This window comes from Pagrus pagrus (assembly GCF_965226575.1).
Source record: "Pagrus pagrus genome assembly, chromosome: 12".
In the NCBI taxonomy this organism is placed as follows: Eukaryota; Metazoa; Chordata; class Actinopteri; order Spariformes; family Sparidae; genus Pagrus; species Pagrus pagrus.
In genome coordinates this window covers 23,716,015-23,860,193 of record NC_140196.1, presented here as the reverse complement: position 1 = coordinate 23,860,193, position 144,179 = coordinate 23,716,015, and the positions used below count along the sequence as shown (strand labels likewise).

The 144,179-nt window shown below is 41.4% G+C and overlaps 7 protein-coding genes across 11 annotated transcripts in view; 3 read left to right on the top strand and 4 right to left on the bottom strand.

Moving 5' to 3' along the window:
• The window catches only part of lrrc24 (leucine rich repeat containing 24), a 17,093-nt gene extending 974 nt beyond the window's left edge, over positions 1–16,119 (top strand). Inside the window, exons 2-5 of the mRNA XM_084369083.1 lie at positions 11,337–11,531; positions 12,446–12,724; positions 13,082–13,250; positions 14,003–16,119. Of these exons, the coding sequence (XP_084225209.1) occupies positions 11,370–11,531; positions 12,446–12,724; positions 13,082–13,250; positions 14,003–15,249 (1,857 nt within the window). The 5' untranslated portion in view covers positions 11,337–11,369 and the 3' untranslated portion in view covers positions 15,250–16,119. The remainder of the gene's footprint in view (positions 1–11,336; positions 11,532–12,445; positions 12,725–13,081; positions 13,251–14,002) is intronic.
• Positions 16,120–33,699: 17,580 nt separating this feature from the next.
• pigr (polymeric immunoglobulin receptor) lies at positions 33,700–40,306 on the bottom strand. 2 transcript variants are annotated; one of them, XM_084369089.1, is made up of 8 exons: positions 40,200–40,306; positions 39,267–39,602; positions 39,104–39,185; positions 38,674–38,900; positions 36,892–36,982; positions 35,311–35,399; positions 35,138–35,187; positions 33,700–35,019 (listed from the first exon to the last, which is right to left on the bottom strand). In XM_084369089.1, the coding sequence occupies exons 1-8, from the start codon at positions 40,246–40,248 to the stop codon at positions 34,936–34,938; spliced, it is 1,008 nt and encodes a 335-aa protein (XP_084225215.1). In that variant the 5' UTR covers positions 40,249–40,306; the 3' UTR covers positions 33,700–34,935. The 2 variants fall into 2 exon arrangements, with proteins under 2 accessions (XP_084225215.1, XP_084225216.1); XM_084369090.1 differs by having other exon boundaries at positions 36,892–36,979.
• Positions 40,307–44,476: 4,170 nt separating this feature from the next.
• dad1 (defender against cell death 1) lies at positions 44,477–47,982 on the bottom strand. The gene is made up of 3 exons (XM_084369092.1): positions 47,681–47,982; positions 45,504–45,675; positions 44,477–44,728 (listed from the first exon to the last, which is right to left on the bottom strand). The coding sequence occupies exons 1-2, from the start codon at positions 47,889–47,891 to the stop codon at positions 45,545–45,547; spliced, it is 342 nt and encodes a 113-aa protein (XP_084225218.1). The 5' UTR covers positions 47,892–47,982; the 3' UTR covers positions 44,477–44,728; positions 45,504–45,544.
• A 515-nt stretch (positions 47,983–48,497) lies between these two features.
• On the top strand, positions 48,498–57,827 carry abhd4 (abhydrolase domain containing 4, N-acyl phospholipase B). Of its 4 annotated transcripts, none has more exons than XM_084369085.1 (9): positions 48,498–48,658; positions 49,635–49,720; positions 49,941–50,045; positions 50,177–50,465; positions 53,811–53,998; positions 54,077–54,188; positions 54,303–54,489; positions 54,689–54,757; positions 57,082–57,827. In XM_084369085.1, exons 1-9 carry the CDS (start codon positions 48,609–48,611, stop codon positions 57,139–57,141), a joined length of 1,146 nt encoding a protein of 381 aa, XP_084225211.1. In that variant the 5' UTR covers positions 48,498–48,608; the 3' UTR covers positions 57,142–57,827. The 4 variants fall into 4 exon arrangements, with proteins under 4 accessions (XP_084225211.1, XP_084225212.1, XP_084225214.1 ...); XM_084369086.1 differs by lacking the exon at positions 57,082–57,827 and adding an exon at positions 55,539–56,235; XM_084369088.1 differs by lacking the exon at positions 57,082–57,827 and adding an exon at positions 55,013–56,235.
• Positions 57,828–60,153: 2,326 nt separating this feature from the next.
• Positions 60,154–80,445, bottom strand: tgm1l1 (transglutaminase 1 like 1). The gene is made up of 14 exons (XM_084369079.1): positions 80,316–80,445; positions 75,074–75,360; positions 74,711–74,902; positions 71,220–71,471; positions 67,990–68,108; positions 67,301–67,408; positions 66,407–66,584; positions 65,728–65,866; positions 64,781–64,973; positions 64,208–64,361; positions 63,602–63,886; positions 62,060–62,220; positions 61,825–61,961; positions 60,154–61,734 (listed from the first exon to the last, which is right to left on the bottom strand). Exons 2-14 carry the CDS (start codon positions 75,357–75,359, stop codon positions 61,590–61,592), a joined length of 2,349 nt encoding a protein of 782 aa, XP_084225205.1. The 5' UTR covers position 75,360; positions 80,316–80,445; the 3' UTR covers positions 60,154–61,589.
• Positions 80,446–92,876: 12,431 nt separating this feature from the next.
• Positions 92,877–103,664, top strand: nop9 (NOP9 nucleolar protein). Its single transcript, XM_084369084.1, has 12 exons — positions 92,877–92,966; positions 93,816–94,110; positions 97,292–97,528; positions 97,636–97,839; positions 99,514–99,621; positions 100,631–100,772; positions 100,869–101,061; positions 101,152–101,292; positions 101,469–101,588; positions 101,727–101,939; positions 103,197–103,302; positions 103,425–103,664. The coding sequence occupies exons 2-12, from the start codon at positions 93,885–93,887 to the stop codon at positions 103,577–103,579; spliced, it is 1,845 nt and encodes a 614-aa protein (XP_084225210.1). The 5' UTR covers positions 92,877–92,966; positions 93,816–93,884; the 3' UTR covers positions 103,580–103,664.
• Positions 103,665–111,250: 7,586 nt separating this feature from the next.
• Positions 111,251–143,662, bottom strand: rem2 (RAS (RAD and GEM)-like GTP binding 2). Its single transcript, XM_084369091.1, has 5 exons — positions 142,959–143,662; positions 138,997–139,333; positions 136,013–136,086; positions 124,601–124,778; positions 111,251–112,813 (listed from the first exon to the last, which is right to left on the bottom strand). The coding sequence occupies exons 1-5, from the start codon at positions 142,968–142,970 to the stop codon at positions 112,485–112,487; spliced, it is 930 nt and encodes a 309-aa protein (XP_084225217.1). The 5' UTR covers positions 142,971–143,662; the 3' UTR covers positions 111,251–112,484.
• Between the last annotated feature and the right edge of the window lie 517 nt (positions 143,663–144,179).

Below are 144,179 nucleotides of genomic sequence, written 5' to 3'. Positions count from 1 at the left end.
TTGCCCTTTTATTATAGTTATATGATTATTGAGGTTATAGTTAAAGATGGTGCTGCACTGGACTGCATTTTATTGAGAGGTGTTTCCATTTTTTTGTCCTTCCCATTTCCATAGAGGGGCCAGAGTGATAGAAACAGCACCAACTACAATCTCAATGCTAAAACATAGAACAGTGGATACAGTCTATACATCTACAGTCTATAACAGTGTCTCAAAACTGAACCTTAAAGGCATCATAAAAGTAGATTATATGGCAGAACTGTTGTGTAGGATTACATTCTGTACAGGTTTACCCACTAAAGCAGACACTGAGTGTATATATGCATGTAATAGCATTATAACCACCCCTAATGTTGGTTCCATTACAGGGCTGTTGTTTCAGTCTGCATTCATTCTGGCAGGTGGTGGTGACACACTGGTAACTCAGTCTGTATCGACTTCACATCCTATATTATTAACAAACCAGTCATGCTGCTGTGTTGGTGTTAAATGGTCTAGCTGTTTCTCTTATCAAGACACAATTCGAAAGGTGATTTGTTTTGAAAATTAACTGTGTCACATCAGCGGTGATTGTTTGTCCCACCACGCTGCAGCACTACAACTGGGGAATAAAATAAGCACCTGCGACCTGCCAAGCAGGGGAAATGTTGGCTGCGGTGCGTGAGAATTTCAGGTCACCTGTCACCATGACAGATAGGTTTTTCCTATGTTAATAAATGTCAGTATTAGATAGAAATTCTTAAAAACAGTCAGGGATTAAGGTTAAGACAAAAGAATGAGTTAAAGGTAGCGATGTTTAGTGATCTGCCACAGTGGCAGGTGGAAGGTTAAACCAGAGAGATGCCTTTACATCTGCTGATATATAAGGAAGCCCACTGGGGACTTTATTAAAATGATGATGGAAATTCGAAAATGAAACTGTAATTCTATAATAGCGTGACAATATCAGCCGACAATATTGACCAAGAATCGGTCGGGCTCAAAAAAGCTGTCTGTATATATTTGTTAAAAAATTACAATTCAGTGCAACAACACTGTCGTAAATACAATCCCAGGCCTGTAACAATTTGTCAGACATAATGTTGGTGCAAAGAAAACTCATTAAGTCAGAACAATGTGTGTTGTATCTTGGAAACTTGTATCTTGAAGTAAACGTGTATGTAAGGCTGTGATCACTTTCACTGCAGAGCTGCTGTTTGTTCCATATAGGAACCTGGCAGCAATATCACAGTGACATTATAGGAGATGCCAGGAAAAATCACTGCAGTTAGACTGGCATGTTTCTCCCTCTGACTTGTGAGCATCACAGTTTCTTCCTTAATGTCAGAGTCTTGTTAATTGCTATTCTGCACATGCAGCAGCACTGAGCCCCTAGATAGGACCTTGTTTGTTCAACTCCGAGGGTGGGGTGGGGTATCTGTCTTGTGTGGATGGATCCGTACGGACAAGTTGACTTCTTATGCCTGCAGAAGTCTTGAATTTTTCATTGGTTACTGTCTGCCAGACAATGATGAGCGAAATCTCTCTTGGCTGTAATTGTATAGCACCCCCAATTTAGGCCTGACCTGACAACGAAATGGGCGGGACGGCACATATCAGCTGAAATAAGAAATGCATGAGAAAAAGGAAGAAACTGATTACTTTTTGCAATTTCTTCATTTCCCATCTGTATGCCAGAACTCACAGATAACCACAATATGGGGAACATGCCAGAGTGTAATTTGACATACGTCTGACATCCATCACTTGCCGTCAGCAGATCCCGTCACTTCCATGGCAACAATGAAACATAATTTATGAGGATTCAATGACTCCTGCAGACACTACTGCACACACAACTGAAATGCAATCTAGCGGGATGATAAGCAATCGTTATCGAAGCATTGCAAAGCATTCATTTCATTTTTGGACACACACACACACACACACACACACGCACTTTCCCACACGCTTTTATTGCTGCTTGAGTAATACCTGCACTTTCAGCTGAACTGCCATAAAAAAGGAGTAATATTTACCCATCTGGAACATTGGGGGGAAAACACAATAATACAACAGCTTAAAAGAAAACCAAATCAAAAACAAATTCATCCGTGTGGAAACTTTTATTAAAAACTGGGCAAAATATTAAAATGGAAGGGATCGTTCTGTTTCTTAATAGAGGAGGAAGTGACTCCCCTTCATCCATCTTCCAACCTGTCGGATCTCATTCATCCATTACAATGTGAACCATAACTACTGAGCAACCATCAGATGGGATCTGTGTGTGTGTGCGCGTGTGTGTGTGTCCATTTTTGCTTCCTTCAAACAGTCCCCCATTGCCAGTCAATGACATCTAGGCCATAACAGAACTGGGGTGCAACCAGATTGATGAAAACGGAGCGAACGAAATATAAAAATGAAAGCCCTCATTCTGCTTTGGCATAATCCACTGACTCATAAATCCCGCAGCCTGTCAGATGAAGCTACTGTGAATGGAATGGCTCTGATCGATTGCATCAACCAACCTTGACAATAAGAGTGGACGGTGTGCGCATGTTGAAAAAGATCAGAGAAAATTGGCGTTTGAAAAGGCGGCGACAAGAAATCATCAGAAAACACAGGAGGGTGTCAGAGAGGTGATGCTGACACAGAGCTTCTTCTGAAATTCGAAGTGCAGGAAACACTGACAGTTCAATTTTAAAAGGTGAAGCCGGTTATCGAACTGCTGTTGCGGTCTAACTGAAACTCTGGATAAAACAGGTGAAAGAGACACTCAAACACAGACCTCGGTTGATCTTTCATTCACTTTGATTTCAATGTCCATCAACAGCTATCAATTTAAAGGGGTGGTGGGTGAAATTGTAAAAGCCAGCAGGAGCAAGCTTAATTTTGAAAGTACCCAACCGCAATAAAACCCACCTTTGTCCTTCAGGCTTCCCTCCAGATCCACTCTTGTGGCTAGTTCGACACATTCTCTCAGCTATTTTAGGCTAATAAATACAAAAATAAACAACTCCATTGAATGCCACAATCAAATAAACAAAGAGAAATAGCCATCATGAATGTTTCTCAGTCCTAAAAGGCTGCATGATGTGACAGTTCGCCTACTCTTTAGGTGCTAAAGTTGGCTGCTGAACGAGGCTGTTGCCGCAGCAGCAGCTCAGGTCTTTGACTCAGGGGCTGTGTGCTTTGTGCTACTCAGTTAGCGGCTGAACGACAGTCTCCCACTGCCACTGTGTGCTTTGTGCTACTCAGTTAGCTAGCTGCTGAACTATAGGCTCAGAGACTGTGTACTGTAAGCACAGCACAACGTTGTCGTCACGTACCATATCTAACAACAGTTCCTAACCTCTCACTCATCATGTCAGAAAACACCTAACATCATCATGCTGTAGGTGTGTGCTTTGTGTTAACTAGATTAACTGCACTGCCAGCATAGCACAACATTGTCGTCACTGACCATATCCAAGTACCCAAATTGGATACATTGTTACCTAACAACTCACATGTTTGTCAGTACTGAGAAAATATTGAGCCATTCTTGTGTCACTAGCTCACTAGTAGCTTCAGCAATATAGCCACTGAGCCTTGTGGAGGACTCCAGACATGGGTAGAGTGCGTGCAGAGGGTACACAGGTAGACAGGCAATTAGCCTGTCCAGCCTTTTCCTACAGGCCGGATGACATGATTGGAGGGGCTTATTAGAGGTCTGCAGCTGCCACAGTCACTGAACCTTTTTGTTTTTGATTTGTCAGAGCATTGAATCATTAATTGCTGTCGGGATGTTAAGAGATTTTCTACAAAAGCTGCTTCTAGAATAACTTACCAACCCCAGCTTTAAAGGGATGTTTTGGGAAATACAATAGCCAGCAGATTAACCAGCAATAGCCCCTGCAGGTTACCAGCAGACTGGATCTAGGAGAAGCAGTGAGCCTGATCCATTGAATAGGTTACAAAATCCACCTAATTCCACTCTAAGTTGTTGAGTCCCGGATAAAAACCTTTGTAACAACTTGTAATTTATTTCTTTTTTCCCCCTTTTTTTCCTGATACAATTTGACTGTGTTAATTAGTCAACTTTAGAAGTGTTCCTGGCTGAGCTAAGTTGGTTGTAGTTTAAGATTAAAGGACAGATGTGACCGGAGTAGCCTATGGATGTCCTCGTCTAACTCAGCAAATAAACATATTTCCCAAAATGAGGATTACCCCTGTCCAGTTTGAGACCCCCCACTAAGACGACGCCCGTTTTAAAGGATTTATAAATTGTAAGTAATGGCATTATTAATAGTTAAAAAATCTTTTACTAATCTTAACCATTCCATTATCTATATCCACTTATCCTTTGGAGGGTCGCAGAGGGCTGGAGTCGATCCCAGCTGACGTTGGACGAGAGGCTACACATAGAGACAAAAAAACATGAATTCACACCAAGGGGCAGTTAACCTAACCTGCATGTCTTTGGACTGTGGGAGGAAGCTGGAGCACCTGGAGGTTACCCACGCAGACACAGCACGCGAACATGCAAACTCGAGTCAAGAAAGATCAGTAATAATCGATGACAACAAATTCTGGGTTGCCAGGTTGTGTTACATTCTTGTGGCTGGTCATACTTTTTTCACCACTGTACTGCATCTGAAAAACAATTTGAACCCTCCCAATGCGATATTGTCATTAATAGTCATTAAGGTATTAGCAATTCAAAGAACCTACTTTTACCCCCAGACTGTACTCTGCTAAAGCACTCTCAGTCCTGCACTTTGTTTAGCTCTGTTTTAAGATAGTACTTTCGCTAGCTGTTAGCTCCCACGCACACAGGTCTCTGCCGCAGACCATCTGCTGACAGCTAACAGCTAACTAGCTCTGCTCAAGCCGATGTCAACACAGGTTTGTTTTCCACAATGCAGCATTATCAGGGAAAAAATATGGTGTGTCTCCTGTTGCTAGTGAGTTTACTGCGTCCTTTTGGGATTTAACACATCATATTTTTATATCTAAGCAGCCAGCCAGTGTTAGTAACTGTTATAACAGCATGAGATATGACAGTGCTTGGTTCAGTTTGTCATTTGCTAAGCGAATACTCAGACATATCAGATCTCCGTTTGTCTCAAACACATTTTCTATCGTCGCTGAGATGACGGGGCACACTTAGTCTCGAGCATCAAGTGTAATGAGTTGTTAATCAATTGATTTTGGTTCGGATCTTCTGCAGCCCTTTTCTGGAGGGTAAATGTCATGCAGTTCAGTCAGATGGATTTTTCATGACCTAGCAACCCAAATAATTGTCCTTAATGATGGCTTATAATTGATCTGTAAGGCTCTAGTTAATGTCTTATTAACCTTTAATAAAGCCATTATGTACCATTTATAAATGATCTCTAAAGGCTCTGGGATAACAGTGGTTTCCAAACATGCAGCTTGTTAGAGATCCAACAAAAGTGTATGAGACGTGACTGTTTGTGTGGGTTTCTTCCTCTCATTCTATTCAGGCATTTAGCAAACAGACTGGCAGCAGTTTCGCAAATTGTGTCGTCTCGTAAAAAACGATCCTCATTAGATGTGGTCCCTTATTTTTTATCTATATAAATATCTTCCTTTCCAAAAGCAATATGATTTCTGCAGTTGTTACTTCAGTTGTTTTGAAGTCATAAATTTTTTACACAGCTTTTGTTGTGTTGCCTCTGCTTAGTCATGCAGATAAAGAATGAATTTTAGCGGAAAAGGAGCACAGACTAACAAAGGCAAGGTTTCAAATCTCTTTTTAGGCTTCGAGCAATGACGACGTCTCGTTACAATCGAACCTCCCTGCAAAGAAAGCACAAGAAAGTAAATCTTGTGCAGATAATGGATATCGATTATGCAGTCATACAGTTGCCATTGTGCCTTTACTTCTCAATTATCAGATGCAAATCAAATGGGAGTGCAAGAATGCTGACACAAAAACTTGCTGAACCTCACAAAATGGTTCATTTTTCTTAATCATTCATGAATCACTGCACTAATGGTCGGGGCGCGAGCTCTTCTGTCACTGTGCATGCAGCAGAAAGTGTGAAGCCTTGTAAAGCATCATATTGCCCCAGACAAAATCAGAGTTTTCTGGGTTGCTGTGAGCCTCCGTGCAGTTTATATCAATAACCTCTGAGCTTTTGTGCTGGCCAGCTTACATTAGCAACAACAACAAGTCTCTACAACGCAGACGGAGCTGTCACAGCAGTTTGTCATGTGAAGATGTGAAGATTTATCGAGTTCGTCTAAGCAGAGGGAGACGGAGTGAGGGTTTTAGACTAAATGCTCCGCTGGGAGGGAGAGGTGGCGGAGTGCTGCTGCCGCTGCTCAGGGTGATTCTGCTTGAAGTAGCCTGACACTGAGCTACACACACACACACACACACACACGCGTGCACACACACATAGAAAAGCATCTTGTCTTGAGGCAACATGCACTCATTTACTTTGTTTCTCTTCAACACAGACATTTACAAATACAACCCCCGAGCCCCCCCCTCCACATCTGCTTTCATGGTGAAAATCAATGGCTGCAGAGCCCAGCTGGACAAAAAGTAGTCGTGGAAAAATAAAGAAATCAATGCAGGCTTATTAACTGAGCAGAGCTTCCTTTACCGCTGACACCAAAATATGTGTGAGTGTGTGTGAGAGCGCATGTACAGCTGCTAGTCTGTATCTGACTCGGTCTGTGTCTGTGAATGATGATGGCTGCTGCTGCTGCTGGTGGTTGTAGGGAGGATGTGCAAGTGCATAAGCATGTGTGTGTCTTCCCGTGTGTGTGTGTGTATGTGTGTGTGTGTGTGTGTGTGTGTGTGTGTCTGCCAGTCCTAGTGTGTGTCCCTGATCGCTGGTGGCTAGTGCTTGTGTACAAGTGCTACTTTGTAGGCGTGCTCTGCATGTTTATGAGAGCGTGTGTGTGTTTTCCGCGCGCATGCTTGAGACTATCGCTCAAAGTCAGTGCGTTACTCTTGGGTTAGTGCCACGGCGTTCTCCCTTTGCCTTGGCCTCAGTCTATTTGTGGACAAAAGGATGCTGTGAGACAAATGATTTAGCACCTGTCAGTCAGAGCAGAAGGACGAGAGATGAAAAAGGAAAGAGGTCAGAGATGGGGAAGGGGGGAAAATGATGGAGGCTTTTAGACAAAGTGTGGAGGGAGCGGATGAGGAAAATGGGAGAAAGCAGAGGAAAAAAGTTCAAGCCGGGAGAAAGAGAGAGTTGGACTAAAAGAGAATTTACGATTTAGCTCTGGGTGATCACATAGCTCAAGTCCCTGTGAGCAATTTTCCTCGGGAAATGACAGCCTCTATTTCTGTAGAGCTGTTTGCCTAACACCACCTCACAGGAGCCGTGCCTGGCCTTCAGGCACAGACCTTCCCTCATAACAAGAGTTACCATAACGACGGATGAGGCCGACCTGTGCCGGTGGCAGCGCAGGGATGTGAACTTTGCTTTTGCCTCCAGCACTCTGGCTGCCTGCTGCACCTCAGACATATCAACACATACCCTCCTTTAAAAAAAAAAGGAAAAAATCATCCCAGCACTATGCAGATTTATTAATTTTTTTGTCTGTGTCGCGAATGTTTGGCCAGCCGGGCTGTGATTGTTCAGCAGAGGATGATTTGCGAGGAGTGTGAAAACAAAGCACTATGTCAATAATAAAAAGGGACGAGTGTAATTCCAGAAATGCCCAAATAAACAAACTCCGAGCAGCTCTGAAGTCCAGTGCAAAATGATGTTTACTGAGCCGCACTGTGTGGATGAACGTTGGGGAGGTTGAGGCTGATTCTGAATGCTGAACGGATTTCGTGTGATGTGCAGTTTATTAGATTTCCTTTGGCATTTGTTGACTGACATCTGCCGTGGCAGGTCCTCCCAGTCGCTTCCCTTTAACACTCCAATCTATGTACACAACATTAGGCCCTAATCATCCTATTTACACATTTTCACACAGTCAATAGAGATATATTGCTGACCTCGTTTTTTAAAAACCAAACAAAGCAGCCCCCCTCCATGAAAGCGTCGACAGCGCCGAGAGCGGCTTAGCTAACAAGCATCTGATTGTGCAGATTACGCGTGTTCCACAGAGGATTACTGAGACTGAAATGAACAAATTGACCTCTTACTGCTGAAATCCCACATCAGCATCACAAAAGATGAGCGTGAGGGCAAACTGGATCTGAAATTGCAGAGAGGATATTGTAAGAGAAGTCGCAGTCAGCAGCATTATTTAAAGAAACCCGCCTATCCGAGGAGTGGTGTATTTTTGTCTTCGTCTCCTTTCTGTGTGCAGACCCTGATGACTCCATAGGTCGTCCTTGTCGCTACGTCTCATCAGGCTTTGACTAACAGTGAATGCGCGGCACATTTGCCGCTCAGGCTTTTTAAAGACAAAGTAACAGTGAAATGAGCAGGGGGAAAAAATGCATAAGCTATTTTCTCTACCTGGCAGGGTGTCATTTTGCATTGATGTTGGTCTCATATTCTAACAACAAATAACAGACTGTGTGCATCCTGTTCGCGTTTATTCTTAGCCGAGGGCAAGCGAGTATCTCCCTCTCTGGTTGCCTTCTGACACTTTTTCAAGTCAAAGCTATTTAAAAGTCATCTCACTGTGAGAAGTAACAAACGCTCAATGACAGACCAAGGCCTCATCCAAAATTCAATTTTTTTTCTGCATTCTCTCACCAACAATGGAACACATAATTTCACTCCACGCCTGTTTGGCGAGCGCCAGAGAGAAAATGGCGTGCTTTTGTTAATAAGTGTCTCTCTGTTTTTGCTGAGAGCCGATGATTGAACAGCTTATGTAGGTCACATTGTATTAATCTAGCGGGCTATCCTCCTAAATGCGCTCTAAATCAAACATGTCATATTAAAATCCAGTTCATTGCTCATTTGCTCAATAATGAAGTGTGTCTGCACTCAGAATGACATCTAAGCGACTGCAATAGTGATCCTGCTTCTTTCCCCGCCTGGACATTAAATTACTGTTCTGGATTAGAGCACTGTAAATGAGACATGCTTGATATCAATCTGACAGAACAGTTCAAACACCCAGCGAGCTGAATATTTATCAGTCACAGTTTATTTCAGAAGCAGGACCCTTTCATCACTTAGCTGTAATGAGATCTGTGTGCATTCCAACAATTAATAAACTAGAAGGATCTCCCCATCATTCAGAGCCACATGTAAATGCTATCAATTATCTGTCTGGGTGATTCCGCAATCTCAAGCAAACTAGAGATTTCACAAGACAGACAAGCCTAATGGGATACGGAGAGACGGCCGGGGTGCACATGAATGTTGATGTGAACAATGTGAGACTTTAGACTGGATCAATGAGACGTCTGCATCCCTCCTGGATGAAGACTCGCTCGAGCAGCAAAGCACAGTAAATCTACCTGCTGTCACTGGAGCAGAATGACGGACCCAGTGCGACATTTCAACACGTATGCTACCTCCAGCCCTGCGGTATCTTCATGAGATCTGCTGCAGATGAACTATGTTGAACACTGCTGGGCTACATGATGCTGGACAGCGAAGTCTGAGGCCTTTTTGATGTGAACAGTCGAGCAGAACAATAAATCCCTTCCGGGCTGTATAGAAATAAAAAGAAGTGCATGGCTGAGTTTTTCTGTGATGGGTTTATATCAAAGGAAGATATCGCTGCGAGGTGCAGCGAGCATGCCATCGCTGATGGTTTTGATCAGATGATTAGTGCTGGCTACCACTTGAGATTTGCTTTGAGGAGGTAAATGTGGTTTTCAGAGATTATGAGGGTCAAAACAGGAGCCGCTTTCTCTTTGTGGCGCATTTGCACATGTGTGTGTCTTCGAAAGACAAAGAGAGGGAGCCCGAAATAGAGGGAGAGTGTGAGTGTGTTTGCGCATGCATTAAAAAGACAAGAGAGAGGTCCTTGAGGCAACCTGCACATCTTTTATCACATCTTTAATTAATTGAAGCCCATAATAGAAGCTGCTGCAATCCCACTGAATAGACACGCAGTTGAATGGAAAAGAGGCAGCAATGAGGAGATACTGTCTCTCTTGCTTTTTTTTAATCAACCCTTCCTTGCCATTTCACAGTCATCTGCTTATGCAACATATGTGCAGCTAATGTCAATCTTAGCTTTGGCGATGCAACACAATGCCCAACCAAGTCGCCAGAATACATGTTGGCAGTGTATGTTTCTGCAAACACGGACATGTTGAAAATTTCTTTTCATTATTATTATTATTATGGGCCTTTTATGGCTTTATAGGACAGGACAGGCACAGAGTGACAGGACACAGGGAGAGAGAGGGGGGCCACCTCCAGCAAAGGGCCACAGGTTGGAATTGAACCCGGGCCGCTGTGGTGAGGATAGAGCTTCTGTACATGGGTGCACGCTCTACCAGCTTTACATCTCATCATTTCTTTTCATTTGTGACAATGCTGTGCTTATGTTCTGGTTAGGTTAAGTCACAAAAACCACTAGGTTAGGGTTAGGAAAACGTCATTTTTTTTGCTTAAAAAACCTGCTTTGGTCACCACAAACACAGCTGGAGATGTGCCAACTTCCAATCAAAAACATCCGATTTTGTCTCCAAAAGCACAGCTGGAAATTGTCCTGAGGTCTTCTTAAAATCTCCTGTGACGCATCAGCCCAGTTGCCAGAGTAAATGTTAGCCAATCCCTGTTTCTGCAAAACCACAGATAAGTCCAAACTGGTTCACTTGATGTTTCTTTGTGCTGTTACTTTCTGTTCGTTTGCTTCTTTATGCTCTGTTCAGGTTAAGGCACAACAGAGTTTTGACACAACAAAAACAGATGGAAACGTCTCGACAACTCTTTAAAAAAACACCCTGTTTTTCCAGCATTTAAAACGGATGGAAATGTCCTTAAAAATATCCAGTGGTGTGACTCGAACTTCAGGCAGCCATTAGGCAGCCTCGTTGGCTTGTATTAACATGACCACCTTCCCCTTCACCATATGATGTGACAGGTGGCTAATAAGCACATAATGTGAAGGTGATATGCAATGTTTGGTATACATGTCAACCTTGGACGTTACTGTGGTTTGCAGAAATGGTCACTGGCTTAACAGCCTTCTCACTTAATTCCACCACCGTCCCCTCCAGCTCCTGATCTGAGAGTCAGGTCATAATGTTAACATGATGTGACACATTATGTAGAAATGTCAATATGGTGCGTAGCCTATGACATGTATAAATGTGAACGTATCACCATTCACTGCCAACATTTTATCCTAGCAACTGGGCTGCACTGCTGTGAAGGAAAAAGGTTCGGTGCTGTAATCGATCAGACTGATTGATGCTTACTTTCCTCTCTTCCTCCACCTTCTCTCTCCAGGTTTTGTCTCTGAAAGTCGACTGCGAAGCCACCATGGTCCACTTGTGGTTTTCCAAACTCGTCCTAGTCCTCCTGGCCTTCATCCCTCAACTGTCTCTGGGATGCCCGTCCGGATGTCGCTGCTACAGCCTCACGGTGGAGTGCGGATCTCTTGGGCTCAAAGAAATCCCACAGGGTGTCCTCTCCGTGACTGAGGTCAGTTGGCCGATCAACATTAAGTTAGGGCACTAGCTTCGAGAGCATTGCTGCCGACCCCCCCTCCTGCTTCACTGGTTTTGTATCAATTGACTCCGTCTCTGATCCATTCTTATTACCCTGAAATGATTGTGGTTAATCAATTCGCCGTGACCCCCTTTGATGTAAGCCTTAGGGAGGGGCTGCGCTGCTGGCTGTGTAATTATTCATTCTTGCTCAGAAAGTGACTCTTGCACACCCTCTGATCATCTGCTGAGAAGATGTTTAACATTACACCGTCTTTTCCTCTCGGGTGCGGGCCCCCCAACATTACCGCAGCTCATGAATATTAATGGAAAGCATGTCCTGGATAAATTGTTCCATTAACCTCAATCAGCAGGTCTATCTCGTCGATCATACTTTACCTCACGGCCTGTGTTTGCTTCTTCGAAAACATCACCAATGAATGCACATTACCAATCAAGCAAAGCATGCATTATGGATCAAACACACACTTGCATGTTGCTCCAATCACTCAGACTGTTTTTCTCTCCAAGATGTTTGCTGACAAGGTCTGTGATTTCTGCAGCATTTGGCAAAAGAACTACTGAACCAATAAAAATGGAAAATGCTGCACTAACCACAGTGTCAGTCTTTATTATCATGATCCTCAACTAGCTCATTCCACATTGTTTGCTTGCCTACATTAACATATATCCAGAGCTCTGCACAGCCCGCTGAGTGCAGATAGCGCTTAAGGTGGCCCCGTTGTTAATGTAATCTCTCTAGAATACATTTTGAGCACAGCTCAGCAACAGGCCACGCTCACTTTCTCGTACAAAACAAACCACCAATTCAAACATCGCATCTCCTCCTCTGCATCTCTAATGCAATCATTGTGACGGCTGTACTAATTTCATTCGTCTCGCCTTCAGACCATCTTCCTCCAGGACAACGCCATAGTGCAGATCCGTCTTCAGGACCTGACTCGACTTGGCAGCCTCCATTACCTCTACCTTCAGAATAATAGCATCTCAGCGCTGGAGCCTGGGGCGTTTCTGAGCCAGAGCCAGCTGCTGGAGCTGGCCCTTAATGGCAACCTCATCCACCTAGTCACCCCGGACATGTTTCGGGGTCTGGAGCACCTCAGGATCCTGTACCTCGCCGGGAACCAGATCACCCGAGTGCAAGATCACACCTTCAGGGGATTGCAGGTTGGCGAGCCGACAAAAAGGAATGAATGGACAAAATGATGGATGGATGAACAGCTATGTTTAATGCATTTTATTTTAAGTGTTCCACTGTAATCCTTTTTGGTTAAGTGAAAAAAGCATTTGCCAGCAAGGCTAAAGCTATTCCAAAACGAGATGCCTTTTTGGGGATTATATAGAATGACGCCTACAACTGTAAATCCAATTCATGACAACATGTCTGACTAAACCCTACCATACAGTAATACAGTACAGAACTGAGTCAGGTGGACATGAGTCATACATTTGATGTTTTTTTCCTTCTTGCTTTAACTTTCACATTTTCCCTCCTCTGCTTTATGTCTTTTTTGTTGTCTGCAGCGTCTGCAAGAACTCCACCTGCAGGAAAACAGCATCGAGCTGCTGGCAGAGCAAGCTCTGTCTGGCTTGTCATCCCTGGCTCTGTTGGACCTCAGTAAAAATCACCTCCGCACCCTTGGAGCCTTGTCGCTCAAACCGCTAGTCAGCCTGCAGGTGCTCCGTGTCACAGGTATGCAGAGCGAAGGCATTATGTCTTGCTGTAATGTGATAATCCTTCAAGATTCAATTGACGTCAAAGTGCCCTGAAAAATGCTTCCATACCAGGATTTTGAAGAACTGACACTGCCCAAGAATGCACCGCAACAGCCACAACCAACAGACTCATGTCATTGAAATTGAAGTGCCCTTAAACATATTTTACACATCAAAGGGTTTCACCCAACCATAAAATTTAATGAGAAAGAAACCCCTTGAAGACACAAATAAAAAATAGAATAAATAAATAACTCAAAGGAACAGGCTCTGAAAAAGCGTCTTCCTATTCAGGACAATAAGAGCTTAAACAAAGTTTAAATCATAAGCAAAAAGGAAAAGCTCCCCAAACTATGTCACCTCAAGGGCCATTTAGCAGCTGGAGCTTTACGTTTTCTTCAATAACAGTTATTTGGAGTTTGCACAGTTTTCATGGAATTATAGATGTTTAAAGTTCCATTTTTTTCTGAGCATCGTGACTTCTCAGACATCTTGCTTGTATTTGGTACTTGACCTTGAAAATAGCGGTTAACATTAACAATACCACTTTCAATCTTATCAGATATCTTTATCAGCAGATGGTGTTTGCTCAGTTGTCATGGAATTGCTCAAATTTCCATGTTTTCTGAGCACAATAGTGACTTAAAAGTCAGGGTTCAAACTTCATCATTCAATATCATACATTTGGTTCACCCCTTTCCCTTGTCTGCTTCCTTTTCTTACCTCCAGAGAACCCATGGCGCTGTGACTGTGCTCTGGGCTGGCTGAGAACCTGGATCAGAGAAGATGGACAGCGTCTGTTGAGCTCTGCCGAACAGCGTCGCCTGATGTGCTCTGAACCGCCTCGCCTTTCCCACCTCAGCCTGGTGGAGGTGGCTCCCAACAGCCTGGTGTGCATCCCTCCCGTCGTGCAGCTCGAGCCTAGCCACCTGACTGTGCGACTAGGGGAGAGCCTCCGCGTCTCCTGCCAGGCCTCAGGATACCCTCAGCCTCAGGTTACCTGGAAAAAAGCCTCCCATGGCAAGCCCCAGTTAACGCCTCGAGGCCTGGTTCAAGAGTTGGGACCCAACGGAGAGCTCTTCAGGCCTGGGGCTGGAGGAGTGGTGACAGCCCTGCCCAGCAGTGGAGGGATCAAGGTCAGAGGTGGTGGAGGAGTCCAGGGGCTTGTGCGTGGAGCTGAGGAGGGTGGCGAGAGGGACAGCTTTGATCCGGACATGGGCAGTGGCATGCTGTTCCTCAGCAATGTGACTGTAGCACATGCTGGGCGTTACGAGTGCGAAGCCTGGAACCCCGGTGGTGTCGCAAAGGTTACCTTTCATCTAGCCGTCAACATGTCCTCTTCTTCCTATTCGTCCCATTTCTGGCCTCGTTTAAACACGCACTCCTTTGTTTCCTCTTCATCTAACACCTTCTATCAGCCAGAGGTTCTGGATGTTAGCCAGGAGCCACTCTACGAACAGGACAGCATGGACTTCAACGCTTTGGGTCCTGCTACCCAGACCGCCATCGCTGTTGGCATCTCCTTACTGGCGCTCACTGCCATTCTCCTCTTGATTATGATCTACACTCGTCACCAGCAGTACCGCAAAGAAGAAGGTGGCTCCTACTGTACCAGCAAGGAGGAGAGCATCCTCTACGTCAACGACTACTCTGATGGACCCACCACCTTTGCACAGCTGGAGGAGTACCGCGACGACCACGGCCACGAGATGTACGTACTCAACAGGACCAAGCCTGTCATGGGCTCCACTTCATCCAGGTGTCCCATGATGAGCGGGTTTGTCCAGCAGAAAGGTATGAAGGAGGCTCTCCTGGACCACGAAATGGTGCAGACTCTGACCAGATCAGGGGGAATTGGGCTGCGCAGGAACCCAGCAGACGGCGGAGAGGGACCCCTGACAACAGACCCAGAGGAGCTCTTCCTCAGTCAGAGCCTCCTCTTTGGATCACAGGTTGCCTACGAGATCCACTGCTAAGAGGTTTTACTTGTTCTCTGACGTGAAACAATATGATGATGGACTTAATTAAAGACGTTAAAGGGAATCACCTCGTTGCAATGATTTGAAGTATCAGATTATTATGTGGTCTTAAAAAGAGGAGAGAGTGCGAGTTAGTGGTTGCTGGGGGAAACCTGGATGACAATCAACCTCTCAGAGATCCTCATGTGATTGATTGTATGACATTGAGATGGGTCAGAGGGATGAACAGTGATAATTGAAGGGAAAATAACAACTGAACCGTACCTTTCTGTCTCAAAATCACCCCTTTAAAGATAATTACAAGTTGCTAACATTATCAGAAATGGTTTGTATGACTAATTTAAATCCTCACAGAAGAGGCTGAGACTGTGCAGCACGTAAAGGAAACTAACAATACGGATTAAAACAGTGATTCATATTTTGTGCTTAATCTTTTTTTTTTAATGTTTCAGGTTTTGTTTTGTGTGTTTTGTCAGTGTTTTGTGTAAATATAACAGAGCTAATTTTCACTGTGAAGTACAGTTGTTGTGTGGACCTTGTTGCAGTTCCCAATAGAATTAGACCTACACCAATCCTCTTACTGAAACGGCATTGGCTTTACCCATATGTGTGAGTGGGCGTAGGTGGGTGGATTTGTTTAAAGGTTTAGAGGTTCATTTTGAATGCAGATGCAAGCCTTTTTTTATTTCTACCACAGCATTGTATCCCTTGATGTTAACATGTCCTGTTTTTTCTACTTATTATTTTTAATGTCTGAATTTGAATCTTTGGCAGAATTAATACCATTAACATCAGTCTGTAAGAACCATTCAACTGTGAATATTGTACATTTTGTCCTCGGTTTCTACATAATAAAATGTATTTTAAAAGTTTCATAATTTCTTTTATTGCGAGGTTAGGCAATTCAGCTAATTCCATATTCTATAACTGTACTGTAAGACCGTATTGTGCTCTTACTCCTTCTTTCAGGAGGGAGTACGTGAGTGTGAAAGATGTGTTTTTTACAGAGATTGAGGCTTTCAATCAGTGTAGAGGTCAGTCTGTGGGAGGTCCATGGGTTCATAAGCTCTGTATTCTTTCCCTTCGCTGCTGAGCGCCAAAGCATCAGGTGCGCTTTCAGAGCTACTTGTGGACTAAGAAAGAAGAGTGCTATGGAAAAGTGTTTAGAAATCTGTGCTTTATACCAAACCCGAGAGGGCATATCAATTCCCATTTAAAAACATGTCAATATTCTTGAAATGGCTGTTGCTGTTTCAGTTTGTATGGTTGCATCGAAATGAGTGTATTAAATGTCATGGTCATTTTATGATAGCCGAATAAGAAACACAACTGAAAGGCATGTTAAGGGTTGATAAGTTATTTCAAAACAGTTTTTGTTGTATTTGTAGGAAAAACTCTTAACATCTTGACAGCAATAACTGAGTCAATCGCCCTGACAAAAAAATGCAGTAAAAATCAAAGAAGCCCAGTGTTGCCACCTGTTTTCCAATGAAAGCAGTCAGCACTAGCTCCTAAAGTTGCTAAAAGTTGCCAATGTCATTAGGTCATTTATATCTCTATGATGCATTCATGCACTCATTTGCGTAAAGCTAAGTGGTGGTGTCGGTGGCAGTGAGGGATCACCTTAAGTCATTTAAAAAGCACAGTCATCTTCGGCCAAATATTTACAAACGCACCTCAGGGCCAACGTATATTTGAACTGAAACGACCTACAAAGGAAGGGAGAAGATCAAACCATCTAGTTAAATATTTACAAGATGAGATGAACGATACATATTTACGAGCTTTAGAAAACCCTGACTCAGAGAGAAAGAGTGAGAGAAAAACTATTAACATATTTACAAGCACCATAACAGAGAAACATTTTGGAGTGAGAGGCTCTCACTGAGAGTACCACATAACCACACAATGTCACTACAACTGAACTCCCACTCCTGCAGTGAGCAGCATCCTCCTGCCTGCACCATAACGATACACCTACTGACAGCAGGAGGAGAGGCAGGGACCTCAGCACTGTTGGCAGAGGACCTGTGTACTGCGCTCTCTCCCAGTGCTGCTTACTCTGAGCAGCATGCATGGGAATGAATAATAATATTATAACAGTAAAATATCTTATATTTCTCAGCTTTTTACAGATGGTCAGAATAAACCACCACATTTGTTCCAACTCACTTTTTAGAAATTTCATTCATGTGAAGTGATTTGACCAGCTATTTGTCTGTCCACCTTCGTACCTACCTATGTTGCCCATGCACTCATTGCGCATGACTGGTGTCTCACAAGGCTAGGCGGATAAATTGCTAAGGCTATTAGCTGGCTAGTCACACAAGTATGGCTGAGATGGGCAGTCAAAAATTCACAATACGAACATGTTAGCTTGACAGCAGTGAGTGCTAACAATATCTGTGTCCGTTGTTTAACTCATTATGATAATCTTCAGTGTTTTTTTTTTTACAAATGAGTGAGACATGAGGTTGTCAGATGCAGTTAGCAATGACAACAATGCGCTTCGCAAGCAGTACACAGTGCCTGAGCTATCAATCCCTGTCACTATAGGCAACAACAACAACCTCCTCTAACAACTGAGCTAGCAACCTACATGCGGAAATTGGCAAGCTATTATGTAACGCTAACCTGGTCGCTAACGGTTCAAATGCAAACAAGCTGGCAGCTCTTACCTTTTATTTTGCAGGGGTTTAGCCATTATAATGCTAAGGGTCACCTCCTTATGTGCGAAAACAGTTCACCCCATTGATTTATATGGAAGAACTAGATACCAGTGGCAGACCAATGAGAATCACTTGCCTAATGCATACGGCAAAACAGTTTTCTGGCTTCCTCGTTTACATCCTGGTTATGCGGCCCACTCAACACGCGTAGTACAGTTCCCTCCCTGGATGGCCCCGCCCACGAGTTCCCATCGTGCCACAGACTTAACATTGTTCATGACGACACTGATTTTCACAGATTTTTAGCAGGAAATCTATGTCAGTACTTATTATTTTCATATCATAGCCTACATTTATTGAACCTGTAAACCATCAACCATATTCAACCCTTGGACATTTTGTAGCCTATACCTGATGAGGCTGCAGGGGGAGGAGATGTTGTCCTGCATATCTCTCTCTCCAATCTTCAGTTTTGTCAGTCCTGACCTCTGCTGGGTCAGGACACAAAGGTGTAGCAAGCTTCTGCTGGAAAGTTCTGTTTGCAAACATGCTCTGAGCTGTTAGCATGCAGCTGAGATCCGGGCGGGGGTCAAGCCAGCGGAGGTGTGTTCTGGTTGGGTCCAGAGGTAAAGAGAGCTGCATCCTTTCTTTTCTTATCAACTTTCATTTAACTTAATCTCATTAAATGGTTATCAAAGTCTGTTAAGAGGTTGAGGTTTACAGATTTGAAAATGTTGCACCCTCAGCTTCTCAATGATAACAAATACATAAACAAACAAGATCATTTATTCAGAAATACATGATAAACATAATCATCTCATTAGCATTAGATACAGCCATGTATTGAGGCATTGATATCTTTAAAGGGCACAGTGAAATGAAACAGGAATTAAAATCGAAACACTGTTTACCCAACGATCGCTCCTGCTTCTCTTCTTGGAGATGAGAAGGGCTGTAGTGAGAGTTAACAGACAGCCATGAAGGTTAGCTTTGACACAGGCCAAGGCACCCTGGGGTCTGAGATGCAGGTGTCTTTTGTTGAGAAGTTTGCCCTTCCTTGTGAACCCTGGGCCATGTCTGAGGACGTGTTATTGGTGACAGTTTATCAGATAAGTAGCTGCTCCTTCCTGCAACAAACCGTCTTTCTGCCAGTAGGTCACTGAGTCCTCTGATGTCCTGGAGGACGTGTCCTGAAGACACCGGGCTAGCTGAGAGGTTCAGCAGTCGAAATCCCAAATTAGCACATACTGATAACCTAGTGCCATTTTGACGTTTGTACAATGCGTGCCACATCACGCTCACATTACATGTTTATCACCTGACTTTCATAATGAGAGGTGAGAGTTGTTGATTTATGTAACTTATATTAAACAAATGTAAGGGGATCTCAAGGCTGGCCAGCGAGAGCTACAGGGCTGTCAATGTAATCAGATAGTGTGCGTTCATGTGTTTTGGATGGACATTTTAGCTTTAAAACCACAAAACACAAATTGTTGTTTATACATTTCTGTTTGAACCAACAAGACACAACCTATGAATTACTCCTAGACTTTACGCCAAGCTAAATTACCCTTGGGTCCACATGAAAGTAGTCATCAATATCATCTAAAAAAAAGAGAATCAGCATATTTTCCAAAAAATATTGCTTTAAATATACATTATAGGTTTTATTAGTAGTGACAAAACACAACACAGTGTAATAAAACTTGTCCACAAACATGGAAAATGATCTTGAGCCATTTAATGAAATATTAAAATGTACACACACACACACAGCCCACAAAAACACTGACTTATATATGTTCCTTGTAGCCAGAGGCCTCCTGTAACACCTACCAGAGTTTAGCTTGATGGACAGAGAAATTACTGAGTGACATTTCTATAAAAACTTGGCAGGGGATGTCAGATGACAGAGTATGTACTGATTCAACAGCGGCAGCCTCACAGCAGACAGCTGAGCTAATACCAGGAACAAAATTAGACCATTTCCCAAACACTGAAAGACAACAGACCTGACCTGGAGCGCATCACAACCGCTTCTCATCATGGCTGAAGATGCATTATGCCGCCTAATCTCACACAATGAAATGTGAAATACTCTTTTTCCGGTTGTCCCATGTCGCAAATGGATTTCCTTTGTGTGTGCTGTGATGCCATTCCCAGGCTGTGTCATTACATGTCCGACAAAAGCCTCGCTTAAAATGGTTGTCATGGGCACAGTGGCAACAGCTCAAAATGTCCAGTTTTTTGGTGAGACTGCCAGCTTGATTGTCACTTTTGAGGCGTGCCTGTTATTTTGTACAACCCCTCTATCACTGATTACATGCTGAGTGTACTAAACTGTTGTTTCATTCACCTCCTCTAATCACTCCATTTTATTTTCAAAGATCCCTACCAGTGTACCTGCAGGCATGTTCTGCTGATTAGAGACCTCCATAACTGATTAAGCGGCCGGAAAATTATGCAGAAATAATACTAATGATAGCAGTAATGTGAAAATCAAGGCGTTAAAGTGATAATAAGTAAAAACACTGGACTTGTGCAAGTGTGTTTTCCCAAAATACACTCGCACTTTCTAATGCCACATAGGTTGTATAAGGGATATGAACAGAAAATGCATTATTCAAACATTTTGAATTCAGCAAGAGGTCAGTGTCCACAGATGTAATATTTAAGATTCTGGAAAGCACATTTAAAAGCTGTATTTAAATATCTGAGTTGTTTTATATGCTTGTGGTGGAGATTTCGGTTTGGGGTATTAAAAGCATTCAAGGACTGTCAAGGACAGCTGTCGGCTATAAAATTCCAATGATTTTTCATTAGAAAAGAGGAAGCAAGAAAAGGTAACAATCAAAATACACATTCACTCAACAGAGAATGGATGCATGCCGTTCTTTATTGCTGAGATGTTTCGCCGATGAGTTTTCGTTTTCTCTTTTCATGGTGAAGGTTGTCCGCGCTCCCATCAATCAACATGTGAAGTGAGGGTGCGAGCAGAGAAGAGTGAGACCTCATGGTTCTCATACTGATGCTGTTCTTTTTTTTAATTCATCCACCTCCTTTCAACTATTCCGTTCTCATCTCTCTTCGAACTCGCTTCAACACGAGGGAATGAATTTTCTTATGAGGTCAAATATGAGCTGTATGGGGAGTGAATTATTGATTTATTCCTGCATGGCCTCTACAATGACTTTTCCCAAAAGAGAGGTTTGTACAAATTTCTACCTGATGTATGCCCGCCACACGCTTAGATGTTTTCCTTGTCTTGGATGAATGCGGATTTGTTGGTATGTGGAATGATTTTGGATGTTGACATATGTATTTTTTAATGTATATATATATATATATATATTAGAGCAGGCATCTAAAGGACTGAGTGCACCTGCAGAGAAGGTGAAGCAAAAGTAGAGTGAAAGAAGAGACTGCAATCAGCCCCCGTGTGGGCTGATTCAACGCCCATGTTATTATTATATTTCTCATGGTTGATTGATTGCACTTCCCACTAGAAGGTATGGTTTTGTTTAAAGATAGAATTTTATGTGTGGTAATTGTTATTCAGGGCATGAATGAACATCATGTGATTTCACTGCCAGGATGAAAGAAAGCTCAGAAAATCAATTCAGGTCAAAAGTATATATTTTTTGAACCAACAATAAGTCTGTCAAACAGACAACAGACAAAAATCTGAGAAAAGCCTCTCCTTTTCCCCCTCACAGACAGCCTCCAGGGCTGTCAGAGTCCTGTGGAAAAACGTCAATGGATCACGCTGAACTTGAGTGTCTTGCTTGATATCTGCAGAGCAATTTCATCTCTTTCCGTTGTGCTTTCCCCTCTAATGGATCTGAGTTCTGCACAACACGATCACCACTGTAATTGGTCACCTGTGGAAAAGAGTGCATCTATTGATGGGTTTTTGTAGTGCAATGGACACGCAGTAATAACAGTGCTAGCTCAATGTTTCATGGCTACTTATTGTTCATTCATATATTGGAATTTGATTTCATTCAGCATGCCGCAGTTATCATCCATACAGATTTTTACCAGGGATGCTAAAGGGTTCTTTTGTGGTGAAAGTGGCCAGGGTGTACTTTGAGAGGGCCAGCGTGCCACTAACTCTAAACAGAGATTATGTTTTATAGGACATAAATATCCACATACTGAGTCAGCGGTAATGCCTTAACGCTGTGTACATGTTGTGATTGAGGAAGCTGTTAGCAAGAGAGCAGAGAAGTTTAAACAGCTAAGTGCATAAATGGCTGAAAGCTAAACAAGTAGAAAAAAATTGTTAAAATTAACAGTAGCTCAAAGTGTTTGCTAAAAGTAACTGATAAACATTTTAAATATCTTATACCTGCGTCTTCAACAAAAAGTCCTTAGAGTCACTGCAGGTATTTGATAATAATTTGAAAGTTTTCATTTCTGAAAAACACATTAACATGAATCCAACATATTAGCAATTAGCAATTTAAAAAATAAAATAAATAATTGAATTTAACAAAGCACTGATGATAGTCTGCCCATGATTTCTCATGCAATCATGTTAGCAAGCTAACCGAACTATGCTAAATCACCATGCGTCACCATCCTTAATAGCTAACTAGTCAGCTAACTATGAATTATTAAAACATATTGGCCAGTTATCTGTATTTACAATCCCAAATGTATGTGTAATGATATTCTGAGAGTAACGTGCTTAACGTTATTCATGCTACAACTGCTGCTGACTTGTTTATACCTGGCTCTATAGCTCCTGATCTACTGTATGTGGATAAATGGATAATGGTTAGCTAAATGAATGTATAAAGTTCGGTTAAAGTGATGGATAAACAGTGAACTAAATGATAACAGTGGGTAAAAGTGATGGATAAATAGTGAAATTATCTAAATGTATAAGACATTTGGTTGAAATGGCTGGCTAACGCTACCGCAACCACCACAGATACTTATAGTCTTCAGCAAAGTTGAGCGTTAACTAGTTTATAGCTAGCTGAACTAGCTTAGCACTGAGCTCTGAAGCTAACTTATCAGTAAGTCAATGCAAATAAATTATTAACATTATTTGCCTTCTTCTCTATCACTAAACCAGCTGATTTTTACTTTGCTGGTCTCGAGTCTGTTTTATTAACATGAATTAAAACTATCCCATGAATATAATTACTACGTAATACATTTATTGAATATGATTTTGAATATTTAAGTTGTAACACATGACCTCCTGTCATAAAGACACTGAACAGTTAGTATAGATAACCAAATGATACTGTGAATGTGTTCTGGCTAATTAAAATGCCTATTAACAGACACTTTCAACAACCAGGCAGACAACCTATTGAGTTATGATATCATGAACATATAAAAAACACAAATACCAAAAACAATGTTCAGTCACCATGACTATTATAACAGAACTGGTCTAATCAGTGACACTATGTAAATGTGTCTCTATGTTTGTCTGACTGCTGTAGGAGAAAGTCTCATTTGTCTCCAGCTCTGACAGGCTGTCACACTGTCTGTTCATTCAGATGTGGCTGCAGGCTGATCACAAGTATCAGATGTCAATATACACAACATGACATATTCACAGTTCTGTTGTAGACAGGATGTAAAGGGACAAATAATCAACTCTAATTACAAATGAACACATTTGGAACATGATGGGTGGTTAAAAAACCTTATCTGACAGACGTATGACAGACTTCGCAATCACTGTAATACAATACATGTAAAGTATTGCATGTGTTGGTGAAGAGTAAAACTGGCTACAATTAAATTATTTCCAAGCCCACTTCATTGTTTTTCAGTGGACAGTAAATAAAGTGTAGGTGAAAGCTGGAGTTGTCTTTGTGACGCTGATGGAAAGGATATTCCAGCATCAGCTTGTGTCCTTCATCCCTCACCGTCACGGTGGCTGCTTCCTTCCCATCATCCCTCAGCAGGCGAGTGTCACATAGTGAAATGTGAATGGCTGTTCGGGATTGCAGACCTTGGCAGCACTTTTGATAGCTGCTAAGTGTCGAGCCACTGAACACTGAACAGTGATGTTACCTTCCTCTGCTCCACTCAGTCTGATGCTGAACACCGACGCAAATGGGCTGTAGACAAGAACATAATCCATATGTTAGCAGAGGTTAACAAGGGAAGGTAATTGCCTTGTCATGACATGGTGGCCAGTCATACACCACATGTATCTCTATTGTTAAGTAGAAAATCCTAAAACTGTTAGCTTTCTTTGAAGACTTTTTGACCTTGTTTCTTTGGATCATACACATTTTACAATTTGTCCAGTTCTAATGGGATTTGAGAAGCTTTTTGTATAAACAGGAAGAGAATCGTCTCATTTTACAGAGCACCATATAATCCTCCCAGCCCAGTTGCCAGAATTAAACGCCAGCATTGTATGTTTCTGCTAACCAAGGATACATAACATTTTGTACGTTTCATACACATCATATGAACATTTCTACAATATACGTCACATCACGTTGAGATTTCATGCATATGAGCTGACTCACACGTCAGGAAAATGAGGAAAAGGTGGTGGTGTGGCAGCTTGGTGAGATGGCTGCCAAGCAAGAGACCGCCACTGGATATTCTTAGCGACACATAGGGATGACCCAACTGTATCTTTTTTTCAGTACTCTTTATGTAATAAAAGAAAAGTAATCTCGGCACTCCACCGTGATAAGTAGTTTTAGCATAGGGACTACAACTTGCATTCCATTCTACAATTTTATGTTGTAAATGACAATTAAATGAACCTTTAACCTGGAAAAAGTCACCAAGTACGCCCAGCATTGCTTCATAGGAAGAAGCTGATCAAAGACCTGGAGCAGCTGGAGAAAGTGTTTTTACTCTGCAGCACTTGGATAACTGGACTAAAATAGAGAAAATGATGGAATACCATCACAGTATTGGACTGTATAGAAAATAATGGCCAAAAGGAACATGAATAACAGGAGAATAATAAGCATGGAAGGCAGCAAAACACCAGATCCAAAGAAGAAGTAACACTGGCATCGTCTGTGATGTTGTCACTACAGCAGCGCTAGCAGTGCTCTCACACTGTAATATTGCCCCTAAAATAGTATGCAGCCCACATACTACTGTTACTACTGCTGTTTCAGCGTATTGAAGAGCATGTTGGTAAGGAATTTTGTATGCAGCCGATGGCTCTGTTTTGGCTTACGCTAGTACAAATGAAAGATAACACCAACCAAGACAGTAAAAAAAAAAAAGCTCAGTTATCTCCAACAACTTCTCCAACCGGCCGATTAATTACATAATGATGTCGATGAAGTTGCTGATGCCTCGTCAGTCGTTTAGGAGGGTTCAACCCTAACATCCTTGGTTCAACTCTACAGCGCCGGCTGCAGGGTTGCTGACGTCAGTTGCGGCTGCTGCAGTCGATCTGGCTTTCAAGGACATTACACTCTTCAGAGCTTATATTTTGAGTTTCACTGTGACTTATTGGAGGGATGCCATCTCACTCAACTCTTTCTCTCTGTAATGTTACTCTAAAGATGTGCTCTCTGGTACAGAAATTTGGTACCGATTGCACATGAATCGGTACCTAGTAGCACCAATGAACCAATGTAATTCAGTCGGTACCGAGCTTGGTAGCAGTCTCTACATGCACAGTGTTGTCAAAAAACGTTAAGTTGCAACATAAAGAACCATAAAGCTCCAACATATCCAGGGTTTGAAGAAAGGTACATTGCCGACCTTTATTCTGTCAGTGTGGTTGATCCTTCCATGGAGGTGATACAACAGGACTCAGAACAACTCTTACATATAATTTATTACATGAAGTTTTTGAAGGATTTATGAAATCGTTGCACTGCCAGACTGCTCTCAAGGCAGCACAGATTACATGATCATGTAATTTTTAAGCAGTGTTCTACATAGTGGGAGCATCCCTCAGGCAGTGGAGACAAAGGGAGTGGGTGGTGAATGTGTAATGTTTTGTGTGATATATACACGAATGCATACAATATTTAATCATCATAGGCAGAACAACCTTTTATAATTCATTGTTCTATAATCATACAAAAATGTTTCCAAGTGTGCTTCACTGTAGCTTCTCAGTGACAAAGTGAAACAAAAGCACTAGAGGAAGTGAACTGTCCCAGAAAACATTCAGCCCCTGCTGAACTGGAACCGTGCTCGTGACAACATTACTCTGTTATTTTCTGGAGTGCAACGAGGAAAGGCAACGGGCGGGATCAGCTTCTGAATTACCAAACTCAGCTTAATATCCACTTATACACTCAGAGCAGGTCAGAATTGAGCTGTTGCACCAATAATTTGTACAGTGCCAACAGTACTACGGAAGCATGAAATGGATATTGATCCCATCGTGTGCTTCTGTTTTCTTCAGCATCTTCTCTCTGGCAGGGGTTGTAGATGTTAGGCATACACTATAGCCTTGGGGTAATTCTCCCACCAGACTCCACTTTTATTTACTCAGATTTTAGATTTTACCTACGCAGTTTGCTGCCAATGTACAAGCAAACTTTCGCGTGTTAAATGATGATTAACTGTTTTTAAAAGTTTGTTTTGAGGAAGGTCAGTTTGCTAAATATAAGACAGCATGCTGTACGTGTTTGTCTTGGGTATTTATTCCATGATACAGAATATTATGGCAGTTTGATAGCGCTTTGGAGATTTGGCATGGTTCTGCAGTGTACAGTCTGCAGCATGTGAATCTTCTCTCTGGTGCAGATAAGGTTTTTATATGCAAATAACCGAATATCAGGGATTCATATATATTTGATAGGATTCTAAAGTCAAACGTTGTTGCTGTGAGGACATCAAACCTGTCAAAGTCAAGCTCTGAGGCTGACATAAATAACAGCAATCTCCAAAGTACAATAAACATTACTCAGATAATTGATTTATGCTATCAAAGGCACTGCTCAGTCAAACAGATAGACATACTTCTGGTGTGTTTCTGTCTCTTTCAGATTCTCTCTTTTGAAAGTAGTTCAGCAGTTGTTGTGTTTTTTTTTCCTGAGGATTACAAGAAACTGCAGCTCATTTGAAAGTTGATGTTTTATTCAATTACAGTACTTTCCTTTTGTACATTGTGTGTCTGCTAAAATGAGAAATAGGCCCAAACAAAACAAAGTTTCCCGATGTTCATACTTGCTGATGTGTAAGGAAGCTGACAATTTATGGAATACAGATGCTGAATATTTCAGTCTCTTTCCTTTCCTTGTTTTCTTTATAGGGAAGTAGAGATATTCAATGTCATATGCCTGATAAGCTCGCTCTGCTCGCTGCCCATTGTTATCGTTATGCATTTTCCGCAGACGATGTGAGCACAATGCTTCTTGACCCAGTTGGACCACATTGGAGGAATGCTGCTTCACGCCGGCAATGACATTTAAAATCACAATCCTCTTTGTTGAAGGAGCTGAACCCTGCCGGAGCCCCATCAGTGAATGGTCAAAACGGTCTGGCATTTTCCAAGATCGCTCAATAAGAAGCAGCAATTCTGCTCCTATTAGGCCTAAAGGAATACAGCTTGACCTCAATTAAATGCCGGAAGAATCCAAAATGAAATAGTGTAACGCATTATAGTCGTATTTATATTCTAATCAAGGCAGAAATGTGCTTAAATTCTAATCCTTGTTAATAATCGGATGTCTGAGGCGCTTATGACTCTTTATGTAAAGAAGACATAACATTGTGTGTAGCATCCTTGAAGCTGCTATTCTCACTCTATTACTTCAAGTGTTTTTTCAATAACTCAGTGGTTAAATTACCTCAGTGGTGCCAGACATCAATCTTCAGTGTTGTCAATGTCCAGATGGGTGTGGGTGCGCTGGAGTATAACACAACAAAGATGTTATCTCCTTTCTGTTTTTCTACCTTTTTCTATTGTGTTGCTGTAAAAGATAGCTTTCTTGGCTAAAGATGTAATATGTGAAAATTCTGCATTAAAATGTCCAGCCTTTAGGCAAAAGCATGACTGCACCTCACAGACGGGTTCAGAGCCTAGAGAGGAGGGGGTCCCTGCCTGCTCCAGCCAGCAGTCAACGTTACACAACATAAACACTTGACAAATGGAGGTCACCTCCCCAGATCACTGCTGCAGTCAGGAACAAACAACAACAAACAGGAGCGAAGATAAATCCACTTTTTAATCCCAAAAGTTCAAAAGTAATCTCCAGATTAGAATCCAGATTAGAGCAGACTTCGATGTGATCCCGGATGTTGCTTCTTCCAGGTGGTCCGGCTTTGCTCTCTACATTTGCTGGGCCAAAATACAAAACTTTTTCACCAATGTGTGCTAAGAAATACTGTAAATGTTTGTTGATGAACTTTTAATTTAAACTATTTATACAATTATACACAATCACTCTGTTCCACAGCATTTTCTAAACCCTAACCATGAAAGAGCACAGATATGCACTGAATCCCCAAAATAAATGTAAAAGGCAAATGTTTCTGCAAACCGTTGATATGTTTAAAACGTAGCATTTCTTTATGTTGCAAGTTTTAGGTACAATTTTCAATTTGATGTTGCGACAAGGCGAGGCATATTCTCAGGTTAGGGCTAGGCACAAATAACTTTGGTTGGTTTGGAAAACATGATGTTTTTCGCTTAAAATCCATGTTGTTGTTGCCACAAACAGCTGGATATGACACATTTTGTAGAAATGTCAATATGGTACGTAGCCTATGCCACGTAAAAATGTAAACATATCAGTGGGTTGCTGAAATGTTAGCTGCCATCATGTTGTCCTGGTGTCTGGGCTGAGGCACGTGGTGCTAAGCAGGACACATTAATCAATCTAGGTAACAGTGCAGGAATAAAACTATTTTCCAACAAGGGAGGCAAAACCTTCACCAACTTCAACCATCCCTTCACGAATTTCCACTCATCCTTTGGTTTGATTTTATCATACATCTGTAGCATATTGAAGATGAACAGATTACCTTTTCAGAGAGCACTTTAAAATGCAGCTCATCCTTGTCTCAAGGTGTCAGCTTCAGTGCTCCTCGCTCTTAGAAGACTACATTGGATTAGTAGACTACTTTTTAAAATCAAGGCTGTACTTTGGGTCTTTGTTGAAACTAGGACAAATCAAGCAAATGGAATTATAATACATGTTTGTCCTCAGCTGGAGCTTCCACACAAGCACACATTTGGTTGAAAATAGAAATGTTCAAAAATTCATTCATTGTGTTCTCTGTTGGTTCATTGGTCTAATTTTGGCAGCTGGTGTTCAAAACAGTTCATCTAAATTAGGTAAATGTTGTTCAAGTAAAGGTTGTGTCCCTACAGTGGGTTTAATATGATGTGTGTTCTGTAGATATACCTTTAACAGTGATGTACAGAGGAGAGTTCAGAGCCGCAGCACCACAGCAGGACCGGTCCCCTCATTTGCAGCCTCGTCATGCTCTCTCAGCGGGTGGGAGGCACGTGGGTAAGTCGCAGAGGGTCTTATGGTTGAACAAGATCTGGCAAGTGGGTACCGTTTCATTTGGTTTGTGTTTTGTTTGTGACATACCGTTACTATAGAAACACTGAGGGAAATTGTGCCTCTTTCTCCACGCAGCTTATGAACCTGTGATTGAGTACCTGAACCAAGACAGAGAATAACACTGTGAAATCACTCGTACGGCATGCTTAAAATGAATGCGCATGAAGAAGTAACTCAGTCAAATTAAAAAGATATAACACCTCGATTGATCCTGATACTACTAAGGTTTTACACTGGTTTATGGACAGCCATCATTGTCCCCAGAACAGCAGTATCCTGTCATTATCTCAGTGTTTCAGGTGGCTTATACAGCCATGAATAATAGGTTATTTTTATCCTAATTAAGAGCCATTCTAATCTCCCTGTCCACGTGGGTCTGGGTGAACAAGAATAGTGCAGTATTTAATGAGGACAATGCATGCTTGTGTAACACTTGGCCTTCATAACAATTGTCATAGGACATATAAGAGTTGCATGTCCTTCATCCTGGCCCTCCGTGTTTCCCGCTCATGCCTTATTATGTGCAACAGCTGCGCACGAGGTGAGTACAAATGTATTGATTTTTGATGCCCTCAAATGTCAAGACTCCAGGGAACAGTTGCAGAAATGTAATTACTACTGCATGCAGACATCAGCAAGAACTGGAATTTTTCATATTGAATGGGAAAGACACACACAAATGCAAAAATGTAAAATGTTTAAATCCTTTTTTTGTATATAATTCTGTGGTGATCAGCAACAGCCTCTTGCTTTTCCTTACATTTTCTACACAACGTGTGGGATGCTCCGGGGGTGGGGGTGGGGGGTGTGGGGCGATGAGCATGAATACAAACACACACACACCAGCACAAAAAGAACATATTTCATAATGGGTTGACCTCCATCTAGTGGCAGCACTGATCCTGATTCCTTTAACACATTTAGATTGATGACCTTGTGTCCCTGCGACATCAAGACCGTGGTGAAACTCAACTAGACTAGAGTGGCCTTCAGAGAGCACAGTGGAATACAGCAGAGTGGTTAAACAGCTGCAGTTTCATAATGGCCATGTGTTTAAAGATGAACTACACAGTATGTATTAACCATTTGCGAAGTACAGTATTATAAGTTGCAACTTTACAATAAAGAAATGCTTAATTAATGGTTTATAAAGCATTTCATTGTTTGTTAAAGGTGTAATACGTGAGAATTGAGCACCTTAGATTAATTCTCCCAACAAACAGGAGCCGCATATCACCAGAGTACCTGCTAACTGCTGCTACCTTTTCATAAATCCATGATTGTGGCTACTGTTAGCTTGTTAGCTCGGTTAGCCATGCAGCAAGCCGGACTAACAGGGGAGTGTTGGTGTTGACACTGTTAGCACAGGAGCTTTAGACCGCTGGGGGAAAGATAATTTCAGGCACGGAGCTAGCTGGTTAGCATGCTAAATTCAGTAGATATGTGTTCAGACATCTTTGGCATAATGTAAATTATTTCTTCACGTTCTGGTAATAAGTTTAGTTTTAGTTACTTTAACAGTGAAATAAGACTGGTACAATCTTATGATTTTACCTCATAGGCCTACATGTATTACTGCACAACTTTGATTTCAATTTAATAAAGCCAAATCCCCCTGTAATTGACCGACAATAATGGTGGATGAAAGAGTAAAATATTCATAACTATGACATTTTAAATGACAGTTTTTCCCGGTTGGACAATGTAAATAGCAATTAAAGCCATAAAAGTTTTTTTCATACAAAGAAAAGTTTCATTGTAATTGGATGAAAGAAAAGAAAAATCCCTATTCACAGAGCATGACTAATGATCTAGTGGTATCTCGAGGAATCTTTTTTCCTTGTTGCTGTAATTTTTCCCATGTCTTGAAAGGGAGACCAGGCCAAGACTGCAGCATAGAAAACTGCAGACAAAATTAAAAAAATAGACTGAAAACTTTAAGTGATATTTAAACGGGCAATAGACTGAAGTAAATAATGACTGCATTGTGAGATGGCTGTAGAAAAATGACACCATAGAGATAGGTTTGCTATCACTTTCACCATGCTATTCAGCCTGCCCACCGATTTCTTCCCCAAAAAACGAAGATAGAATTATAGGACACAAAAGACACGTGTCAGCCAGGAGTAGTTTTCCCTGGTTACTATCTCCAGGTAACGGTGGAACAGCTGGAATTGTGGGAGCTCTACACTGCAAAAGCAAAAGAACCCTTCTGATGGAGGCGAAGAGGGAGAGTGATAGAAACCAAGTAAAACAAGAGTGAATGGACATGAAATCACTTGATTGAGAGTGCTAGTCTGTTCCCTCGCTGAAATGTGTTTCCTCTTACCACCATGTCTCAAGACGGCTCAAAACCAGCATCCTATCTACTAAGTCAGTATTAAAAAAAACTTGCCTAATTTTAATTTAATATTATTGTTTTACTTTGGCATTTTTACGGTTGTCTGTTGCTTTGGATGGTAGTCAGGTTGCTAGCGGTGGCCCTATTGCTAAGGCTGCCTCTGCGACAGCGGTGGCAACATTAATACCACAGAGAAACACTTCAAAAAAGGCAATCAACAGGCACAATCAGCAAAGAAGCAATTTAGTAGTTACTATATTTAACAATGTGGCTGCATGGAGCAGAAAACGTGAAGCCTTTCTTCCCATTTGTGTCCGTGCACCCGGAACAGACAGCAGATAAACTGCAAAATGAGCTCTTTGACACGGTAAGAAAGATGATGGAAGTTTGCCCAGAAAGCGTTATAGATAAATGTATGCAGATTACTCAGCCGACTTCATCAAACCCGACATCAAATCAAAGCTCATTGAGCACAAAGTGTGCATCGCGAACACTGTTGTCGGCTCTTATCCAAACCTCTGTGGGGACACTACCCCACTGATCAGCAGCCTAATGTTAAATATCGTGTGAATATTATAAAAAAAACCAGCCTATTATAATCATATCATATTCATTATAAAATGACAGCACAATGCTTATGAAAGGCAGTAATTCACAGTCACATAGACGCATTACATGACAGCCCAAAGGAACACTGAATCTTTTCAATTTTATTTTCCCAAATTCACAAACAAGAAAGTTGCCTTTCCACACATGAAGGTAAGACCAGTTATTAATAAGAGTTCCGGGCTGGTTGAATCCACAGCTGTTTTGGTCGTCTCATTAGCCCGTTCAATTTACAATTCCTCACATGTCGTGTGACTCACAATGAGAACAGACAGTCCAAGCATGAAATGCAGAGCTGTTCCCTTTCAGACCTCATTTATGAACTCCTTCTAATAGTTTCTGTCTTCATTTGCTCTCTTCTTTTCTCAGAATAAGGACGTCTCGCAGCAGTGTTCATGTCGTGTGAATTTGCTTCCACATGTTTTCAGTCACACAGACTGTATTCATGCCTAAATGTGTTAATGAGCCTTCTCATTATTTAGTTATGGAATAAACACAGCGGTCTAGTTCTACTGAAATAGCACAAAAACTGAAAAATGTAGCTCCGTCAGTCCAATGGGCTTTCCATGCAGACAGGATTAACCTTGATGCACTTCATTTTCATTCACATTGGCCTTATTTCTTTGCAACAACAGCGATTTGGTGCGGACAACAACCCCACCATATGGTCTAGGTCCATTTTTGACAGGGCCGTAGCCAGGATTTTATGTCAGGAGTCGATGCCCCCACTCACCCCCCATTCCAGTGGAAACTTCGTTGAAATTTCCTAGTCCACAAAATATTTCTGGAGCTTCACAGCAAAACAGCGTTGCATGAAATGGCACCATATAACTAGTCCAGCGTAACACAAGTCTCCGGCCCCGAGATCCTAGATTGATTTGAAAAAATGTTTTTTACACCCTTTTCTAAGCTGAAATCTAATGTACCAGCTAAGCTAAAAGTGTTAGCGCCCGTCTGAAATAAATGATATATTTTTAAATGAATTTGGGGTCTCTGGGATTCTGGAGACTTGGATTACACAGGTCGAGCTGGATGGAGTAATCCAAGTCCTCATCTGCTTTAGTTGTTTAGCGGAATGCACTACACAACTTCACCTGACTTTTGTCATGGAAAATTATATTACTAGACTCTTGTATGAGAAATGATTTAACTCTTATATCATTATTGTGTTTTAAGTTGTCTTCATATTGTTATATGAGTGTTATTGGCATGAGAAGGACACAGGGCACTCCTTTCCCCCTATCAAAAAGGTTTCATCTGGCTCTTCTTTCTGCAGACTGCATGCCACTCTGTAAGATTGTTGAACCTTCTTTATAAGAATAAAATCCTCAAAGACAACTGGTATTTCTTACAAGTTTATTTCAGATATCTCACAAATAAGACAAATTTCCACAAGACATTCCATTGGTATGAGGGTGAGTAGAACATGGCAGCTTCAGATCGCACGTGTGTGTTGCTAGGGCAACTTAGGGTTAAATTTCTCCTGATTTGTCCGTCTGTTAGATGCCATTTTATTGTCAGAATGATAGAAAAACATGTGGCTTGTGAAAAATGGATTACTTTGGTGTGAAAGAATCGACATTATCTGTGCTCACGTTCACTTATCCCACTGTTATGAAAGGACTCCTGACCTGCAGCCAGTCTCCTAAAGGGGCGGGGCCAGTGGCGAAACTCATGTGACACATACAGGAAATGACTCTTTATCATCTTGGTTGTGAATTGTCATTGACCATACGCTACCTAACTAGCACCGAGGTCAGACACAGTTAGCAACTAGCTAATAAACATTCAGCAGCTAAATAGCCAGATATTTCCCTCAGGAGCTGGTGGAGACCAACTTACAATCATCAGGAGGAAACAAACACAAATGAATATTAATGTTACTGCACTGCTGGGTGTGTTATTAGCTCACAAGTTCTCCATATCAAATGAAAAAGCTACAGGTCACTTGTGTTCGCTTGTTTCTGCTGCCCCCAAGTGGGAGAAAATATATTATTACAGGCTTAATTCAAATAACAACAAGTAACAAATACATAGACTCTATTTCCCCCATAATCAGTACAAATAGTTCAATTCTTGCTTTCATTGAGTATTATTGGTAGATAATGGACCTTTAAAAATAAAGCGTTACTATTTTGTTTTCCCACATACAAATCCAGTGGAGAAAAAATTAATCATACATGTATTTGATTTAAAAATAGGAATAATCAAATTTAAATATACTCAGTTTCAAAACAGTGAAAATCAGCCTGAAAAATACCATGTGTAAGTTTTTAACTGCAGCGTGGAAACTGCACCAGGTTGTTTGAATCTCGACAGTACAGAGGTCATGACCTCAGGGTCCTTGGTGGTAGTGACGACGCTGCTTTTGACCAAATTAAATAGAAGACCACATAATTATGGTACAAATGCGTATTACAGGATCAGCAGCCTATGCCGACTGCACGTGGAAAGCAGCAGGCAAAAAAAAAATCATACATTTCTCTAAAGGTCATTTAGAAAAAGAAAAGTAAATTAAGCAGTGTGCACTAAAATTACATTCAATTACAATGTGTAACAATCAGCACTGGACTGACTAAGCTAAGCACATATGAACGTCCTGGGAATCCCTGTTGTGAAAAATGACAGCATTGTTCTGCAGGTCACATACACAGTGCGTCTGCGGGAGACAGAAAGAAAAATGAGTACGATAATCGCTAAAACATTCCCCTGATAATGGTGTTTATTTTGACCGAGTGTGTAATAGAACAGTGACAGATATTTCAGCGGGGGCTTACATTGATTCTTGCTTTCTCAGTATCCCTCTCCAGGAATGGATATGAAGGACCTGTAAGCCACAGACATGTTATATTCAGTGCATGTGAAATATTTCATAGACCTGTAGAGGAGGTAAGTGTTATGATTCTGCACAGATTTGATCTTAAATATTGTAAGAAATAAGTTTCCTCACTGTGGCGTCTCCACAGCTGTCTCGCCAATATGGCCATGCCCACCAGGATGATTATGGAAGCACACAGGAGCAAAGACACCATGACGTGACTGAAACACAGACACAAGCACACAGTGGTCCGATCACAGAGGCCAGCTTCAGGAGCAGCTCCTGCTTATGCTGCATCTGTTCTTTCATAGTAACGTGACAGCCGAGATGATGACAGATAGTTACTCCCGGGCAAGAATGATGCGATCATTATCTGCGCTTGACTGAGCTGAACTTGAGTGAACTCCTTCCTGATGCTATAGATAAGCATCCACAATGGTTAATAGCGTGAAAGGCATCACATCAAACATGGGGGTGTGGTAAAGGATTGGCACTTGTGTAAATTTAGATTAAAATATGGTCGATGTGTCCCTGGAGGAGTTTTATCCATGGGTGTATAATGAGAGCTGGATACAGCTTCAGAGGTGGAGCCCTGTTCATCCCTCTGAAGAGCTGCTCGGTGGCGCTTGAAGCCTGTCGCTACCTGATGAGGGTGGCATCATCACACACACACACAACTTCAGTCAAACAGGAAATTTGTTAAGTTAGTTTATGATTAGGATTATTTTTGCTAATGATTATTGCTGATGGTGGGGCATGGTCGCCTGTTGTAGCATCCTTTCAATTCTGTTTTGTTCAAAGGGGCTTTATTGACGTGGAAATTAAAGGTGCAGTATGTAAGAATTGGCCACCTGTAGAATTCATACTCCCAACTAATAGGAGCAGCACACCACAAGAGTAACTGTTAGCCTCACAGTTAACCGGCCTACCAGAGGGGTGTCGGTGTGTTACAAGCACAGAAGCTTTGGACCACTGGGAGAAAGAGGTTTTCAGGCCCAGGGCTAGCTGGTTAGCATGCTAACTTCAGTTATCATCTCTGCAACATAATACATAGAGGTCTTGGACATTAAGTCAAAACTGTTATTTCTTCACATTCTGTTGATATTTTAGGTTATTGTTTGAATGTTTTAAACTGAAATTCTTACATATTGCACCTTTATATATATATATACGCTCCACACATCAGGCAGCAAGAACAGGTAGTGACAAAGCCAAAAAAGTTTGACTTCCTGGTTATAAAAGAGATCTCCCACATTGTGGGGCCCCTGGATTGTGCGCGCTAGAGGCTTCTGCCAAACTAACTTCCTAACTTGAACGGGGACAAAATGATTTATCGTGGGGCTCATCCAGACCTCCCAAATGTTGTAGGACTGAATGGAACAAATTGTGACAGTGAAACGAGGGATGTGATGCTGAAAAAAAATTATCTGGCGTTTTACAGCCACTTCAAAGTATAAGCTTATGGGAGAAAGTCTTTTTGGGCTCCTGTGCAAAACGTGAGGCTGTAATTACACGGCTGAGTCACTGTGTAGTATTAGCGTCAAAGCCTGGTGCTCTTGCTGCGGGCTTGGTTTCATCTGAGAGCAGTTGCTGTAAGGTGCGAATGATGCAACTATCAGTGTTGGACAGCTTTTTAAAGATCAGATATACATTAACTACTTTGAAAGTAACATCAGGTTAAAGCACAATAATGACAAAGTGCCCTACATTTACCTGTGACTGTCCCAGGACTGCTGGGTGATGGATCTGGGCGGAGGCAGGCGCACAGCAGACTGACTCGGTGTAAGTGTCACGGACACTGCTGCTGAAGATAAAGATGTTACACACAGAGCTGTGAAATGATGTACTGCTATAAGCAAAAGAGTGTTTGTGACTCGTAATAATCAATACCTTGTACAGCTGGAGACCTTAGAGTCCCGCCATCTGTCACAAGCACATATTGATCTTTAAAGCTGCAATTTTCATTTCAGCGGCCACAAACCGACAAGAGGAAAAGGCCACAAAGTCGACAAAACTGTGCCTCTTTTTATAACCACAATGCCTGATTTTAATGGTCTTCAATACCAGTTTAGGAGTTCAACTCTCTGCAGTGCACTGATTGGTCTGCTCGGATCAACAGATTTCCAATTTTCCGGACTGAAATCTCATCAAAGTATGATGAAAAAAAAAAATTTGGTCTCATTCCCAGGTCATCAAATACATGCACCCTAACCCTAAGTCTACGCACATGCACAAGGTTGAATGCACAAATTATTGGAAAGCAATATGCACTCAGAGCACGGGCTGAGATGATCACAGAGTTTGTTCAGCAAGCTCTGTGATCGTCTCAGCCCGTGTGCACTACTGCATCCTGGAAAATCACCCCTGCCCGGGCCGAATACCAAGTTTTTAGGGAGTCCCCCTCTTCCACAGAGTCTGCCATGTTGCCCCACCATGTTTCTACAGCAGCCCAGAATGGAGAGATCGAACAGAAAAATCTCAATAACAATAACCGTAACTTATTATTCCACCAATGTCTATAATGCATTATAACAACAATAGTATAATGTATGTTAGTACATGTTAAGGAAAAGATTTTGTTTGCTGTTTTTGAGTTGACTTAATCTTTGTCTTTCCACCTTACTTCAATCAACACCTATAGTGACGTATAACCAGCTTGTTATGTCTACAACACATGGATTTCATTACTTTACTTAAAGCAACCAATGGCCACTTACAGTAACTTACACTCACATTATAATGCAGAATAATAGTGATTATAATGTGCTATAAAAAGATTATAAAGTATTATAACTATTAGAATTTTAGTACACTATAATGCTTGCAAAAAAGTGAGTGACGAGCAATTATGAAGTATTGATACTCAACCTCATAATCTTAAAATGCTTAACAATGTTTGATTATTGTTATAAAGCATTATAAATACTACTGACTGTTCATAACTATGATTACACAGTGCTATAGGTGCATTTTAAAGGGGCACTTTGTAGTTTTGGAGGAGAAATTCAAACTCAGAATTTTAATATTTTTCAATAGATTTATTTTTTTTTTTCCATAAGTGAATAAACAAGCTGTTCTCAAAGGAAAATAAGGTCCCCAGAACACTGTTTGAAGCTAGAAATGTGGCAGGGTCCGCCACATATAAACAAAGTTAAACAGTGTGAAATTGTTTGTCCTTTAAGGTCAGTTTGTTTATTCAGCCATGAAAATGGAGAGAGTTTGTTTATTTTGTTTGTTAAGGCAGAAAAAAGCCTGTCAATGAAGATTTTTCTCCTCTGATTAAAATGTACATAGTGCACCTTTAACACATTATAAGTATGTTTATAATTAGTTATAATGCGTCTTCATGTGAAGTGTTACCAAGTCTTGTCTATGCAGCTTGAGCAATAAATCAAACATGAACGGCTCAATAAATAAGATTGTCTCGGTCCCCACTGGATGCAAAGGCAGAAAACATTGTAACATCTGTTTGTATTAATTTAACAGGTAACCTACTAGTCGTGGGTCGAGGTGTGACCACCACTCTCACGGCTATCTTCTGCTGTCCTGCATAACACCAGTACCAGCCGGTATCTCTCAGCTGCAGCTTCTTTAAGGTTATTGTGAAAGTCCTAGTTCTGTCATCACTGATGGCCACTGAAGTGTCTTCGTAGCTCCCTTCAGAACCCGTCAGCAGGCAGGAGCTCGAGTTTCCACTTCGACACCACCTCTTCTCGCTTTCTCTGTTGACAAGCAGTCACAGGGGAGTCGGTGAAGGCTGACTGTCCGTCAGAGTTTGGCTTGAGTTGAAAATCTCAAACAAACAACCGTGTTTCTCAGGGTTGCTGCTCTATAAATGCTCGTTTCCACAAATGAGGATTCAACATGATCTGATGGTAAATACAACTGACATGACTGTAATAGGATGAAAGGGAAAATCAAATACCTGTATCTCTCACCGTAGAGGCATTCCACTGTGACTCTACTCCCTTCTTCCCCACTCACTTCACTGTTCACCACTGACAGACCTGCAGGAAAGGAATCATTTGTAACGCATGGAAATGTTTTTCCTTCGCCGTTTATCAGTTGAAAATCAGTTCGTGACTCACCATGAACGACCTTGATGTGAGTGTAAGTGACAACATCAGCTGTCCACATTCCGCTTATCTCCACGCCACACATGTACCATCCAGAGTCCCCCTCCTTCAGGTTGCTCATGGTCACACTGAACAAAAGCTGGTCCTTGTGGTCAGAAATGCTCACTGTGTCCTCAGCCGAATGGGTGCCGTCTGTTCGAGCCAGGCTGGTGCAGAACTCCCTCGTTTTCCCACGACACCAGTACTTTACATGGTTGGCATACTGAGGCTCATAATGACACGGGACTGTGATGGATTGACCCTCCAGGACTGAATGCTCTCCCCCGGAGTTTACCCCGCAGAGGATGGCTGATGGAAAGCGAAGATGACTTAATGTTGAGCGCTGGCTCGAACTGTATTCATGCTGCAGTCAGAGCACAGTCACTCACAGTGGATACAATGAGGGGACGGGGGAGAGTGGCCTTGAGCAACACTTGTACCACATTTGGGTTTCAGTTTCCTTTGTAGCAAAACACTTTTCCTACTTTCACTTCCCTCTCCATATTTCTTATTCCAAAATAGGATTATTCCTCCAGAATAAGAGATTTGTGGGGACAAATATAACAGGCCTGTGGAGACTTGACAAAATAAACATCAAACATATTCTTGCCAAGGGCCAAACAAAACAGAAGCTTGGAAGAATTTGAAAGCAAAACACAAAAGCCTCCCGCTGAAAATGGTCCGCCTGCTTTCAACAGATGATTAATACAGAAAAGCGATAGAATGGTAAAGAGAAGTGGAGTGTAACAGCATCTTACACTGTAGCACCACTATTTAACAGGAGAATAAAGAGAGGGGGCTGCAGAACAAACATTCATCATCCAAAAGAACTCTAGTTTTCATCAATTATCCAACAGCCTCTGAAAAACATAGAATATAAATAACCTCAGTATTCATAGTCATTACCTGGGATCCATGGTAACAGGCTGAGGGCGAGTGTGAAGAGCTTCGGCATGTTTCACCGGCACGGGTTGAGGTTTACCAAGCAAATGTTCTCCCTTGTGTAAACACAGACTCCAGGTTCCGCAAGGCCAGTTTCCCCTCGGTCATGTGACCACAAGTTGGATCCAGATGTGCCAGATGTTAACCACGTAGATGCCAGTTAGATTTTAACAGTCAGGAATACTTTTAGCGAACATCTAACAAACTTAGAGCATGAGGAATAAGTGAATAAGCCACTTTTATAACCTAAAAAGTGTCATGGGCTTTTCTTTTTTTTCTCAGTCATGGTGCTAATTATTCACATTCTGCTGATTACTGAATGTTTTCAACTAAAATTCTCACATATTGCCCCTTTAAAGAAAAGAAAATAAGATGAAAACCAAGCTTGGTGAAAAAACATATTCACATGGTAAGTCATGACAGTGATAGTTACGAGATATAAAGCTGAAATGAAGAGATAAGTCCGCTTCAGTATAGCATACAGACATAAGTGTGGTATCAATCTTCCCAACTAACTCCGAGCAAGAATACGCTTACTCCCCAAAGTGTGTTTTGACCTGTGAGTTTAAACACGTCATGTTTTTTCTTATATCTCCTGCTGTTATTATTTTATTTCTCCCAGGCAACCAGACGCAGAGTGCCTCCCCTCTATGACTGCAGAGAATTCATTTGGCAGGCTACAATGAAATGATTTGATTTTAATGCCTGAAAACTTTGGATTTGGTCCAGTCTTCATTTTGTTGGATTAAGCTGCTACACACAGCCCCCTCAGCCACTGAATGAACAAACAATTATTCCAAGCCTCTCAATTTAGTCCGTGAAGGGTGTCAAGGATGTCCCTAAAGTCCCCCGCTGTATGCTGTGGCTACTAAGCCTTTTATGGTCATTTCCATTTCCTGGAAAAATGTAGCCACTGTTCAGAATTGGAAACTGAGCGTACAGGCTTTTTGGAGAATCGAAACTTAACTTTCACAACACTTTTTATTTCCAGCCGGTGAGTCTCAGGAAATAATCTAATATCCTGACATTCCTTACAGCTTCGGGAATACTGAATAACGTATGTGTTTGTCTCTGTTACAAGAGACTTGAATCTTATTTTGGTGAATTTATGCATCAGACTAAGCGAGATTAACTAGATGTCACTACCTTGTGTGTCACGGGGCATGGTGTCAGGGGGAAGAGATCTTCTACCTCTGCCCTTATTTCCCAACACTTTTTTGAAAGCTCTGGCTCTGAAATGGCTTCATGTTAGTAATGGTAAAAAAAAAAAAAACACTTTGCAAACAGAATGGCTGAAGCAAAATGGTGTCATGATGCCTCCTAATGTTTGTTTTTATTATTTGGATTCTAATATACATTGCTGTGCGGTTTGAATGTGATAACAGCACTTTGCCCAGCAGGGAAAATCTCTCAACTGACTAATGTGACTGTTTTTCTTCCAGTCAAAGGAGGAGCAGCTCAGTCAAAAGACATGTCACAGTCTAATTTTAAGTCTGTGGAATAAACTACACCCTTAAAATATCATCCTTATAAGATGTGAACTGTGGTCTGATTTTTGTTTTCTTATATACACTAAGAACAAGCAGTCGTGAAAAGGGCATTTTCTCAAGTACTAAACTTGAGTATTTTAATTAGGCCTATATGAGACATTACACTTACGCTCCACTACATTTTACTCAGAAGTAAAAAGTGTTACCTACTACTTACTGCTTACTGCACTACAGTTATTTGACAGCTTTAGTTACTTTTAAAAACATATAACAAGCACATTAAATACAATTTAGTGTTAAACATGAAATAAAACCACCAAACAGTATATAGAATCTACCTCGACCAATCACATCATTAATAATGTGGCTGACATGTTAATACATCAGTAATAATGACACTAGTGCTGAAGAGGTAATCATTTACTTCAGCAAAAGTAGCAATACCAATAGTGTAGAAATACTCAAGTTACAAGTAAAAGTAATTTTTTTCAAAATTAGAATTGTATAAAAGTACAATCATCATTGTATACTTAGTACTAAGTCCTCATCATGCAGAATGGCCCATTTCAGAATAATGTATATTACTGGAAAACACTCAAGTTAAGTAGAAGTGCCTAAAAATTGTACTTCGTGGAAGTTATTTGGTAAATGTACTGAGTTACAATACTTTTCACACCTGAATCATGCAATAGTTGTATATGTATAACAATATATATAATAACTATTGTATGTACCTACTGTACAGTTCGGCACTGAACAGTACCTTTCCTTTTAAACTTCATGTAAATCTTGTGGGCAACACATAATCCTCTCTGTTCCCAGAGTCACCTCTCTTACCACTCCACTCTCTCCTTTATGCCAACCCCTTTGTCAAAAGGACTGATGCTAATGTTACCCATCTATAATGGAGGTAGGTACTATAGATAGATACCTCTTTGTCTGCTTTTAAATCAGTAAGGAAGAGATTTAGATCTGACCTTTACAGAGGAGAGACCTGGGACGGCGACAGGACTCAGTCCGTATTTCATCTCTGTATGCAACACAGTCTCATATCCAGTTCAAGCTGGCCCACACATCCACACGTTCACACCCCACAGCTCTGCACAGTTTAAAGCAATTGAGCTGGAATGTGTTCGACTCCATCAGTTATTCCAGAACAAGTAATAGAAGCAAAGCCTCTCATTGCTCTGGGGTGTAATGTTCTTGCTTTCCCCTCTCTTAGCATGATAGGCAGGCAGCCTGCTGCTGCTGCTCCTCCAGCTGAAGCACTGTGATTGGCTCCAGAATACATTGTGGCCTCAGTTCTACTTTAATAAATGATGCAATCTGTGCGGCTCAAAACAGGTTCTACAAGGGATGGAGCTCTTTCCTGGCAATTTTCACCAAAGTTTTATTTTATGTCCTGCCGACCTTTAAACATATATTTCTTTTTCTGTTACCAGCCGCTGATGTAACATGCAGCACCAACAAACCCTGTCCTGTATTTGAAGATATAATGAGACAAGAGGTCACCATAATAACATGGGCTTTAGTGGGGTACTCTTGTGCAGCTCTGTCTGATGTTTGTCGTATTGTTTAATGTAATGCACCTCTAATTAAAAGGTCCAATATTATGCTCATTTTCAGGTTCAGACTTTGATTTTTGGTGTCCACTAGAAAATTACATTCTTTAATGATCACCAGACACATTATTTTTCTCATACTGTCCATGATCAGCTCTTCACACTCTGTCTGACAGCTCTGTGTAAGTGCCGGTCTCTTTGAGGCCCCTCTCCTGAAAGCACAGTTTGTTCTGATTGGTCAGCACTTCCAGGCCTGAGTTGGCACCACCCTCTGAGTTTCTGCATCTACTCTGCCAGTGCTTTAGCACCACATAGATTCATAATATAGACAGTGAACGCAAACTCCTATTCAGTCTAATGACAATCGATTGCCTGGCATGTGCCAAATACATTACGAATTACGAATTTACTTCCTCATTATGCCACCCACTGAATATGCGTTGCGTTTAAAGGACTAGTTTCTGAATATAGGCTGCGTACATTTCTTCATGAACTGAGTGTCGTGATACTTTCACAGTATTTGTATAGCACCTTCGCCTGCTATATAATAAAAAAAAAATGTGTCAAACTTTTTTACAATATGAGACCTTTCATAATCAAAACTAATAATTTACTGTGTTCAAATATGAGAAATCTGACCATTTATTAACGTTTTCCCACTACCTGTAGTCCTCTTTTGAATCAAGGCTGAAGATTTTTCTGTTTTCCACTGAAACAATTTCAAGGCTTTGAACTGCACTGTGACTTTTATTTTCCAGTCTTATTTTAAACCTTCTACTTTAACCTACTTTTCTATTTCTTAACTTGTTTTAATGTTTTGTTCTTCCTACGTTTTTAATGTATTTTAAATGCAACTTTCAATTTCTTTTAATGTAATTTGTATGCCCCTGTAAAGCACTTTGAGTTGCCTTGTGTCTGAGTTGTGCTATACAAATAAACTTGTCTTGTAAAGTAAAAATGTATCTTTCAACTAAAATACCTGTGTATACTCAATTGGAGAATATAACTTATTTAAAAGATTTAAATGAATCCTTTACTGGCATTTCGACAGAATACACACAATATTCTAAGAACCATTCTTTATCTGTCTGGCCTTACACATTGTATTATTGATATTAAGTCTATGGCTGTGGAGAATTAAATGGAGCGGAGTGTGCTTCATTCAAGGACTGCTTCATTATTCACAAGGTCACCATTTCAGGTTTTATTTCTTCTTCTCAGTGCAAAAGGGAATGCTTTACAAATTTAATGTTAAAAAAATAATGAAAAAAAAAAAAATCAACCATTATCAGTAAGAAAATTGTACTGCGTCATATGTGACAAGATGCAACTAATTCAGTGATGATGATGATGGTGGGATGGGACTCTCCAAATCAGGGGCACAAAGCAGATGTAGCATCACGTCTTGAAGGTGAGTTCTGATGACTTCTCCTGTTGTGATCTATAAAAAAGAAGAAGAGGCGGTGGGGTTAGTGACGTTAAAGTTATGAGAGTCGTTATTCAGCAGCAACTGAGAAACAAGAGGATGGGGGATGTCCCCTCCATCTGCCCGCAAATCAAAATATTCATTACACGGTTTCTAGGAAAGCAAAAAGCAATATGTGATATGATGTTGATCTCCCCTGAGAATAACTGAAGTCTCTTATCATATATAATATCTGAAGCTGTTCCACTGAGAACGAGATGATGAACTGGTAGGAATGCTTAATGTGACTGAGAGCACACAAACGACAAGGGTATATTTCTTGTTTTACAAGCATAAGCCCATACAGTTAAAGACATATCTGTGTAATAGCAAACTTTAACATTCTTTGAGTTCATAAAATCCCCCATTTGCTGTCCATTGAGAGACTCTACACTATAAACACTGATTTATATCACACACACATCACCTCCGAGAGAGATTTTCTCATATTCAGATGCAGATGCTACAAAACTCATTAAAAAAAACACATTCTTTAAACTACTTGGCATTTGTCCTTCACCAGTCTGGTTTTTCATTATTCCACAAAGCAGAACATCGTCTGTCAGTACTGAAGAACGTGCAGGCCGAATGGATTAGTGGGCTCTGTCTATGATGACGACTGGACGTTGGATGTGATAAAAACATCAATAAATTAAAAAAGGTTTGAAGTATGACGGAGGGATTATAAGAAAAGTGGCAATTTTTAAAGAATCCAACTTTAAAAAAGGAGAAATGTACATAAAATGCACACCTTCTGAGGGGGGGACACTGTGAGTCAGATGCACATCTCTTTCAACCAATGAAGTTCATCACAACCAGATGGAGGACGGTGTGAGCGAATAGGAAGTCAGCAAAGGCTCTCTCTGGGGAGATGGACAGGAACTCTCCTTTGTTCTGTGGGTTGATCTGGATACGAAGACACACTGGGAGAAGGACAAATGATGGAGGATTTAGTATTTGTTCTGTACACATTGGACCCATGGAAAAATAATACCAGCGTATCACTTTTCCAATTTAGAAATGTGTGAACTTCAGCACTAACATTGCAGTGAAGGGAATGAAGGATTTGCTGTTGTTGCTATGGTTACATTTCCACAAACAGGTGGCTCTGTTTTAAGAATCATTAAGGCGCATCTGTCTATTTGAACATGACAAAACCTGGAAACGAGAGGAGTGAGACTTGTGACGGTGACTGTAATGGTGTGCGATTCATTCTGTTGAAGCGAAGTATTAAAACTTCTCCTTCAGTGGAGTCACAATTAGATTTTTAAAAATATTGTGATACGCAAAAATGACAGCAACATTTAAAATAAATTAAAGTCCACAGGTCATCTAGTTATCTCAGCACTGGCTCTGAGTAACAGGGTTTTAACCAGGGCCTGAAATTCAGTTTTTTCCTCCTGACCTTCAACGGTGGTGAGTCGATGAACATTTCTACCAGCTACTCAATTTTTTATCTGACACTTCTTAAATCTCCGTGGAAGATTTTAGAATTTTAAACAGAGTCAGTGGTACGAAAGTTATTCAATCAATCAATCAATCAAAACTTTATTTATATAGCACTTTTCATACACTTCGCTGTGCAGCACAAAGTGCTTTACACATAAAAGTCAAAACAATGTCTTTTATTTTTTGTCTTTTATTTGTTTTTTATTTCTAATTTGTTATTAGAAATATGGAATATATCACATCACCTTGATCCCTGACTGACTATTCTTAACCTTTTCATAATAATATTTATTAATATAATTAAAACTAATGATGGCAGGTGATCTGATTTTTTTACCTGCCACAGACAGCATTTACCTTGTATTTGGCAGGTGTTAAATTAACTTCCTGGTTTTAACTAAAGAACCTAAAAAAGAAGGAAGGGGTCATTATGCCGTCAAATCTTGCTTTGGTGCTGGATTGTGGTGCCAGATGTATTGAAGTCTATGGAGGATGCATAGAGACGAAACGAAATATCGCTGATGAGACTGTGATTACACTGCGAACATGAGATTTCCCCAAACAAACTCGAGGGATGAACCACGTGCCACTCAAAAAATAAATAAATAATAGATATTTAAAATAATCAGTCATTGACCTTCTCTCTTAAGTATGGTCTTTCATTTTCTAGAGGCATGTCTTCATCATTTCTCCGTGCATCTCCCATAGACTTCAATACTGCTGTCACCACAGTCTGACACCAAAGCAAGATTCGATGAAGTGATGACCCTTCCTTCTTTTTAAGGTTCCTTGATTTTAACTGTCCACCACTATTAGAAATACAATTTATTCTGAAATTATGTATACAAGGTAAACTTAGCTAGCAGTGTTGCAACAGGCCTGTGACAGATTCTACATTTATTCTTACAATGTTAACTTTATGGTGACAATAGACGCAGGTTGTCGTGCTGTTAAACTGTAATGCATTATATATTCTAAATTGTATGATACCTAGGTGTTATTAATTATTAAGCCTGATAAAACTGGGTGTAAAGAATACTCAACAGATCTCAGTGAAATGTAATGCAACTCAATCACACCACAAACTAAAACTTTTAAGTTGAATCAGACCGCCCAAAGAAAGGTTTTCACAAAAACTAAATATTATAACCTTCAAGAAAGATTTACTGCAGGGCTTTTGTATGGTTCAGACTACATTACAGTTTTTACTACTGTAGGTGACCTGAAGTGGCAAATGCATGTACAGTTTAATTCTAGCAGTGAGTTGGAACATTTCCATACGAAGAAGTTTTATTAATTATTCATCATTTTTCTTCAAAGTTCAAGTGAAACCATGAGGCTTTTAGCTTAGTTAGCTAGCTTGTGTACACACACCTTCACTAATGGGCCAGAAGTCCAGCGAGTGACGGAAACCCTGGAACTGAAGCTTTATACGAGTCATAGTGAGGCATAAAAACATTTAACTGAATTAATATTTACCTGCGAGGATAAAAGCGCCCACACATGAGATGAAGCCCGACAGAAAGCTATTGAAGGGGAAGGTGCCGACGAGCAGACAGTAGAGGAACTGCAGCGCTCCTGTCAGCAAGATGTACAGCAGATATGCATCCACCACCTTCAGCTTGTTGGGCGTCGTGGTGGTGTACTCCTCTAGAAACCGAGAAATGACCGAAATGACTGAATTCGACATGATTTTGCCGTTTAATTTGTGCAGAATGGGTCAACAAGCGGGTCCTCTTCCTCAGTCGAATCAGTGACGTGTCCCATTAACCGGAAGCGGCGTCGGTGTTACAAAATATATCTTCCGACTCCGCACGGGAAGAAGAACAAAGATGAGACGATCCTTGTTACCGCCCACCGTCGGACAGAGAGGTGTGAAACGTGGCAAGATGATTTACTCTGACAGTATTTCGAGATGAGACTTTGTCAACTGTATTATTGATTCTCACCTTCTTAGCCGAAATGCTCATATGCATAATATCTAATTAACAGAAACCCAAAAAGATTTCCCCAATTTTGAACTGCATTAATTATTAAACCACATAAACACACATGCGGACGTTGTTTATAGCAAGAGAAATGCACCAAATGAATACATACAAAAAATACTTATCAATTTTTCCGTTAGTTGCTAATAAATACTGTAGTATGACGTTCTCCCGTTGTCAAATTCACACTTTTCGTCGACTGTGTGAATACAATACAACGAAGATTCTGCACACGGCTGGTGCATCTTCGTAATAGACAATCTTTGTCCTTTCCGGTCAGCTGACCTAGGAATGTACGCGTTACAAAACATTGGAAACTAGCTTCACTGCTGCTGTCCTTCTATCAGACACACGGCAGAGCGTGTTTTCAACCTCACAACTTGTTTTCATTGAACGTGGTCAGTGGAGTATGTCAACCAATGGATCCTGCTACAGTCACAGCTCCGATACAGGAAGACTGTGAGACTCAGTAAGTAACTTAGAGCCTTACAACCTCCTCCAACACAGTGCTGGTCTGCTTCCAGTACATGCTAGCTAAACCTGTAAAAGCTGAATGTGTTTATTGTGTCGTTGTGACATCTATTGCGGTCAGTACTTCACTGTTGTGCTGTTCCACTGAGACTTACTCACAGACAGAATACACATATTCTCATATTTATACGGTGTGCAACATGGAGCTGAACACATTTTGTGACATTTTTAAATGTTGTCACCTAAATGTATCCTAATATAAGACAAATAACCATTACTGGTAAGCTTTATGTGACAGGAACAGGGGGAAATGTAGTACAATCAGTGTAACTTGACCATAAAGTAGTCTTATGACCAGCTCAGTGTAACTTCCTATTGTAGGAACTACATAATTGGGTTTATAACTTGTAACCAGGCGCTCAGAGCTGTGGCATAATGTGTATAATAGTGGTGAAATGAGGCTGTCTTGACAATAGGTCTTTTAAAGTTGCCATTCACTGGGGAGAAGCTTTGATTGACACCCCACTGTGAGCCTCTTGTCAGGATGACTCAGCAAATTTTGGATTGCCCATTGATTGCAATCAAGTAGGAGGACGAAATGTGAGACCGGCCTATTTACTACCTCCAATCAGAGAGGAAGTGGGGGGTAAACACACCTTTTTAGTTCACATCCTGACAATGACAAGGTCTACAATACTCTCGTGTGTAACTTAAAGAATGTGTTGCACATTAAACCACCCTGAAGTTACAGTAAATAATAGTCTCAGGAGGTCAGAGGTCATTGTGATTAATATCAAACATTACATCACTGCTGAGTTTGATTGACAGCTTGATGCTGGTGAAACACTACACTCCTGGGCTTGTACTACTATCGCTCAATGCAAATAAAGATAAGGCTGACTTTACCCTTGGACCTGCATTGACTGTCTATTCTCTCTGTACATGTCTTTGCCTTTCTCTCTCTCTCTCGTCAGGCCAAATTCAGTCTGGAGCTGGTGGCCTTCCTGGCGTCCAACCTCCATGTCCCTGTTGAAGACTACAGAGTCCAAGATTCTTGCTTGTAAGAATTGTTTGACAACTAGGAACTAATATAAATGTAGCTTAGCACTTGTAATGATGTACAAAATCTGTTAAGTCTTATATAAATATCTCTCTCCCCATGTGGAGCTTCTGTAAGTGTAATATGACACCTTGCTGGCAATTGTTATGTCACCAGCTACCAACACGGAGCCTCACTGTGGGTAAATTTATCATTACCTGTCTTTGTGTGGTCATGACAGGTATTCAGAATGACCTATGGGCTAGATTTGTGACCCTACCAAGCCAGGATCGAATATGGACTCTGACGGTCACCAACAAGGCGGTGCGCAATCCTGCAGAACAAGGTACCCCGTTGTTCTCGGTCTATGTTTGTTTAGCAAGAGGAAACGGCTGTAATCTCCCAGTGCTGTATGCATTATAAACCCCATGACATAAATCCTCTATGTCTTTTCCAACTCCCTCTTTTTTTCTCAAGCCAAAAAGACTCCCCTGGTGATGGTCCACGGATTCGGAGGAGGGGTTGGTCTGTGGATTAGGAATCTAGAGGCACTGAGTCGGTCACGGCCTGTTTACGCCTTCGACCTCCTGGGCTTTGGCCGGAGCTCCAGGCCCCCGTTCCCCTCAGATGCTGCCAAGGCAGAGGAGCAGTTTGTCAACTCCATTGAGCAGTGGAGGCAGTCTGTGGGCCTGGAGAACATGATTCTGCTGGGACACAGTCTGGGGGGGTACCTGGCTGCCTCCTACGCCATCCAGTACCCTTCGAGGTAATGATACTGATTGGATAACATGTCAAACATCAAGTTATTGGAGGTAACTTGTACCTTGTTGTGGTACTTGTAGTGACTTAGTGTTTGGCCACGGCCTCCATGCAAATCCACAATAATTCATGCTTTGAATGTTTTGCCAACTGTAGATGATTTAAAACATGTCTGTGATGTTTTATTGGAGTTGTTTACTCAATGAAAGTGCTAGCATCATCATAAAATGATCATGCTCTTTAAGGAATAGTTTAGGAAATTAAGCTTATTTGCTTTCTCACTCTCATGTTTGTTCGGTGAATGTGGAGCGATCATCAGCAGCCAGCCTGACAACAAGACTCCAGGGCTCTCGTTTATAAATATGTTCTTAGATTTATACCTGAACTTGGGTCTTAAAATCATTTCTGTGTGCTTATTTTCAATTAATCAAAGAGGCTGAGCATGAAAAACCTTACTTAAGCAGGTTCTCAGAATCCCATATGTGAATAACACACCTTTGATCTATAAATATCTAATCAACTTAAACAGAAGGTTGTTTGTGTGTGTTTTCTCCTTATGTAACGCAGCACACATGAGGGTTTAGCCAGAAATAGTCATGGGCAAAAAGAGAAAATCAAACTTTTTCAAAAAAGTTTGATTTCTCTAGAGGAGAGGAGACTGAAGCCGGACAACACGTTTTATTCAATGGCTTAACAGAGTGAACAAACAAAGGCAAACATGCAGAGTAAGAGTGTGTTGCTGCTGCACATTGGTCATAAAGCTTTTACAAAGTTGTGGGCTTTTATGTATGTGTTAAAAAACTGCACAACCAGCAGCAAAGTCACTTATATCAAGTATAGACTTTGCTCAGAGCAGTGTTAATTTTGTCGGCTATTTTTCAATTTAGTTTTAGTCTTAGTCTTAGTCAAATGCCCTTATTAGTTTTAGTCATATTTAGTCAGCTTGTATTCTTTTTTGTTTAGTCACATTTTAGTCAACGAAAAGTCCTGGCATTTTAGTCTAGTTTTAGTCAAAGAAAATCCAAAGTATTTTAGTATAGTTTTAGTCAATAGTCTTTTTTTAGTCTTTGAAAGCAGATTGACAGTAATGTTAATCACAATTAATCTAGTCAAACCACTAGATTCATTTTAGTCTTTTTCTCACTCATCTCACAAGATTTATGTCATTATTACCTGATGAAGTAGCTCCACATGTTGAATGATTAGGAATGCTACGTTGCTAGAAGAGCAGCTGCAAAGACACGTGTTGCTGCTTTCTGTCAGCCCGTGCCACACCGATGTGAACCAAAAACACTGCTGACGTGATGTCTGAAGTAAGATAGGTAATAGGTTGCCAAAGATCCCACCAAATTTTATTTTTTTAAGCAGGTAAATCGACCCAGATGAAGCTACGACATCTCAGGAATAATAAGTTTTATCAGGCAGGAATACATTTATTGAAACACAGGTTAACACGTGAAATTACTCTGTAGCACGTTTCACCAGAGAAGCTCTGTTTGTACTCACTTAGAGCAGAGCACCGGTGTTGTGTGTGCTCCTCACTCAGGCACACACACACACACACACACACACACACCCCTGGCAGCAGCGCAGGAGGAGAAAAAAACTGACGCGCATCCAGTGAAGGCACTTTTTGGATTGTAATTTAAAAGTCTGTGACGAAAAAAGAAAGAGACATTTTATTAAGTTTTTATTTGATGAAGTAGATTTTGTCTCGTCTTTTTTCGTCAACAAAAAATGCATGTTAATTTGGTCACAGTCAGTGTTTAAGGGCATTGATTCCGTCTCGTCTTCGTCTCGTTTTCGTCATGAAAAAAAACATCGTTGACGAATATTTTTCGTCTCGTCTCGTCTGACGAAATTAACACTGGCTCAGAGAAAAGATAATTTCCACGTCAAACATTTTTTTAATGCATAACTACTTCTCTGTGGATTTCTGCTTAGATGATACTAAAGATCAAAATTGATCATAAGTCAGTTTTATAACTGAGGCCCCAGGAAGTGAGTACAATGGCCCAGAACATAACCCTCTATAAAACAGATATAAAGTTGCAATTAGTGAACTTTAGAGCTGCTGGTAGGTGGATTTTGTGACTTTTGACTGAGCCAGACTAGCTTTTCCACCCGTTTCCATTTTTAATTCTAAGCTAAGCTAACTGGCTGCTGGCTGTAGCTTTGCTTTACCGTACAGATATTAGAGTGCTATCAATTTTCTCCCTAAGAAAGCGAATAGGCATATTTTTTTCAGAATGGCAAACTATTCCTTAAACATTAAGCTGCACTGATTAATATTTTTATATGATCACGGGATCAAATTACTCTCTGTATTGTGAAAGGGGGCACTCATTGTGACAAACCCACAGGGAATTCCTCTGCAGCTCCCTCAACAGTTTGGTTTTATGGACTCAAACTTCCTCCTATCAACTTTTCTTTTCAGCCAAAATGTTCTTATAAACCCATTCTCACCAGTTCACCCAACATTTAAACTTCAGTCATTATCTTCTCACCCCCGTGCTGATGGATAGTCAGGTGAAGTTTTATAGTCTACAGAACATTTCTGGAGCTTCACAGCAAAACAACGTTGCAGCATTCTTCCAAAAGAAGTGAAGTAGATGGTGACTTGGGTGTCCAGAAGCCCTGAGATCGCTCACCCTCTCTGCGTAGAGGTCTTTTCAAATTAATTTGGGATCTCAGGGCTTCCGGAGGCTTGGATTACACTGGACGAGCTGTATGGAGTCATTTGTATGTCTTTTTTTTTTTCTTTTTTTTTACATTATAAAACAAGTCCCCATCTACTTTAGTAGTTTGGGAGAATGCTCCAACTGTTTTGCTGTGACAGACAAAGTTAGCAACTAATGGTGGGGATATAATATAATCAGTTCTGAGGAGAATAAATACTTAGTTAGTTGAATGTATCTAATGGCCCAAAAACACCACTCCAAATGAATAGATGTGTTAATAGGCAACTGTTTGCTAATGTGTTCACCATGATAACTTAATAAGATGGTGTTATGTCAGTTTTGTGTTTACAGCTTGCTCTGCTGCCCCCAAGTGGCCAAAAATCTGTTAATGCTGCTTTAAAGCTATATTCATACTTAAACAGACGCAATGCACACATACATGAGAAAATATCAGATGTGAATATTCTATATATTCTGACAAACATTACATTGTAAATGAGAAATTGCATCTACAGCCACTGTGTGAGGAATTGGAACATTTTTGACTTTGGCGCCTCCTAGTGGCAGCGCCCTAAAAGTCAGCAATGTGCACCACGTCATTCAGTGCATAAGCTGATGACAGATAAATGTGCCTTGGTAAAATTCTAATATCTTCTGATCTCCTCGTGCAGAGTGTCACATCTCATCCTGGTCGACCCCTGGGGTTTTCCAGAGAGACCCCAGACACAGAACCAGGAGGGTCAAGGTCAGGGTGCAGAGGTGGTGAAGAGGCCGGGCCCTCCTCGCTGGGTGAAAGCTATTGCGGCTGTGGTTTCCCTCTTCAACCCACTGGCTATCATCAGAGCAGCAGGGCCGTGGGGTAAGATATGTCTACCTAATGGTGCACTGTGCCACATTACACCCTCTGCACACGCCTAACAGTATGTCACTGGTTCAGGTCCGGGCTTGGTGAACAGATTCCGTCCTGATTTCAAAAGGAAATTTGAAGATCTGTTTGATGATGACACCATGACGAAGTACATCTACCACTGTAACGCACAAACCCCGAGGTGAGCCAACACACGCATTCATTAAACACATTTTTCCTAACAGAACATAAATCTTGCAAAAAGCTGACCCATCTCCACCTCCTCTCCTCCTCCTCCTCCTCCTCCTCCTCCCAGTGGTGAGGTGGGTTTCCGGGCCATGTCAGAGTCTCTGGGCTGGGCCAAGAGGCCCATGCTGCAGCGGGTTCACCTGCTGCCCCCCTCCATGCCCCTCACCATGCTGTACGGAGCACGGTCCTGGGTGAACAGCTCGTCTGGAGACAGTGTGCTCCAGATCAGGAACAAGGACAACACCAGAGTGCTGGTGAGTAGAGATGCAGAGTTAAGACTCACGAGGGAGATATTATCCAATTATGAGTCTCAAGTGTGCCGTTCAGCTCTAAATTAGTGTCTTTTGAGATTGATTACTATTCGTTCTTTCTTCAGTAGAGAAACTCCATGTGGTGGTGTCTAATTACTGACTTTGTTGTGATCTTTATTTCCTCTTTTGTTCCACTGTGCAGCTGATCGATAACGCCTCGCACCACGTGTATGCTGATGAACCAGAGGAGTTCAACAGAGTGGTGGAAAATGTATGTAACTCTATAAACTGACCGCCTGTGTGTGTGTGTGTGTGTGTGTGTGTGTGTGTGTGTGTGTGTGTGTGTGTGTGTGTGTGTGTGTGTGTGTGTGGGCTGTGCAATATGACCACAATCCCATATTTCTATATAGATCATTTCATATCCAGATAAAGATGCATACCATGATATAAAATATCATATCACAGATAAATAGTTTGGATCTAAAATGGCCACATGGAAAGACATATTTCTTATTTCATTTTAAAGGCTGTGTGACATTTCACACCTAAACCACGTCCGGTCAGAAGAAGTAGCTCCTCGTCTTGTCTTGGCTGGTCGGAGTTGGGCATTGGACAATATGAATATTTCACGATTACGCTGTCTGACATAATTATGGTTCATGATATTATCCCAATGGTCATCAAAATGTTCCTAAAACTAAAATTGCACTAAAACAAACTTGAATTACTTTTTAAATAAGTTGTCATAAATCATAAGCTCTACATGCACAAATGAAGGATAAATAAATGGTGGTAGCCTCATCTCTCTCTTTAACTTGTTTTTGTGGAGGACAGGATGTGCAATCATGGTGACCGGCTTAGGCAATAAAGAAAAAAACAGGAAACCAATATAGGGCTGTATGTCAGCGAGCAAGACATTATTATTATTATCATTTCGATCTGCTGTAAAATCTTTTATCGTCCCATCCCTAGTCGGAGTCCTTCTCCTGTTTTGAAATGACCCTGTTCTGTGTCACGGTCACTCTCCATGTTTGTTTGTTGCCTTCATGCAGCTTTCCTGCCTGCATCCACGCCGTGTGGTTAAAAATATTGCCGGAAGAATGTGACTCCAAGTGCACTGAAATAAACGGTCGAGCATTATATGAAACGAAAGCTGTTTTTCTGTCATCACATAATATATCCTCATTCGGCCCAGCCCTCGTGTGAATGGTTGTGTGTGTGTGAAAGGACTGAAAGTATTCAAACAGTTGGTGTCGGTTTAAAGCACTTAGACCTTTGCACTTGAAGCAAGCGGGATGGTTTTGCGTCGGGGCGTACCAGAACTCATGTAGCTCAACACTGGTCTGAATGTAACTTGTTGATGGTGATATTATTGTGGTGAAGTTATCTTTAATTGTTAGCTCATATAAGCTTTTTTAAAGTAGTCTTGATTTATTTATAACATGAATGATTTATTCGTCAATGTGTTCATACAGAGTAATAATTGAACCACTTCATTCAGTGCTAAATCATGTTGCCCATTGTTATATTTATAACCACCACAGCAGTCTGATGCTCTGGGTTTATATGTTGCAGAGCCGCCACACGGCTACTGATTCACACGTTGTACATGTGCCTGACATGAACCATTAAGTACTGTATGAGATATTTTACTCTTTGATTCTTGCTTTTCTCGTTCATCTGTCCCGCAGTATCAGACAGCTGTTTGTATTTTATACCTTGAAAAACAATAAAGAGTATTTGACAATATTTCCTTCTCGTCTGCTGCTATAGAGGTCTACATGTGTGATGCACTTTGTGGCCCAGCCAGTAGAGGGCAGTACCAAGTGTCAGGTTTACAGTGAGCTGCATAATAGATTCAAAATGTTAACCTAGACAACACAGGGATCGTCAACAACTCCTTCAAACACAAAATGTGTCTTTGCAGAAAAAAACATCAAAATTTCCTGTCACAATCCCAAAGTTTCCAAAAATACCAAACTCAATTTTGGGGACCTTCTCCATAAAATATGTTCAAAACATTAAAGTAATTAGTAAATATTATGAAATTTTGATATTTTTTTATATTTTTCCATAACTGATTAAACAAGCTGTTCTCAGAGGAAAATAAGGTCCCCAGAACACTGTGAGAGGCTAGAAAGGTGGCAGGGTCCACCACAAATAAACAAAGTAAAACCGTATGAAACTGTGTTGTCCTTTAAGGTCAGTTTGTTTATTCAGATTATGCAGTCAATAAAGATTTTTCTCTTCTGATTAAAATTTCCTCGCCAAAACTACACAGTGCACCTTTAAGATGATGTAATTTTGATGTGATGTTGCAGCCATGAAAATGTATGTGCATCCTCGGTTTTAGCGTATGTAGGAAAAATATTTTTTAACGTTAGCAATACTTCGGAGGGAAAGTTAAAGGGACGTCCGAGGTTCAGGTGGTGAATGTTGCAACTTGTGAAGTTAATGTAACTATTTTGTTTACTGTTGATTAGTTTTTAAGACAACCTATAAAACTTTAGTATTAGTTTTCAGGATTGGACAAACAACAACCTGACTGTGAACTGTAAGTGGAGGTTCTTTACTCTTGCCTTGATCTTTTCACAGGTCAGAGGCAACAACTCTTGTGTAAACTCAGAAGACGACGTTGAAATGCGATTTGTATAAACTGAAGTCATAATGAGATCAAGCTGATACAGAAACACCTGCAGATACTTGAAGAGTGTGTACTGATACAGAGTGAGTCTGTGTTGTGAGTGACCTGTTGTTCTGTGAGTGTGATGATACTGACTGTGACTTTAAAGTGATGAAATTCAAAGAAACAGACCAAAGTTCCCTCCAGAGGATTATTTATCTGTTTCTGATTTGTCTTTACTTGTTGTCACATATATAAACAATTCTTAGGAGAGGTCAGGTGATTCATTTAGTCCCATGCAGAGTGTGTGATCTTCCTCCCCTTACCACAGTAACGATCAGTCTCAATTATCTACTGTTTTCCACCACACTCATTGGTCCCCCATGATATGCAGTCCATTTCTGCTTAAATAATGGCTCCCCAATAATCTGGAAAAGCATACATTAAAAAAAGATGCAAAAGCCACTCTGAAATCCTTCAAGCTCATCAAATGTGCTGATGGAGGCTTTGTCCTATTTTCTGTGTAGTGGTTATTAAACACTCAACAGCCTCACAAGTTATATTTCCATTCATTCTCATAAGTTTCAAGCAAAATTATAAACCAAATAAAATGTGTATCAGTGCATGTTTCCATCTACCGCTCTCCCTTTATGTAAATATATATTCAAGGGGGCACAACAAGATGAGACAATAAAACACCAGTAAGTCTGAAATAAGATCTGATTTTCTGCTGGATTGCACCCAGACATGCTGTTCAAACCCAACTATGTTTGGCTGTCTGACATTGAGAGAATAACATAAATGTGTTAAGAATTCATCACAACTTCAAGACTTCTTTAAAAGATCTTTTCACGGTGCATCTTCTGAGTTTCAATAAGCCAGCAAAGAATAAAAGAGTGAAAGCATTTTTAAATGTTTCAGGTTTTCTCCTGAATGTGTGGCGTTTAACAGGCAACTAGAAACAGACCAGGGTTTCTGTTATTGAGTATTTACACTTGCTGCACTTGAAAATCTCTTCAAGTCCCACCTAGTAAATCTCTCTGGTCATAATGGGAAAAAAATTCACCCAAAGCACAATCTGCTTGTCTCCTGGCTGGAGCAGGGCCTTTTCTGTGTGGAGTGTGCGTGTTCTGCTCCGCCCCGGTTTGTCCAGAATCACATGTACATTAGGTTGATTCCACAGTCAGTGCCCATGATCAAGGCTTAGATCTGGGAACTATTACAGAAGCAGTTTTGAGTACTTCGCCAGGTGTTTATATGTCTGTGGACAATTATTTGGGGCGACAGTAGCAACAAAAATGTGCACAATGCAGTCATGAATCTACAGTTGAGATAAAAACAAAGTCCAAGTTCAAAGATCAGAGTAGGTCGACCCACGAATGCTGATTACTGACTAATGCATTAATGTAGTTGGAACGAGAACGTGTTGATGGGTGTTGCTGCTGCTGGGATTGAGGGATCATCAGCAAAAAATGGGTTTATATCAGCCAATATATCAATATCAGCATTTTTTACTTCCTTACAATATATCAATATATCGGCCCTAGAAATTGCACATCGGTCTGGCTCTATTACACATCGCATTCAAGGCAGTTGAATTCAAAGGTTGACTGATGGTCATCTGTCTGTCTAACCCTGTGTTTAGGATGATATGGTCAAAAATCCTGGGATGACTTTAGGAAAATATATTCAGTTAAAGCAGCATTATGAAATGTTAAAAACGTGTTTTTAATCCCCGCCACTCTTCAACACAAAGTGACACTCTTAGAGTTTTTAATGTTTAATACATATCTTTAAAACCTGCTTTCTCTAAAAGGAGTTCTTTCTTCACTCCAGCACCAGAGATCACATACACCCAACCTTCCAGTTGTGATATTATTTATATTCTGAAGGTTTTTTTACTGAGAGGTTTGTTCATATATTATTCACAGCCTGATCTGTGTAACATTTTTTTCCTTAAAAACATGGCAAAAAATGATTTTTTTTATTTATTTTTATGGCTTTATGGCTTATGACAGCATTTTCTGAGTCGTGATGATAAAAAGAGATATAACAAATTCCCTCTGTAAAAACCTTTGACTGCAGTCTGTCAACAAAAATGAAACAAGAATATTGAACCTGACTTAATCCAATATTCAGATGTCTGTTCTGGACATTTATGAAAATGATCTTATTAATCTATTATTTACATGTGGAAAGATAAACCTTCAAACACATGTAGCTTATGTAAGTGAACGAATGGGAAAGTTTCATGGTGATATATGACATATTTTATACCTTTTTTGCCTGTAAAGTTTGTTTTAACACTTTGAAGTAAAGTAACTCCTATTGGCAGCAGAATCCCTCAGTATTGTATTATTATATGTTAGTGATTTATTACTGTTTCAATGTTTTATATGTAAAAAGAAGCCGGTAAATAAAGCTGACAAATAAATGCAGTGGACTAAAAAAGTCATTATGTCCCTCTGAAATGCAGCGGAGTAGAAGTATGCTGAAGTAGCATTAAGGTACACTTCTCCTCATCCCATTGTGTTTTAAAAGACTGCAGCCGGTGTACAGTCAGCCAGGAGAGAGATTATAGCACTACATTATGCAACAAGTAAAACACAGAGAGGCAAAACGAAAGAGATGAATCAGAATCTGGTGGGGACGAGCCAATCCTCACTTAACATATATAGCTTGGTCTTAACGCTCCAGTACTGCTGACCTCAGCATGCCGGAGAGGAAATGTGAAAAACCCCTGCATGCAATCCAGAGATAAAATATAGCAATCACACATTCAAGTGTGTATGTCATCAATATCTTGAATGATGAAACGCAGCAAAGGTGTGTCACCTGCCTCACGTTGCACAGAAGATATGAGTCACTACACACACACACACACACACACAAAATGGTTAGACTGCAGAAATGGAAAAATACAGGTAACCACTTGCTTCCTCTCTCATCTCTGGATGACATCATAATTTGAACCTGTGCCTCCTCTATCCAGTAAAGACTTGTTTAATGATGTATGAAGGCAGAATCACTCAGGAGTCGGCTCGTCATGTCAGTGTCGGCTTTATTTCCAACGCAACACATAAAATACAAAAAACACTCCAGGCAGATAAATAGTGTAATGTTAATAAAAATAGCTTCCTTCACATTGTGCATCAAGTTAAGCGCATGAGAACCAGGTGAACTAAAGCCCCGGAGCTCTCTGTTCTGATATGGTTTGCTGGATTCACAGCAGTGACGAGTCCAATCTTGTAGGTAAGTTGCATTAAAGGTGACGTCAGCGTCATTAAAGGCACATTATAGAGAAAATAACACGAGACATACACATCGACACCTGGCAGAATTCTTCCTAAGGGAACGTTTAAGTTCGCAGTTTCATTAGTTTTAACTTGTTGCTTTTCAAGACAGTACACACACATCATGTCAAAACTGTGTTTTTTGTATTTTTTGCTTTCTATCGCTAATTTATTTAAAACTGCTGTAACATTGTTGTCATTTTAGCTAACTTCCTGTCCATTTTGCAGTTAGCAATCCGCTCTCTCCTCTCTGCGTCACCACATGAACATCTCAGTGGTAATCGGCAGACGTAGCAGCAAACAGGAGGATCGGGCAGGATCGCTTCAGAGAGTTCTCTGTCCTGATTGGATAAAGTAGGCAGGGATTCCAGAAAATGTCTTTTCTCTTTTACTGCGTGAGCGTGGGATACAGAGCTATTTAACTCTTATTGTAATATAAAAAATCACTTACAGCAGCTTTATTTTTTGAACGTTTTCAACTAAACTTGCACCTTTAAGCAAACTTTAATGTCCTTTCAGGTTTTTTTTAAATCCATATCGTTGATTGCCGTGGAAAATGTAGTCCTCGTTCAGAGATAATTTTCTGTAATTACAATCAATCAGATGCAACAGAAATAAACGTCGGAAATTATAACGTGCCCTTTGCAAAATGTCATCGGCGATTTCGATGCCGCTCCGTTTTAAAAACATCTCGCAGCACGTCTCCTTCACGTAAGCCATGTGAGGTTCATTTTGTCTGACAATACTTTTCACGTCATCTCGTGACCAGCTACATGAGTACTACACACACAGTATTTACATCATGACACGACTTTCAGCACCTTCACATTGTTTGTTCAGTGTGTCGAAATGCTTTAGTGTTCGGACAGTAATCAGTTTTACAGCTTCAACATACAAATGCTTGTTGCATTGAAGCACTTCATTTGCTGTGCGCGCATTCAAACCCTGCTGCGTCCTTTACCACAGTTTTGACATTAAGGCAGATGTGTGAACTCCCATCTAGGATTTTAAGTTAATACTGATAATGCTACAGTTGGTAGTCGCCTTTTCATAGTTGTAAAAATATATGTAGTAAAAAATAATACAGATAGTTTTCAGATACAGGAACAACTTCTTTCATAGATATAATTAGGGTTTATATTTCATAGGGTGATGTGAGAGAAGCAGGAGGGGAAGTGGGCGCCCTCTTATTGCTCAAGAACGACGATATCAGCCACTCCGTGCACTTGTGTGAGCTGTTTACAGTCGAGAGACGCCACCAGCTTCCTGGCTCCGGGCTGTGTGGGGATGAAGTGCTCTGTCAATGTCACTGTGGAGTGACCGCCGACGTCACTGAGAGGGAAAGAGATGAGTGGGATGTTAGTGTGGGTGTGAAGGAAGAGATGAGGGGGTAAATGAGAGGGAGATGTGTCGTGTTCTTACCCCACAACCACTTCATGGCCCTTCTGCAGACCCAGGCCCTCCACTCTGAAGATCACTCCTCTTAGCATACGCGGCAGGGGGTTGGTGAAGGTGATCTTGGCTGCCATCTCCCTACCGACCACGGCATCTCCCAAAGGCTGCCGGAAGGTAATTCAAATTAAGTCAGGAGGGGTGAACAAAACCTTTCCCTACATGAATAATGTAAAAGTGTGAATGCGGTAAATCAAAAACCTACTGTGATGTTAAGGTCAGGTGTACGGAGCCTGAAGGTGGTCTGGTTGGCCAATACTTGCTGGGTCTCACTGACTCTTCCAGACAGGGTCAGCATCAGAGCGGCCTGATCCACCAGCTGGTTTTGGTACTGTTGGTAGGGCAGGGTCCACTCAATGGTCTTTTCTGTTTGAAGAGAAACAGGCTCAGTATCAAGCATATTCATCAGCAGGTTTGAATTTGTTTTGCATTGTTAGCTTTTTAGCTTAGCCAAACTGAAAAACAGGTCGTCCAAAGGTAAAAGAAATCCATCTACCCGCACCGTCAAAGCTCAATAATTAACCTTGTTCTTGAATTCAAGAAAAAAACAATGTGTAAATCTATTCCTTTGCCAGCTGATGACTTCATAAATGAACCTGCACAACGTCCAGGAAGTCACTGTGCCAAGAAATAGTTATAGTGTTCCTGTACACACACATCCCTCCATAAAAAAGCAGCAGGCTGCTGCATGTAGCTTCATATTTACTGTACAGTCACAAGAGTGGTATCAATCCTCTCGTCTGACTCTCAAGGAGAGAGATGTGTGCATTTCCCAAAATGTTGAACTGTTCCTTTAATGAGGTATACCAAATACATCTTTTACACTGTGTATGCCATGACATAGTTTAACACAGTTCATTTGACCTGAATCTACTGTGCTAGTGCCACAATGCATATAAAAAATCTATTAACTCTCTTGACTGTAACACTTAGGTTTCGGTGGCATTTAGTTTCACGGTTGATTTGCAAAGCTCCCTGCCTGCTCGAGTGCATTAACATCAATTGCAAGAATACTGTATTCGCTTGAAACAAGAAACAATACATTCTTTCTTTTACAAGTGAAAAGTCATGAGCAATACAACACACCCTCGTTCAATCCAGTTCTCTCAGGGGGGTTGCTGCTGTTGCTCTTTTGGGTTTTTTTTGTGAACAGGAGCTAATGGCTAATATAATGCATTGTTAGCATAACTTTAGATGGAATCTAAATTAGTTACACTCACCTTTGGCCAGTGTTCAACAAAGTACATCGGCCTGTTTTAAATCTGAATTAACTGACTTTTTTGGCCACTTGAGGGCGCCATAAACAACACTGAGCTGACCTTTAAAGCTGACATGACAAAGCTAACAAACAGTTGCTGAGTAGATATGGAGCGACACTAGCATTTAGCAATGTTTGTCATCATGCATGTGGCAATTTATTCCATTGTTAGCATAAAAAATGGATAAGAGGCTCGATGACAAAGCTAACTAAGCTAGCTAGCGTTACAGCTAAGCTGAAGAGGTGTCTTCTGCAGTAGATGGACGCTTCCTTCCGCGCTTTTAATGCATTTTTTGACGCTTTGAGCGTCACAAGTCGAGTGCTATCTAGTACCATGATATTCAAGGCAGACATCACTACAGCTGATGTCTTTTTCAGCAACTCACACCAAAACAAATCTAGATAGATAAATAGCACTACCTTTATAATATGTATGATATGTATGATTCTGGGGTGAACTGTCCCTTTAAAGTTTAGTGAAAAGCCAACCTTCATTGGGCAGAAGCTCCACAGGCATCTGCTCCTTCTTGATGGTGCCCTTCAGCACACCGGTGTAGTACATGACGGCCACCTGGCTGTGCAGAGTGGTCCGACGAGGCTGCGAGCTCAGGTTCTTCACCAGGATGCTCAGCTGGGCGTCAGCCCCCATCCTGGGCCCCTCACCCTCCATCTTCACCTCCACATACACATCCTCTGCCATGGGCGAGGAGTAGATATTTGGCTTGCTGCCATAGCGACTGGCAGTCTCCACTGCGATACGCTCCTCTTCCGAACCTGGTGAAAGCAGGAGGAGAGGGTGAGTGCTAGTCATCCTGTCCGATGTTTCAGGATTTGTTGACAGATACGAGAAACATGGCCAACAGTCCTCCAAACAAAGCAAACAGAGGTGCATATTTTAAACTCTGGAGAGCAGGTGAACAGTAGAGGGGTCGGATCAGGAGAGTCTACGTACAGAGAAGTGATCTATGCAGCAAGAAAACATTTAATCATGACATTTTAAGATCTTTCCAGGTAGTGTAAAAATACTTCTGTCTGCTCCTGGAGCATCAATCTGGGGTAGAAATGCAATTAGAAGTACAATATGCTTGCCACTACCTTCTTGGTGTTTGTACAGGTGTGTGATGTCTGCCCGCTCGTCAGAGCCCACTGCTTTAGTGCTGATGAAGTGGCCGACGGCTTTCTTCTCACTGTGGATCTGACTGAAAGTGCCGTCCAGGTTCTTCTGCCAGTAGATCTTATCACTGTTGACCTGAAAGAAAAGTACCAACAATCACGAGCAGCTCAAACATGAGAGTACGTGAGATGTTTGTCCTTCATACTGAAGATGAAGTTGAACCACAGTGTGCATCACACTTTTTTCGTTTTTTATTCTTTGAGCAGTTTCTTTCGTGTTCCCCTGTGAATAAGTGGGTGAGTTTTGTCCTCTACCTGAAAGTAATGCAGTCTGCTGGGAAGCACTAAATTACATATATTATGTCTGAAGGTTTCACATTTGTGTCTCAAATAGGTATTCCAGCTCCGAAGGCCACCTTTTCAAATCCTGTATATGTGCAATTTATTTTGACCACCTTCCTCTAACTCTGTTAAAGCATCGAAATTAACCCAGAGAGAACATAATAACAAAGATCTCTCCGTTCAAGCACACACTTGCCAATTTTGGGCACTCACCTCGGCGAAGACAAATGGCGTGTCGTGTTTGAGGTAGACCTGGCCGGAGCGGATGGCGCTGACAGAGGCGGGGCCGCAGCGGAAGGTGCCCTGGCTCGTTTCCTGGGGAGTAGAGTCAACAGCCTGCCAGCCGCCGTGACCCGGGGGCAGGTCTGGTCTCGCCATCCAGCAGTCATTCCATACGTGGAAGTTCCTAGATGGGATCAACCAGGGTTAGTGTGAGATCCCATTTAAAGGAACAGTTTGACATTTTGGGAAATAAGGTTTATCCGCAGAGAGTTAGGAAGTTATAGCATAAAAGAACGGTAGGCTAGCTTGGCTCTGTCCACGTTTTTACACTTAATTTTCTGAACACAATACAACGTTTTTATTTGTTAACTTCAGAGAGGCTGATGGCCTGATTTGTTTCCTCTTGACAAAGCCAGGCTAGCTGTTTTCCTCTGTTTATCGGCTCTTGTGCTAAGCTAAGCTAAACTTAGCTAAGCTAGGCTAAGCTAACCATTTCCTGTCAGACAAGTATGGTATCAATCTTCTCATCTAACTATCAGCAAGAAAACCAGTAAGACCATACTGTTCTTTAAACATAGCATATTCTCTATTTAAAACCTTTTAGCAGCATCTCAATTTCAAATTTCAAAAAAACTACGGTTTTATGAACACGTGTGCAGGTTGGGCAATAGTGTGTCAGAAGTCTGTGGAGCAATGAGCATTAAACAATGTTGGCAAGTCAAGTATCCATCTTATTCCGAGCTGCCATAGATAACCCTCTGCGGTCCTAGAGGAGTGAATAGTAATAATTGAAAGAGCCTGACGTGTCTGAGGTTTCATGTTAGCGGGAACTGCTTTCAGAGCAGGTCTTAATATACGGCGCATTCCGAAGGTATTGATTTAGCAGCAGGCAATTTTCTGAGCGTGCTGTCCCGTCAGTGTAATGCAACACATCTTACCAGACAGAGTCCCTGTTGAGGTAGTCGATCGGCTCCATATCTTCATCGAAATAGACGTCCGTAGTGAGGGATACATCAGTATCATGAGCAGACTGGAAGTTGGTCACACTGCGGGCGGGGATGCCAAGACACCGCAGCACTGTGGACAAAGACAGACGGATTAATTAAAACTGAATTTATGGGGTCGTTCAATAATTGAATTATGTTCCAAGATGTTAAGACCAGAGATGGAATTTGCACGGTGGCATGTGAACTTTATTATCCTCGCTGAATGAAAGCAACACATGTGGCTCCATCGGTGACAAAAGTAGGAGGTATGACTGAAATGCCAATGAGAGGTATTTAGGGTGTATATGAGCTACGGCTCGCTATCAGGGGCAGCGCTATGTGCTAAGGTCAGCTAGCTATCATGTGAGTGTCCCTGCATGCACGCACAATGAATGAAGTCCTCTGTTGAGAGCTGATGAGAAGGGCCTGGTGGACGGGAAGCCATGATCGTGATCATTTGTGGACTGTTAATCTAATTGACCTGCGTTGAATACTTTGTGACACACAACACACACACACACACGGTGCAGTCTCTTTCATTCAGTATAGCTCCACCACCCAGTAAGCTCCTTTGGAGCTTAGTGGGTGGTGGAGCTATACTGAATGCTCTCTCTGTTATATTTTTTCTCACCTGTTGTGGTGACCCCAGAGAAGACCCAACACTGTCCGTACGACACAGGCGTTCCGTCGGACGAGTGGTATTTCCTCAGGATTTCCACGCTGCTGCTCCACGCCGAAGGAGACACTCCATCAGAGTAATTCCCAGACCAGTTCCCCACCAGAACCCCGAAGTCATCCTGAGCGTTTATCTGAAGAGAGGATGGTGCCACAGTCAGTTACAAATGTGAAATGCTCTCATATAAATATTAAAATAATTATTTTCCATGTCGAAAATGAGCGAGGATTAGGGTTGTAGCTCGTAACAAAGACACTGAGGTCATGTCCTCCTGCATTTTTCCTGGAATTTTTTGTAACCTGAGGTTAGGTAGAGAAAAATAAAGAAAAAGGTAAAAAAAATAAAGTATCCAGTGTTTTCCCTCCATTAATGTTATTCCTGGCAGTTTGGAAAAGACTTTGAAACTAGATTTCATGTTGGGAAACAGAAATAATACTAAAACATTTGAAGCAGCCCCAGTGGACAAAAGCAGTATGAGCACTATAATGAGGATAGTGATCTCACTAGCATATGCATCTGATTTGGAAGCAAATGAAAGGAACTCACTCTACTATCTAATACTAGTTTTCTTTGTGTCATGCCGATGAGGTATCTATTCCAGCTATGTAAGATTAATAACTGTGATATGATGATAGTGAAACAAAGTAAACTTTGTGTTTTAGTGCTGTAGCACCAGACAACAGAGCAGCTTCTTTCCTCCTCAGTTCACCACAATGAAAAGTTATATAGAGGCTTTACAATTAAACCACTGTAAAAGTTCATTGGAGGACTTGGACTCATGACAGTCTAAAATCTCGGGTGACCCCGTGGAGATAGAGGGATGGGATGTGAGTATAGATTTAAACTGACCATGGCTGATATGACTCTGACCACGTTGACAGGATCTGCTCGGCCAGATGCTGGCATGTCGCTCTTCTCCAGGATAAACAGACACGCCTCCAGGACTCCCTCATGAAACTACAGCGGAAAAGAAAAAACAAATAATCAGCCAAGGAAAACAGTTCATTAAAATGAGGGTTTGATCTTATCTTGAGGTTATAAAAAGAAAGTAAAGTTACAGTAAAGACACATTTTACTGTTGAAACAATAATAAAGAATAACAATAATAGTTGTTAAATATGAGTTACTGGCTGACGATTTACATCTTCATAAGGAACAAAGGGGCTGCGTGCCACAGTTATGTAATGATTCAGAACTATACATGTTCAGCACTTTCACCAGTCACATCTTGTCTTAAAGGTGCACTATGTATTTTTGGGGAAGAAGTTTCCATCGGAAGGGAAAGACCCAAACTCTCTTTGTTTACATGACTGAATAAACATAACCTTAAAGGACAACACAATTTCACACTGTGTTACTTTGTTTATATGTGGCGGACCCTGCCACCTTTCTGGCTTCAATAGAATTTATTCAGTTATTAATACAATTACTATTTCTGAATTTTTTGTTATCATCTCATTAATATTGTAAATATTAAAATCCTAAGCTTGAATTTCTTCTCCAAAACTACATGGTGCCTCTTTAACAGCCATGCGTACCTGGCCAAAGTTCCATGTGCGAGCACCGATTTGTTTCTCTGTGCCGTAGTAAATCCTCCCAGTGTCATTCAGAACGTACTCCTTCCTCTCGTCCTCATCATCCTGGAACACTGTGTCCTCTGGAAAGACATGATAGCATTATATCTATATACTTCATTCTTATAATACTGAGAATAGAGCATTGAGAGTACAGTTTTTCGCCCTGCATTATATGAACTCATGTTTCTTTCCTTTTCATACAGCTACAGCTGTAGAGGTCATGTTGACACTCTCAAACCAACCCTGACAGGAAACACAAGGACCCGATGTAGGATTCAATTTAATGACAGAGACAAGAGTCAAGACTTTGGTTTCTTCTTTGTCTGTGAAAGTGACCCAGTGATCCGTGCTTCATTCAACTCTGCAGTGACTAAATCACTTAAGAATGCGATGTCTTTTCACAAATGATGTAAAAAGGCTCCCCAAGGCCAGGAAATGGTTAAGAAACACAATGAGTCCATGGACCTTGCAGTGAGGCCCCTGTTCTTTTTATGGGAAACAGTCTGTTTTGAGTGACATCAGCACTACAGACTTGGGCGTATATCCACCTCTCACATGAGCTTCAGAAAATCCATGTCTCTGTTTTTCCAGCTCTTTTATCTCTCTGTTGCCACCGTGATTACCGGTGGGTGTGGAACAGGAATGTGAGTGAAATAAAGAAACCAAAAAGCAGAAAAGGTATCAGAGCATTTCACTATGGACATGAGGAAAAAGTGGAAGGAAGAGGTTTAACAAAGTCATGAGGGACAAGAAGGGAAGTTATGTTTGTGAGGGAAAAGGGTGGGGGGGAGAGTGGAGCATAACAGAGAGTCTTGAGATTGTACAGGAGAAAGCAGAGGGAGGTGAGGCTGACAGCATTTGGCAGCTGTGATAATTGCGATTTTCTCTTCTTACTGAATATTTCTGCGATGTGGGGAGCGGCGGACACACACACACGCACAAACAGGAGGATATGAAACAGAGCAAGGCTAGAAAACACAGCGACGAGGAGATGGAGCGAGGGTCGGGTCAGCAGATAGCAAGACGGGAGCTGTGCTGGGTGGGAGAGGCGTATAAAGGCAGGAAATACACAAGGAGGCAGTAAAAGGGAGGGAGAGGACAGGTTGTCACCAGCTGCAAGATTACTGTGAGCTCACCCTGTGGCGGTTTTATACAGTAATTGTGGGATTTTGACTTTTATGAGCGCGAGGGGGAGATTGGTCTCGGGATGAAGAGATTGAAAGAGGGAAGAGGAGATTGGGCTCCGTGCCAAAAGCAGCAACCCCGTAATGAAAGACAGAATTTCCTTTTATCAGAGCCAGGTCCTCGTTTTTTCTTTTTGTTTTGCTGTGTTGCAAGTACACTTCTTTTGGTCAAATATCCTGTGTGCATAGTTTGCAGTGCTCAGCAAACTCAAAAGAAACTCTGCAGAATAAACAATGGGCCTCATTTCCTAATGTTTTATTGAGAGAATAAGAGAATATTATGTATTATTTTGAAAAACCAAGACTTATTGAGTGGACAAAAATGATATACATGAAGCACAGTCTGTTTTATTTTACACCAGGAGCTCCCATGTTAGTAACAAACATAGTTAAAGCTGCTATAATACATATTTTGATGTTAACAATGTATCTATGACTGTTAAACGTGTGGCTGGGAGTGACAAACCTGATAAATATTATCCAACTCTGCAGTTCCACTCAGCTCTAAGGAGCGTTTAACCATCTTTTAGCTCTTTGTTTTGGTTTATACAACCCATTCTTTGTTTGGATTCAGCCTCAGCGTCTCATCAGTGTCGTCCCAAGACTCAGAGAGACTGCAGCTGCACGCTGGAAAAAGCTTGAACATAATTCAGACGTCCTTGAGTTTAAAGGGGAGACTAAAGTAAAAAGTAACCACTGTGACATTGCTAATGGCCTCCACGGTGCTTTCTACTGTTCCCTGTTTGTCGGTGCGTACGTGATGTTGAACGCAACACACAAACACAAAGAAACAAAAGACGGAGAAAGGCAAATGCATATACTTGAAATGGGAAAAGAGTCAATCGCTCATTTTCAGGCAGGTTTACCTGCATTTTTAAAACCTCATTTTGGCATTCTGATTGTCAAAGGTGAGCTTAAAGGTAGGGAAGACGATTGCGGAGAAAGACAGTTGATTGTTCAGTTGTAATACTAATGCTTTGGGCAAGAATTTCAGGCTGAATACCAACCCAAAGTAGTATTTCACAACCTTGGAATGAGACTCAACCATGAACTATCTTTCTCCAGAATTACCTTCAAGCCAAAGTCTGTCTCTGTGAAACAGGCCCCAGAGGTAACAGGAGAGTGAATATTGGATACACTCCTCCAAATTAATGCTAATATTGCTCTTGTGGATGTGTAAATAAGCAACTGTCTGCGAACACCTTAGCCTTATTAACTTGGAAGGTGATACTATGTCAGCTGTGTTTCCACTGACCCTAGGTGGCCAAAAAAACAGTGCAGGTTTGGATTAATAATAGAAAAATTGGTATGCTTGATTAAAAAACCAAGATGGACCTCTTTTATCTGCGAACGTTTTGAAAATAGGAATAACATAAAGTACAGATAGACCCTTAAAAGCGTACAAATCATATCTGTATGCAATGGTCTATTTAATCTTACACACAAACTGTTTTGGTCACACACACACAGTTCAACGTGGTGCATAAGTGGCATAGCCAAGTGTGCCGGCAGTCTTGACTCATACCCAGCAGTTACATAACCCCCACAGTCACACACAGGGTCGAGCTGCAGCTGCTTGATCGACAGCAACACACTCCCAGATTAAGTTGGGCTTTCTCACTCATGTGTAACGTTATATCAGGATTCCTCTCAGAGGTGGACTGACCAAACAGATCTACTCTGTACCAGTATCTGCTATCAGAACGATGACGCCATTCATAATACAGCAGCTATGTTCTTGGAACACTCTCGCTGGAGATCGGGCTGTAGCAGACAGCTCTGCTCAGAGAAAAATGTTGACTTTTTGAGGATTTTTTTCTGCCTCAAAGCTAATAGTATCTCCGCTAGAATGTAAATCGCTCCAGACATGTTACGCAACACTGCCTGCCTTTTCCCTTTTCATTTTTCTCCCTTTATCACCCATCACTTGTCTTCTCCTCCACATTCCTGCCTCCGATCTATGTAAACCCTCTGCCCCCGCTCGCTCACAGCCGCTGCCAATCTTACCTTCACACCAAGGGTTGAAGAGCATGACGATGTTCTTGCTGGAGTTGTGAGTGGTTGTTGACCCGCTCTTTGCGGAGCCACATGTCACCGTGAGACCGTACAGGCCGCACACAGCAGTGGCTGGCGAGTTGACGGACAGCTTGACCGTGGTGTCGTTCTGCTCGACGATCTTGGCCTCCCAGCGCTCATCCTCCAGTTGATCCACCATTGGAATGATGACATGGGTGCCTTTGGACACCATGGGCAGGGGACCTGCAACACACAGGTTATCGTTGAGTCGTGTCACAGAAACACTGTCACAAAAGTTTCAGGAACCAGAGATTGATGTATTAAAGGAGACATATCATGCTTTTTTCCCTTTCCTTCAGTGTGTTGTTAAGGTTCTTGTGCATGTAAAAGGTCTTGAAAGCTAAAGTCTGCGCCAATGGGAGCCCCACAGAAAACACTGCTCCTGAAACGCCTCACTGTGACTTTGTAACATCACACTGGGTCATCAATGCCTAGCAGCTAGTTTGGCATGTAAGAGTTAATTTAGCATAGCTGCTCTGTTGCTGTTAGCGTTGCTGGTTCAGGTGTGTGCAAATGTTCTACCCAATTAAAGGGCTGGATTGACATTTTGGGATTATGCATATCATTTTTTTGCAAAAAAGTAAGATAAGAAGATGGAAAACACTCTCATATCTGTCTGTTAAGCTAAAACAGCTAGCCAAAACTGCTAGTATCTATACTAAGACATAGACAAGCATTAGTACCTGTCTAATAACTACATTATTGGCCAATTAATCCAACCTGTTCAGAGTTTCACACGTAACAGTCAGATGTGTAAGTGGTTAAGAGATTCTCATCCAACTCTTGGCAGGAAACCAAATAAGCATATTTTCCAAAACACTGAGATTAAAGTTAACTGCAAGCAGCTGTTTTGCCGTGAACCACGAGAGCTATTAAAATGATAAAGAAAATAATCATCATAATGCTTAAGAAAGGCAAGAATCAGCATAACGAACTGCATGAACCTTTCAGGGCAAAACAACACAAGTGATGCTCCTAGTGTGAACAAAAACCCCCGTTCATCTGCTACGATCTGCTCCCGAGAGAGCGAGTGCACTCGTGTGTAAATGCACATAAACTTGCACACTTTGTGTTTGTTTGGAAAAGTATCTTTGAATAACATTTTGCTTTTCATGTCAGAGTGATAAAGTGCTTTTCAATTCTCCCCTCTTCCCGATTCTCGGCTAACCTTGAAAATTTGGATTCAATAAAGTTAGATAGCAGAGGCGGCTGTGGAAGGGCTCCACTGCGACATGACCAGAGTAAACTCCATTATTCACGTCACGGTAATTGTTAGTGTGCTCTGACAGCGGATCACACAGCCATAGCGAACCATAAACCACATATGCATCGCAGCGCGGCACCCGGCTGTGCATGGTTTGCAAGAGTAAACAAAATTTCAGGGCTGTAAAAACTCCCACACTGCACACACACACACACACACACACACACACACACACATCTCTGCAGAAAGTAAACACATGTGGGAATGTTTTATTTATGACCTTCAATGTTCCTTTTTGTGTGACTTGATGTTTCGCTCGAGGCTAACAAATGAAAAGCTAACAAAACTTAATATAAACCTTCATGCTAACCTTCTAGCTTGATTAAGACTTATTGAGTGCTTTCCTCCTGTGGCACCCTGCTGGGCTTTAGCCGCCGTTTGCTGAACCGAACATGGAGTTTACCGAGAAACCATTGTTCTCCATTCGACTGCAGCCAGGACTTCCTCTCTTACGTCTAAGTGCTCTTTCTAAAGGAAATCAATGTAAAACACTCTCTTCTTGGCTTTTCTGTTGAAAATTGACTTGGATTCTTTATTCGGCTCACTGATTGAGCAAAATAACATCTTACAGAGCTGCAATGATACAAGGCCGTGCTTTTAGTGCAACACTTAAACCCTTTTCACAGCAAATGTGACTGTGAAAGCAAAGTTAATGAGAACCTGACCGAAGTGGGTGGCTCAGATTGTAATCTGCGTCTATTCTTTTTCTCAGCCACTCTTCCACATGTAACTATGTGTTGCGTTCTCTGCGGTGATGTAATGGCCGTTTATTCTCAAGTGAGCAGTGGATGGCTGTAGTATGAGGCCTGCAAATACCAGAGCGAGGTGTCCAGTGTCCTGAGGTCTGGAAGCTGTTAACGCTGTGGGGCGGTGGGTGGAATCCAAACCTTGCGGTGCAGTTATGGTTGAACTGCTGCTGGATTTAAATGTGCGAGCTATGCAAGGCATTTGGACCACATTTCCCATGCTTGTTTTGAGACTCGTCGTTCAGTCCTGCAGCAGGTACTGGTTGAAGGTGCACTCCACCGATTCAGATCAGTTTATTCATCATGGACAGAACTGCTCCACCAGTGAAAAGAGTTCCTTCATGTCTTCATGTGTTTGTATGACATACTTCCATAACCCTGTTAGATGAACCCCTTCATACCTGAAGGCTTCAATTACACCACCCAGCACGTTCCAGACGTGTTCTATCTCAACCATTTATGATACATTTAGCAATTGAAACTATTTTTCCATTACAGTATTTCAACTTTTATCCATCACTTGTTGTCATTTCACGTGATGAGCGAGCACACCATCATCTGTAACTGTTACTACAAAGTTATCTATAGAATGGGCGGGGCTTAAACTGATCGTTGCTATACTTATTATTATTTTATGAAAACTTTAGTACTATTAATAATTTACAGAACATCCTCAGCTTTACCAAATAAAGATTTTCCTTCATTACAAGTAAGGATATTTACACATTTTACTCAGTGATACTAGTAAAAAATGAACTATTAAGATCTTGCTCAACACTATATGTCACTATTTATCCATTACTTTCATCATACTACATTTCTGTAGTTTCAAATGTTTTTATGTACCCTTCAGTGTTTCCAAATATCCCCTTGCGACTGCCGAAGTACCTTGTGTTGGAGTTACTGGTCTGGAGGATAAAAATAATAAAATCGGGGTTGAGATCTCAAATTTCTAACAGAAAATCTGTTTTATGAGCTTGGGGTTTGAGTTTGAGAGAACTAGATATTTACCAGGCAGAGAGAGTCTTACTTATTGCGGATGAGTTGCATTATGGGGAGTGTAGGAGACCATAGCAGGAAAAAGTCGGGATATCTTCGCCTCTGATGCTGTAATTGTGTTCATTATTCTTTTTAATCTATCTATGGTGATGAACCCAAGTTGATGAGAGTGAAATGCTAAATTGCTTGAGAGCGCCTTGAATTTTATTCTCGCTGAGTGTGTTTGTGAGATTGTTCTTTGGGGAACCTGAGTGCATTCTTCTAAATTAACCAACCTGCTGCAACCCAATGTGATATGTGTTATACAATATGTGCAAATGATTCTACTGAATGTATTTATTTATAACATTAATCATGGATTGTGTTGGAAGGTATGATGACACACAAACAGACACTTTCCATCTATTGCATACCTGTTTTCATGTCCAGGTGCAGCTTGTCGGTGTCAGCATTGAAAGGCCTGTTGAGCTCCATCTCTATCTGGAAAGTCTGTCCTCTACGGATGATCATCTCATCCCCGTGGTACAAGTCGGTGTGATGCTCCTGTCTGTTCTGACCCGTCTTTGAGCTCAGCAGGTCCACAGAATGCACCGACAACTGTATTTCTGAGGGAAGGGAAAGTTTATCATAAAATGTAAGTATGCGTCTGTATCGCCGCTGCTATGGATTTGATATTTTGAAAGGGTCATGAAGGGTCACGGTGATATGAGAGAGTTGAGTTAACCTAGTCCAAACAATTTCATACCACAATTTACCCCAAACATCTCTGACATTACCTTCCATTTCCCTTGCCTCTCCATTCTCAGGCTTTGGCTTGACAGGCTCCGGGGCCGGAGTCGGAGGTTTGACCAATTCCACCTTATCTGTGACATCATAGGAGTGGCTGTTCTGGCGCTTACAGCAGCACGGACACATCTTCCTGAACCAGCGGCGACAGCCTCCTTCCTCCTGTTTCTTCTCGCCCTCTTTATGAATGGCCAGCTCCACCCTGGTGGGCGGGGCCGCTCCGGGAAAACGCCCCACCTCTGACGTTCCTCTGACTGACAACCGCTCGCCTGGCATTCTAGGAGACACATTAGAAAACTGTTGGTTCGATTTCAGGAATAAGATCGCGGCCTTTGTCATTAGTTGGTTATGGTGCACAGACATGATCACTGAATAATCCAGGTTTTCCTGAAATTGTAAAAATATACAGCAAAGGTCGTCATTGTTTAGACATTTTAATGCATTACATATTATATCTCTGTGTGGGTCTAACAATAAAGTAGCTCTTTATACTGCATGTTCTCTGTCCAAGGGTCCCTAACCCTTAAAGTACACTACAGTCCTTGACTGATTACCTGCTCTTACAAAGGAACGTCCTCATAAGAACACTAATGACTGCGCTGTGCTTCATCCAGATTAATGGGTACACTGTATCTGGAAAGAGATGTTGCTGGTGAGTTTGTATTTTCTTTTTCATGATGTGAGAACCACTTTAACTTCGATTTTATTAGGCTGAGAGCAGAAATCTCACAGAGGGACAAATAAAACCAAACCTACTTGCAAGGACTACACGTGAGTGAGAAAACGTTGAAGCCCAACAGCTCAACAACACTTTACGATAAACACGGAGGGATGCCAACGGTCGAACAAAGTGGTATTTGGCAGTGTGCGACCGTACATTTCATTCCACCGAGACTTTGTATAACAAACAGAGTAACAAAACATTCCTCCAGTGCTTCTTCTGCCTTTCTTTCCTCTCCCTATCATGAAACAGCCAGTGCACGTCTTATTTTATTTTTTCCCACAATTACCACGTTCCATATATGCACTCTCCTCAGCTGTCAGGCTTTCTCAAAGCATTCTGGGGTATTTAGGCTGCCATGCTTGTCCGCTACACTCCCTGAGCAATTTGTCATGCCACCTACAAGCAGCTGGATTCGATCTGCCTCACACCAGCTGTTGCAAAATAATGCAGTTGAGACTGTATGTCTCTGTGTGCACATACACTGTGGGCTTCAGTGTCCGGTGCTGTGGATCATATGGACATTTATCACACTGTCACATCCCCTCCCTCATACAGCGCACTAAAATCACAGCGGAATTAGATCATTTGTCACACTGAAGATAAGCCTGTCCTTCCTGCCCGTACTCACATCTTAAACTCCGGGTCACATGTTATAAACCAAACGTCAACATTAGGAAAGTGAGCACAAAGTAATGTTTACGAGAATCAAAGGCAGATGGAGGAGGACTTTCCCTCCCCTTCACTCCCCTCCTCTCCCCTTCTCTCCCTCCTTTTTCTCACCGTCTGCAACTTCTCTATCTCAGCATCATATACGACCTAATACATGGTTAAATTACCTAAACAATTAAGCACCGCTGGAGTTTTGTTAGCTCTTTTTAAACACCCATAAACTGTAATGAGCTGCAGTAATGCACATAGTCAGGAGAAATTCAGCGTTGCTAAGTAAACAGAAATAGATGTTGGGTTTATAGGGCGATATTCTCATTTTAAGGTTTGGGAACACCCTTCACCAAACCCTCCTTAGTTAGTACTCCTGTCACAACATGTGTTCCTGCACAAAGGGTTTACAATAATAATAGCGGCAGATTTACCGCTCAGATATTCCGTCGCCGCAACGCGCTAGCAGATTTTATCAGCTTTAGCTAGTTAGCAAATTAATGCTAACATCTCCAGCTTACTTTTTTAATGTTGTCTTAAATATGTAATTGATGGCACAAAAAAATTCTTAAAGGCTGAAGATGAAGTTAAATGTTCAACACAGAAAGTCATCATTGGTAATCCATGTAAATAAAGAGTAGCTTGCTTTGAACGTGAAGTCTAGTTAGCCCTTTAGGGAAATGTAAAACTAAAATGCTATTTTTCAGCTTACAAAAGCCTGTTAGCATGTTGCTATAGAAAAGTCTACTTTGAAACAACTTAATCCAATAATAATCCAATACAAAACAGGCCAGAGCTTCTAAAGTTGGCTAAACTCGATATATAGAAACATGTAGGCTTCCAGGTGGTTGTCCCAGTCCTATACACATATTTTTGTAGCATCTAACTAATAAGTCTAACTACAACCCTAAAAAAGCCAACAGTGACTGGCAAATTTTGAAATGGCTCTTCCGGGAGTAAATTTCCCATCATCCACTCCATTTATGTTTCAGAAAATCCTCATTTAAAGAGGTTTAATCCTGGAACTAAGGCAACCAATTATGAGTGGTACTGTGACCACAAAACACTTGATTTTGGAGGGAATTATTATTTAAAGATTGAAGGACTACTTATCCCATAAACCATTGCAAATGATTCCTTTCCAACAACTTCCAACTCACAAACCCTAGTACACGGCCTGACTTTGCATTTTCTACCCCTTTGGACACATTTCACGGGTGTGGTAAACACTTCCGCGGTGATATCAAGCTCTACCAATCAGAAACCTCGCTGTTTGGCTCTAGAGTTGTGGGTAGTGTGGTACTTCTCCATGACAATGCGAATAAAAAAGTGCTTTTCTTAGTTGATCACATACCGTTGTTTCACAATCTCAGAGCTCATAGTAAGTCTATCTTGGATGGTTACAACATTATGGCTAATAATCAACCTCCTTGATAGAGATCATGAATGGGTTTTCACTCACAGACCTCACTGTTGGCCTCTGAATAGACATGCCGCTGGGCTTTGGAGGTAACGGATGGCATGAAGCTATGATCGGACGATTGCTGTTGTTGAAAGCTAAAGTTAAGGCCAGACAGATGATGTTAGAGTCATCTAGCTGCATATCTGATACAGGCAAGCATCTGTGAAAGTCTTTGATTAAGTGCTGCTGCTTTTCCATTGATTTATTTGAACTGGACCGGCTGAGCACAGTGCTTCTGGGGCAAGAAAGGCAGTGATAGTGAAGGTATGTGGTCCGGTTCAAAGGGCAGACAGCAGCTGAGGGAGAGGTGGTAGGGAGGGGCGCCATCAGAGTCTATGTGTGTTTCTGTGTGCGTGCAAGACTTTATAATTCACTTCTGATTTTTCGACTCCTTGACTTCCTGAGTTCATCTGCCGGTCGCATGACCCTCCCCGCCCTTCAACTGTTTCCAGATCCTCTAAATATTTGGCAAAGACATCCACAATCATTATGACTGACACAATGGATCAAGTCAGCTGCGTGTGTTGCGACGCGACCTCCACCCAAAACTAAAGTCACGCTTTCTCCCTCATTCTGTACTCCGTCTCTAATTTCAGTAAAAAGGAACCACCGTGCAGATTAACGAGAAGTAAAAGGCATGACACGATTAACCATATTTGACTTGAAGAGCGAAATTAATTCCTTTCCCTTCCTTTTTCTGCTCCCTCACAGACCAAATATGAGCAAATATTTGGGGTGATAAAATGAAAGAGACAATTATAATTGGCCAAATAAAACAGCGCATGTGGATTCTTCTGAAAGGCAACAACTGAACAAAACCTTTTCAGGCTGTTTTGTTGGTAATGTGTGTCTTCACAGGCTTTGAAAAAAGCAAAGTTATCTCACTACTGCACCTTAGGTGGCCTAAAATTGCCCAATTAAAGTCATCCACTCAGCCCCCTAAAACCTTGAAACGCCATTTCACAAGACTAATTTTTTGGCAGCCTTGCTCTTCCCCCACACTTTCATGCACAAATTTAAATGGATTTCTAATACAACCATCAGCCAAGCTTGAAAACAAGAGTTAGCCTGCTTCATCTCTTCTCTCTCTCTCTCTGCCTATCACCACCACATGTATCACTTCTTCCAGTACACCATGCCCTCTCCCTCTGCAGCTTGGTACCTCTCTTCAGTCAGTTTGTGTTGGCACCCGGTATATACAAGTATCAAGAAGTCTAGATTGAGGCTGCAACTGGTTGGCCATCAACCACCTATGGGCTGTCAGTTGCTTCTTGATGAACAGATCAGTTGTTCTGTCTATGAAAGAAAATGTCAATTAGTGTTTCTCAAAGACCAAGATGACGTCCTTAAATGTCCTGTTTTGTCCACAACCAAAGACACTTAGTTTATAATCATAGAGGAGTAAAGAAACCAGAAACTCAAACTGATTGATCCATTATCAAAATATTCAATAGTTGACGACTAATCGATTATTCGGTTAATTGTCGCAGCTCTACGACCAACAAGGCTAAAGGCACGCACATGCTTTAACTAACTTTTAAAGCCTGCAGTGCAGTTCAGCACCAGCTTTTCAACATCCAGCGCTCACACTGCAGTTTCCTCAGAATTTGCCTTCACTAGTTTACGGTGCTCTTTGTGGGAAATGAAAAAACACAGTTATAATAACAGTAACAGACCAGAGAATATTCACATTTAAGAAGCTGGAATTAAAGAGTTTTGGATTTTTTCCCTCAAAAAATAAAACTCAAACTGATGAATCCATTATCAACACATTTGGTGATTCATTTAAGGGTTGCCGACTAATTGATTATTCGATTAACTGTCGCAGCTCTACAACCAGCAAGGTTAGAGGCATGAATGTAGTTTAACTTTTAATGCCAGCAATGCAGTTCAGCACCAGCTTTTTAACATCCAGCACTCACACAGTAATTTCTTTATAAACTGCCTTCTGTGGTATACTGTGGTCTGACTGAACATGAGGAAATGTTTTGTTTTTTTAACAGTAAACCAACTTCATGGAGTTTGAAGGGCTGGGTGGGGGGGCCCGGGGGGCCTCCGTAACAAACAGCAGGAAACCAGTCTGTGGAGCTGATTAATTGGATTTTTGTTGCAACAAAAGTTCAGCAAGTTCAAGCTTAAACTTTAAAAATTCAATAAAGGCAAGAACAACTGACTTGTGTATGAAGTAAACCCAGATTCTGTATTGATATATTTTGATACGGTCTGTCTTCAGTGAGAATCAAGGCTCAGCTGCTCAGGGGAGCCTCCCTCTGTCAGCAGGAGAAACCGTTATGTCATTCGCGTCATGCCTCGCTTCAAGTTTACTCTTCACCTCACGTCTCCTTTATAAGAAACACAAAGTTGTTATTAAAGTGACGGAAGATCTTACTTGAACTGTGTTGTTTCTTGTCTGGATCAGCGGTGAATCCTCTGCTTCGTCCTCACTAATTATCTCTCTGCGTCAAACTTTTGGAAACTTTCCTTCTTCTCTCGCTCCGCTCTCGGATCAGAATACTTTATACGCCCGCTCTGAGACGGTACTTAACACTGATACACACTCACACACACCCCCTTTCTTTCTCACAGCCCAGCCCACCCCGCCCCACCCAGCCCGAAGTTTCCACAACCACACCGCGAGGGTTCCGTTCTGGTGAGCGGGCGCACGTGTGATGAGAAGCACACGTACACACTGTCACACACTCACACACTGTCTATCTCACACACACACACACACACACACACACGCACACACTGTCACTCACACGCACACACACACACACATACACATACTGTCACACACAGACACACACAGTATATCTCACGTACACACGCACTGTCACACACACCCACACACGCGCACCCACACACGCACACACTGTCACACACACACACTCACACACATACATACATACACACACACTGTCTCTCCCTCATGCACACACTGTCACACATGCACATACACGCACGCACACACACACACACACACACACACACACACACACACACACACACACAAGGAAGACAGAGGAGATCAAGTTTGTTACACAATGTTCAGAAGACACTATTTTAATGTGTGCTGAGCAGTGAAAAGTACCCAAAAGTCACACTTGAGTAAAGTGAGAGTCACCCTTATGAATATCACCTGAGTGGTCTTACTGTAAAGTAGCCTATCTAACATTAGATGTACTGAAGTATCAAAAGTAATATTTTGGCAATAAATGTACTTAAGTATAGACAGTAAAAGTAAAAGTAAAGTATACTTATGTGTACATGTATTGTTGACCCATTGTTGGCCTGGCTCATTATTGGATCTGATATTAAGCATTTTTCTGAGTTTTGTTTTTAAAAAATAATCAATGAAATGCACGACTTTGGCTCTGTTGCAGCATGTAATCTGTAAAGTAACTAGAGTAAAACATATATTATTTGCCTCCAAAGAGTAGATGAGTGGGAGTATAAAGTAGTACCTCAAAATGTGTACTTCAGTAGCCTGCAGTACCTGAATAAATGTACTTATATTCCATCACTGATGGTTTGACCTGATGTAAGAGTCCAATATAAAATAGTTAATCATAGCTCTAACTCCAGCCATATGATGCAAACAACCTATAACCTGCACAATAAAGCCAAAAATAATAAATTCAACCAAATTCAGTGAGAGGGCATTGTATATACATTGTATATATATGTAGGCTATATTTCGGTAAATGGGGTTAAAAACCACCAGAACAGACTAAAACCACAGTTTGGATGGTACAGTACATGGATGAACCAAGGTGGATCCTTCCCTGTAGGAAACCCCCCTCTGTCAGTGTTGGTGGAGTCACAACTTCCCCCTCACACTTTCAGTTCTCATCTGATGGTTGGTTTATAAATGACAGGAAGACCTCAGAGGAGAAAAAAACCCAATCTGACCTCTCATCCTAAATTTAAACCTGATCACTAGTCCAAAAAGGCTAACTTGATTTCATAAGCATCCCTCAGCAAAAAGCACATTGTGATGCAGAGTTTGTTCCAGGTAATCTGTCTCACCGCCTGCAGGCTTTCCAAAGTGACAGTAACCAATCACAGCAGACGGTGAGTGAATGACTAAAGCGTACCTGAAACATTGTGGCTTGGCAGGAGATAATTTAATTAGGTCATTTCTGATCAGTGCGATGAATCGGCATGTTTGGGAAAACTGACGTCTTGTAAACATTAAACTGTCAGTTTGTGGTAATAAGTTACATCACGGCAGCTGAGAGGTACAACAACAATTCCATGGAATAATAGGATCAAATGTATTTGTCAGTGTTAGTGAGAGTGAACTGCAATGCTAGCCCTGTGCAGATATAACACTGTATAGTGCAACTGTATTTTAAACTGAATGCTAATGTTAGCATGCAAACATGCTTACAGTGACAATGCTAAAATGCTGATGTTTATAATGTTTACCATGTTCAACATCTGACGTGTTAGCATGCTATCATTTACTAATTAGTATTGCACAATAAGGGAAAGCCGAAGCAGTTGTAATTAGATATTTGTTCATCAACCTAAGCACAAATTTTTGAAAAGTCAGATTATCACGTAAATTATCAGAATTTATCTTCTTGGTATGACCCCACGATAATCAAAACTGACAGCGCCAGTCACAAGATCCTCTGGGGACCATGAGTGTCACTAAATGTTATGGTAATCCATCCAGTAGTTGACAAAATATTTCACTGATTAGGCGAAAGCTTTGACCTCATGGTGGCCCTAGATTAAAAGTGAGAGGACTACCAAAGTCACGAGGCCTCATCCTCTGGGGACCAAGAACATCTGTACAAAACATCATGGCATTACAAAACGCAACAGATTTTGAGCCTGTAATTGTTATTGTCTACCTTTAATGGAACATTTGTTTAAACTGATGCAATCAAGATAGCAGAGTAGTTGTGAGGTTTTTATCTAATAGCCCTTTTTCCTTGTCAGTCTTTGAGATATTTCATAACAGGAAAGGCACAGCTGCCATTAATAACATTAATGATGTTAAATACCTGTCAGTTGGGTATTGTGTATGCTGCCTCGGTCGAATGGATCACTGGGGCACTTACATGGAACACAATGCTTTCGTGAAATAAAACCTACTCACAAGAAAAAAGTAATGAGTTAACCCGAAGGAATTTCTTTTGATGAATGCTACTGTATTCTTTGAAAAACTGATTTTTATATAAGAGTTGTAGCTCGGAGCCATGCATTACATTTTTGTCATGGCTATTTGTATTTTGAAAAATGCAGACCATTTACCGGACTTATTGTTCATCCTGCCCGCTTGACAACGCTGTGATAAATGACACAGGCAACATTCGCGGCTTCTGCAGAGCAGTGGGCGTGAGGGGAAACATAAAGGTGACTTGGGTTCGCTGAGTATCTGAGCATAACAGATGGGACCGGGTCCTGGATCTCACACTGTACGTGGGAAACCAAACAGCCAGCAGCCGGCCAAAGGAAACTTCCTGACTTTCCAAAAGATACTTCCTGACTTTGGGAAACATATAGGATTGTATAGAAATGTGGACTTTGTATTATATATTTTCACTGAGGAAAAAAGAAAGAATACAATAAAGGTATCAATAGCTGTAGTTCATTGTATGTGCACAATATAGGAGCCTGAATCTTTCTGCAAACATACAGTTCAGCAGGTCTGCCTCTATCGAGGAGTGTCAGTGAGAACATTTTAGGTATGTGCTGTATTGACACGTCTCTGTTAAATAATAACCAGGTTCCTCTGACCTTTTCTCTTACTTAGGAGGATCAAAAAGGCACACGGCGCCACAAGACACAACTAAATGAGCTGTTTTACGTAAAAATAGACAGAAAAAAAGAATGAAGTGGATAAAAAAGCACAAACTTAACTTCCATGTAGTGTTAAAGGAGCTTTGTATAGCATTTTGTGGCAATTTTCATGTTGAACTCACTTTTTTTATCGCCCATGTGCTGTTCTAGTTGGCCTGTGCCTCGTCTCAGAGAGCAACAGTAGCTAAGCTAACGTTAGGGTAGAAATGGAGTCCGCCAACATAAGCTAACAACCTCCTTCCAGCATCAACTCAGAAGCTCCTTAGAGCCGCTTTAAAGGAATAGTTTGACATATTATACAGTACGTTTATTTGCTTTTTTTGACTGGTTAGATGAGACCGATACCACTCTCGTGTTTGTACGTGAATGGTAGAGATAACAGCTGGTTCGCTTAGCTTTACATAAAGACAGGCAGCAGGGAGAAACGGCTAGCCTGTTTCAGCACTTCAGCACTTCTGGAGCTCACTAGCTAACATGTTGCATCTTTGTTTAATCTGTACAAAACAACAGCAAAAAAGAGAGAAACCTATGGTCTTACAGGACGGTTATTGGTTAGGTGAGCTAATAGCTTATTAGCCTACACAGTATTTGGATAGCTAACTTGACAGAGCTAGGCTAGCTGTTTCCCCCTGCTTCCAGCCTTTAAGTTGAGCTAAGCTAACGTTAGACTTAAGATTGGCTCCAATTTTTTCCTCTAATTCTTAGGTCGCAACATGCTTCTTTCTATCATCTAATGTAAAGTCGTGTTATGGAATGTCAAATATCACAATATTTGCAATACCATTACCATTACTGCCTTAACCTCTCACCCTGTTTCACAATATCTTGTGATGAAGAATTTTTTCCAGCTTAAGTTGTTCACTCCTTTAATGACTGCGGTGATTCGTATGATTCACAACAAGATTCAGCTTATGACATCAAGCCATGTGTATTTTACAGCGGTGTGATGAAATGTGTCTGCGAGCGACTGTGTGACTCTTACGGTCTTAATCAATTGCAGTACTCATTCACAGTTTGCTGTGCGGGGGCTGATTCATGCGCTGCAGTTGCGCCGGAGATGAACACAAACAGACAAAGCCCACAGGAGCACAACAGATGATTTATCTGCCTCTCCTCTCTAAATCCCCCCCCACCCTGTTCAGCTTGTAACACTCAGTCTCTCCTGTATTAAAGACACACAGAACACAAATTCAGACAGGTAATACGTTTTGTTCTGAAAAATATTGAACATTTTAGGGAGCCAGCTAAGTGCAAACCAGAATGTAATTTTTCATTCTATTGCAAGATTTTTGCTCTCTCCACGTGTCCTCTGTACAAAGCATTACGACTATCTTTCATCGTGTCGCAGCTTCATTTGAGCAATCCTTGTTTCAATGATCTAACAGGATTAAGAGTGTACAGTCATGCTTGCAGCTCTATGAGACAATGAGTATTTAAAAGCAGAGCTAAATGCTAAAATCAACATGCTAACATGCTCACACTGACGATACATGCAGATGTCATGCAGGTATAATGTTTACGATGTTTTGCGATTGTCACAACCTGAACCGAGTTGCCGCCCAATCTGAGCTAGCACGTCCACCATTTGGACAAATCCCTGCAGAACAGGAAAAAAAATTTAATTTTGCAGGTATTTAAAAGTATATTTTCGCTTTTCAGTCGCAGTTTGGTTAAGTTTAGGCAATAAAACTGATTGGATGTATTTTTAAAATAAGTAAAAAGTTAGTTTAAAGCAATAAAAATATTACTACTTTGGTTTCACACAGGATAAATAAAATCAAATTAATAAAAATCATTAGATGAGAGATTTTATCTGCTTCGGCAGTTTACTTGTGAAAGGTATGGCATCATAAAAGACGCCAGCACCTCCAACTTGCCTCACCTTAATTTCACAAACATGTGCTGTAGCCAGGAGCATGTCACTTTTCCAAAGAAACCATAATGCTGTCATTATCGTCACAGAGTGGCGGTGCCATTATTTCGCAAGACAAAAGCAGGGCATAGGTCAGAAGTCCTGAATGTTAGATTTTGAGTCTTAAACATGCCCATTTAAAATAATAAAAAGTTTTAAGATGTTAGTTTTTAAAGTTTTAAAAGCAACAGAGCAGACGCACAGTGTCACAGTATCACCACACAGCGCCACAGGAAATCATTCCTGCCTGTGGAACTGAGTGTCAGACACTCTGAGTCAATAGGAGGACTCTGGACGCTTTGTTTCTCTTTAATGTGCAATAATTAAGAAAAACAGTGTGCAATAACCCATATATTGTCAACTGTAGCATTTTTTATTACACTGTATAATATACAGTGTAATAAAAAATGCTATACGGATATATTCTAGTAGAATGTACATTTCTTGTATGTTTGTTCTGTTTTTGTTGTTCTTGCTTATATATAGTTTATTATTATTATTATTTTTCTGCATATTTCTGGACTTTGAATGGGAGCAGCTGTAACAAAAACAACTTCCCCTCGGGGATCAATAAAGTATTTCTGATTCTGATTCTGATTGATTTAGTCTAGTACCTGACAAAATGTGACTGTTTTTAAAACAGCCACTGACCTCGACAATTAAACATGTGAACCGATCAACACAATGTGAAAACATGAGGAGGGAATACAGCCTGTTTACAACCTTGATTCCAAAAAAGTTTGGACAACAAAATGCAGTCATTTGTAAATGACCTGTGCTTACTGACAACAGCTTCATGAAGTGTTCCTGAGCGCACATAGTAATATCCTTTATACAATCATCTGTTTCTCAAAGTGTTGAACCTCACCCGTCTTTGCTTGTGAACGACTGAGCCTTCAGAGGATTCTCTAAGGGCCTCCAAGAGGATCACTCAGAATGTGTTGCTGGCATCAAAGTCAACATAAGAATACATTTAGAAAGATAAAGGGTTTGATGAGGTAAAACATTAAATGTGCGGGAAAAAAATGAACAACATTGTGCTCAAGCAAAGACAAAAAGAAAGATAAAGTGCATTTCTCAGTTTCTCAGAGAGCAACAGTAGCTAAGCTAACGTTAGGGTAGAAATGGAGTCCACCAACATAAGCTAACAACCTCCTTCCAGCATCAACTCAGAAGCTCCTTAGAGCCGCTTTAAAGGAATAGTTTGACATATTATACAGTACGTTTATTTGCTTTTTTTGACTGGTTAGATGAGACCGATACCACTCTCGTGTTCGTACGTGAATGGCACAGATAACAGCTGGTTCGCTTAGCTTTACATAAAGACAGGCAGCAGGGAGAAACGGCTAGCCTGTTTCAGCACTTCAGCACTTCTGGAGCTCACTAGCTAACATGTTGCATCTTTGTTTAATCTGTACAAAACAACAGCAAAAAGGAGAAAAACCTATGGTCTTACAGGACGGTTATTGGTTAGGTGAGCTAATAGCTTATTAGCCTACACAGTATTTGGATAGCTAACTTGACAGAGCTAGGCTAGCTGTTTCCCCCTGCTTCCAGCCTTTAAGTTGAGCTAAGCTAACGTCAGACTTAAGATTGGCTCCAATTTTTTCCTCTAATTCTTAGGTCGCAACATGCTTCTTTCTATCATCTAATGTAAAGTCGTGTTATGGAATGTCAAATATCACAATATTTGCAATACCATTACCATTTCCAGCTTGTAACACTCAGTCTCTCCTCTGTGTATTAAAGACACACAGAACACAAATTCAGACAGGTAATATGTTTTGTTCTGAAAAATATTGAACATTTTAGGGAGCCAGCTAAGTGCAAACCAGAATGTAATTTTTCATTCTATTGCAAGATTTTTGCTCTCTCCACGTGTCCTCTGTACAAAGCATTACGACTATCTTTCATCGTGTCGCAGCTTCATTTGAGCAATCCTTGTTTCAATGATCTAACAGGATTAAGAGTGTACAGTCATGCTTGCAGCTCTATGAGACAATGAGTATTTAAAAGCAGAGCTAAATGCTAAAATCAACATGCTAACATGCTCACACTGACGATACATGCAGATGTCATGCAGGTATAATGTTTACGATGTTTTGCGATTGTCACAACCTGAACCGAGTTGCCGCCCAATCTGAGCTAGCACGTCCACCATTTGGACAAATCCCTGCAGAACAGGAAAAAAAATTTAATTTTGCAGGTATTTAAAAGTATATTTTCGCTTTTCAGTCGCAGTTTGGTTAAGTTTAGGCAATAAAACTGATTGGATGTATTTTTAAAATAAGTAAAAAGTTAGTTTAAAGCAATAAAAATATTACTACTTTGGTTTCACACAGGATAAATAAAATCAAATTAATAAAAATCATTAGATGAGAGATTTTATCTGCTTCGGCAGTTTACTTGTGAAAGGTATGGCATCATAAAAGACGCCAGCACCTCCAACTTGCCTCACCTTAATTTCACAAACATGTGCTGTAGCCAGGAGCATGTCACTTTTCCAAAGAAACCATAATGCTGTCATTATCGTCACAGAGTGGCGGTGCCATTATTTCGCAAGACAAAAGCAGGGCATAGGTCAGAAGTCCTGAATGTTAGATTTTGAGTCTTAAACATGCCCATTTAAAATAATAAAAAGTTTTAAGATGTTAGTTTTTAAAGTTTTAAAAGCAACAGAGCAGACGCACAGTGTCACAGTATCACCACACAGCGCCACAGGAAATCATTCCTGCCTGTGGAACTGAGTGTCAGACACTCTGAGTCAATAGGAGGACTCTGGACGCTTTGTTTCTCTTTAATGTGCAATAATTAAGAAAAACAGTGTGCAATAACCCATATATTGTCAACTGTAGCATTTTTTATTACACTGTATAATATACAGTGTAATAAAAAATGCTATACGGATATATTCTAGTAGAATGTACATTTCTTGTATGTTTGTTCTGTTTTTGTTGTTCTTGCTTATATATAGTTTATTATTATTATTATTTTTCTGCATATTTCTGGACTTTGAATGGGAGCAGCTGTAACAAAAACAACTTCCCCTCGGGGATCAATAAAGTATTTCTGATTCTGATTCTGATTGATTTAGTCTAGTACCTGACAAAATGTGACTGTTTTTAAAACAGCCACTGACCTCGACAATTAAACATGTGAACCGATCAACACAATGTGAAAACATGAGGAGGGAATACAGCCTGTTTACAACCTTGATTCCAAAAAAGTTTGGACAACAAAATGCAGTCATTTGTAAATGACCTGTGCTTACTGACAACAGCTTCATGAAGTGTTCCTGAGCGCACATAGTAATATCCTTTATACAATCATCTGTTTCTCAAAGTGTTGAACCTCACCCGTCTTTGCTTGTGAACGACTGAGCCTTCAGAGGATTCTCTAAGGGCCTCCAAGAGGATCACTCAGAATGTGTTGCTGGCATCAAAGTCAACATAAGAATACATTTAGAAAGATAAAGGGTTTGATGAGGTAAAACATTAAATGTGCGGGAAAAAAATGAACAACATTGTGCTCAAGCAAAGACAAAAAGAAAGATAAAGTGCATTTCTCAGTTTCTCAGAGAGCAACAGTAGCTAAGCTAACGTTAGGGTAGAAATGGAGTCCACCAACATAAGCTAACAACCTCCTTCCAGCATCAACTCAGAAGCTCCTTAGAGCCGCTTTAAAGGAATAGTTTGACATATTATACAGTACGTTTATTTGCTTTTTTTGACTGGTTAGATGAGACCGATACCACTCTCGTGTTCGTACGTGAATGGCACAGATAACAGCTGGTTCGCTTAGCTTTACATAAAGACAGGCAGCAGGGAGAAACGGCTAGCCTGTTTCAGCACTTCAGCACTTCTGGAGCTCACTAGCTAACATGTTGCATCTTTGTTTAATCTGTACAAAACAACAGCAAAAAGGAGAAAAACCTATGGTCTTACAGGACGGTTATTGGTTAGGTGAGCTAATAGCTTATTAGCCTACACAGTATTTGGATAGCTAACTTGACAGAGCTAGGCTAGCTGTTTCCCCCTGCTTCCAGCCTTTAAGTTGAGCTAAGCTAACGTCAGACTTAAGATTGGCTCCAATTTTTTCCTCTAATTCTTAGGTCGCAACATGCTTCTTTCTATCATCTAATGTAAAGTCGTGTTATGGAATGTCAAATATCACAATATTTGCAATACCATTACCATTTCCAGCTTGTAACACTCAGTCTCTCCTCTGTGTATTAAAGACACACAGAACACAAATTCAGACAGGTAATATGTTTTGTTCTGAAAAATATTGAACATTTTAGGGAGCCAGCTAAGTGCAAACCAGAATGTAATTTTTCATTCTATTGCAAGATTTTTGCTCTCTCCACGTGTCCTCTGTACAAAGCATTACGACTATCTTTCATCGTGTCGCAGCTTCATTTGAGCAATCCTTGTTTCAATGATCTAACAGGATTAAGAGTGTACAGTCATGTTTGCAGCTCTATGAGACAATGAGTATTTAAAAGCAGAGCTAAATGCTAAAATCAACATGCTAACATGCTCACACTGACGATACATGCAGATGTCATGCAGGTATAATGTTTACGATGTTTTGCGATTGTCACAACCTGAACCGAGTTGCCGCCCAATCTGAGCTAGCACGTCCACCATTTGGACAAATTGCTGCAGAACAGGAAAAAAAATGTAATTTTGCAGGTATTTAAAAGTATATTTTCGCTTTTCAGTCGCAGTTTGGTTAAGTTTAGGCAATAAAACTGATTGGATGTATTTTTAAAATAAGTAAAAAGTTAGATTAAAGCAATAAAAATATTACTACTTTGGTTTCACACAGGATAAATAAAATCAAATTAATAAAAATCATTAGATGAGAGATTTTATCTGCTTCGGCAGTTTACTTGTGAAAGGTATGGCATCATAAAAGACGCCAGCACCTCCAACTTGCCTCACCTCCGGATCTGTTCATTAATTTCACAAACATGTGCTGTAGCCAGGGGCATGTCACTTTTCCAAAGAAACCATAATGCTGTCATTATCGTCACAGAGTGGCGGTGCCATTATTTCGCAAGACAAAAGCAGGGCATAGGTCAGAATTCCTGAATGTTAGATTTTGAGTCTTAAACATGCCCATTTAAAATAATAAAAAGTTTTAAGATGTTAGTTTTTAAAGTTTTAAAAGCAACAGAGCAGACGCACAGTGTCACAGTATCACCACACAGCGCCACAGGAAATCATTCCTGCCTGTGGAACTGAGTGTCAGACACTCTGAGTCAATAGGAGGACTCTGGACGCTTTGTTTCTCTTTAATGTGCAATAATTAAGAAAAACAGTGTGCAATAACCCATATATTGTCAACTGTAGCATTTTTTATTACACTGTATAATATACAGTGTAATAAAAAATGCTATACGGATATATTCTAGTAGAATGTACATTTCTTGTATGTTTGTTCTGTTTTTGTTGTTCTTGCTTATATATAGTTTATTATTATTATTATTTTTCTGCATATTTCTGGACTTTGAATGGGAGCAGCTGTAACAAAAACAATTTCCCCTCGGGGATCAATAAAGTATTTCTGATTCTGATTCTGATTGATTTAGTCTAGTACCTGACAAAATGTGACTGTTTTTAAAACAGCCACTGACCTTGACAATTAAACATGTGAACCGATCAACACAATGTGAAAACATGAGGAGGGAATACAGCCTGTTTACAACCTTGATTCCAAAAAAGTTTGGACAACAAAATGCAGTCATTTGTAAATGACCTGTGCTTACTGACAACAGCTTCATGAAGTGTTCCTGAGCGCACATAGTAATATCCTTTATACAATCATCTGTTTCTCAAAGTGTTGAACCTCACCCGTCTTTGCTTGTGAACGACTGAGCCTTCAGAGGATTCTCTAAGGGCTTCCAAGAGGATCACTCAGAATGTGTTGCTGGCATCAAAGTCAACATAAGAATACATTTAGAAAGATAAAGGGTTTGATGAGGTAAAACATTAAATGTGCGGGGAAAAAATGAACAACATTGTGCTCAAGCAAAGACAAAAAGAAAGATAAAGTGCATTTCTCTATTGAAACTGAAAGAACAGAATTAAAAGCACCCTGAATGATTTGGACTCAACTCTTACCTACTGGAATGAATCTATTAAGCTGATTTTTTTCTGTTTTCAAACACGGAGGGTGCCAACACAATCTCTCAGTCTAACCTCTCTTTTTGCTGCCACTTCAATGAAATCCAGCCAATATTTTTATTTCATTAAAATACTCATCAAATCAAGCGCTGGTGACCTTCAAGTACACCTGCAAATTGAAAAGTGGTTGTTGATTTTCTACTGAACACAGAGCTGGCACCCGCCAAGGCTCTTCTGCTTTGGGCTTGGGGAAGGTCTTCCAATACCTGGCAAAGTCTCGAGTCACCGGTGTTGTATTGTTGGACTGCAGGTCTCTTTCTGATTGAGTCAAACGCCCTGGGCTCAAATTCACACCTCTGATCGTTGCCACATAAAGTGAGGTTTTGGGTGAACATGGCCCCTGAAACCTTTCTTACAGGGCAGAGCAGCATGGTTGATTTCCTGAAGTTACCATGCTGCCCTCTGGTGGTCACAACCAAAGCCGAGTTACCTTATGACATTATAATTGACACACTAAAGTACAACAATTATCAAAATCTGTGTTAATTTAGGCAACTATAAACAATAACTTAGGTTTATGCCAAGAATGCATAGTAGGTAATATTAGATGTAGGCTATATATTGTTTAATGGGAAAAAATGGTGATATTCTCACACTAGATATTTGTCTGTAGGCCACAAGGAAAGTAATACACCACAGTAGCACTAATGGGGCCAGCACAGATGACACCAACTAACACCTTGTGTGAAGCTGCACATCCAACAAAACACAATTTAATGGTATTTATAAACATTTTCGGGTTGGCTGTGCTCTGTCAAACTGTGCTCGTTGATAGCAAGTAAATAAAACATCACACAGGTACTTTATTATTTTCAAAGGGCATAATTATGTGACTAAAGGAGTGATAGGCTGGCTAGTGTTTGTTTCTTTCTGAGGACTGGTGGGAAAACTGACACAGAAAATAAATAAATAAATAGATAAATAAATAAATAACCGTGGATTCAATACAAATAAGTAAATAGATGATTAGCTATTTAAAAGGCAAGCAAGTCCTAGATATCCATAAAAAATCGTACACATGAAAAAAAAAAGTCTGAACCAGAAGTCGTCGCCCAACACTACGTCATCACAATGCGCCCACAACACACCGCCAGTGTCAGGTCTACACTTTTCACACGTGAGTTCAACTACATTTTGTTGCCTTCCATAAAATTTGTTCGTATCTTTTCGTTTTTCTACACATTAAGTTAAACGTATTAACTAAATGTTCGTCGACAATTTGTTCAATATGTCCGCTTCTTCGAAAAACGGTCGAGCTAGTCTGTTACTGCTCTCGTGCAGGGAGTTAGCATGAACGCCACCTCGTAGAGCTCGTCTTTCAGCCAAACTCCTCTTCCAGGATATGTCAATTTAACGTGTCACCGCTTATCTGCAACTATATAGACCTCGTATGACATGACTTCTGACACTTACTGAATCATTAGTTGCCTGAGGTAAATTCGGCATTCATTGCTGTTACCCAACAACCAAAATTCCCTAGTTTACGTAGATTACACAACTTTTCTTCACTGACATTGCCCTCAGTCTTACCCAACCAGTAAGAAGAATTGGTAGATTGAAAGCACAACAATCTGTACTGAGATACGCAGTAGGTACAGGAAATACTCTATACTATAATACTTTGTCTTGCCTATCTACTAAAATGTATTGATAAGAGAAAAAATGTTTAATGTGCGCCCATTTTTTCAGTTCACATTTGACTGACCTTTCATAATCTAATACAAATTGACCTGAAAGCAGAAATGTTGACTAATTTTCTATTGCTATTTGTACAGTTTAACAATACTAAGCATATAAAGTACAATATCTCTCATATGATTACACAAGATACCAGTATTTGTTTGTATTTGTATCCAATTTCTAACATTCGAATAACAGACTGCTTGTGATTCAGGTGAATGTGACTTTGACCATCACTTCCTAATGATTACGTTATGTCTCACCCCTCATCTGTTTCATGTGGCAGCCTGAAGACTTGAACTGAGCTCCCTCTCAAACAAGACCAAGACATTCTGCGTGTTCGGAGGTCCAAGCTATGCTGGCAAAAACAGAAGAAAGGAAGCAGCAGAAAGGTGGAGGAAAGAAGAGGAGACACCCCGGTGAAGATGGAGGAGGAGGAGAGAGAAAGAGGAGGGGAGGCGAAGAGGGAGAAAAGGGTCAGGGAGACGGTGGCAGGAAGCGTCTGGACGCCCTGAGTGTTGGTTATTTCCGCCGAGTCGGGGAAAGACTCAGTGAAGGCTTTGAGGATAATGAGGAGAGAGGTGAGAGGGATTACTTCTCTGGAGATCTGAGCAAGCGGAGGACTGGAAGTTGGGAGAAAGGCTCATTAGACTAGTACAGCATTAAGTTTGAACTAAAGTCTGGGCTTTTGAACTGCCCTATATGGGGAGAAATAAATCATTAAGCCATCTACAGATATAAGTTTTGTGATATGTGTTGAGGTGTGGAAAACCCCGCTAGTTTGTCTGGCTAAAGTTTAAAACATGCCGTTTAAACAGCTAATGAAGGACTTATTGTTTGGGTTATTTCTCAAACAATTATGCCATACATTTGCGTCTTCAGTTTCTCGAGTGAGGATTTTCTGCTTTTCTTTGTCTCATATCGTAGTAAATGAAATATCTTTGGGTTATTGTCATTGCAAAAGAAGTGGAGAAATGCCACCTTGTGCCGTTTAGTTTACACTATTTTCTGACTTTTTGTAAGACAAACATGAAAAACAAACAAACAAACATAAATTGACAGATTATTTGATAATGAAAAAAATTGTTAGTTGAAGCCTCGCTCTCATTTTTAGTGCAGAATTATTAGAAGTGAAATCAGACATTGAAGCGAACCAGAGATTCATTAACAGTTAAATGAATTATGATATTATAACAAGAAAACAAGCAATGACAAATATTAATATATTATCCAGCCCTAATGTGCATGTATTGCTTTATATAGCTTTGCCGTCTCCCTTTCTTTTCAGGGCTGGTTGTCAGAATTACTTAAAATGCTTTTTTCTAATACAGGCTAAAATGAACAAAGGCTCCAGATAGTTTATAAACACTTTTCTAGCACAGAGTGTGAAATACTGTGAACTCAAAAATGCCTGGTCACATTCCTTCGTCGTCTTTACTTGAACTTGAACTTGAATCAGACGTTCTGAATTAAATCATATCTTCACCCATGTTTTACACTGTATTTTATTAAGGCACAGTTCATGTACAGCTGCTGGTGTCAGGTAACATATATATACACGGATGTCAAAACACTTTAAACTGGGGCTGCATCTAGCAATAACTTTCATTATTGATTAATTGGCTGATTATTTTCTCAATGAATCGATCAGTCCTTTTGTCTGAAAATCTCAGAAAATATGAGATACATACAAAAAATATATAATTTCCCAGAACTCAAAGTGGCATTGTCATAGCCTTCAGATATCTTGTTTCAATGAACCGATCAACAGTCTAAATTCATAAGCATTCAGTTTCACTACTACAAGCTTCAAATCCTCACGTTAGAGAAGCTGGAACCAGAGAATGAGGAAGCCATGTTTGCTTGAAAAATAAATGAAATGGTTAATCGATTATTACGATTGATTTCAGTAAATATTTTAATTGCCTTATGATGAGACGGCTGGATGGAGACAGTTTTGTTTACGTTTATTTAAACGAGTAGTAACCACTAGGTGCTGCTAACTTTAACTGCCCTTAGCTGGTTAGCTTAGTTAGCTGTGCAGCTAGCAGTTTGAAGTAGGAGCTCAGGGAGCAGGGAAGTGTTGGTGTTTACACGACTGGTACAGGAGCTTTGGACCAGGACGGGCTTGGGTTAGCTGGTTAGCATGCTAACTTAAATAGATATCACTGCAACATAGACACAATTAATCTGTTGATAATGCTATTTTTGAATGTTTTCAACTAAAATTCTTATTGTCCCTTTAAGTAACCAGGTTACAGTCGACCTCTTGACAGTAACTGGAGTAAAGGACTAAGGACACCCGATTTTTTTATCCAGATATGTTCACCTGGAGAAAACAGATTTTCTCTGCCATGTGTACATTTTAGGGCTGTAGCTATCGATTCTTTTTGGAATCGATTAATCTAGCACTTTATCGATCGATTAATCGATTAATCGTATATATATATATATTTTTTTTTTTTGCATTTTTAAACAACCAAAACAAATAATGCATGACGAAAATGATGTGGCTGTAAAATGATCAACCATTTGGCTTTTATTTCTTTAAAAAACAGAGGTATTTCTTACAACTCCAACATTTGGCTCCAAAACTTTATTGCAATTTACACATTTAGTGCAAGTGCAAACAATTAAATAACAATACAGTTTCAACTTACTGTAAAACATGTATAACATGTAACACTATGAATCAATACAAACTTAAATAGTAACGGCCATTTTGCCTTAGTGTTGTCTTATACAACATTACAAAAAGGGATTGCACCTTCTAACCACCTACTAACAAATAATATATAATCTCTGGGATAGGCCTATTTGCTATGGTAACCTAGCAACCTATGTGTGTGCACGCATGCTGTGTTATATATAATTTTATGTTATACATAGCACCAAATCACAACAGAAGTCATTTAAGGTCACTTTTCCTATAGAACCGGTCCGGACCGTGTTCATTTAATTATTAATTTCTTCATCGTCGCGCATCTACAATTCTCCTCCGCTCTGTTTTACGAAGGGAGGAGCTCCGGACCGACGTACAGTAAACAAACACACGTGCACACACACTTACAGACAGACAGAGAGAGAGAACATGTCACGTCGGTCTCAACTGTCTGTAAAGCAGATATCATATCTACGTTTTTTAAACGCGCACAAACTGATTCTGCTCTGGCATGTCATCTCGAGCCTTCGCAGTTCTCCGTCGTGGTGGCGGATACGCAATGCAATCCCCCCCGGGCTGCTGGAGAACTGGAGAAGTGACGGACACTCCGCGCCCGGAGAGTACGGAGAGGCTCTCCGTCAGGCTCTCCGGCGACGGAGAGGGCTCTCCGTGTCCGTGTACGGCACTTTACGCAGTAGTATTAACAAAGGTCCGTGTGGAACATTCAAGATCCCTGCGCGTCATAGGAATGTAACGACGCTTCGAGGCAGAGTTTTTGCCTCGACCAATTTTTGTAATCGAGTAACTCGAGTAACTCGATGAATCGTTACAGCCCTAGTACATTTTAACTAGCTTTCTGATTGGTATAACATTAATCTGCTTATTACAGCCTCATTGCATTATTTTACCTGAAATGTAACAAGCAGCTTACGCTGCCTCCATCTGTCCAGTTCCATTATAGTTATATTCTTAGTTGACTTCAACCAGTGTCCAGTTTCTCATTTCAAATGTTTCTTTCCTTTTACTTAATATTTGTCTCGATTACTCTATCTGTAACTGTGTATGATCTCTCGCTGTGTCTCCTTATATTTCTTCCATAGAGATGTTTGTGGAGAATGTCCTCATAGAAGTTAAAGGTAAAGCAGCCCTGGTGGCGATGGACCAGACTGGAAGCATCACTCTGCAGCGGCTGCTCCCACTGTCCAGTCCTGACCAGGTGGGGGAGGTGATGGCTGAACTGGGAGGAGAATCGGGGTCCGGGTTTAAGACGGTCTCTTGTGACCGGTGCGGCGGCCATGTGGTGGAGAGTGCCATCAGACAGATATCCAAGTGGATGGGTAAGATTACATGTTTCATTGAGATAGGAGAAAATAGGTGAAATCACACAAAACCAACAGCAGACCCCTGACCCCTGTGTGCCTCCTCTGTATCCATTCATGTTTAGAGTCCTCACAGAAGTCTGCTACCACAGAAGAAGAAGAAGAGGAGAGTTGTGGAGTGTTGGAGGCCCAGGTGTTGTCTTTTAGCCAGGTGGTGAGAGACAACTGCGCTGAGTTCGTCAAACATGTTCATGGCTCACACGTGGTGCGCACACTCCTACATGTGCTGGCAGGTTGTCTCGGACCGCCACGTACCGAGTCTCGTCCAGGTACGCACACACACAAACTCACTGCTATGCATACCGCAGCGGTTTTCAAAGTCTGACTCTGTGCCACTGTTTTCACAGCCTATATTGGAATCAACTAACTGGCATCATTAAAAAATATGCCGAATTAGCTATTAGCAGTTACTTTTTGCTGTCAACATATGGATGTATAGATAACTATCACTGGATCATTTTCATATGGAAGTTCTGTTGTTATAAGCATCATCTTTCTATGATTTCTAAGCATATAGACATGTGAGATATTGTTACCCCTTTTAAGTGTCATATGGAATCTAAAAATATATGGAAGCACAAAAACAGGAAGCACAGTGTTGCTGCTGTTGATAAGCTATCAGCAACAACTTGAGCCATGTTTTTCAAAGCCTATATTTGGCATCAGCAAACTGGCATCATTAAATGAATGCCGAATTAGCTAGCAGCAAGTCCTTCCAGTGTACACATTGATGTATAGATTATCACTGGATCATTTTGATAGAGAAGAAAACTTAAAAACATGATGATTCCTAGGCAAGTTCTGTTGTTATAAGTGTCTTTTTTTCCTTTGATTTCTAAGCAGATTTATGTACATTTTCTTTGCGATGGACATAGAGATATTGATATCCTCTGGAAGTGTAAGTCCATGTCTGTGTGTCCATGAACAGCCTCCGTAAGCTCCCAAATCTGACACTGCCCCATCACGCAAAATAGAACTGTAACATCGCCCAAATCCCCCAGTGTTAATGGGAACCTCTGAGCTTCTGTAATGTCAAAAAATATTCACAGTTTAACATGAAAAAAAGAAAAAACATGAAAAGGTTTATATTAGTGGCTGATCACACAGAGATGTTTCGCTGCAAAGGCGTCACGAGTAAAACCACTGTTGTTTCTTTATAAGGGCACGTCTGGTGTGGTCCTAGTCCCTAACGCTCCAGGATGTTGAACTACAGTTCAAATATTTAGGGGCTTTGGGAGACGTATACTGTTGCTGCAGTTGGTTTGCTCAGTGTTTTTCTTACCCTGTATTTGGCATCAACAAGTTGGCATTTAAAAGTACGCCAAATTAGGCAATTTCTGTAGTTCTATGGAGCGTCAGTTTTGCTTGATTTCTTAGCAGATGATGGACATTGAATATAATGATAATCCTCCGAGGGCAAAAGTCTCAGTGAATCTAAAAAGGTGTTTGTGTATTCAGTTGTGACTGTGTTTTGACTCCGAGAAGGAAAATGATTTTTGAGGCGACCTGAGACAATCTGAGACCTAAGAGGGTTTTAAAGCCTCCGTGAGTGTGAGCTGTGTGTCACAGTTGTTGCTGCAGCTCCAACAGCAGCCCCCCTCCTGTGAGGTGCGCCTCACAGTTTGAAATCTCAACATCAAGCTGTTATTGTTGTTGTTGAACGTCTGTGACCCAACATTGCCCGGTGTCTGGCAACAGTGGCACAAGTCGACCCTCAGCAGACAGATTAAGAGCTGCCTGAGCTGCTAGAAAATAAGTGACTTCACCCATTCGATGTGCTTTTTCACCTCAGTCCGACAGATCAGAAGTTTAATTTTCTTCCTGACAGTTTCAGTTCTTCTAGGCCACTCCAGTATGACAGGACTTCACCACACTTGTGGCTTTTCCCTTGACGCTTGCATTCATGTCATCGTTTGTCTTTTGTTGTTCCTGTTTTTCTCCAGGTGCTAAAGAACGTAACATTGCTCCCCAGCTGACAGACTTTGAGATTCCCACATCATTTTGGTACGAGCTCAAAAGCCTCACAGAGACCTTGATGGACAACGTTAATCGTGAGTCAGCTCTCATCAAACGCTTAGTATTGCCAAGCAAATGATACGTGCTCACACTTCAATGACTTTTTTTCATTTGACTCTCTTTGCCTCTTTTCTTCAAACGTTTTTCTTTGCTTGGTCTGTTTGGTAGTGTAAGCCATCACTGTGAGCGCTGGAAACGGTAGCTTACCCTTTGTGCACGAACATTTTGAATACTTGGTTAATGAATGCCCCATGATCTTTTAAAAGGGAGCGTTTGAAATAATGTGGCAGACTGTCTACAGTGCTGCTGCCTCCTCTTCTTCCTCTTCGTGCTCTCTGCTCACTGATCTGACGTTTTTCTTGGAGTCAGAAAAACATTTGAGCCCATTAAATGCGAGTGAGGACTCTTAAGCAAGTCATAGTGGAAGTGCCCAAGGGCAGCTTTTCTGAATAGAAAGTCGTCTAGATTGTGTTTAGAATTTCTACAATGAAGCTGACCTCTCGTGTTTGATGTCAAAATGAAATGAAATAATCAATAAGTAACCTTGGGGCGAGTGCACACGCCAAAGAGAAGCGTAAGTGGCTTTTAACAGAGCTCTGCTGCACAGGGACAAAGAGTAACTCTGTTTTGTCCACATGTTTAATCACATTTAACAGCAGTTTCTAGTCAACAGAAGCGTCTGGATAACTGGAGAGAGAGCACATGTGTGTCTGAGGAAGCAGCTCTTGCAATCTTCCTTGGAAGAGTCTGGCAAAGCAAGAACTAATAAATATACATTTTCTGTCCAGCAATTATCTGGTTCTTCTCTGCCAACATACAGTATACACTGACACTGATATATGTGCAATAAGCTACTGGCCTGATTTATTGGTGTAACTCGAGAGGAAAATGCATACAACACATTAGTTAGACCTCAGGGGATACACACCGGGTGTTTTTTCTGAAGAAACCCTGAATGTTTTGTTTACTTTGCCACAGGGCATTTTTAAATTGGCAGAAAGTGTTAACAAGCATTTTTCTCTCCTGTTGTTCCTCCTTTTCCAGTAAGTGTGACAGATGCTATTTCCAGCGCAGTGTTCCAGACCATGTTGACCGTGTGTCACAGAAAACGGCCCAAACTCTGCAAACAGCTCCTCAAACGCATCATGGAGTATCTGACGAGCCGCAGCGCCGCTCCAGGAGTGAGGTCAGGGACGGCTCTCTTCCGTTCGTCCACAGATGAGTGCCTATTACCATGAAATGTTTTGTTAAAGGCTGCTCTTGTTTCTGCGCTCCTTTGCAGTCCTCTCCTGGTCTTTCTCAAGGACCAGGCCTCCAGCCGCCTCATTGAGACCGCCATCCAGCTGTCCCACAAGGCCCTGCTCCGCGACCTCTACAAGAACCACCTCAAGGGTCATCTGGTTGACTTAGCCCTCCATCCCATCGCCAACTTCCCCATACAGAGGCTAACAGCAGCCTCGGCCAAATACAAAGTGGTGGGTCATAATGTCTGCATGTCACACGGATCACTGTCAGGATTTTTTCATTGCGAGAACGATTCAATTCTCTCTCTTTCTCTTCTGTAGTTCTTGAGGTTGTTTGATGAGCTGATCCAAGGTTTGGAGGCCATCTTGGCCGCAGGTCACATGGGTGTGATCGTCCAGCTGGCAGAGAGCTGCGCAGAGAGCGAGGAGAAACAGGAAGAGTTGATGCAGTGCCTCCTGCGTGTAAGTGTTTGTTATTGAGACATAATGGCCACAGGGGTCTTAAATCAACAGAACAATACCCTTGTTTCTTTTCATTTCTCCTTTTTTATGACTGAAATTGTGCAAAACAGCACAATGAAACAACTTAATGTTTGATTTGTGGGTAATGAAACCCCTGTTGATGTGTTGCCTCCCAGGCGTTCCACTGTGCTGAGCCTGGCTCCCGACACGTCAGCTGCCTCCCGCTCTTCATGTCCCTGCTCGCCTATGAGGTGTACTACCACTCTGACACAGCAGAGGGCAACACACAGACGGAGGTAAACCACTGAGACAACTGGGTTTTCAGTTACGTCAACATTACAGTTTAGTTACTAGTGCAAAACTGCAACACCACTGTCAGCCCGTTGAAAACAGATGCAGTGAGGTTGATTTCCAGCCTTCTTGATCATGTCTAGGTCCCGCTGTCCTCCATCTGTTACCACGGCTCCCGGCTGGTCCAGGCGCTGGCCCGGTTCAAGGAGCGCTCGCTCCTCCTGAGCAGCCTGCGCACCCTGACCCCTGCTGACCTCCTGACGCTGGCCTCGGACCCCGCAGGCAGCCATGTCCTCCAGGCCCTCATCACTACATCCAGCGACAAAGGAAGAGGCAAGATCCTCAAGAGACTGGAGGTACGAGTCCTCAAAAAACACTCAAAACTACAGTGAAGAGCTGTTTAAGGGAATTATTGAGCCTTTTCTACATCTTCAGTGGGAACAAACTTGCCTGGGGCTAAGAGACAGGCTGAGGAAGACGTGGAAAACCAGCACACTGTTGGTTTTGGTCTTTTTAATGGGATTTGTTAACACCAAAACTGTAGAATACCAAAAGTGGGATTAAGATGTGTTTATCTTAATGCAAATGGTTGGTGTTGCTTCTTTTTGAGGGAATGAATTTCACAGTAACTGCTGCTCTACTTCAAATGCGGCTGCTGTTTCTTATAACTTTTCTACATATGCTTCTAGTCTCTGTGTAGACTGTGAAAATGAAATTTAACTAATAGAGAGAGGAAATGGAGGCTGAACTTCCAGGTCCTGATACAGGATTAAGAAAGCCTCCTTCAAGATCCATTAGACTTTTGGAAAAACACTAATACAGAAAATAAAGCCTAAGGAAAAAATACATTTTGCAACAGTATGTCATTTGGCTCTCTTTGTTCAGAGAGAGGGTAGATGTTTGAACAATTACCTCATGTTGTTCATTCACTGCCTTTAATGAACACCTCACCTGACGCGCCAGATGGTTTGAGTCACAGAACCATCTGGAAAAGAGTCATTAGGAACTGTTTGGAAAAGGGCAGACACTTTCAAAAAACTACTTGACAGGTGATTGACAGAAACATCTGTCTATCACAAGCTGACAGTAAATCAAACTCTTATCGAAGGCAGTCGGGATAAGAGCAAAGGCTTCTGATATATCTGATGCTATAGCAGCATCTATGCTAACCTCTTGAGGAGCCGCCATTGTTGTTTACAAAAACAACCTCGCTGTCATCACACCAAAACCAGCGCTGTAGCTGCGAGAAACTCCTCATAGGATGCTGATTCATTGAACCACCTTGGTTCAGCCAGAAGTCCGCAGATCTCATAGATCCAGCTGTTTTCAAAGGCAAACTAACATGTGGGGTGATAAACATCTCAACACAATTAACTCCTTAAGAAGTGCACAATGTGGACATCTATCAACAAGATATTACTCACAAACTTTTTTTCACTACAGGAGCAGTCAGGTCATTATAATTATGTTCCCCTATGCTCGAGTCCTCCTTGTGAGATAGTGTATGGAGAGAAACATTATCAACAGTCTCAATATTATGTAAGTGTTCTTGCTTCTTTAGCTTTTATAAATGGATAACATGTTTCATTCTGTCTTCATTTCTGTCCCCACAGGGTCAGTATGTTCAGATGGCCTGCTCCAGGTTAGGAAGTCGGGTCCTGGAAGCCATATGGAACGGTGCTTCAGTCAATCACAGGCAAAGCATCGCACAGGAACTAGGTAATACAAATCATGACACCAATCCTGACTAGTTCTTTTTTTTAATTTGGTTTCACACCTTGCCTGTAGTTCACATCTCTGTAAATGACCTCCTTCCTCTCCCATCTCTCCTTCCCTTCCAGTGGGGAGTGAAAGCCAGCTGAGGTCAGACCAGTTCGCTCGCCACATCTGGGCCAAATTCGCCCTCTCCCACTTCATGCACAGAAGAGCCCACTGGCAGGAAATCCAGACCGGCGAGTCTAAGAAGCGGAAACTCTTCAGTGACATTCTTGAGTGAAAGAAATATATATTTAAATAGTTTGTTAGTGTTGTTTTTGCTATGTAATTGGATAAAAAACAATAAAAGAAGAAATGTTTCCTAATTTGTGTGAGCTTGGGTCCCTAAGAATGGCAATATACAGTGGTCATATATACGTTTGCAAAGAGTTACTTGGCCACTAGGGGTTGCTAGCGTAGCATTTATTCTCCAAGTCTTGTCTGGTGGTGGTCCAGGTCCTCAGATGAGTGAAGCAACACCAATTCAAATGTGAGAACATATAGTCACTTAGAAGTGCTGACACTACATCTGTTTTTTAAGCTGCTTCATTTTGTTGTATTTGCTTTAAGTATCACTGCCTGATAATGACACAACATAAACTAATCCAGTCTGCATATATGCATACTTAAATATAGAAATGTGTTTTTTTACATTTAGACATTTGGGAGAAAACGTCTGAAGTAAGAGTGAAAAAGATCAGAAAATCTTTGAAGCTCCTCTGTTCCCCTAAATGATTTAATGAGTTCCTCCCAGAAACCAAACAAATTCAGGCTATTAGAAAACATTCTGTGTCTCAGCAGTGAGTCTGTTTGGCCTCAGGCCTGTTGGAGACACATAGCTTAGTGACCAGGGAGAACATTGATTACCTATTGATTTGAAGAAGGAGGGCCTTTATCTTGGCAGAGAAACAAGTAGCAATGCTTCAAGATGGCACATGTGACCCCCAACAATAAGGGCCACCAAACCTCTTGGTCATAACTACACTGGCAATTCATTTACAGTTTCTTGCAGTTTGATTTAATTTAATGAGATCATTTTAAAGTGAGTCTATCTACTTCAGTTGTTTGGGAAAGTGCTGCAAGGTTGTTTTGTACTGAAGCTTCAGAAATGTTTTCTGGTCTAAGAAACTTCACCTGACATTCCATTGGTCATTAAAATTGAGATAAATACTGAATTTCTTGAAACTGTTCGATGTTTTTTAGGGCCTAGGTTGAGTTGGGTTGCTCCACTTTACTGTAGTTTATTACCAGATGTTACTTTACAATAAGGAACACACAATTTTGAGTAGTTACTAGGGGACGAATAAGGAACTACCCGCTCGTTAATCATTAGTTAATGAGTAACTCCTAATACAATTGTATAGAGTAGAGAATGATTAGTTAATGATTAGTTGATTAACTAAGTGTTAACTAATGGCTAACTAGCAGTCTTCAGTCTTCATTTGTTTCCTAAAGTAACTACTCAAAATTTTGTGTCCCTCATTTTAAAGTATTACTATGTTTCTAATGTTTTTGCCCTTCCACTTATATGAATTAAAAGAGGAAAAAATATTCAAAACATCTTTCACTATAGTATAGCACATGACATTAACACCAAGGTACAGGCTCAGGTAGTTATTAATGCAGGTTCTGCATTGCGTTGTATTACATCATGAGTGTTTCTCTGGTCAGTAAGTGCGCAAGGTATGATAGTATTTCTGCGCACCACAAAAGCATGACAGGGCCCTGAGAGAAAACTGAAGCAGGATCTGTCATCAAAAAATATTTAATAATATTTAAGTCAAACAGAGAAAAAACTTAACACTGTCCCACTTACCTCAAAGAGCTCTGAACTATGGAGATAGCCCGGAGGTCTTGTTGTAGTGAAGCTTTGAACGTCCTTGTACATTTAAGCTGAATGAAATTTTGTTTGCAGTGATCAAAGCAAGTCAAAAATGTTACCCCTGAAAACTCAACATCAAAGTGTCCTGAAACACTGTCCTGGTTACTCAGTGTTTCCCACAGATGAGGAATCTTTACAGGCTTTTGTAACTCCCAAACTTTTCTATTTGCATAATATAACACCAAATAGTCAACTATACACATAGTGCTATAACTAGTGATATAACTATCTTAACTAGAATTCCACCAAATGATATGGAATCCATTAACAAAGATGGATATTTCAGAGCCATGCATTCGATCAGCCGGTCAGAAACAGAAATATGAGGCTTTTTATAATCAGACTGGCAGTGACAAGCAAACACCTCCTGTACACGTCACTGACTGATCTGGATTCTCTGGTAATGTTGACAAGCTACAATCAGATTTCCGATTAAAAGCCAGCTTTTCTTTCTCACTTCATTACAATGTAAACATGATGTATTGTTTAAACACGTCCGTCCATTCTCCCCTGACTTGTCAGCTGGCAGCTGCTCCATTATTTTAAAAGTCATTAATGGATCACCCATTGAGCCAGTCACATAAACTCATAGTGACTCGATCCTTTCTTAACGTGTTCATAATGCATTACTCCACACATTAAATAATCATGAGTGATACATTATGCATTACTTTAGCATGTGATTTGCACTCAACATATACAATGTTAGCAGGTGTTAAGTCTACAGGTCAGACTGTTAGTTCATCTCTGTATCAGAATATTCATATGCATGATGTTACTGAACCTGTGGCCTTTCTGTACCATATTCATACATCTGTGTCTCCTCTGTGTTTCCCACGGCAGAATCAACAGTATGGAATATTCCATCTGCACTGGTAACAAATTCTGAACCTCCAGAGACCAGTAATTGGATGCACTTAGTTTTAATTGACATTAGCAGCTGTTCCGACTTCTTGAATAATCCCATTTCAGTTGAGACTGTTGCTTGAATGAAAAAAACATTTGAAGGTGTCACTCTGAGCTCCAGATAATTGGGATAGGCATTTCTTCCATTTTTGAATCCATGATGAATAACCATTAGTTGCAGCCATATGTGAAACAATAAAAACAGTTATTTAATAATTAATGCATAATAATAGAGAAATATATGGTATATAAACTAAATCACTATTAACAGCATGATATTTGTGCATTTACTGAAATGCACAGTATGTTATTTCTGACACTAATGGGGCTTTTCTATGCATATGTGCTGGCTCAACAGGGATTTGCATTACCATTACAACAGGGCTACCTGCCTCAGGGTGTGTCTTCAAACAGGCAACATGTAGTTTTGGAGAAGAAATTCAAACTCTGAATTTTAATATTAACAATATTATTGAGGTAATAAAACAAACTTAAAAATATACATTTTTCCATGACTGAATAAACAAGCTGTTCTCAGAGGAAAATAAGGTCTCCAGAACACTGATTGAAGCGTGAAAGGTGGCAGGGTCCGCCACATATACACAAAGTACGAAATTGCATTGTCCTTTGAGGTCAGTGTTTAAATTAAGTGAATTTGTTTATCTAGTTTGTTCAAGCATTAAAAATGTCTTCCCCAAAATGATATAGTGCACCTTTAACTGATGACGTCAGGTGACAGGTGTCCAAATGTAACGCACTATAACGCTTCTGTGATATTTTAAGAACACAACAAAATATATAACAAAGGTCTGGTCATTTTTTGACATTTCATGTGGGATGAAACGTCTGAATCTGTGCGGTGCAGTCATGTTTTTCCATTTATTCGGACTCCCAGACACAAGTTTTTCCATTAAATCAATGTAAGCTAATGTTGAGATCAATCCTAACCTCATGACGCCATCTCGTTATCGTTTGCTCTTTCTTTGCAGAGCACAGGGTTTGCTCTCGTCTGTGGACCTGTCATTAATCCACATTAGTGGAATGTGTAAGGCCTTCAGCTCGGACGCTGATTTGTGCCTTCTTCTTCTTCAACCCGTTATTACAATCAGCTGGCCTGATGTTTCCTTTTTGGCTTCTTGCTTTGACCGAGCCAGTTTTAATTACACGTGCTCTATTCTGAGCGCAATATTGAAGCGAGGCTGGTCTGGCTTCCTTTTGTTGTTTGGTTATTATAGCCCTGTGCATGTATAATCAGCTCTGCGCTCTGGAGACAAAGCAGAGGAACAGTGACCTTTTGGGGTACAGTGAGACATTCCTCCTTGAAAACAAATTGAAAACACATTCCCCGGGGATTGAGCAATGCTTCCTTCAATGCCACTCAATGTCTGGCCACACAGGCGTCTGGCCAATCTCTGCAGCGTCCACGTGTCCCCAAACACACTTCCAAAGACCTTTTCCATTATTACCTCCTAGCTCACATGCCTCCACCCACACTTCAGGAAAATATGCATCTCATTAGTTATACACAGTGCTCACTGGAAATAGCCTTTCTTTGGCGCAAAGTGAGGAGCAAGTTCGACAGGCTTTCACTGGCACGCAGTAGGTGGCTTTTCGTCTTTTTGAGCTGCCTCTGTCTTCCCTGCTCACGAGAAAGTATTCTTTTGCCCGGAAATCACAGCGAGTGCCCACAGAATGAGTCAGCGACAGAGAGAGGGAGGATTTTCTGTCACGATTTGAGAGACTGATAGGGTGTCACAGAGAGAAACTCTATCATATTGTCCCCGTGCCCCTCTCTGTTTCCTGCAGGCTTCTGTGCAGCTGTCAAATGTATGCTATTATCTGACAGTTATCTGACCTGTTTAAGTGTGATAAAATCCTTTATGTGTCATCTCCCGCTCTGTGAGACGCACTGTGAAAGAAAAAAAAGAGAAAAATCCAGGCTTTTCTCTGTTTAGTTCATCTTATCCGTGCGCTCATCGCCGCCTGTCTCTTATTCACCTACTATGAGGGGAAAAAAAGCAAAACAAACGGAAATACCTCCTCTTTCTGAAAATCAACATAAATATAAATATAAATATAGGACATCTGAGATGCCAAAGGACTCATCGTCTCCTTGACGACAGTCTCCAAGCAACCATTACTCCTCAAAGCCTTTCTCCAACCCCGTCTCTCTCCCTCTCCCTCTCCGTCTCTCTCCTCACCCCTCTGTCTCTTTGCCAGTTTGCCTTCCTCTCAAGAGTCCTCCCATTTATCCACTCCAGATAGTTACTGTACCAGCCTCACAAGCTCAAAGCTATCTGATGTGATCTCATGCGAATGGCTGGAGGGAGCAGTGCTCTCGCTTTTTGAGCCCGAGGCACTTCTTCTCTACACCTGCTAAAACCAGGGCGGAGCTGGCAGAGATGTGTTCATCCTTGTTTGTGCCATGATTTTGTGCCTTTGGTGTTAAAGGAAGTGTTGGTGAACCGACCCGTTTAGTGATCAAACCCCAGTTTCCCAGACGATCATTAATGCTATCAGATTACACCATGTTGACTAAAAGTAAAAATTAGATGTAAAAGGAGTGGCTTTTAGTATTTTTAATCCTATGTGTGTACCAAAAGTGTTGTTTGAAGGATACCAATCCATATCCGTGTGACTGATGCCGACTTTGTTTCTCAAACTATTTCAGGTGAGCAGCCACTGCAGATGTATTTTTAGCAGTAGACGGTCCCCTCTGGCTCCTGTCTTTAACTTTCTTAGGAAGGGAGGAAAGTAATACCAGACTGCACGGAAAATATGACAATTTTATCGAACAAGTCTGAGGTAAAACTGTGGCATTTAAGATCGTGTTCGCTTCCATTAAGCTTGAGAAGTGCTTGACGGATTACGCTCAAAGGTCGGATCGCTCAATCACTGCTGGTGGTATTTAGCCGTGCAGACAGTTTTGATTTTAATCGTCCATGTTTTTGGATATCGCTTTGTGAAATTCTACCTCCAGAACTGTACAGCTGAGGTAAAATAACATCTGTGGTTTCTTCCATTAAAGGGAACATTTAAAGGGCAGCATCACTTTCTTCTCTTGTTACTGACAATCAACAGAGCACACTGTGAACGTTTTTCCACCAGAACTACTTTCTGCCGAAGTCACTGTAAAAGCCTTTCACAGCATCTTCAGTGGATTATTCAGAGCAGTGGTTCCTAGAGTTTCTCTGTTCTGCCCCCATTCAAAGCACCCAATTCATGCTCCCTGATGCATGCACTGTCATTCTGAGGCGCTAACAATATTAAGGAAACAAGGAGCTGAATTTTAATTTAGTTTTTTCACAAAAGACACAATGAGGCTCCTCTGATATTTTGACAATGAACATCTCGTACTGTACTTTACATGTCTTGTGGCTTTCTGTAACACCCTGATTATCCTGAATCATCAGCACTTTGAATGGAGGAAAAGCACAAGTGACACGAAAAAACAGTAACGATGCCCTTAATTCTAGTTATTGTTGCTGTGCAACGCAGCACTAACTTTATAAGAAACACCTGTGTAAGCCAAGTTAAAATGTCTGTTGTGATTATTGCCATTAAACACCATCCAGTTCACACTTACAGCCCCGGGGCCACTTCAATTCATTAAAAAAACTCAAAATTACAAATTATCATATTATCACCCTTCAAGTTGTTAGCAAACGGCTTCTTATTTACACAACCAGAGTAACATAAGTATTTATTCGGAGCTGTGTCTTCGGCCATCTGATGAATGTAATCCAGATCCAACTCCCAGGGGAAATATCACGCTTTGTAGCTGCTGAACGCTCCACCGACATATGTTAACCAGCTAGTTACTTATTGTGTCTGTGTGTTGTTTACTGTTTGGGTTCACTCTCAAAGTGTCATTTCAGCCTCAGTAAAGTTCAGTCCTGGAGGGTTAATCTAGCTAAAAGTTACCTAAACATTTCAACTTTAAGTTTATTAAAACATTATCGTAACGATATACACTTGATTTAATAAACTGTGTTAGAGAACATCCAGTTCACGAGCGCATTCGGACCACGAGAGGTGCTTCTTGAGTTAATCTGTTATAGACCATATTCACATGGCGGGAAATTTTCCTCTGATGTCACATTCAGCTCGAAAGCTGGGATAATACACTGCTGCTGTGTTCCTGGTTGCAAGTCGTATAAATGTAGAGAGTCTGACAAACTGCTATCATGTAGCTACTTAAAGGATAACTACCGTTTTTTACAACCTGGACCTTATTTCTAGCAAAATATATGATCATTTACTCACCCAGATAACTTTGGTGTCATTTGAAGTTGTTCGGTTGACCTACAACTCATGTGAAAAGCCATTAGCGACTTTCTAACATCAACGTTTCCGTTTGACCACATCCAGTGTGTCACTTCCAAAATAAATGTGTCCAAGATGTGTGTGTTGATATTTCAGAATTAATTTACGCCTCTCCTAGCATATCGTGTAACACCATCAAACAGTAGTGGTTGATGCTAATGTTAGCTGTTGCCTAACAGAAGCTTATGAGTGATGAAATATGTTGTTTTACATTGACAGAAGGCCCAGACGTGCCTCCAGATCATCAACATCCAAACTCTTTCAGTTGCTGATCAATCAGAAAGCAGGTGAGATGATAACGATCTGTCAGATTCCCTGTGTTTACACGACTCGCAACCTGGAACACAGCAGTACGACATCTGAGCTTCCCACCCCGAGTGTGAAAATGGCTACCATGTGAGCTTTGGGGGTTCGCCATAGACCAAGACCATCAACTGTCACCTGAGACACATTTTGTTTTTACATTCTCATCATTTAGCAGGTAACTTAACAGTTCTCCCAAACGTCATGTGATCTGCATGAATCTTAAAGTCTGGACAGTTATATATTGCTTTGTCTTGGATCATATTCTCCCTGATCTGATCTATTCTCATCCTGAGATTTAGTTTCAGCCGCAGAGCGTCGACATTGAATCTTTCTTGCTGCTTGGACCTAAATGGAACAACTGTCCTGAGAGGCCGTCTCACAGTCTGTCTGGAGCTAATGTGAGTCATCCGATGACCTGTCGCGCCGTCCCTCAAACTAGTAACGACTGTGCTGACACATTCATTTCATGAAAAAAAAAGGACAAGACACACATTCAGGATGTCAAACAAAAATGAATTTATTCTCGGTGGAAAGACAAGAGTGCGGTGACAAACGAGTGAGCGTGTGTCAGTACGTTTGACGAAATATCCGAACAACGTTTCCAGAACGTTCTAATTTGGGTCACCTGTGTGGCCAGCCCCCACAGAATCCAGTCTTAACACACATAATAATGCCGGTGGGTATAAAGAGAAAAATGAAAAACATCAAACAGCCACAGGTAGATTAGGTTTTCTCTCGTTTGTCCTCCTGTGCTTTCGAGAACATCCCGGTGTTCTGTGACTCAGAAGCCTCATTGAAGAGAAGTTCAGTCTGGTCGTCGATGCTAACGTCTTATTCCTTATGGCCCCTTTGACCTTTTGTTTACTTTCGCTCCACATCTGACGGTAAAGGGTTCCTTGTGCTGACAGCTCGTGCAGCCTTCTGCGAGAATATGGCTTGGGTGCTGATGTTTGTATCCTTGTATAAAAATCACAGATGAACGAATGCAGTCGGTGGCGGTATCATCAAACACTTCGGTAAACCGGTACTGGACACAAAAGGTGGACGCAGTTGTGAAGACTGTGGCTTAGAAAATGCACAGAGAAGGAGCTTTTTTTTTTAATAAATAAAGGGTTTTGCCTTCAAGATGGCATCGCTAGACACACTAGCTAGATTGTGCATTAGCTATCGGCCACTGAGGCACAGTCAGTATCATGTAACTGTAGAACCTACAGGGTCAAGTCTTAGATCGTCTACTCAGCATGCTATAAAACAGGGTTTACAATAGCTATACATTAGATTGCTATCAGTCTCTACATAATCAGTGCGTGCTACTTAGTTGTGTGTTTATTTGTGACACCCCCCCCCCACCTCCCGCTTCTAATTAGCATCTTGAAGTGACTCCATCCGCTGTCACTGATTTTCTCTCTCCTGCTCTCATCAGGAAAATGCCACGGCTCTCCCTCCGTCTGTGTTTGTCTGTTTTTCTCTGCAGCCCGGCCTCCTCGTTGGAGAACCTCAGTGCTGTGTTCCAGGCTCATGTAGGCTCCCGCTTCCTCCCTTTCCCCTCCACCATTTCTCTCCTTCCACCTCGCTCATGTGAGTCTCCTCCTCTTCTTTAATCACCTGCTCCTCCTCCTCACCTCCATTTTCACCCTCTTCTCCTCCTCCAACTCTTCCACCTCCCCCTTCAATCTGTTGTGTGTGTACATGTGTGGAAGTGTGTCTCTTTGCCTGCGTGTGTGTGTCACAGTGCGCTGAGGTCGTGGCAGGAGCGGGACTTCTGGCGGAGGATCTTGCTGCCCCGGTGGCGGCTCATCTCCCTGTAGCGGCCCCGATCACGGTCCCGGTCTCGCCCGTACGAGCGCGGTACCAGCCCCGCCAGGAAGCGCTTCGCCCGGCTGGTCAGGCTCTCCCTGCGGCCCGAACCGGGGTCGCCGTCGGTCCAGCCGGGGCCCACGCAGTCGCCCCTCGCAGCCCGGACTGCGGCCTCCAACAGCTCGTTGGTCCCGTGGTCCAGGGAGGCGGAGAGCTCCATGTAGACGCAGTCGAACATCATGGCGCTGGATTGGGCCTCTGGTGAGAGAGAGGGAGATTTAAGAAATGGTCGTATGGCGTACATTTTAAATAACTGAGGCTTCACACAGTGGCATCTGGGAAAAGCAATTAGTGGCAGCCGTTTGAAATGTAATGACATAAGATCAAACCAGCAAACCATCGACAGCTTGTTTACGACCCAGCTGCCGCGTGATGTGTATCACCAGCAGGTAATACCTCTGCATCGACAGCTCCCGCCCTGCTGTTTGAGAGACTCTGTTCGACTCCTTAACTGTTAATTTGCCACTTGTTCTGCACCAAATTGTGACAAATGGAGTCAATCTGCAGCATCTCACTTTGTGGGGAGGAGACACTGCTCTCTGTTTACTGTGGCTTTTTAATCTTGTCTGATAGCCGTGACAGTGGAGGAGAAACAATCAATATAAGTGAAATGTTTTTTGGGGGGACTGTGATTTATGACAATGGATACTAGAGAAAAACACGTCTGTAATCAAACTATAGATGTATCATCGTTTGTTTACATTCTGTATGATTGATATCAGCCATTAGATAGTCCTCTGTTGACCTTGGAAATAGTAGTTTGACACAACAATCCCCAGTTTGAGGTCTATTCTGGTGGAGTGGAAATGCATTTTCCATACATAATATCATACTATGTTTTATTTTTCATTATTAGTGTCCATTAAAGGTGCCATATGCAAGAATTGGCCACCTGTCAAATTCATACTCAAAACACATAGGGGGCAGCATATCATAGCTGGTTAACATGCTAACTTCAGTGGACAGACATTATAATGTCAAACTGTAATTTATTCACATTGTGTTGATGATTTTTGTAGAATTTTGAGCGTGTTCAACTTAAATTCTTACATATTGCCCCTTTAAACAGTGTTATGACAATATTTTCCCCTTGTAAATACATATTGCACTGAAGAGGTAACACAGGCTTATGTTTTAAACTGCTGTCATCTTCTTACACATTGAAATTTGTATTTATTAATGCACTTGTGTATTATTGAATATATCAAATGACATATACTCTATACATTGACATATATACCAATTATTGCAGTTTTTAATATATTGTAAAAAAAAGGACATGTTCTCTGTAAAACATATTATCTAATTAATTAAATAGTATAAGTATATATGAACATTGTATTATCAAACTACATTCATTCTTGAAGCAAAATGACAATAAATTGGCATGTATTGTCAAAGATACGTGGATTCCTTCCATATATTAAAATGTATTTTATATATGGAACATTATATTTTTAAGTCAACAGTATGTCAATATGTGCTTGTTTGGTACGGGGCTAACTAGCTTTTTTTCCCAGAGATTTCAACCATATCACACTTTTTGTAATTCAATTAATTTTGCTCAGTTGTCATGGAGACAGACCTGTCTACATATGTCTGAGCAACCTCCATCCCCTGATATGCACCACGTGATTCAGTTGTGAGCAAATTTTTAAAAAGGCTAGTACATGGACCTTGAATCGGCTTTGTTTTCTAAAAGTACAACTTACACAGGTCAAGAAAAGTGCTGCGGGTAAGATCACAAGAGCTCACGCCACCATATACTGCATCTGCAACTGAGCAAATGTCATCCGTTGATGAAGAGCGTGTAAGTAGTATGTGAAAATATGCAGATTTATAATAGGAGTTTGGTATCAACAGATTTTCAATCAAGCATTGACAGCAGAGACAAGGATTTGTTTTTCTATGGATTTTTCTAACCAATTTTCATCGCCTCTCTAATGTAACATCAAATATTCTTTCTTTCCCCATTTAAACTACAGTAATTACCCTGTATTGCTTTGTAATGTTTGTAAAATGAACATTCTGTGTATTCCGTTTGCAAATCGGTCATACCAACAGTTATAAATGAAAACAAAGAGCCAGAGCGAGCGGCAGTGAAGGCAGGATGGGGTTAATGTTGCCACAAGCTGAGTTGTTTAAGCTCAAATCTCTTGGCTGCAACACGAATGGGAAAATGGTGCCTATCTTGATGTGACTCCCCTGGATAAGGACAGGTGACTCAACGTGTTGTTGACAAGGCTCAGTATCTCAGCTAAAAGCGTCTGTTTGTTCCTGGTCAAACAAGCCTGGATGATAAGGAAAGCTGACAGATAGAGATCACTCTGCAACAAATGGGATTCATTGTCAGCTCAAATACTATTTTCTTTTCTACTATTGCCACTGCACTGCTCAGAGACAGCATCTTGTGAGCAGCTATGTGCAGAGAAGGCTTCTGAGGTTTGTTATTAGTATTCATAACTGTATAAAACTTAAAACTGCATGAATTTAAAATGACATCAAAGTGTTGGCAGCTGGAAGAGGTCGCAGCCATAGACGGATTTTGCATTTGTTTCAGAGATTTTCTTTTTTTCTACACTGACCTTGATTCTTTGTCTATTTAGAAAATTGATTTGAGGTACGCTATAATACTCTGAAAGTACAACATCTACCTGCAAGAGGCTAAAAATACAGAACAAGAGCAAAGCAAATAAAAGATAAGCACTTAAAAACTTTACTAAAGAATAATATCAGGAAAAACAAGCCCAAGCAGACGAGAATGTTATTTAAATTAAACATACTCATACATAATCTACTGAGCAGACAAGATGTTTTTTTTTTCCATTATTTTATTATTTTCTGCTGCAAATCAGAATTGCAAACAAAGAATTAAAGCTGTCTTTGAGACAAGGTGAACATTAAAATAAAAACCCACTGTCAGATGTAAATTTGTGTTCCGTTATGCACCAACTTTGACCCACTGTACCTACTGTTTTATGCATGAGCAGTGCAATGGAGGGTTACTATGGGTAGTTCACTATGTTCATGTTTATTCACGTCCAGGTAATATGTTCCTGTAAAACCTGTCCATCAGTTGTTTGGTTGCCCTTTGTGTTTTACAATAAACGGCACCACTGTGATGTTGTCACTTCTGGGTAGACAACTGACACTTCATGATGGGAGTTCTGAGATGTGTGAAATCGGCAAACCCAGTTTGGAAAATAACAATATGTTCATGTTAAGGTTGCTGCAGTGTCTAAGTTTCCCCACTGACTAATAAGATCAGACAACACCGGCAATATACATCATTTTTTTCTAAGAGGCCCTATCTGTAGGGCGCTGTGTTAATTGACTGTTACTAAAAAAAGCATTTAACTGGCGAAACACACGTTGACTTTTATTTTGAAGTAGGATACTCGCAGGAAATACAAAGTGTTCAATGAGTGTAGCTACCGCTCATCAAAAATGTGTCTACAAACTGTCATTTTCGGCATTGTTTGACAGCAGTTCATTTTTAAATATGTCTGAGCAACTGTTCGATGAAGAGCATCTGGTGACAGGCTGCACACCTCCAACTTCTCAGTGAGGTAACCAACTCTCTCTCCCTCATTAACGTTATCCGGTTCCCTATTAGCATCGGGTTTAAATCCAAAATATTGCCACGTCATTTTTGCTTTTGACAACAATGTGACTCCTGCTCCACTGTGCTGCTGCTCTGCTGCTGGCATCGTACAATTAAGTACCGATTAAAAAAGCAAAACGACCGTGTGTGCCCGCTCAACGTGTAACACCGGGAACACCGAGTACCGCGGCAAGCCTAGTTCATGTATGGTTAGATATGACCATCTTAAGTCGAGGTCCTCTCACTAACCCTTTCCCGAAGCTTCCCACCACATGTTCCATCCAGTTTGCTCTGTTGTCATGGCGATAGTTCTATTGACATAGGACTGAGCAAACTCCATCTGCTGATCGAGACAATGTGAAGCTACAGAAAAAAAATCAGCAGTTCATAAGCTACACATCAGTGTGATTTACTAAATACTCGTGCCAGGTTATTAAATCTAGTTAAAACCTTGTTAATAATCTGAACTACGGTCATTGTAACCTGTTAATCCTTCTTTTTATTGTGTGGCTGTATTTGGGAGGCATCAACCTAATGAATGTGCCGGTGTTACACAGGTATTACATAAAACAGAGGCAGATTTGATCATGTTGTGATAAAGCAGCCGCACAGCAGCTGTTGACCCACAACAGTGTCACCTAATGGAGGGTGAGGTAAGGGAGGGAGGACAAAAAACAAATCCCAAACCAGATCAACAAGGCTTATCCTAATACCTGCGCGGCTGATTGAATTGAACTTAGTCTTCATGACCTGTCAGAGGAGAGTTTGGGAAATTAAATTGGAGATGTGAGAGAGAGAGGCGGAAAACAGAGGGAGGAGGAGAGCAGAGAAGAGTTGTGAGGACAAGGAAAGGAGAGAAAATGAGAGGAGAGGAAACAGTGAGAGGAGATGAGGAGAGGAGAGAAGGAAACAAGAGAAGAGGAAACAACAAAAGGAGATGGAGCAAGGAGAGGAGAGGAAATGGGGGAAGGAAATTAGGAGCAGAGAGGACGAAACAAGAGACAAAAGGAAAGGAAACAAGGAGAGGAGGAACAAAGAGAGGAGAGGAAACAGGAACAACAGAAGAGAGAAGTGGAGAGGAGAATAGAGGAGTCAAGGTGATGAGGAGAGGAAATGAGAAAATGAGAGGAGAGGAAACAATGAAAGGTGATGAGGAGAGGAAAGAAGGAAATGAGAGAAAAGGCAACAAGAAAAGGAGGAGACAAGGAGAGGAAAGGAAAGGAAACAAGATGAAGAGAGAAGAGGAGTGGACAAGAATCAAGGGAACAACAGAAGAGGAGTGTATAAAGGAAAAGGTCAAGTCAAGGAGATGAGAGGAGAGAAGGAAATGAGAAGAACAAGAGGAAACAACAAAAGGAGAGGAAAACAAGGAGAGGAGAGGATTTGGGGTAAGGAAATGAGGAGGCGAGAGGAACAGACGTGAGACCAGAATAGAGGAAACAATGCGATTGAACAAAGAAGCAAGCAAAGGAGAGGAGAAGAGAGGAGTCAAGGAGATGAGGAGAGGACAGGAAATTAGAAGAAATAAGGAGAGGAGATGAAGAGAGGAGAGGAAACAAGGAAACAACAGACAAAGAGCACAGGATGGGAGAAGAAACGAGGACAGCAAACAAGGAGGAGAGAGGAGGAAACGAGAGGAGGCGAGACGAGATGAGAGGAGAGGAGCGGAGGGGAGGTGAGGCGAGAGGAAAGGAGGGAGAGGTTCACCCAAAGGTCACTCACCTGTCTGCTGACAGAGAGACAGAAAACAAGGGAGGGAAGAAGAGGCAGACAGACTGAGAGAGGCATGGAGACAAACAGGAAGAAACATGAGTCACAAAGACAAGGAGGGGGAGATGCTGAAAGGAGATGACAGGCAAGATGGCAGATTGAAATGAGCAAGCAGGAGGAGAGGAGGGAGACAGAAGGAGACAGACGGACAGACAGAGGGAGGGGACAGACAGAAAGAGTGTTGACTAAGCAAACTGAGCCAGAGTGCATATTAATCAAAGCCCAGAGGAGCCGGGCCATGCCACGGCCATATTGAGCAAATGATGAATACGTTCCCAGTGTGACAGTGTGTGCATCACTGTGTGTGTGTGTGTGTGTGTGTGTGTGTGTGTGTGTGTGTGTGTGTGTGTCGTGTAAAGGATGGGCACAGATGTAGCAAAGGGGGGGAAGGTGAGACATAGCAGAATAAAAGTGTCACTGTACATGCCATAAATAGACTTTATGACTTCAGCACTCTGAGCCCTGGGTTCTTTAAGGAGGATGTTATACCCAGTCAGCCTCCTCTGTCAGGCTCACATATCAGAGAGGATACATGTGGGCTGTCCAGAGACAACATAACAACATCCTTGTCAGGCGCCGCGGGAGCAGAGATGGGGCATTTCCATATCGCTGACCACATCGCAGCTCCTGGGTTGTTCTCTTTTCATAAGGAGAGAATATGCTGAGTATGGGCATCTCTCATTATTCCCCCCTCGCCTCCCTCGCGCCCTCTTCCACCCGTGTCATTAAGTATACACCGAGGCTGAGGCCGAACTTGAGTCGACAGCGATGTGCAGGCACCGATGTGAGCAGATTTTACACTTGCTGCCTCTGTTTCACTTGCAAAACAAAGCAAAGTAAACAAGATTTGACCTCAGACTGTAGTTTCTACACTTCCACACACACACACACACACACACACACACACATCTCTGTTGTTACGTCCTTATGAGAACTTCACACCGACTGTACGCTTTCCCTTCGGACCCAGACGCACCAAACCGACATCAAAGAACCAGCCGAGATGAAGGCTGACTGTTGCGTCGCCTCACATCACCTGTGTCTCAAAAAAGCTGCACTTGAACGCACCACAAAGACAAACAGCCAACTAGATCGTACGTTATGTGCCCGGCTGAGAGGAAACAGAGAGGACAGACTCAGGATTGTGGATATTCAAACAGCAACATTCGCCTGTAATCTTCACATCACTCTCTCTGATAAAGCCACTTCTAATCGAGAAGATGTCGATTAAAATGTTGCAAACGGGACTAAACCCTGGGATAAAGCGTCTGTGCACTGAGAGAAAAAACGCTTGCACGTGCGTCTCATCTCTATGAGGATACCTTGACAACGGTTTCTGAATGATCGATAATGACTCTGCTGTTTACTATCCGTTTGTTTATGTTTGACATCGGGACATCAGAGCAAGAAGGATGTGTGTGCATGACATGATGCATAGGAGACAACAGTGAATATTAACGCCTAGGCCAGAAGAAAGAAAAAGAGCGATGGTGACGTCACCAAAAGGTGCTGCCGCTCAGAAAAAAGCGCCTAAAAAAAAAAAGTCCCAAGTAACTCTGTTAACATTGTGAAACGGTGCAGTTTAGGTAGGTTTAGGCATCAAAAGACTATAGACTTATTTGTTAGGTTTAGGAAAAGATCATGATTTTGGTCACAGTAAGTACAATAACTACATGATGACTTGATTAATTATTTAACTGCAAGTAAGCAAAGATCAATGGACAATGTTGGGATAGATGGGCGGGTCACTCCTTTACACGGGAAGCTGAGGTTAAAGCAATGCTGTTTTAACTCACCCATGACTTCTTCCTCTTTCCTGAATATCCTACAACTGTCAGAAGAAATGGAAATACGAAGCTGCCGTGCACTGAGCCAATCTCTTTACAATCTTTTGTATACTAATTAGGTAGGGTTAACGACTTCCTGGGCCACAACCCTGACTTGAACATTAGCATCCTTTGTGTGTCATGTTTCTGGCCCTTCCTTTTAGCCCTACTTCAGCTGGACTCTGGAGGAATATATCTGGCACTTCAGCTTTAAAGATCATCTTCTTTGACTCTCTGCTATTTTGTGATGCTGGTTCACTTTGCCAGCCTCGCTGCTTTGCTGGGGTTTTATATGGCGGTTTAATGAGAGCTGTGGGTCTCGCACTGAAAAACCAAAAGAAAGAGATCAAAGTAACATGTAAAGAAAGAGTGGAAAGAATGTGGGTCATCGGAGGGTTCGGCTTGACGAGCAGTCTTTTCACATTACAGCGATTGGTTTGACTCAGCGGCAACATCGGAAATGTTTAAAAATTAAATACTGAGTCAAGTGACGGCAGATTACACTGCTGTCTGGACTAGATTCTTGTAAAGAGACACTATTTAGACTTTTATTTTAGCTGGAAGCTGGGTTCATCCCTGGTCACCGACAAAACACACTGCTCTCGGGACCAGCAGCGGTTAATGGAGGTGATTTATTGGCTAATTTGTGAATAGGCACTAAAAACTCAGAATCTGACTGAATAGGCAGGTGAGGATCGTCTTTCATTAGAGCGACAGAATAATCTCTTTCACACAGGCAAAGGAAAGACATGGAGACGGATTATAAGAGGTAAACATCACCTCGCTGAAGTACGGAGGAACCGATGCATTGATGTAACACTCGCTGTATAGCAAAAATATCCTCAGTCTGAACGTCTGCAAACTCAAAGTGGTTCTTTCAAGGACAACAAAACAAGCCCCTCTCTCCCCCAACCCCACGTCTCCTCACAACCGAGACTCCCTTTCATACATCCACCCTTCCCTCCATCACCCCTCTTCTCCTCGCCCCTTTTATCGCAGTCGTCGCTTTGAAACGGCCTCGCAGACATCAGGCGGCGAGAAGACGGGAGAGAAATGAGGCCGTGCGGCGGCCGCGTGCGCGTCGTGCACGTGCGGTGAGCACAAACATACATAAAGATAGTAAGAGCAGCGGCCCTCTGTAAGAGGGAGATAATCCAAACAGAGATATGCCATCTGGACAAAAACAAAACAGCAAAACATAAAACGGAGGAGCTGAGGGACATGGAGAGATGGAGGCCCTCCAGAGGATTAGATAGGGGAGGATAAGGTGATGTTTGTGTCAGCAGCGAAATGTGTCCTCAGATTTGACGAATGAGACTAAATGAGCACTACGAGCGCTCTGAAATTAGAGATGACCGTGACGTTTTGAATTTATGCACCATGTAGACCGTGAATACCAGTTCAGATCAAGGTCAAACTGTGCTGTCAGTCTCCCCTCCCTCTCACACACAGTCACTCTGCACCCACTGTCTGAAACATTAATGGGATTCAGACAATGGGACGGCCTGCCAGTGCTGCATGAAAAATTCACTCACAAAGTCCAGCGAAACTATAACCTGCCTGTGGTCTGATCTCTGTTCAGTGGAGTTTTTTTGTCAAGCATCACTAAATGGATCCGGTTCAGCACTGTGTCTTTCTTCTTCAGCGAGTTTGTTTTGCCAAGCTCCAGCTTCAGTGTGGCGAGCCAAAATATGACAGAAAGTGATTTTTACTAGAGTAATGTGAGCGCTTACATTCACAGTCTTATTCATTTTGCTTTGAGAATTGTTGCATCAAAACAACACATGCCCATAAAAATATCCCCATGGACTTCTTACTGTGTATCTATTTTACTGCACTAAATTACATAATTTATCAACAATGATCAACCAAAAAATACACCGCACAGAAAACCATTTAAAGTGTACTCTTGGTATTTATCACCGTCAGTGTTTAATAGGGGAAACTTTGGCAGCAGTTGCAGCCTTGAGCCTACTGAATGTCGACCACCCTGTATGTAGATGATCACTTTTTTCTTTGTACCAATTTATGATTGTAAGATTTTCAATAATCTCATGGCAGATTATTCTGGAATCAGTTTTTGTCCAGTTGAGCATCTACACTATCCTTCAAAATACAGGTGTATTAAACCTGAAATTATTTGGCACGTCATTTAATTTATAACGACGATTGGGTGATTCATGTCGGTCAGTTAGCTTGCTAACATTAGCTTCGTCGTACAAAGGACATCTGAGGCTACACTGTAAATTTTAAAAGTTGACTTTACTTTAAAAAAGTCAGGAAACTATTACATAAAATAAAATAAATGTAAGTTGTATGAGCTAAAAAGTTTTAACAACTTAAAATTTAACAACTTAATTATTACACTTTTCTTACTTACTCTGTTTTATCAATGTTTTTGTAAGTAGAGTCACTTTTGTCAGATTGTACAGTGTAATGTAAATGTTATGTTGTGATTATCTGGTCATGAACTGAAGTTAACAAATTAACAAATAACTATAATACAATTGTAATTTGCTGGGGACACGTCTGGACCAGATTTATGGCAATCCATCCAACATACTGTATGTTGAGACACTTTGCTTCAAACCATATATGTCAACCTGCTGGGCAGACATTACCAGCAACATCAGGTTTCAGGTTTTCTATGCTCGAAAAAAAAAAATGTTTCATGATAATCCATACAATGTTTGTCGAGCTGTTTCCATCTGGACCAAACTGACTGACCGACCCTGCGGCCCCACTGCAGGCATGGCTAAAATCACTATCCTGTTTGGCTTCATGGTAGGTAGATTGGCTAGTACACTGCAGATTTTGCTCCATTTGTGGATTTCTTCTTGTGCATCATTGTCAAAAAGCGTAATTACAGCCTGTGTAATCCAATGGTAAACCAATAAAGCCAAAGCCATGGAGGTAAGTAGCATTAATAGACAGTCTATATTTCCACCCTTTTACAGCAATAACAAATGATGGTATTTTCTTCCCATGAGGAGTTTACCAACCGGGCATTTATCCCTGGATATCGTACACTGAAGAAATTGATTAAGCTAATCAAAGATAAATCCCCCAAGAGTCTCTCTAATGGAGACGTTGTCAGCTTGGGGGAAGATTTATGGCAAAAATACCAGAGCAGAGAGACGGATGAGCCAACACAGAGGAAGACAGAAAGAGGGTAAATAGAAGGTAAAGATGAGTAAATGCACAGAGCACACTACCATTGTTCTCTAGGGAAAGATGTGTGTGTCTGTGTGTGTGTGTGTGTGTGTGTGTGTGTGTGTGTGTGTGTGTGTGTGTTCCTACATTTGTATTATGGGCACTGAGGCACTGTTATCCATTATAAAAAGCAGAAAAAAGCATCACGATCTATTGGATCAGTGTAATCGCAAGTTTTTTCATTCGAGATGTTGCGTTTGGTGAGCTGCTTGAGAGGCAGTTGAAAGAAGCGAACATTGGAGTCCATTTCAAATGTTTCTGGTGTGTTTCTGTTCTTGCATCATTCACACAGCAGCCTGGCGTCTGTTCATCATAGCTGGTGTCTGGGCAGAAGCAAACTAATCATTTGCCAAGCCCAGCACCCAATGGTTTTGCTATGCCTGTCAAGCTTCCATTCTCGAATTGCACATACAGTGTGCAGTTTATAATGATAACGGGGGCGGTTTTGTCACAATGGGTCTCGCTAACTAATCAAGCTAACGTCGACTCCTTGACATCAGTCTTTGGCTGAATTTTTTACGTTGTTTTTAAATAAGGACCCAGTAAAAGGGGTCTTTAATAGAGAGCCAAAGTAAACCCTGAACTTCGGGTATCTTTTTAAAGGACTAAAATCTAGCTGACATTTCTAAGACGCTAACAAAAATCCAGACATGGAACATTTCTTAACAGTCTGCAGTGTGGCTAGCTTTATATGCCAATAAAAAGACAGTAGTTTTGTCAAAAACACTTCATGGCTAGCTAACAGAGGTGAGTTGACGAGCGAGTCAAGGGTTAGCTAGTTACCAAACGTAGCTGTGTGTAGCCTAATAACAGAAGACTGAGAAAAACAGAGATTACAGCTACAATTGTTGGATAAATTGCTTGAGAAGAAACGTTGTGTATTGAGTTTCGAAATGAAGTTACAATGATGTGAATACAGCGCCCATTGCCTTAATTTAGCAAAGCTACTGGAACAGACGCTAGCGTCATGACTTTGGCTGTATATGACCATGATGGCTAGATTTTATTTGACAAAAAGATTACGTTCTAGCCTGTGGTGGTCCACGTAAAAGACAGACTGTTTTTATATTTAACTGTAGAGTTAACTTTGGTAGTAAAGTAAGTTTGAAAGCAAAAACGTGAGACCGAACATTATAACATAACTCCCTGCTGCTAGCTTGCGAACTTGGACAGGCAGGAAAGAGTTTAGATTGAGATTTGTGGAACATTGCTGCTAGCATAGCGTAGCCAGGGCTAGCTTCTCCAGAATAGGGAACAACTATGCAGCCTGTATCCCCACAAAACGTAGTCAGCCATAGCCATGGAAGTAACACTTGGATAGGATACGACTGTAGATAGCGAGGACAGTTAGTCAGATATATTCCTTGCATTTGTGCTTGTGTTTTGGTTTTGGAAAGGCTTACAAAAAATTCACCACTCTCCATACTATACAGAGTACCTCTCCAACTTTATCCACACGCTTGACAGATCTGCCACGCCGAGTTATGGGTTGCTACGCTATTATTGGATAATTGCTGTTAGGCCGAGAGGTTCAGCAAACGGCTAATTGACCCCGTTCCTCCCTCTACCTACCCTCTGAGCTGATTTCACGGGAGCGGACAAGGTCACTCTTGTTGCCCACCAGGATGATTGGTGTGTGTGGCTGGGACTCCCTGAGGAGGAGGCGGAGCTGGGCGGTGCGATGGAAACTTCGCCTGTCAGTCACCGAGAAGACCAGGATGCACACATCACACTGCAGAGTGGACAGGTCCTGGGGATACAAAGACACAAACACATTAATAAGACAGCACCTCAGTGGAGGAGACTAGTACCAACTACATAAAGGACAGATCCAGTGACAGCTGAATAGGTGTGGGATGTCAGATAGCTGCGACACGTCACACAAGATCCGTTACAAGGCGTTTACAGAGTGGCAATTTCTCCTTGGACAGCATTTATAAACTCCACCTCGTGTCCTTGTTTTGTTGTGCTGGAGCTTAGCCATTCAAAGGATGTCAGTGCCAACGCCGGGCAGGCAGCACTCAAGTTTTTATCACTGTCCCATGAGAGTACGCAGAGGAGACTTTGCTCAACTTGACTGTACGCATGTCACGCTTCACTTTGAATCTCCTGACCCTTTTAGCGGCGACCACTAACATCCCGTCGGGGCTTCCTGTCACAGAGGCTCAATTAGCCCGAGTGGCTCTAGCAGAAACAGCAGCTTGGAACTGCCTGAGACCATCGTTGTCCTCGCTCGCTTTCTCTCCCTGATTCTGTCAGCTACGTTTACGTTGGACTGAAGGTGGTTCAGGGGTGCAAAATGGGTCATGACAAGGTCCTCCTGGCTGTAACTTGGATGAACTTAAGTTTCAATATCCAGGGAGCATTCATGGGCAAATTCCTCCCAGTAGATCTCACTGACCTCATTATGTTTTACAGCGCCCAAATAATAATGTCTTGTCAATATTGCATTAGTCAAAGGTTTGCTAATTTGATGTGTGATATTAGATGTAGGGACTTAGTGAGTATAATTCCCTGTGGTTGTTAACTGCAAAGTAATCCAATTTTGGATTTAAGTCTAAAGCCTGTGGTCATGTGGATTCGGTATGCACCATTTGTGTCACATAGCATTAAAGCTTTTTAGGTGATTCACTGTCTTTGTTCAACCTTTTACCACGTGGTTCCTAGTATTCCCCCTACAGCTGCACTAATAAATATATTCATATGAACCAACCCGCCAAGAATTAACACACAAAAAGTTCTCCTCAGCCCCGTGGAGCTTTTTAGCCTCTATCAGCTTTTTGTTTTGTTTTTTAAGCGCCCAAAACTTGACTGTCTGTGTCGGTCAGACCGCCTCTATCGATCCCGCACCAGGCAGCTGTTGTTCTATGATAAAGAGACGGAAAACAGACAATGACAGCAACTAGCTGGTTCACTCAGGCGAGCACTCAGCTGCTAAACAGCCAGACGACCAAAAAACAGGTGGAAATGTCTGAATATTACCATTTTAATTAATGAATATTGAATGAATACTCATACAAATAAACACTAACATCGTCTGCCGGATGTCTAAACAAGCAACTGTTTGCTAACACATTAGCTGAAAAAACTTTAAGATGATAATTTGTCAATGTCAGCCCGTCCTCATCAAAAATGACCATGTAGGTCCACTATGAAAGCAGCTTATTGTGACCAATATACTGAAGTTATATAAGTAACATGGTTATTTTAAGCCAAACCACAATGTTTTCCCAAACCTAACCAAACTGTGAGCCTATGAGGAAGGTCTGGTTGGCCAGGTCATGTGTTTTTTGGGAGTAACTGGCAATACCTATTTAGTCTTTCAGGTATGAGGATGTGTTGGTCAGTGTTGTGTTTACTGCCTCCTCCACTGCAAAATTAGATATGGAAATGTGTTCACTCTGGTTGACAGCCTCATATTTCATCTGCTTCATCCAGAGTCTTAGTGATTCAGCAGAACTAGGATGTGTTTTTATGTCCGGAACATAGAATTGCAAAAAATATTACAAGTCTTGTGCATTTTCTACACACTTGCCTTCTAATCCACCATCACAATATGGATATTATTGGAAGCATTGGCATCTTCACTGTACTTAAAGACGGTTGATAATGTAACTCCAGGCAAATGTGGTAAGATATTTGATCTTAACTTTGACAGGCACAATCCATACAAACTATTTCTCTCCAGACCAAACAGTGTTATATCAGTCAAGTCCAGTTGTCAGTGAAATAGAGACCCAGTATAGAATCAGAAGACATACGGGAGAAATTGTTTTATATTCAGATGGAGTTCTTACAGTGAAGCACATCTTTTAAATGAAATCTGAAGTATTTCCACTGTGTCGACAGTATTTCTCCTGTTGAGCAACACCAGAAAATAAACTTTATATCAGAGTCTTGAGCCCAGAAGCTTTTACTTCAGTTAACTGCGAAAAATGCTGAGAGGGAATTGGTTAAAATTTTATCTGAGGGCTGATTTGAGCTTTAATCTATCACTTTAAATCGTATTATTTCTAAACAAAACCCCATGCTGTAGGACAGCAAACACAATCAAGTTGTATTTGAAGTGGAAATAGGACTCAGCTGCACACAGTGGTGACTAAATCAATATGAAAACACGTTTTTCCTGCCAGATAACCCAATCTGCCTGCTAGCTTTGGACTGCATGTCGTCTCTGTGTGTGTGTGAGTACGCGGCTGCCCTTGCCCTACATCCACACCGCCCTGAAGGTAAATTCCTGCCCTCCAGAGAGTTTCAGACGCTTGAAAAATTCATATTGTCTCACGCGGCCAAGTAGTATCGGATCAGACCCCGGAGCAGGAAATTCATGGGGAGCCCCTTGGCACTCTGTCTGTTTGACGGAGCACAGGAAAAGACAGGGAGCGGAGAAAGGAGGAGGAGGGGGGGAGGCTTTGGCGTGGAAGGCGGCTCCGCCACCTGTCACTGTCTGATTTAGGGATGAGGATGAAGAATGGAAAGAAGACAGAGAGAGACAAACCGAACGAGAGAGAGCGGGAGACTAATCTTTGTAAGCAAAGGAGGACATACACAGAGTGGACATCGATTAGGAGACTGATGGAGCGCCTCAGGGGGAAAACGGTGACCAAGTAAATACACCTCTCTGTCAGACAGAGGCAGAGCAGTGCAGGACGGTGCCAGCTCTCCCCCTCTCTCAGTCTTTCCTTCTCTAGATTAAGCAGCTCCTCTCCGTCCACAGAGAGCCGGCCATCTGTCAATACCTACTCCCCCCAATACACACACACACACACACACACACACACACACACACACACACACACTCGCATGGACTTACACGTAGATACAGAAGCCAAGTCTACACGCAGTAATATTCAAATCACAGATACACACAGCTCATTCAGCATTCAGGGAAATATTAATGACATCATGTAAATAACAAAGAACTCGTCTGACGAGGATGAAATATGGATGCTTTGTGAGGTTTCACGCTTCCTGTACACACACCACCTTAATGCACGCCATGGCCAAAAGTGTGTGGACGCAGTCTACATACGACATTGTACTTTTGGTCTGACTTTTTAAATCAAAGTTAAATCAGTGGTGGTTATTTTACATGTGAGATTTCTGCCTGTGATGCTTCGCCTGCGCTCTTCTCTCTGGTCTGAAGTGGGTGGAATTAGATTGGAAAAAGGTGATTTCACCTACACTGATTAGCAATATTTGAATTAAAGTGTGATGATGATGTTTGTTGATGTTGAACCACACCAACACAGTCCTGATGAAGGAGATCTCTGGAGTTTTTAAGTGTTAAACTAATAATAGAAATTACCTCGCAATGATTGAATTGACATTTAGCATTTTCAGGGGCTTTAACGCTACAGCATACTAGGGCTGGGCAATATGTATTATATGTATCATTATGGTGATTTGAGAATATGTATCTTCTTGAGTTTTGGATATTGTTATATCACGATATGACATAAGTTGAGTCTCTTCCTGGTTTTAAAGGCTGCATTACAGCAAAGTGATGTCATTTTCACTGCTCTAACACTTGCCTTTACCCTCTTAGTCATTATATCCACATAACTGATGATAATTTATCAAAAATCCCATCGTGTTTATATTTTCTCAAAGTACCAACAGTCATTCCTACAATGTTGTTGTTGCTTTTGAGGAGATTTCAAAATATCGAGTTAACACACACACATTAGGGTTACCATAGCCCTGGTATCGCAAGACCAGCAGCCTGTCAGGCCTAAACATTGTGGATTTTTAAAGACAATTAATTTAAAAAAACAAAAAAACGAAAATGTGTTACACAAGGAGCAAACTCCTGTCAGGAAGAACTAAGCGAAGAGGCTGAATGTGTAATGTTAGCGAGTGTGCAGTCGAGAGAGAGTGAGAAAGTGTGTGTGTGACAGTAGTTTACAGTAACATTACAGTGAATGTAACAGTGCAGTGTGTGTACAGTTGAATAAGTTAATAAATGCTTCAGCTCCTTAAAAAAAAAGCCAGGCCGTGTCTTGCTTGCAACCTACTTATTAAAGTTAAAGCTGCTGTATACGACATTCAGCAACATCTGGTGACTACAACATCTGCAGTAAAAAAATCACAATATTGGTAACAGCTAATTAACTATCATGCCGACTCTAGCCTGGGACATTATGTACCCATCTAGTTATTTGCACTTCAAGGAGAAGAAAAAACAGCCTCGGGTCAAGTTGGAGCAAGTTGTTTGCTGCTATATTAATATTTAAAATTGAACAATAGAACCTTTAAGGAGGGTTAGCCATGGAGTTACCCAGGCTCACTTAAGGTGGACTGACCTTTAAGGTGGACCAGATGTTCTCGTTTAAGTGAAAACCCCTTCTCTGACTCTCTGACATATCGACTTTTTGTATCAAAGTTAGAAATTCCAGTATCAAAACAACGCTACAGCTTACAGCCTGTATCAATGCAAAACAGTATTGATCCAAGAACCAGAGGCATACAGTCCAAACAACATATCAAAACGAGGGAGGAATCACTAAAAAGCCTTCATGATAGTGCCTGAATCACTAAAAAGGTAATCATTTAAAAAAAAGCCAATATGTTGCAACCATTATGTCTTCATTAGTGCTCCAGACGTGAGCAACCAGTCATTTTCTTTTTCCTGCAAAAAAATATTCTTTGAGTTGCTTTGTGAGAGATGTTGACTGGCCTGTCCGACCTCGAGCCAAACACCTTTTGCAACATCATCCAACATCAGTGCCCAAGTTGAATAAACTCTCTGAATGGGAGCAAATCCCAACAACCAGGTTACAAACTCTGGTGGGACGTCTTCCCAGGAGAGTGGAGGCTTTCATAACAGCAGATTTATGCTCATGGCTATGAAATGATACGTTCAACAATCCTATATGGCAGTAATGTTCAGGTTTCCACCCATAGTGCTCTAATACTGCAGTATATGTGAACATTTTCCACATACGGAGGTAGAGCTCCTCATACTCACATTATTACACTGAAATAAGTTCACGACTGTCTTAACGACGCCTGATTTGTATTCAAAGCGACACGTACATTGCTGGCTCTGTATTGTAATTATGAATAAATAATAGCTTTATTTTTGGTGGAGGATTGTTGCTTTGGGCTACATCCTAGTGTGCCTCTGCCAAACGCCTCGTGTTTATGTCCATCATTTATTTATGACCGTGTATCGTTATCTGTCTTACTAATGGCTTTAGTTTCAAGAAGCATACCACGAGTGCTGAATTTCCGAGGCAGGAAATGTTACACAAACTCGTGATGTAAACAAAATAATGCATCTTATGTCTATGTCGGTCGAGCCGTTCTTACCCCCCTGCTGCTGCTTCTCACTCTGATTGAACGCGGTCCAATGGGGCAACGTATCAGGCCTTCAAACAGCATGATAAGTATCATTTTCACAGTCCAACAGGCCGGTCTCTTCTACTAATAAAAAGGTTACAAACCAGCCTTCTAAGGATTCATTTTTCCCACAACTTCCTGTTTCTGGCGCGGATGAAGATAAGAAAAACACATCCAATAAAACCCGACAGGAAGCCATGGTTCTTAACCCTGTGTTTTTCTTTTTTTTATCACATGACGTTTCTCTTTGAAAAGGAGATTTATCATCGTCTGTGCAAGTCAGCGAGACGCTGCAGCTGAGTTAAAAGTTTGGTTAGAAAAACAACCTCTAACAAACCGCTGAACTGGAATGAACTTGTATTTTCATACGTTCACAAGCTCTCTATGCACACACATACGTTAACACGCACTCAAAGGCACACTCGCACCAACTTGCTAGAGCCGGGCACCACATCAGCAACCATTAACAGTGAGGACAATGAATCACTTATCAGACTTCATTTGCATAACGTGCCGTGGCTCTGCGAGCACTCAAACTATTATTCCTTCCAGTTGTGGAGGAAAAAAAAGGCAAAAACTACATACAAGAGCAAAGCAGCTTACGGCCTTTACATGGAAACAAAAGGTCAGACACATCCCCACCTGCTTGCACAAACAGTCGCTCACATGCACAGATAAATACATAGACGCTCGTGCTACCAGTTCGCTTTATCAAAAGCAAACACGTGTGCTTTGCACACATCGGATTCTTTGGCCTGGGTTCTATCTGTCTGACCGCCTGTCACAGCCAAATGAAAGAGCCGGCGGATCAATAAAGATGCAGGGGTGATGGATGAAGGAAGTGAAAGACAGACTGGAAAAGGGAGGAGAGGAGGGTGGCAGAGGCAAGAGGGAGGGACAGAAGAGCACCTTGCTCTTGAAGCTAAGTCAAAATCTGATAATAGGATGACGAAGCTTAGTGCAGACGGAATGATGAGTCGGTGGGTTTGCTCTTTCTTTCTCACGTACTTTCTGCTGCACAGAGACAACAGTTCCCCAAGGAAATATATTACAGAGGCCATCTGGCCTGCACTGGCTTGGACACACACACACACACACACACACACACACGTACACATGCGTAAGCACTGCGTAAGTCAAGTACCACTGACCACGGATGGCCACATCATCAGCAGACATCACAGCACAAACATTCTGTAGTGCACCATACAGACTATTGTTTGCCACGAACAGCATCCACCTCAATCACACATAATCACACAGGAGGGTGGTGCAGCGGGTGCCCCTGCATGACCCAGATTCAAGCTTTAATATGACGGCATGGAGGATGGAGCCTCCATCCTGCTGAAGTGTCCATTAGCAAATCCCAGAATCCCTACTGTACCAGGTTCAGGGATGCTGTTCTGTGGAGGACCTCTGACCTCTGTGGAGGGAGGATAAAAGAGGATTTCCCTCTAGGTCACAAGCATTAGCCCTCACCTTAACCCCAATCATTGGTAAAAACCTTTCAGAATATTATGAGGTTATGTTTAGTCAGAAATTAGTTCTTAACATTTCGTGGTGGTTCACTGTGTTTTAGCTTTATGCGTTAATGGACTTATAATTTTTAAAAAAAATGGTTCTACCAACAAAGTAGTTCTCTGACTAAGGAAATCAGGACCAATCAGGTTCTGCCTCTTTATTGTCCCACTGAGGTTGAAGCTCCTCGTGAATCATGACATAGTGCACCATCCAAAGTTTTAAAAGATGAAAACATATGATTATATTGAAGCCACTGTGACTGGCAGTAGCTGGGTTTCTGTCCAAATGTAACTGAAACTTAACCGATTTTCGAGAAAACTGGCAAAAAACATGCAAATGAATGTGTGTTTCCATTCTATAGTTGGCTCATCAACATAAGCAGTAGGTGGCGCCAATTCTCCCGCCCTTTGTGCTTCTGCCATAGCAGAAGAAGAAGATGTAACAAGCTGACGTGCCAGTCGCACCTTAAACAGTAAAAACAATGCGTAAGACATGATGGACATAATTACACCAACTTTTCCACCTCTACCTTACGTAAAAAAATTTTTTTTCAAATTTGTTCACATTTCCATTCAGGTGTTTGATGCAGAAATTAAAAATGTGAATTACAACAGATGTATAGAAACATACCTTCTGTTAGCGATGGCATTTAGGTTGAGCATTTTTTTGTCTTGTTTGAACACGAGGTAAAAATTACCAAAGCTCGATGTAAGCTGACAATTTTGACCATCATCAACTATCTTGCGAATGTCAGTTGCACAGCTCATGCTAACATTTACCGGCAAGATTAACGTCACAACACAGACACAGTTGAAAATGACTGTTTTGTTTTATCTTGCTTGACATGATGGAGCGTTTATTTTTCACCATAAGCTACAATGCTAGCTTCCTACTTGCAATTTCAACTCATGCTAATGTTTGTTTTTGTCATTATTAGCTCAAGTTAGAGTGAATACTTCACTCTTTTGATAATGCCAGTTAAATCAAAAATAGTATAGATGTGAGATGAATCCAGTTTTCAGTTAGGCTAGCTAGCTGACAGAGTTTGTTCAGCATCACATCATATTTTGGTGATGTGATGCTAACTTTACTCTGAGGCTAACTGAGTTTGTGTCCGTCTGTTACTTGTGTACATTAGACATACATTAAGTAATGACTGCATTGCATTATTGATGATAATAAAAACTTCAAACATAACCAAATGTCAAAAATCAGAACTCCTCCAGTAACTAATACATTGATGTTCTCTGTTAAAAACAAAGTAGACGTCCTAAGTAGAATTTTCTGTGACTCTTCAGTATTAGAAGATGCTTGATTCAATGCACCTGATGTAGGAAACTCCATCAGAATAGTAAAAGCTTTTCATGGTGTATACTTATCCCTTCAATACAAAGCAGCATTTGAGATTTTAACTTCAGCCTCTTTGTTTCTTGAGTTTGGTCCACAGTGTATTTTAGACAAACAAATTGAGTAATTACTCCCGGCGGACACTAAAGCAAACAAACTGTGTAGGTATAATAGCTTATATGGATTAGAAAAAGACATGAGAAACTGTAAACAGTCCAGAACGACTCTAACAAGGCTGCAAAACAGCAAAACAGGAAGGAGAAAAAATGTCCAGGGAGGAATAACTCCCTGGACACAACTGCAAAATCTGTCCCTGTTCCAAGAAATGGATGGTGGAACGATGTTTTCCTTCCCTCCTAATAGAGCAAAAGAATGTGGTCAAGCAGCAATTATCTTCTTCCAAATTACATCCTGGACTTTTTCTCTAATTTGCCGTAACACAATAAAGCCTCGTGTCCTCCTGGGCAGCAGCAAACTCTCCTCACCACACACTGAGAAACACAAACATATACATAACTGGCCTACTTTTATTCCAGGCCTCAGGCTGTACCTTTTTGTTGTCTTTAATAAATATTTCAATTTAAAAATATCAATTAATAATGGAAACTCAGAGCTCGGAATATATTCGGACGCACAGGCGCTGAGACGGACAAACTCACATTAAAGGGTGAGAGGGCCCTCTGGTCGTCAGTGACCTCAATCTCCCACTTGGTTCCCTACGTACAGAACCCAGTTTGCTGTTTAAGAGATATATTACACAACCAATGTCAGTCTAAAGGCGAAGGACAGCCTGGGCTGGCTAGGTCAAGGCCAAGTGTGCCAGCGTTTCTATTTTAGGCGCACGGATGACTTATTTAAAACATCCAACCCCCGTGACTTCGACAACACTCACAACGTCCCAGCATCTGGCGGAGCAGACTCTGTGCATATGTATGCTGGCATGTTTTACACATCTGACATTGCTGCTGCAGCGTGTGCGCGAACACAGTCGCGCGCCTGTCCCCACAGTCACTATATATTTAGGTGTTCGTGCACCCACAGTAAGCTCTACCTGCAGTTTGTTGTGCACCGCTCCCTGCACTGCAGTTGAGAAAATTACAGCTCAAGCTCGACCTTTGTGTGTCAATCAGCTGTGAGCAAGAAAGCACTTGGAGGAACAATTGCTGAATGTGAATGTAACAGTTTTTCCTCGTTTCTGGCAGTTTGTATTGCAGGCGAATGATGAGGCGCTGACTGGGCTGGACACGGAGCCGATGGAGCCCCCGGAGCCAACGCCGTCGGATGCTGACTGTACTAGCATGATCTTATGCGCGAGTGAGTGATTAAGTCAGCCCTGCATGCATGTGCGTATGTGAGAGTGCATGTGTGTGTCTTTGCATGTTGCTATGGCAACTTGGGTGTAGGCTGGGGTGCCCCACGGAGAGCACTTGCAGCTTGCTACAAGGCCAGAAGCCTTGCCTCTTGGGACTGACAGTTTACACTGTGCCAGCTAAAGGCCGTGACACTTTATTAGTTAGCTGGACAACATCTGTCTCAACACCTGGGCCTCTGTGTGAAAGTGTGTAACTCTATATGTATGTGTGTTTTCGGCACGAGTACAAAAAAAGCACAAAAACATGAGCATGAATTGGCGGATGATCCGGGATGCTATCCAGTCCTCTCTGCCTCCCCCCACTTCTGTGGGCCCTGGAGTTATTCCAAGCTTCCCGCTGGCCTGCGTCTGTTGCTTCAGCCTTAATGCCCTGCCTTGTATTTACACGCACAGAATAACAAATGTAATTAACTCTCAGCTAGATTCAACCATGGCAGAAAAGGGCCAGTGGAGAGAGAGAGAGAGAGAGAGGCGAGCAAACGCACACACACACACAAAAACAGAAAAGCCGACGGAGAGAGTGAATGGACAGGGAGATTTGGAGATGATGACAGCTGCGCCGAGAAAGGGCAAAACAAAATTGTGGGGTGAGAGAGGAGGAGGAGAGAGCTCGCAGAGAAAGTGAGGATGTGAAGAAATGAGACTAGCTTTCAGTGGAGTTCCCCAGAGCCAAATGTAGCTGCGTGTGAATAATTTAACCTTAAGGGGGGAGCCTCTGAAGACCGAGTGGACATCAGGAGTAAGATGCATCAGGGACGATCCACCCTACACACTAATTACAGCGCCCTCCCATTCCATCACATTATTAATAGGCCATTAATTACTGCATGCTCTTTGATTCCGAATAATGTAATCAGTGTCACAAGGAGCTTTGTGACAAGCTGTTATTGCTCTCCGCCGCTGCCTGCTGCAGCTCCAGTCCGTCCGGCTCAAAAATCATCGCCACAGGCTCGCGTTAACTCACTGGCACTGCGCCGCTCAAAAGGTTGATGATGCGTAGCCGCAGCAATTTTAGCCCCTCGCCGAAATATTCCCGTTAACTGCAGATTTGAATTGAAACAAGTAAGGTTAACAAGAAACTGATTTCCACTTTTACGCTTGAGAGAACTTCAGAAAGCTCAAGTACAGTGAGCACAGCTGCTGCCGCCGGATACTCGGAATCGCACAAAAGCAAAGGCACGAACACACTCTTTCCACTCGAACCAACACAAATAGTTTGCCCATCACAGAAAAAGAGCAAATTCCTTTTTTCCATTTCTCAAGTACAGGCAAAGGATGTTAGAACCAGAGGAAGTTAAAGCTGGCTTAGAGAGCAGGAGGTCACCGGAGCACAGACAGACAGGGACTAGGTCGAAACAAGACAGAGTGACTGAGGTGTGAACTGACAGCCACTAACTCACCGGCTTCCAGTTGTCGAATATGATGACCTTGCTGTCCTCGTCGTCGATCGTCACATTGCACTCGTAGCCTTCACCTGCAAACATGAGCCCAAGTCACACACATCAGCAAACACTGACACTGGCATCGCACTGTACTGTACATTGCAAATGTGTGAGTATGCATTGTGGAGTTGTAATGAATTGCAGTATTTACTAAAATGAAATATCAGTTGTCTTAACCTCTGCCTGAAAATGTTGTCGACTTAATGTTCTCGACCTGCTCCATAAAACTTAAATCAGTTTTGTGCAGACGTTTGAATTGGGTGATGTGGCCAGCTGACATGTTTGGAAAATTCAGACATTTGGTTCTAATCTTTTTGAGGATATTCTATTTTTATACTCCAATTTAAAGGCTAAGCTTTGCTGATATTCTTCATCAGAAGGCTTAACAGCAGGATTTTCTTATTGTCAACTAATCCCAAGAAAGGAAAACCGCGACAAATACTTTCTAACTTCCATGGCCTATTGTTGGCACTCAGCTCAAAGCCTGTTTGTTCCCACTGAAGATAACATTTTTAAAATTTTAGATATATAATTTATAGATATAGATAAATATCTATATCATTAAAAAAGATTGGGTAATTTCCTAACAACAGCTGGACACCTTAGTGTTCAGCAAAGGTTTTTGTTGGGGATTATTTCCAGCAGCTGATTAATATACTGTACATCTGCTGCGTTACTAAGTCTTTACGTAGTATTGACCAGAAATAATCTACACAACCCATGCTCGCCATAATGAAGGAAAATGTCACCCAGTGCCGCCCAGTTTGGACAAAAAAGTCCACCTCCATCCTCCGCACTCCACCATGGAACTTTAAACTGATACTGCACATAATGTAGATACTTTCTATAAACGTGTATAGGTATACATGTATACAAGGCAGGTATGTATGGCTTTAATTTTATTGGTAATCAAGGAGACCAGAAACAGATATTTTAAAACTAATATGTCTCCTTAACTTAAATTCAATTTTGAGGTACTTCACATAAGTATTTACATTTTCTGCAACTTTATTCTTCCATTACTACATTTATTTGAGTTAGTTGGCTCCTTGTTATTTTGCAGATTCAGATTATTCAGACTCCAGACTTATCATATTAGGAAACAGCTATAGAAAAGCTGCACTTTCATACAAGCGAAAAAGAAGAACAAAAAAAAACAATTAAAGAACTCCGTAATGACAAAACTGTGACAGCTTTTAAAATACACATTAACCTTAAACAGCTCACAATAGACTGGAGAAATAACGATGATGAATGACATGTCTATTTTAAGACACGAGCACACCAGATCTCCTGGTGTTAATCAGACCTGTCTTTTACTGGTAATTACCTACTCACGTGGGGACACGTATTGATTAGTGAGGTGTTATCCCTCTCAAAGGGCTAATATGGTGCTTGAGCATCTGTTTAAAACTACCAAGAAAGTATAATTACATAGCTGTTGATTAGTGTGTTTTCTTTTGCACATTGCAATTTTGACATGTAGCTGATGGAATAATTTAGCACATTGCTAAAATTCCGAATGAGGATGAGAGCGTCATCATGGAACATGTACAAACTCCTCCTTGGGTGAAAGTGCTTTTCCGTCCATTTATGATGCATGAATCCGAGTGTACTACATGGGCAGGAATGAATACTGTATGGCGTGAGTCAGGGGCAAGTTAGCTTTATGCATGAGGCAGAGACCCAGTCGTCTCCTAGTGACAGGGAGTTATTGATCGGCTGGTGGGATGGCTGAGGACCAGAGCTGATTGTCCTCCGTGCTGCAGTGATCAATGTGACGGACAGACCTACTCACTGATAGATGCCAGAGCGGAGGAAAAAGGACAAAAGAGAATATAACTTAATGGTTATCCTCTTTGTTTCTGAGAGTTGGATGAGAATATTGATACCATTTTCATATCTGTCTGTTAAACATGAGGCTACAGCTTGCAGCTGGATAACTTAGCTTAACAGACTGGGTGAAGGCAAAAACAACTGGCATGGCCCTGCCCAAGGTAAATCCACCTACCAATATCAAGACCATTGTTATGTCTGTTTGCTAAAATTCTAGTTTAAACCAGCAGCCGGTTAGCTTAGCATAGCATTAAGACCATAGACAGCAGGAAACAGCTAGCCTGCTATGGGACCATTTGCGAAGAAGTCCAGAACATACTTCACACTGATGGTGCAGGCAGGCATGTTGTGTTACCTTTGGCTAGCCATTTCTCTTTCAAGTTGTTATGCTTGGTTAAGCTAACCAGCTGTTAGCGCAGGCTACATAAGCACGTACAGACCATGGATCTAATGTCTTTCCAGTTGTTATGCTAGGCTAAGCTAACCAGCTGTTAGCTCAGGCTACATAATCACATACAGACCATGGATCATTTAGGAAAAATTTGGATACAGCATCAGAGGTGGATCCCACTGCATCCCTATGAAAGCTGCTCAGTGGCGCATGAAGCCAAAAGGCAAGCCACTAACTTGCAGTTTAGCTCTGCTCACTTGAATGGGAATAAAACAATTTAATGGTGCGGCTCTTCTACACTTTCCAAATGTAATTGGGCTAAAGTTCTCAAATTCGGATCATTGTGCCGGGGTTTTGATGCTCAAAAAAATGTATCCAGTGTTTTACAGACACCTCTTTCACAATGTAAGCTTATGGGAGAAGGTCTTTTTGGTTTCAGTGTGTGTCAGTTGAAGTTGTAATTACATGGCTTCGCCACTATGTCAAATTTGCTTCAAAGCCCAGCACTGTTCCTGGGGGCTTGGTACAGACTTGAGAGCCATATCTATCTTATCATCAAGCTCATGGCAAGTAATTGTGACCGTTTTAACTCCGCGCTAAGTGTCTAAATGCAGCTTGTTAAACCTTGAGACTAATTTAAAAAGGTGTTTCAGCCATAGCACAGTCGCACAAACACACAACAACACACTCCACAAATCCCCACCCAGATCTTTACCACATGCTTGTGTCTCAGAGTCTATAGAGAGGGACCTGTCCGACTGCCCAGCCAGAGACAAGGCTAGCGACGACTTGCCCACGCCATTCTGTCCCAGTAGCACTATCCTCAATGCCCCACCATGGCTGTGGTAAGCCGGCTGGGCGGCTGCCGATTGGCTGAAGGACTCATCCCGAGGCACCCCTGTGTCACTGATAGGCAACGTGGCGGGCTCCTCCAAGCCCGGGATCCAATCGCAGTCCTCGGATACAGCCTCTTCCCTCCGCAGCTGGTGTTTGACAGGCAGGGGTGTGCTTCCGCGGCGGAGGGGGGCCGCCGTGGTGAGAAACATACTGTACTAGAATAAGATTGGAAGAAATAACAAGCAGACACATGTAAGTCCCACTGAGCAACGCACATTTAGCATTGTTGTCTAGTGTATTTTAAAATAGTCCAAGAAGTGTGGCTGCACATCTACCTGTAACACTGTCTATTCTGGTAAATCTTATCACTGAGGGATGGGGGAGGGGTGTTTCCACTGTGTGTGCCTATATGTGTAAAGAGGAGGGAGGTGATAACAGTGGAGGTGAGACAGATGAGTAACAGTGTGAGAGAAAGATGCTGATGAAGACGCAGAGCGTGGCAAAGGGGAAAACCTGTGAGAGAAGGGAGAGGGGAGGAGGGTGAGACGAGGGAGACAGGGCAGGTGAGGGGGCTGGAAGAATGACGGAAGATAAGAGGGATGCTGAAAGACAGCAGGTTGGTAAGAACACACAGAGAAAGGAGAAGACAAGAGGAGGAGGAGGAGGAGATTTACAGAGAACCAAACTCAAGGGAGGGCCGGAGGAAAAGAGGCTGCAGCTGTGTGTAATAAGGGCATACAGTAAGTGCAATCAGGTGGCGCTACAGTGTACAGTGTGTGCACGGTGACTTCAGCATGAATTCACACTAAAATAGGTCAGAAACATAAAGTCTAGATCTGCATCCCGCAGTTATTTAAGAAAGGGAGAGCTGTCAGCAGTTCTCTCTAGAACAACTTGGCTGAGAAAAGTGTGTGTGTGTGTGTATGTGCATTTGCATAACAGTGTGTGTGTGTGTGTGTGTGTGTGTTTGCAGCCACAGCAGGTCAACCATTGAAGACCCTCATCAATATTAATACAGCAATTAATCTAGCTCCAGCTGCCCCCCTGGGCATCTTAGGCCCAGTGTCTGCTTATGGAAAATATAAGTACAGTATCGGTGCTTAATTAATGAGGATTGACACCAGAACATGAACACATTAGACTCTAATACAGTCCAATTCAGCAGAGAGAAAACAGAGGGAAGCCTCACAAATTACCATGAGCTGAATCAACACCTCCCTGACACAGTGTAAACAAAGGCTGATTACAAACTTCACAGTGTTAGGATCTCAGTTGTATTAGACTGCATTGGATGTTAAACTGTGTAGGTGTACATAATAAAGTGGTTATTTTGCCTCCTGTAAAATAGACATTTCATGGTTTTGTTTTGTTTTCACAACCTTTAAATAATGTAAAATAATACCTGTAAAACATATGCAGTAAAATAATAGTAAACTTGAGAACTATGTTTATTTACAGGATAGTATAGTATAGTATAGTATAGTATGGTATGGTATAGTATGGTATAGTATAGCATAGTATAGTGTAGTATAGTATAGTATAGTATCGTATAGTATAGCATAGTGTAGTGTAGTATGGTATAGTGTCGTATGGTATAGTATAGTATAGTATAGTATGGTACAGTATGTTAGAGTGCAGTTGTTTCGTATAACTTTTGTTGTTTAGTATCATACTGTATACTGCAATTTAGTTTAGTGTAGTATAGTATCATATAATGTAGTTCAAAAGTTAAGTTTAACTTCAGTAGTTTAGTATAATAATATAATACTGTATAGTCAATTGTTGTGTAATATTGTGTAGTATTTTTGTATTATCTTGTATATGGTATAGTAGAGTCTGTCCGTCTTTCTGTAAAGTGCAGTCTAGTATAGTCCAGTTCATAATGTTATGTACTGAAATATAGTATAGTGTATAGTTATAGTATAGCACAGTACAGTATAGTATAGTACAGTATACTGTATGTAGTGTAGTGTATGGTTGCATGGTATATTGTGTATTTTACTGAACTGTAGTGTGTGTAGAGCTGTGCAGTGTGAATATATTGTATATAGTGTAGTGTTGTGTAATATGTTATTTGTATAATGCAGTAATTTATACTGTTTGTAATGTACTGCATTGAACTATATTATGTGTAATGTGATGTACAGTAATATGGTATAAAGCAATATTGTGTAATATATTGTTGTACTGTATAAAATTGTATAGTATAGTAGTGTGGTTATTTGTTGTGAAGTGTAGAATAGTATAGTTCTGTAAAGTACACTGTTATTATCTGTAATGTTTGGTGTGTTATGTATCGTGGTATAGTACGAGTATAGTAGTGTAGTATACTGTAGTATAGTATAGTATAGTATGTATAGTATAGTGTAGTATAGTATAGTTAAGTATAGTATAGTGTAGTATGGAACAGTATATTACAGTGCAATTGTTTCATATAACTTTTCTTGTTTAGCATAAATTGTACAGTAAAGTATTGTGTAATGCAGCATAGTATTGTTTATCGTAATCTAGTAGTATGGTACAGTATAGTGTATAAAGTAGTTAATTGTACACATTTAGTGTGTAATTTGATGTTCTGTAAAGCACAGTGTAGTATAGTTGCACATCTAATGTGATGTTCTAGGATATAGTATAATCTATAGTTGTAGAGTAGTATAGTATATTGTACTTCTCTAAACCACACTATACAGTATTAGTAGTAACACTGAAGTGTAGTAAAGTACAGTTGTACAGTACGATGTCCTGTAATATATTGTATATAGTTTAGTGTGGTGACGTGTAATATATTGTTGTATAGTATAGCATAGCATAGCATATCATTGCATAGTATAGTATAGTATAGGAGCACAGTAGTGTTGTGTCGAAATGTGTAGAATAGTAAAGTATTGTACAGTACACTGAACTGTAATATATAATGTAGTGCTGTATAGTATAGTATAGTATAGTAGGTGGGGCCGCTTGTGACAATTTTGCAGCTGCTCACAGACACACACACACACACACACACACACAGTCATACATCACTCACACACTCTCACTCAGGTTGCTCAATTAAGTTAATTGAACGAGCTAATCAATTAAGCATGGCCTTTATTGCGCGCGGCGCTCAGGGGAGCTGCGCAGGCGGAGAGAGGAAACTGTGACCGCGGGCTGAGCCGGCGTGTCAGGGGTTAATCTGCTCCTCTCGCCAGGCTGTCGAGAGAAACTAGGGCAAACAACAGCGCACAATACAAAATTAATACTACAGGCAGTGTTTCCACTGTTCTGTCGTTACAGCCCAATTACACCGACCGCTGCTTCTTTACCAGCCGCAGCCTACTTACTGTCTCGTGCACTTTAGATCCTCCCAGAGCATGTTTACTGAGCGGCTCATTATGATGCAGTTAGGAGGATCTATGAAACCATCTACAGTATGAGGGCTGGACCGGTCCCTCAAGAGGCAGAGACGCAAGGATCGATGGATCGACCAGTGCATGACAAAAAAAAAACTGCACAAACATCCACAACACATCCTTGAACCATCCTACAACTATGACAGAAAATCCAATACAGAGAGCGTAAAATACTATCAGAGGTTACTGTGGAGTCACTGCTGAGTGCCACACGCTGGAAGTCTCTGCAATAATACCCACTGATGGAGAAAAAAAACGCTCCAAATTCCCACACACAGATAGTGAGAGAGCAAGGTGTGCTGCACGGAACCTGATCACATCTCGTGCCATTGTCTATGTACACATCAGAGTGTGTGTGCGCGTGTGTGTGAGTGTCTGGTCTACCTGGTTTGTGTGTGCTATTGTGCAGAAGCGCACGAGGTGGGTTGGAAAATATGCGCCTCCTTACCTGGTCAGCCATGGTTATCAATAAGTCTTCTCTTTATGGAACAAGTGCTGTAGTTGCAAGCGCCTCCGCCGCCCGGTTCAAGTCATCGGTGCTGTGCTGGCTGCAGACCCGGCATCACATTCACCACGGCGGCAACACACGGCGCACAAAAGACACGCGCCACATTTCATTTAACATGTTTTTCTTCCCACCCCGGCGCGTAAAAACCCTCCTCCTCCTCCTCTGGTGACTGGAAAGGAGAGGCGCGGCGCATGGACAATTGGGAAAGGTGGCAGTGGGGCTGGAGGGAAGGTGAAGCGGCTACACCTGCGTCTCCGTGTGGAAGAAGAGGCGAGTTGTTGTAGGAGGAAGAAGAGGAAGAAGAAGAAAGACCATCAGCACAACAACACATCACCTCTTGGTCATTTGGTGTCCCCGCGTCCAGCAGCGACTGCGCCCTCCTCACCACCTCCAGTTAGCACCTGAACATCTCTCTCTCTCTCTCTCTCTCTCTCTCTCTCTCTCTCTCTCTAGTGCAAAGTGTGTGTTGGGGGACGCGTCCTTCACTGATTGTACAGTGATCCTCCCATTGGAGGTGGAGGAAGGGATGGTGATGGTGATGGTGAAGGAGCGCCCCTCATTTCCCTCCTCCAGTGCAAATACCAGCTCACATGCGCAGGTTCCTTCAAATGTGTGCTGTTGTCAAACACCGGTCCGGGCTTCTCCCGGTGTGTTCCCTTCAGGTCTCACGGTGGGTTGCCCGTTGTCGTCGCTGTGAGGTGAAGCCGCCGCTAGAGGGAGGCAGAGGGACGCATCGTGGAGAGGGTGATGTATGGGAATGGATGTTTTCACAGAGGGACGAGGTTTTACTCTGCTCACACTAACTTAGATAACCTGAGTGAGATGTAGTTTTCAAATCAAGACTAAGGGCAAGTTCAACAGGATTCATGATGATCGCCTTTAGAATTGGTTGATGATTTTATCTTTACATAAAAAATGATGAGGTTTCACATTATTTGTCATGAGGATTCAAAGGGCCACTCCACAAAGTTATACATGAATACCATAACTTGTCACAGGAGCACTATTCATTCATTACACATCATCATACCAAGATGACTGAATAGGTCGATTGCAAACGATTCCCATAACAACATGACCATTGAAGCGTACCAGCGACAGGCGAACCGGACCTTCATCGTATGTGTAATTCGGTTACGTTTACGCACTAAAACCACATGA

What these genes read in the sequence shown, in the direction of transcription:
- abhd4 (XM_084369085.1), top strand. Translation starts at nt 48,609, where the DNA reads ATGGATCCTGCTACAGTCACAGCTCCGATACAGGAAGACTGTGAGACT. An exon ending in AGAGTCCAAGATTCTTGCTT is followed by an intron (nt 49,721 to 49,940) that starts GTAAGAATTGTT and finishes TGGTCATGACAG; the next exon opens with GTATTCAGAATGACCTATGG. An exon ending in AGGACAACACCAGAGTGCTG is followed by an intron (nt 54,490 to 54,688) that starts GTGAGTAGAGAT and finishes TCCACTGTGCAG; the next exon opens with CTGATCGATAACGCCTCGCA.
- pigr (XM_084369089.1), bottom strand. Translation starts at nt 40,248, where the DNA reads ATGCCGAAGCTCTTCACACTCGCCCTCAGCCTGTTACCATGGATCCCA. An exon ending in TCACATCAAGGTCGTTCATG is followed by an intron (nt 39,186 to 39,266) that starts GTGAGTCACGAA and finishes CCTTTCCTGCAG; the next exon opens with GTCTGTCAGTGGTGAACAGT. An exon ending in CACACCTCGACCCACGACTA is followed by an intron (nt 36,983 to 38,673) that starts GTAGGTTACCTG and finishes CTTTATCTTCAG; the next exon opens with CAGCAGTGTCCGTGACACTT.
- nop9 (XM_084369084.1), top strand. Translation starts at nt 93,885, where the DNA reads ATGCTGGCAAAAACAGAAGAAAGGAAGCAGCAGAAAGGTGGAGGAAAG. An exon ending in AGGGCAACACACAGACGGAG is followed by an intron (nt 101,589 to 101,726) that starts GTAAACCACTGA and finishes GATCATGTCTAG; the next exon opens with GTCCCGCTGTCCTCCATCTG. An exon ending in AAGCATCGCACAGGAACTAG is followed by an intron (nt 103,303 to 103,424) that starts GTAATACAAATC and finishes CTTCCCTTCCAG; the next exon opens with TGGGGAGTGAAAGCCAGCTG.
- rem2 (XM_084369091.1), bottom strand. An exon ending in CTCTGAGACACAAGCATGTG is followed by an intron (nt 136,087 to 138,996) that starts GTAAAGATCTGG and finishes TCATGTTTGCAG; the next exon opens with GTGAAGGCTACGAGTGCAAT. An exon ending in CCGTGAAATCAGCTCAGAGG is followed by an intron (nt 112,814 to 124,600) that starts GTAGGTAGAGGG and finishes CTCTCTCACCAG; the next exon opens with AGGCCCAATCCAGCGCCATG.
- tgm1l1 (XM_084369079.1), bottom strand. Translation starts at nt 75,359, where the DNA reads ATGCCAGGCGAGCGGTTGTCAGTCAGAGGAACGTCAGAGGTGGGGCGT. An exon ending in CTCAACAGGGACTCTGTCTG is followed by an intron (nt 64,974 to 65,727) that starts GTAAGATGTGTT and finishes GATCCCATCTAG; the next exon opens with GAACTTCCACGTATGGAATG. An exon ending in CGCCATTTGTCTTCGCCGAG is followed by an intron (nt 64,362 to 64,780) that starts GTGAGTGCCCAA and finishes CTTTTCTTTCAG; the next exon opens with GTCAACAGTGATAAGATCTA.
- dad1 (XM_084369092.1), bottom strand. Translation starts at nt 47,891, where the DNA reads ATGTCGAATTCAGTCATTTCGGTCATTTCTCGGTTTCTAGAGGAGTAC. An exon ending in GGGCGCTTTTATCCTCGCAG is followed by an intron (nt 45,676 to 47,680) that starts GTAAATATTAAT and finishes TCCTTCTCCCAG; the next exon opens with TGTGTCTTCGTATCCAGATC.